This window comes from Coloeus monedula (genome assembly GCF_965178545.1).
Source record: "Coloeus monedula genome assembly, chromosome: 1".
NCBI classification, from domain to species: Eukaryota; Metazoa; Chordata; class Aves; order Passeriformes; family Corvidae; genus Coloeus; species Coloeus monedula.
In genome coordinates this window covers 136,452,154-136,560,598 of record NC_138781.1, presented here as the reverse complement: position 1 = coordinate 136,560,598, position 108,445 = coordinate 136,452,154, and the positions used below count along the sequence as shown (strand labels likewise).

The 108,445-nt window shown below is 43.0% G+C and overlaps 1 protein-coding gene across 1 annotated transcript; it reads right to left on the bottom strand.

The window, feature by feature from the left end:
* Positions 1–259: 259 nt before the first annotated feature.
* Positions 260–60,543, bottom strand: SDC2 (syndecan 2). The gene is made up of 5 exons (XM_082295215.1): positions 60,261–60,543; positions 12,470–12,581; positions 4,637–4,770; positions 3,700–3,835; positions 260–2,498 (listed from the first exon to the last, which is right to left on the bottom strand). Exons 1-5 carry the CDS (start codon positions 60,318–60,320, stop codon positions 2,335–2,337), a joined length of 606 nt encoding a protein of 201 aa, XP_082151341.1. The 5' UTR covers positions 60,321–60,543; the 3' UTR covers positions 260–2,334.
* Between the last annotated feature and the right edge of the window lie 47,902 nt (positions 60,544–108,445).

Sequence of the window (108,445 nt, the reverse complement as noted above, 5' to 3'; positions counted from 1 at the left end):
TCTGCATAATTACAACAGATGTCTATGTTGGATAAAGTGGCCTGTATAGTAGATATAGAGGCGGAGTCTAATATACATAAATAAAATCAAAACAGCTAGTTATTATCAATTTGCTTATGAAGAAGGAGGAGACAGTTTATCTGGTGTTTAGTATTTATAGCTATACTTACAGCAATATTCATTGCACCCTTGAAAGAAATTCAGATCTACTATGTTAAGCAAAGTGGGCTTCAAAAAACTGGATGTCAGACTATACAAATAAAGTATTAGTTTAGGCATGGTAGACTTTATTTTGGCACTTTAACAAATGCTTTATTTTACAGCAGTGGCACAGCATTTGCCAGAAATTTTCTTTTCTTGGCACAGTTATTTCAAGCACTTATTTTACTAATTGAAGTTCACTAAATATTGCACAAGATATACCTGTTAAATTCTTACCCTGTTTTTACTTGCCGAACTTGTATGGCTTTGAAAAACTTGCCAGTTAAGTAAAAAGCAATATATTAAATATTTTAGCACAGGATAGCATTCATTTGTTCCTAAATGACCACTGAACTTGGAACAGCAACAAACACAAGTTGCGCAACTCTTATCTAAAGAGCTACCAGATCTTATTTACAATACATTGCCATTTCCGAAAAGCACTTCAGCTTGACATCCTGAACACCTGTACTTTGGAAATCCCAAAAATAAAAAATGAGGAGGTCAACAGAGCAGAAGACGAAGCCATTTGTCTGTTACAAAGCATAGTATAAGGAGGCAGACTATCATCTTCTCCCCGTGTCCCTCTATCCAGCACCTATCTAAGGTCTAAGCAACAGAGACTTTCTCTTCTACTCAGAATATTTCTTTCTTCTCTTATGAAGATGTTCCACTTGTCTCAACTCTTCTGCTGGAGTCTGAGCAGAATAAACCAAAATTCTCCAAAAGGACAGGGAAAAAAACAAACCCAAACAACAAATCAAAAACAAATACACAGAGTAAGTGAACTGGGGTACTCCTTTGAATTTTACAGTAGGGAAAACAACATTTGCAGGAAGAACAGCCCTGTGTCAACACTGCCATTAAACATAATGCAAAAGTCAAATGTCTCACAGCTAATACACCAGATGCAAGACTTAAACATTCCCACTTTTCTCTGCCACTTCAGCAATAAATCTGGTATGAGAATCACCCTGATCAACAGCCTTTCTTTTTTTGGTCTGGATTTTTAAGATCTACTAGTGTACTCTGTGACATTAAAACGTAAGCAAATAGACATAAAATGAAAAACATACAAAAGTATATCACAATGAAGAATTCTCAGTATTAGGCCACATGATTTATTCAGTAGTGTTTATGTTCCCAAATTACAATTATGTCTATCCATGTAAGACTACAAAAGTTACCATTAGAATTGTCTGTGCTTATAAAATACCAACATTTTCTTTTACTGTTATATACTCATTAACACCAGTCTGCAACGAGTCACATATAATCATAGGCACTTCAAAGGCTTTAAAGACGTTTACAACTTAAATGCATTTTTAAAGAACAAAAATTTAAACCTCTACTTGTACCTTCAAATTGCAATTAACAAATACAGTGGCCATAGAAATCTGCAGCAACTTCTCAAAATACGGTTAGAGTCTTTGGGTTTGCTTAGGTTCGTCAGTAGCTTACTACAAATCTTCCTTACAGGAGATTTGTTTAGTAAGAATATGACTATACAGTTTGTAGTAATAATCCAATTTTACACATTAATTTGCTGTTACAAATCTCACTGAAGCTACAGGTACGCTGAGAAACAATGCAAAGTGTAAAATTGATATTCTGACACTTAAATTTATACAAAGTGGAGGTTAAAGTTTACATAGCTGAAAAATTACATTTACACTAAAAGTTACTGTTATCTGAATTATCTGAAGACAAATTGCACCATGACAACTACAAAAAGGCATTTTTTGGAAACAGATAAATTAATGAAATAAAAACTAACTTGTAAGATCAATCTGAGACATGCTGACAAAAATTAAACAACTTTCATTGAACCATAGGATAAAACAATAATTTTCATTATTTTATATTTATGCATAAAGTTTTAAAAATCATTCAGTGAACATCAATGGTTTTATAAAATAATGCTTTGCCACTGTTATTCACAGAACACTGCAAATGTTAAGTTTTAATTTTACATTTTTAAACGAATATGTGAAAAGTTTTAAATACAATGGGGTTTTATCATAAAGGTGCCATAACGGCTCTTTAATGAAAAAAAAAACTTCATTATTCTATGCAAAAGCTTTATTTAAAAAAGTTCAGTGATCTCATAAATAGAGACACTAAGTTGGAATTTTATGCATAAAACTCCTTAGTAGGTGCCTTTTGATAGGCAGCACAGGATGGTTTACGTTCACCAAGGTCGTAACTGCCTTCATCCTTCTTCCTCATGCGATACACCAGCAGCAGGATAAGGAAGATTGCGAAAAGAAAACCAATAACTCCGCCAGCAATAACAGCTGCAATCAAAGAAACAGAGATTCACAATATGCCAGTAAAACAAGTTTAGCACCATACTTCTTTTTCATCTCACACAACGAGTTTGCTATTATTTTCAAATTGCAGGAAAGGGCTCCCATTATGCAACTGTCTTCATTATTAGTATCCTGAAATATACTGTCAAAAAGCTTGTTTGCTTTCGTGAAGGCAATCATGTAAAACGACATTCCACTTACAAGTCAGAGTTCCAACAATCCACAGTTCTAAAAAAGTTATTAAATTTTTTTCAAAGCCTCAATTAAGAAGACCACTACTACTGCCAGAGTATAAAGCTGTCTTTCAAACTCATTTTTTAAACAGTTACATTTTCAACTTTAAAAGATTTTGTTACCCTAGCTAAAAAATGGGCTTTTCCTTTTCTCTGTCAGTTTTCACTCTGACTCTAGGCTAAAATGAACTTCCTATTGGTGAATAATAGGAGAGAACACTTCATGCACTTGTGAGTGTGTGCAAAGTATCAACTCCCAACCAGACTTCAAGAGGAAACCCACATGCTTCCACTGATGTGGATTTAAGGCTATTTCACATTTTGATGCTCATAGGAAGATGTGGTCCAAAATTATGTGACTTTCATGGCTCCCAACTCCCCTTCCAAATACAGGGGGGGAAAGTATACCTGTAAACACTGTCTTTAGGCCAAAAAAAATCTCACAGGTAGTGAAAACACTGGTGGCCAGCTTGTGCCTTCTGGGTTATACAAAGAAATAGACCCTCTTTTTCTCAAGGAGTATCTGTACCCTAATGGACTGTGCTTATCCATCCCTTTCCATCCACCCATGCCTGCCATGAGCTCCTCCCAGGCAGTGTTCATCTGCACCAATGTGCTCTTGGGAGGTGAGAAATACATTACAAGCATCAATCAAATTCCAACTCCTTTTCTGAGCTGTGAAAGCTCCAGATACTCAGCTGGCAGTGCTCAACTTGTGGGCATCAAATCAATTAACAACAGACTTCACTATTAAGTATTTCCCCAAGATACCCAATTCATTCTCATCAAATCAACCACTGGCTACCCACTATGAATGTGCTTAGTACTAAATGTGTTTAATACTACGAATATACCAAGAAAACTCAAATGCTGCATTTGCATTATTTGATATGGATCCCTTCTGTTTTCTGTTTTACTTCTGGTGAGATAGACCTTGGCAAACACTGCCTCACCTGCCAGAACTTCTGTTCTCTGGAAGAGGTTTTCTGAATGCTTCTGAGTGAACACGTCAGTGTCATCCCCTGGCTCATCGCTCTTTTTCTTGGCATCCATCTCAGGCCTTTCCTCTTTATCAATTTCTTCAGGTGACTGTGGCACAAAAAAGAGAACTGAGCATTGCTTACAGAGAGGGCAAACCACAAGTCAGGACAGTCACTGCCTGCCGTGGGCAGTCACATAGCTGTGGCTCCATGCACATACTGCACAATACCAACACATCACATAGGAAGCTTTAAGAGCACAGAAAGTTGGTTTAGACATTGTAATTGGATCTATTTGTCGTCACAATGTCAGAATGAAAAACACTGCCTGCAAGTTTAAAACCTCCAAAAGTACATTTAGCGAACAGCTGTTAATATTGCCTGTGTTTATCAGAATAACAGCCTCTGAATGAAGTAACAACTCTGAAATTGACACATCAGACATGTTATATGCAGAGAACACCTTTGAGGGTAACCTAGACAGTATTATCTATGGTGGTAGAAGGAAATATTAAAATACTGAATGGAATCTGTCGAGTTTTCAAACTACAGCCAAACCGTACAGCATTCTCCTTTGAGAAGGGAAGTTTCACACAGAATTTTTGAATAACTCTTTGAGAAATGTAAAAAAGGTGCACCTCAAACTCAAAGATATCTTGAGAGACTGTCTGGTGTATCATGATACATTCTTACTTTGCATCTCTCTTTTCTTTCATGTGAAATCCAGATGTTCCCATACAGACTTTCTAGTGGGAATGAAAACAAACAGCTCTGCAGTCATTTAGCACGCTGTAGTAGTAAGTAAAGTTTGGGGGTGCTTTTTAATCCATATGAATAGGAGACTTAACATCAAGCCATCAAGAGTGTACAGTGGAACCATTTTAAATGGTGTTGCTCTCCAGCCACGCACCTTTGTTTGTGCAGGCACCTTGGTCTGCATTTTCACTGTAGTGGTCTCAGCCCTGGATGCATCACTAGTTGTCGGTAACTTTGGAAGTGTTCTGGATGTTGTTATCACTGCACTATCCTCATCTTCTTCGGCACCTGGAGACAAAACATAACACCTTCGTTGACCTGTGAAATTCCTCCAGACCAACTCATTCTTTATTATGACACCAAGGTAGAGGTGCTTGCACAGCCCACCCTAGGCAAGGTGCCCAGATGACAATGCCTGCTAAGATAGAGATATGAGTGCAAACAGTGTGCCCAAACTGTCAGAGGGATACTTGCCCCAAGTGACCCCAGGAAAAAGGAAGGGAGTGCATCAGCTGGAATAAGTAGCAACCAAGAAACTACCATGATACTTTTCAAATAGAAGAACCCATCCTGAAAAGAGGCAAGAAATAAGCTTTAACACTTGTAATAGGGGCAGAAAGTCTAGAGTGAAAGCAGCAGCCATCAGGCCTGGGTGACATGGGCAGACTCCAGTGCCATGGGGTCTGATGAGGTCCCATAGCATCAGGGGCTCTGCTGGAGCTTGGCAGTGCCACCCCCCACCCTGTGGGTACCCCCAGCAGCTACCTCCAGCTTCCCCAGAGCCACTATGGGCACCCCGGAACCCACACCCTGAGGTGCAGGGTCTCCTCCTGGGGGTGGCAGGAGGTGGTGGTGGTGGGGGCCCAGGCTTATATGGGGGTACCCAAGTCCCCTACAGCAAGGGTGTGTGGACAGATGGTCCTGTGCACTCAGATGAGGGGAGCTTACACACCCATGGCCTGTGAGACGGGTGTCTGTGTTGATGTGGCACACACTGGATCAGTTACAGAAAGTGATTTAGATATTTATAGTTGCTTGTTACCATTTTATAAATGGCAGGTATTGTGGTTGTCTGTTGCACTGTTGATATTAAGCCTGAAAGTATAGCTCAGTGATTGCTAGTTAATTACATACCATAAATAAATCAATACACTTCTTTATCTTTACTTAAACCATATGAACTGAACAGTTTTTGCCTGTCACATACTGCTTCAACAACAACATTTCCCCTCTACAGCATATCTGCTGAACTCTAAAAAACTAAGCAATTTCTATCTATAGGAAGATTATTATTTCTGTTTCAGTCACTAGGAACTCACATGGTTTTAAACTCCACATAATTCAGAAGCCCTTTTCTTTTGAAATCAGTAAGAGGACAAAAAATTCCCTAAAGATTACCTTAAATTTAATTTCCTCCACATTCAAAGCCCTGCTGGAGTATGAAGGCCCCTTTAGAATATGGTAATGAGCATGTCTAATAAATATCCTTTAGTGATAGTGAAAGGAAGAAGACACAGGAAAGAGACTAAATTATTAGCAAGGCCTGAAAGAGGAAAAAAGAATTGACCCATTCTTGGACCACTCCTTAGGAATCTCAATGTGTTCTGCTCATTACAGGCACTGGTTACCCAAGTAACTCTCGGGTAATAAATCTAGCAAATGTGCATAAGAGTAGTTCCTAACAAATAAAACCCTCCTACAACAGAATAGTATGACTCACTCATTCCAAGCTGATTTTTTAGTTTGTTTTTTTAAAGAAAGCAGGCTGAAAATATGAGCACAATATGTTTTGAAGTCATGATCAAGAATTACGTACATTTGGCATTTAAAGGAGGGACATTAACAAGACAGCAACAAAAAACAACCTCTGATTGGTAGAAAATAAAATTTAGAATCATTAAAAAAAAGTACTACATTAAAGATACTGGCACAGAATAATACTAGGAAAAAAAACTTTCAGAGATACTGAATTTACAGCACAACCTCTATACTGAAGACCTCACAACAAGAATCAGGTATTTTCCTGAAATGCTACTCAAAGATCAAAAAAGTCAACATCCTGCTTCAGAACAGAGGTGAGGAAAGGCATCCAACAGGAAAATTTTTCTGGCTTTGACTCAAGAGTTTTCTTTGAGAAATAATGGCCCCCTAGATAGCTCAGAGTTCTTCCTTCCAGTACTTTACCTTCCAGAGTTCCTCCGTATTACACAAAGCTTTCACAGCCAAGGAAATTAAAACTGATGATCAGATTAGAGATCTGATAAAACACACCTTGAGAAATGTATTTTCTTCTTTTTATGAAATGAAAAGTCCCACTTAATAACAACTGTTCCTCCAAATCCTTAAATGCCACCTTTGCTTCAGGCAATAGTTGTGTCTGCCAGACAAAATGGAGAGCATTACAGTCTGAACCTCTTTGGCTAAGGAGGATGCATATCCATGTTCTCTCAACAAATGTGTGACTAATCTAACCCCTGGACTAGTCACTAGATTTGCACCAAAGGTACCCAACTCTTCTTCCATATAGCCTTAGGGGAATCCTGACAATCACCAAAACACTGAAGCAGCTATCATTTAGGCCAGATTCGGGTACTGGCTCAGACACATCCCCGCGGTTCCTGCTTTCTAATTAGCTTTATCTAAACAGGTCTCTGCTTGGCATGGAGTAGATCTAAACAAGGGGAAGGCACTTACCTTGCTAAACTGACAGTAGTATTTTTGGAATTACCTGTAAATAGTGAGAGACCAAAAAAACCACTCACTAGTCCTCTCCAGAACACAGCAATAGCATTTTACATAGTTCCCTAAACACACATTTACATCATGTTCCCTAAAAAGCACAAATAAGAGCATCACCAAATCCAAGTAAGATTGGAAAGGAAAAGCCTACAGTGTCATGAGCATAACTTCTAAGTAGGTTGTTAAGAGGAATACTGTGAAACTGTTGGAGTACAAGATTGTTGTAGAAGATTGAGTACAAGTGTTGATTTCTTCCTCTGGAAAATATCACTATTTCTATAGCTGGTTTCTGGATTAGGTCAGCTTGGGTCATGGTGCTGGGTATTCACTGCCTTGAGTCCCTCTTATTGAGGGCACAACAAAAACCCTGCAGTAATTAAACCCATAGCCATCTCTGTGGTAGAGCTGAAAGCTCTCGACCATCACATGCATCTTTTATCCACTGTAACTTCTTCAGGACATCCAACTGCTGTCTTCAGAGTGGTCAAAATAGCTCTAAATGCTGCTGTAGTATTGGAAATATCTAATATAACCCTCAGCGATGTGTTTATTAGCCACCCTTGGATGACAGGAATGTGAATACTCCTTAACACTCTTAGTGCTAGAGGAAACATGTCAGGAAATCAAGATTGTGCCACCTTAAATTACTGCACAGAAAGCAGAAATTACTGTATAGATAGTAATATGTTTTGTAAAAAAAAAAGCCCACAGTAGTTAGCACTCTTACTTGCAAAGCAGCCAGTGATTAACACTTCCTACCAAAAAAATCCAATCATTTCACCCTATCTTTTGGCATCTTATTTGTCTGCTGTTGCACATCACACTCAGAGTACCACCACACAAGCAAATTTGTGCCAAGGTGGGCACACACAACCACCATCTCTTTCATACCTTCCATCTCTATCAGCAACGTGACACACATTTCTAGCTGACTTATCTTGCCTCCATTCACTGAAAAGTCCCCAACGCAACCCTTAATCAACACAGTGTCAGGCACCCAGAGATGACACTGTTAACACAATTCTGTGCCCTGCCAGGGAACTGCAGCTGAAATAAATGGAGACAGTGCAAGGATGTCACATCTCTGATAGCTCTCACATAAGGAAGAAAAAAAAAAACAAAACCAACAAAACTTGAAGAAGGATTAAAAGGCATAGTTCTAACTATGCTGAAGTTTAAGATTCTGTCCAGCACGTCAAAAACACACTTTTCAAACAGTATCACTGTAGATTTTTATGTCGAGGACCTGGAGAAGCAGGCAGTCAATGTCATGAAGCATGCTTGGGGCTGGTTTAGCAGGTGGACAGAAGTTCTTGCTCCAAGACAATCTGAAAGGCACTTATGAGTGGGACCATAGCAAATGGAAAGTGAATCCTTGCTGTGTTGCCTGCACCACAGCAGGGGAAGCACACCAAGAGAGGTGTGCATGCCAGGCACGCTGCCCTGCGGGCCAGGAGCACCCAGTGTTGGCCCTGGACCTGTGCTGGCTCCTGTGCAGCACCCGGGAGAGCGCCCGTGCCCCCCAGCTTCCTCAGCCCCAGGACCACGACACACAGCGCCCTGGCCACGCCACCCCCAGCCACAGGACTCCCAAACTGGCTGCTGGCCTTGGAGTGTAACGTCAGCTTCCCTCTCGGTCAGGAGCCAAAGCAGATCTGCTCTTGTGTTTCTTGAAGAAGCTCTGACCCCCCCACCACAGCTTTTGTCCAAGAACAGTCCCAGACACAGTGTCAGAATACACAGAGTTCATCCTGAGCCAATGTTCTCAACTCAAGCTGCTACCAACTGAGAAGTGTTAGGCTGGGGAAGGGGAAGGAAAAATTTGCATGATTTTATGATCTATATTAGCATGAGTAATTTTAGAGAAGACACAAGAACAAGACAGACAGTTTTCCAAAGAACTCATAGACATCTGACAAAGATGGTATCTTTCCTTAACACAATGGGTAGTCATGCTGCTTAGCAGCTACTTTCACTGATCTCCAAGAACAAGGCTCTATTAAAATCTTTTATGCCAGATGAAAAAGTAGCAATAATTATAAAAGCATTTCAAGTTGTATATAGGCTGGAAAACTATTTTTACTTTTTATTATTATGCTATATAAAACACCAATGCTAAAGAAGTGATGATAGACTGAAGCATCTCCTCTGAGATGGAGACTACAAGAAGAAAACAATGGACTAATTGAATCTCTACAGATATTCTACTGTTGATATACAAGAATCAGGAGGCAGGCATGGCTCCTCTGTAAACTGTTGACCTGTGGATTCAGATTCAACACTTGGGCAAATGCACAACAGTAGTTGAATGTATGCAAAGAAAAAAGAGGCTATGAAGGGAAAGAAAAGAAAAAACCAGAACACCTTTGCTACTCCTTACAAAAAGCCCTCAGCCAATTTCTAGTTTGAAATGTGTCATGCCTACAGTGACACTTGTCCATGTTAATGCTACTTGAAGACCTGCAAGGGCATTAATGGTGGTGCTGACAATTCCTGTTTATCTCCATAGGCCTGGTGGCAGCTAACAATTTTCACAGCAAGGAAAGGAGTCAGCAGTGTTGTTATCCTGGATCTGTTTGCTTGGACTACATGTGCTACAAAGCAAGAAAACCACTCTTGAGTGGGAAGGCTCTTCCTGCTAGAAACATTACATTACATCACTGAGTATCAAGTAAAGAGAGAGAGACTGAACATATATGAGAAACATCAATCAATGGTGTATCTGCAGGACTCTTTCAACATAAACCAGAGAGCAGTAAGTATAGGAGGAGGAGGATAGAAAGGATGCTACTTTGCTTCCCTGAAGACTTTTTGCTTTGTTTAAAAATATTAGATCTGAGTACTGTCACATGAGCTCTCTGCGGGGGCACCAAGCTTGTCTGCAATGAGACTTTCCCTGTTTTCTTTTAGGAAAGAAACAGAGATTGCCAGAGACAGCAGAAGTGCACTCCAACTTTCACCCATAGCTCAAGGCTGAGCACAGGAAAATAAAGAGAAAGACAAGGTGTTACTGTTGAAGTCTAGAGGTAGTCTAGACTTCTGTCTTTTTGGCTTTACTTTTACCACAGAATCAAAGAATTGTTAGGCTTGGAAAGGATCTCTGGAGATCATCCAATCCAACCCCTCTGCCAAGGCAGAGTCACCTAGAGTAGGTCACAAAGGAACGTGTCCATGTGGGATTTGAACGTCCCAAAGGCACACTCTACAACCTCCCAGGGCAGCCTGTGCCAGTGCTCTGCTTCCCTCAGTGTAAAGGAGTTCTTCCTTCTATTGAGGTGAAACTTCTTGTGTTTTAGTTTATGGTCATTGCCCCTTGTCCTGTCACTGGGCATGACTGAAAAGAGCTGGTGAAAAGGCACCATCTTCTCGGCACCTGCCTTTGAGGTATTTATAGGTGTTGATGAGATCCCCTCTCAGTCTTCTCTAAACAGGTGCAGCTCCTGCAGTCTCTCCTCATAAAAGATGCTCCAGACACCTCATCATCTTTGTGCCCCTCTCCTGCCCCTCTCCAGCAGCTCCTGGTCTTTTCCTGAACTGAGGAACACATAACTGGACACAGCTCTCCAAATGTGGCCTCACTAGGGCTGAGCAGAGGGGCAGGATCACCTCCCTCAATCTGCTGGCCACACTTTTCCCGATGCACCCCAGGAGAACACTGGCCTTGCTGGCCACAAGGCACTGCTGGCTCACGGTCAGCTTCTCATCCACCAAGACTCCCTGATCCTTCTCTGCAGAGCTGGGTCAATCCCCAGCCTGTGCTGGTACTTGGGGTTACTCCTCCCCAGGTGCAGGATCCTACAGTTCCTTTGTTGAACCTTGGGTTAACAAAATCTGAAGCCAGTTCTTGTGCTGCTTTTCCACTTCAAAAGCAGGTCTGAATTTTTAATCTTCCATATTAGAAACAGTCAACACCACAGAGGGATGGAAAAAAACTACACCAGACTGTTCTTCATACAACTATTTATTGTCAACCTACTTCCTTTCCTGAAGCTTACAAAGTCACCAGCATCTGAAGACATGACAGAATGGGATGCTGACTGAAAGCACATTTTTCCTGGAGATCAGAATATCCCTTAGACAGTCCTGGGAACTGAATAAAATCAGCTATTCACTAATATTTTTTTTTTTTCAAATGAAATATTAAATTTCTCCTCAAACAAGTCTCCATCAAGGAGGTCCAGTTAAGCCTCTCATCACACTGGAATGTCGAATTGCCCTGAATGATGATGGGCCTGGATTTGCCTGGCAGCACAATTAGATGTCTGCAGACTTTATTTTAACATAGCTTTCAATCACCAGAAGAAAAGAAAAACGAAAATCCATCCGAAAAATCTGAAGTGTGCCTTACAGGTAACACAGACAAGGCACTAGAAGCAGGGCTTATCCTTTAAAAGTACACAAATTATATATAAGCATCGAAAGACATATTAAAAAAAAGTACAATAACAAACATGTAAGTAACACACTTGGAAAATAAATGGGATTTCCACAACAGCTCAGCAAATATAACAATAAGGAAATGTCTTTTCCAGAGCAGAGCTACCATAAAATCCTGCACTTAGCTTTTAATATTTGGAGTCTCCAAGCTAGTCTAGAAGATACTCATCGAAGAAACGTTCTAAGAGAAATGATTAATGAGCTCTCACTGACACTTTTTTTGAAAAATTTTGAGCTAGCTACATGTCTCTAATGAGTGTTTAAGTCTGAGAACTCAGTATGTTGTATTTAAGAATGTCTTTATTCACTATATGGATGTAATTTCCTCAGAGAAAACTCACGGTTTTGGCAGTATCTAGATTTCCAAATGTAAAAGAACCACAACAAAAGAGGAATGGACACCATGTTTACGTGAACCTGACTGCATATAAGAGAAAATAAGATTGCTGCTGCTATGTTTTCTTACAGAGTGCTAAATTAGCATTATGTCATGGGAGAACTAAGCCTTCTCTAATCCTTATGTCTAAACTCCAGGGAGATCTACACAGAAATCAGAAGGAAAGGAGAGAGCCAGCAGAGAGAAAATAATGCAGTGAAATGATGCAACTAAGGAGTAAGAGAAAAGAGCAGAAAATTAATACTTAAAACCTGGCCCACAGGGGTGCCCTGTGCTCTGTAAAATAGCAAAGCACTCAGGACATTCACTGAAAGTATCATCTCCAGCTTATAAAGCAAAACTGCACAGATTTCCCTCAAATAATTGCATTACTTCTTACACTTTTGAAAATCAATTTGTGACATGTTGTCTCACCTGAACCTGACCCAGAAGAATAATCATCATCATCAATTGGATAGACGCCTGATGCTTCTTCAACAGAGCTGTTGTCAAGGTATAAATCTTTATCAGAGGTCAAATCTGTTCTCTGGAAAACAGATAAGAGGGAATGGTTAAAAGGATAACAGTTCTCCAGCACAGCAGTCTCTTCATCTTCACTTCTATTTTCTAAGTTGATGGTGGCACACTGAAGTTTGTACTTTCAGTTTATGCCACACATTCATCTAAGTTGTTAAAGAAATTTGTAAAAATTACAGCATTACCAAAAAAAAAAAAAAATTCCAAGGCTGCACAATGAAAACCACACTTCATCTCATTAAATGCATGAATGAATAAATAGGATTTGCAAATATACTCTGCAGAGCTTCTGTAACAAGAAGCAAATCCCAGGACTGAAGCCCTCTGTCAGGATCTCAAATATACAAATGTATAGGCTGACACATGAAGTCTGTTCATTTGATCTCAGATGAGAAGGAACAAAAGCATGCATCAAAAACTATCTCGGAGGTTAATCAAGCCAAACCTCATTAAACTCTCTAGTAGTTAGAATAAACAACTGGGACTACAGAATATAAATGTTTCTAAGACAGTGCTATTGATTAAGGATTATGACATTTCCAGCCAGATAAAACAGCATTATGCTCCAATTCTTAAATTAATACATCTCTCCTAAAATTTAGCTGCATCTTCAACAGGCTAAAAATCTGGTTTCTTGTGACTATCACCACATTTCTATGTCTGCAAGTATTTCACCACTAAAGAGAGATTCTGTTAAAACGAGTTCAAAATAGAACAAGGTATCAGTCACCTTTTAAGTTGACAATTCAGGCTTAGGAAGACTAGGAATTTTATTCTTCCACCTCGGCTTCCGGTTTCTTAACAGAGAATAAACTTCCTTAGGAGAGCCAGGTATCTTGGATGGCTGAGAAGGTATCTGCCACTACAACTCCTATTACTTTAACCAGCACTTCTGTCTATGCCTGTTTGTCATGACTTTTTGAGGAAAATATGACAGTTATAAATGGACTTTTAAGTAAAAAAAACCCCTAAATGCCAAAATGCTATACCAAAATTCATCTATTTAGGATCTCATATAAGCACTCAATCCTGCTGCTTTGAGTCCCAAAGGTTTCCAACTTATTTACTACTGCATGGTGCTGACAGCCCCTTTCATTCCATCCAGCATTCACTGTAGCTTTCCTAAAGGAGTATCGAACTGTGAATGGGTTAACTCCTGTATGCAAAGACTCACATCTAACTTTACAAGGTAACTTTTTTTCCCAGAGGTCTAAAATTATTGTTGAAGACATTTGCAATTTCTTTTTAGGATTTTTTTGGCAACAAATTCCTGTTTAAAGCCTCTTCACAGCAAGACACTGTTCTTCAAGTTGATCTACAATAAAAAAATTATTCTTTATGAAAAGCAGAACGGCCATCCTGATTATTAGTGTATTTCACAGTAAAATATCTTTGCATGAGGGGTACCTAATACTTCTCTGAACAGCTCTGAACTAAAATAGTATTACCCCAATTTTCTTCTATAGAGGGAAAGAAAACCAACATGATTCTTGGTCAAAGTCTACTCCTACTATGGCCACTCTTATGTGTGGGGTATGTGGGGGTGGGGGGGGAAGCATCCTGTTGTTAAGATAAGCTTACAAACACCTGCTCTGATCTGCTGCTGTTAGTTCACATGGTCTGCCTGGAACTGGCTGCAGTCCAAAGCAGAAATTCAAGATGATGTCTGGTCACTATCAAACAACTTAATTCTTTTAAAAGATGTCTCCAAAGGAAGTCATGAAGTACCTTAGTATGTGTACACATGGTATTGCAATTAAGACACAGCTGAGACTGTTTCCGTATAGGAAAACAACTCCCTGTCACAGGACAAATATCCTGCTCTTGATCCAGCTGCCACAATGGACCAAGCCACTTCACCCTATTTCACTTTCAGACACAATCATAGTACAAAACAGACCACTCCTCAATATCAGGCAGGAAAAAACAAAACATTTTAAAAAGGAAATGCAGGTGGTTGGCCATGAGTATAGAAAAGGCGTACAATACTCAAAATGTATCAGAGGCAGTGAATGTTACCCAATGCTAAGTTGGGAAAAAAAGTTGAAGATCTACATGTAAGGAATTTCCCAACAATGGAAGTTGCTTTTGGCAAGAGGTGAGAAACAGCCTGAGTTTGCAAAAGTAGGAAATGAAAACCAGTCTTCATGAGAATAGAAGCATCATACAGCTATGCCCAGAATTTTTAGTGTTCAGTAAAAATATGAACTTATCAATAAATTTATTCCCTAGACCATTTCCAACCTCTGTCTATATCAGAAGCAAACTTAGTAGGATTCAAAAACCAAACAAAACACTTGCTTCTCCTTCCCCCCTCAAAACAACCGCCCTGCTCTCTTCCTCTTTTCAGCCTCACAGAACTCAGAGAAGACAGAAATGACTCGTGACAGTTCTAACAATTCAGTTTCTGTAAGACAGATGAGCAGCTAACCCAACCCAGCCCAAGTTGCAAGTGCCTGGTCAGCCAGGCTCCCCACCATCATATTCACTCCTTTTCTTTCGATGAATTATGTCTCTTCAGCTGCCAAAAGCTTTTATTTCTCACTATGCTGAGATGTTCTTAGGATTTAAACTAGCTGAACACAGAGGAACAGAAATGGAAGAGAAGCCGAGTAGCTTTCAGCAGGAATTTGAGCATCTGTTGTATTTTATTCTGGGGATGCAAAGAATACAATGTGAAACATTACTTAATATCTAGTATTGTGGATGGCACATTATCATCAGAATGAGCAAACTATTCCCCACAGTCTTATAGAACCAGTACAATATTTACTATAGGGAGAAATACACGGTACAGTAAATTTCAAATGCATTCAGATCAGACATCAAGCTCCACCTGAGGAATATGCTTTGCAGTCTCTCTGACCAGAGCCCCTTGCCTCAGTTCAGCCTGTTTCAGTACAAATGATTCTCATCTGGTGAAACTCGGCAGGACACAAGCACCCTCTCAAATCAAAGGCAAAGGAAGCATATTCTAGCTTAAAAATCTCTAAGCATCTGCATAGATAAATGCATTCATTGCACTGTCTTTGCAAGCTGGCTAGTAGACTCGGGGTGGAAGCACCCCCTCTATACCCACAGCTTGCCCCTTTTATCCCAGTTGCTCAGAAACACATAGATGCCTTAGGCCACTTGGAATGAAAACTGCTTTAAGGCTCAGAATAAAAAGAAAAGCCCAACAATTAACAAAAAACCCCACAGCCATTAAAAATAATTCTGCGAAGATTAAGCTTAAAAAAATGAGAGAAAAACAATGAAAATAAAAAGAATATTTTATGGTGTTTAGGTCAGTACCAAACACTGAAGCCACGCTTTACAATTTTATGCTCTGCTATGTTAAAATAAACTTGATTTAGTATTTGCTCTAGAAATGTTTTCTTGCTTGTCAGCTGGGAATCCATGGGGGTCCATGGACTACTTCCAGGATGTTCACAAAAGACAAGTTGGAAAAACAAATCTGTTGTCAGTAGGCTTGGACACAGAAAGGTCTGTACTAGCATTTCAATATATTTAGGAGGAAAAATAAAAAAAGTTTGCGAATTCTAGATCCATAAAACTGTTTTTAGGTATTATGAAGGCCAAATATTTAAGTGACTACTTCCTGTGGCTAACAATTGAAATGAGAGTACTCATGTCACTTTTATGTAACAGCCTTATTTTCAGACCTATTAAAACGGCAGGAACACCAGGCAAGGATGTCTCTCTTATCAGCCCTTTAATCTGGCCCTGAAGCCACAAAAACTGCTTGTTACCTCTTGACAGAGATTGCATTCTCGTCCATCATTGTTATCCCACTTACATTTTTATTCCAAGAATATAATGCTGCAAAATCCTGTGACCTAAATACTTCACATGCTACATGCCAATGGTCACTGATTCCTGCCTGGTTATTGACTACACTGGCATAAATCTAAATCTCATGGAAGTAGTGTAGATTAGCACCCATTAAGTACTAGATAAAAGACATTTCCCTACCAATAGTATGTTGAATTTGAAATCTCAGTGTCTTTATTTTACTAGATCTTACATTTAAAGTAATTTTTAGTTTAATGAACTGGGATCATCCAGGACATATTAAAAAAAAATGCCCAAACCCCACATTTTGACACTGAAGAGAGGAAACAAAACAAAAAACCCCCTTTTTTCTGTCCCATCATCTCATGAAACACCTAAGTCATCCATCAAAATTACAATGACAAAAACTGAAAACAGACAATGGGAGGCTTGGGAATGGATAGTGTATCTCATTAGAAAAAAATACAAAGTGTCCTGTCATAGCCAATCCCGTTCCTAGTTCTGCTGTTACTGTCAGTCCTCCCATTCCATGGGAGTGATTTTGGAGTAAGACACTGAAGACTTTTATGCCATGTGGATGAAGCCAAGAACATTGCTGGTGCGAGCAGCAATGAAGGAGTAATGTCTACCGTGGCTGTCGTGACTGCTGAAACTCAGACACGAGCAACGAGTAGCTGACACGTGGAAGGAAACACTTTTATTATCTACAGATGAACTCAAATTTTTTGTTCTCTGTCTTTGGGTATATGCACGGGACAGCGAATCTGAGGTTTGCAGCTGTGTTACTAATGATACTTTGCCTCCCTTTTCCCCCAGATGGAATTCTTTTAGATGCAACCCATTTAGTATGCAGAGAACCAGAGACTGATATTTTAGAAGTGATGTTATATTACAAATATCTAAGCCAGAAGCCTCTGAAAATTTGCAAGCATTACAGCTGTTGATTAGGCAGAGATCTTCCATGTAAAAAGGAGAAAGAAAACAGATTTTCTCTTCTATTAACACACAGTGCAGTTTCATATATGCTTGTATAAAAGCACGCTCAGCTGGCAAGTCTGAGTTCACTAGAGTGCTGTACTCTTCACATACACTACATTTTTGGAAAGCTAACTATGTGAACACATTCATCTAAAGCCTGAGAGCCATCACAGAGGTTCTCACTGAAGGCTGGAGAAAAGGCAGTTGTGTGAAGAAGCTGTGTTTCCCTCTAGGCTTCCTGCAAAAGGAACTATGATCTGCCACGCTACAGGATTTAGTCCTAACAAACCTCAGCATTGCTGACCTTGAAGCTGGCAGGTGTCCTCCTACTGTTGTTCGCCAGTTCTTTGCTTTCCCTCATCACACTAGGAAAGGTCAAAGTGTTTGTTAACCTTGTCCAGGAATGAGAGGCATGATTTTAAACAAAAAAAATGAAGTAGAAAACCTGAAAATCAGATTTCCACTTCAAAGTACCATGTTTTCCCAGAGAAAAATGCCAACCAGAAGACCATCCATTTTCCATTTCTCATCGTGTTACTGGTTCTCAGAGATGAGCCTCCGCTGGCTCCTTCAGTCTGCAATTTCCTATGCTGCCCACATGTATCCAGCTACAAACATGTAATTTTGACAGAGGATTTTATGTTACAAGGTATGTTTACCACTACTTGTCTTAGTACAGATGTCTGCCTGTCCTTTCACTGATATGCCCTACGTCTGGCCACAGTAGAAAAGGAGGGAAGTAGTCTCCATTATTTCCTTTCAAGGTGACATTACCCACTTTTAAGTACTCACAGGACAAAGTCTTCCCAGCAAACCCCACCTCAGGTGCACTATGCCAACCATGGTGGTGCCTTCAGCGTAAGTGCTGGTGGGAGGTATGGCTGTGGGATTTTCTGGGAAGTAAGATGGTAATAACTGGTGACATCATTCAAGCAAAACAGTCTAAGGACTACCCATTTCCTTCCTTAGAGACACCATCCTGCCTGCACAATGCTGGTATTAGTGGAGCAGGTACCAGCTGCAGGAGAGCTGCCCTGCACCACAGTCTGGGTCACTGATCACAGCCAAAATATCCTTTCCATAATGACAGGCCCCAGACTGAATTTTGCAAGCTTGAGAGCAAGGGTTTTATACAGAAGACAGTATCTGTATTGCTCATGTACCCCAAATCATTCTGACAGTTACCATCTCCCAATTTTATCTCAAAATGGCTTAAAACCCTCACCGATCCTTGTGCCCATCTGCATGCCCAATGTGAAACCAGCCTTGTGACAGGAACTGCCTGGACTGAATTGCAAGAGCCACCACCACCTCCTCCACTGCTGCCTTTGGCCAATTAAATAACAAGCCTTGACTGCTGCGACTCATTCTGGACAGCTCGTTTCCACAGGTATTTTTAAAATCTTAGAGGACATTTGCTGCCCTTCCTCACCTAAGAGCAAACTGGCTTTGCATGGGCGTCCCTACTAGTGTAGTGTTTGCCTCTAGGGGTGGTGGTGTGGGTTGTTGTGGGACAGCAGTGGCGCTGCCATCCTGTGTGGTGCAGAGCGGAGCCACTACTGCGGCTCGAGCACCTGCCAGAAAGATTATTCACGCTCCTTGTACCTCATGTATAACTTCCTGATCCTGCACAAAACTATAGCTTTAGGCCTCCAATCTCTCATGACAGATAAAGAAAGGGTTTGACCGCTCGTGGCTATTGAGGAAAGGCAGAGAGCCCAAAATAAACACAAGTACTGCAAACTGCTTCTACTACTGCTGGTGTTCAACAATAGAGAAGTCTACCAAAAGAGCTGATTTACAGAGATTGCCTCATGTCAGAGCCAAGAGTCTAAATATGCTGGCTTTTAGGATGCACACAATCTGTTACGCCAGACTAATTACCAAAACAGAGGCATATTTGACAGGGACAGCATTAATAAAACAACTCTTGCTGGTGTCAGGCATTTCAGCAGTTGATGTCATGGCTCACACTGAAAAAAAAAATACACCACATCCAAGGAGACACCAACAAGCCACCACCACGTTAGTTACTTTTCACTTATGGCCACACACCGAAGAAATTACAGTGCTGCAGTTGATAGGTTTAAGTTCACACTCTTCACAAAGCCACAGAATCTCATGTGCCTGTTTTCTAACAGTCATCTGTGCCTTTAGAAATATTCCCTAATGTGCAATTACATGCCGTATGGTACGCTGCATGACAACAGAACTTAAAATGGTAACAGGAAAGCTTGTTTAACCTTAACTGAAAAATGTTTTTCTTCCCATAATGAAGACTCACAGATCTGTTTAGTGGGTCTTTGGCCTGCTTACAGCTTTGGAGCTGAAGCTTGTCCTATCTTGAGGAGAAAGATAAACGTCCTCTAAAGTTCTGGCCTGTTTGTGATGAATTCCAATGGGAAAAGCCTCTATCTTTCCACTTATTTTCACAGTGTCTGATTTCCAGCTGTGTATAATTTACCTACTAGGTGCACAGAGACCAAACTTTAGTCCTTATCCAGAAATTGTCTTGCCCATGGTGGGACAGAGGTTTCTGTATGAAGATACAGGAGGGAGATAAGCAAGCATGGCAGCAAGACAAGGCAGAGCTTTCTGTCCTTACACACGAGTACCAACAGCATCACCAGTTATGAAGGACAGATCCAATGACTTCCTCCACAGTCTCCACATCAGTTACCTTACAGCCTCCCAATGCTATTAAATTAGGCTCAAGCTCATGAGTAGTATTAAACGACTGCTAGCTGAATGAGACCATAGTCATGCCACTCCAAAGATACATTCATCATCTACCCTGAGGAAGTTACCTGTATCTTCAATCAGTTATAATAATTTTCTGCAAAAACCAACCTTTACCTCTGTGGATCTTTGCCACCACTATAGTACAGTGAAGAGCAGTTCTACATGGGCTACAGCCTAGGACCAAGAGATCTTCCTAATTCCATGACCACATAAAATTTACTCCCATCTTCAAAATGGTTACTTAGAAATTATAGAGGGGCCCACCAAATCTGATGTCAGCTGAGTCAAACAGTACTGCTGTGCTGCTTATGCGAACCCCTCAGCTTGATGTTCTCTAACTCCACACCAAATGGTCTTTTCTTGTATGTGAAACTCAGAAATGAACACTGCAGTTGTCTCCTTCACCTTGAAAACCTCAAGTCTGCTTAACAGTCAATTAGAGTACACATCAATTCCCGTTTCCCACGTAGAAGCAGAAGTTTAGTATCAAAGTTTCTCTGGGTCTCCCCAAATTACAAGATTCAAAGCCCTTCCAAGCTTTCATGCCAAGCCATCAATCAATGCAAAGAAAGGTTTATTCTTCAACTCTGTCTTCGACGTAGGCACGATACAACAGAGAAACTATTTTAAAGAGCTATAGCTGGATCAGCTTCCAAAGTGCTACTCCAGACTGAAATATTAAAGGGCAATATACAGGTGAAACAGCATCAGAAGCCAGCAGCCAGCAACGTACATCACAGATTGATTTATCTCAATTAGCACAGCAATTTCCTGCACATTTTCCAAGAAGCATCCATCGGTTTCCCTAAAAATAGGATCAAAATCACCATGCAAATTGTTGCCACAGCTCAAAATGGTAATCAGTTTTTTAAGGACACATCAGTCCCATGTGCAGACAGGTTAAATTTAAGGCACAGCCATGACTGAGAAGCCAAATGAACTCCTCTGAAAATGCTGAATGAAGAGGTCAGCCTGTCTTTGAATCACCAGTCACAAGTCTGAAAGTAAAAGGAGAAGCAGGTAGCTTTTGGTGTAGAGGTCATAACTGAAGTACCTGCCCCAGTCAGTGCTTTTAAGTCTAATGCATACTGGCTCTTCTACGCACACCTCCTCTCTCCTTTCATGCTTTACTGATCCTTTTTGCTAATCAATCAGAAGAACTAACACTTATATTTTCCTCCCTCCTCTTGAGAGTGTGTATGAATGATTAAAGCTGCCAGGGTAACCTCTTTGGCATGCATGCCAATAACTCCCCACCTAATAGCCTTTCCTTTGCCTCACTGCCCTGGCCCACTGGTGATTACTGCAATCCCTTGAAGTGGTCAAATTGCAGGGCAGACCCCATGGAAACCTATGTGGAGTTGTTCTAGTTCATACCAAAGAATAATGTTTTTAATACAGATTGTTCTTTTTAAAACTCTACAAAAGCAGCTGTAATGAATCGTAGTGGGAGCACTGCAAACCTCCACCAGGTTTCAGAATCCCCATATTGATTCCTTTCCAGTCCATGGACTTCAACAAAATAACCCCATGTGAGGAACTGAGTATCAACTAACACGTAATCATTTAAATTAAGATCTCTTTGCCATTGGTAGCAGGAATTAGCAATAAACTGTCTCAATCAATTACATTCTTTCTGCATAAACAGGAAAATCACATATAAAACAACTACATTATTATGGTTACGTTATGCAGCAATTAAATACTGCTAGCAAATGTTATGCATGGCAACTGAAATTTGTCAGAGATCAGGAGGAATCAACTTCACAGTTTAAGGAGTGAGCATTTCCAGTTCTGTAATGCATAATCTGTTATTCAACAGAGCCTTACTCATTGAACAACAAGGTCTGGGACTATCTTAGTGGACACTCCTGTTTGCCACCTGCAGCCCCCAGCACTCCTGGTAACATCCCACCAAAGCTCCCCACAAGCAGAAAAATGACTACTGGTACATCCACAATCTCCTTGATATTTCTAAAATTGTGCTCAGTTGTAGCAATTAGCTGCAGGAACTTCTCTCCCTCCTACAAACACATGCAGCCTATTTCAGAAGATAAACTCCACTAAATTAAGAGAAATCCTGGATTCTATAGAACTGAGATGAATGCAGGTGGTAGCACATTTATATCCCAGGCTTGCTAGATTCTTAGTTAAGGAAACTAGAGCTCAAATAAGCTGTAAGTATGCTTAAATGAAACACCTTTGCACCAGGGTCCCTCAGTTTCACTGCAACAGAATATGCAGACTGGGCACTCAACAAGAACAATTACTCACCCTTTAAACAAATACACAAAACCCCCCAAATCATCATCTTTATACCACTTTGGGTGCTAGCAGAGAAGATAGTCAGCTCAAAAGCAGTACTGCATAATGATGCAAGATGTAAACTGAACTGCAGATCAATGTGAATTTTGCATTAGCCAGAACACGCTGGATGTGCTGACTTCTTTCTCCAGTCCAGGAAAACAATCACTTCATTTATTCAGGTAACTACTTCCAACTTGTTAGGTGCTGGAAGCACAGAGGTAGGGAGTTAGTTTGTCCTAGGTCAAAAACACTGGTAAATTCAAAACTTGGTTAAATTAGGCCACAGTCTCTGCTGCCAGACACATAAATGGTACCACTGCTACTCTTTCCACTGGTATACTCTTCTCAGACACTGACAGCAAACACAGACAGCACTGAGACACCAGGTACATCTGTGTGAGATACCTCTTTGTATTCCAGATCCCCACACAGAAAGACAACAAAGATGATTTTATTGCTATTTCCAGGTGTCAACTCATCTCACTGGTTTCCAAGATTAAATTGTTGGATTCAGCACTCTGATCCCATCTTACTTAACTGAATTTTTACTACAAAGGCTTGGTTTTCATATCCTCTTTGATGCCTACAAAGATAAGAAATGAGTTTCCTTCACATGGGATAAAACATCATTCTAATAACTTCCACTCTAAAAGCAGTTGAGTGAAATCAGAGATAGGGTGGCCTGTACAGGCTATGTGGCTTCAGAAGCAGTCTTCTGTCTGGTATGCTGCCCTTCAGGCACAACTCCCCTCCTTCCACCAGGGAGAAGGAACTGGTGCCTCCTTCCACCAGGGAGAAGAACTAGTGCAGCACTGACACAAGCACAGCCAAAGACAGCAAACAGGTTGTGCTGGGGAGGACACAGCATCCTGCCAGCAATGCTAGACGAATTCCTAGCCAGCTGGGGATGAGGCAAGAAGGAAGGATTTTCCCTCCTACCCTCCCTCTGTCTTTGGCTTTCCTGTCGGTTCTCTGGGGCTCCCAGTGCAGCATCAGACTGGACAAGGGAACCATGGGTACAACTTCTTCTAAAGACATACACAGCCCAGAGCTGCATTCAGAAACTAGATGGATATACTGAGCAGAACCACTAAAAGAGAATTTCAACTACACTGTTGGGAATTTCTCCCCACATGGTTGCCCACATCAACTGCACAGCAAGACAAACCAAGGCAGAACCTTGGTGAGGCAGTCTGCTGTGAGCTTCCATACCTGTGCTTCCACACATTGTAACAATTAACAAGCATTCATATTCCTGAGAAGAACCAGCTAACATGTCTGCTCTTAAAAGCCCCCACAAATGTACATGGACGTGGAGAGCATCAGGCTAAAACTGCACAGTAAAATGTACTCTAAAATAAAAGGGCTACTCCATAAGCAGTAGAAGGGCTGATGCCAGATTTCCTACACAGGTTCCCCATTCCTGCTTCTTTCCCTTGTGCTACTGCCTCCCTATGAGCTGTGCAGATGGATATGGCAGAATATGGATCAAAAAACTCTGAAGATATGGGAATTTCTCAAAATAAAAAGTTTCAACTGGAATTACATAAGGGACCTCCTTCAAACAGCACATAATTTTTTGGTTTAAAGCATGGTTAAGAAAGCTGTTGGTTTAATTCAAGTTTTAGTTACAACAATCTCTCCCAGTTATCATGAGCAACTACTTTTAATAAAACTGAAATAAGCTTCATATTGATTATCTTCAGCTGATGTTTTAAAAAATAATGCTATATAAAATTAGCACCGAAAGAATTAATACATTCGTAATGAAGGCAGGGATCAATTACACCATATTAGATAAATCTACTTCCCTTGATTCAGTGGAAAGCAAGCCAAGTAAGTTGTTTGACAGCATTTTTAACAGTCATAGATCCAACTGAAGAGTAAAATACAACAAAGACTCCTTAACAGTATTAAGTATCTTCTAACGAAGAACAATTCTTTCTTGCTTGCTTTCATACTCTAAACCAGAGTTCTGCTGGAGGGAACAAAGATTTCAGTATTTCTATAGACAAATCTCAAATCTTCCTATAGCTGTCCCAGCACCATCAATACAAGGTTAGCACCACTCTACAATCTTCACTGCCTTATCAACAGTGTAAAGCTTTTAAAAATCTATATGCTTACAAAACCTCCTGGAGCTGCTACACATTGAGGATTTCACAGCATTATTGACCTGGGCAGCCTCTTTATCCTCAGTAAGTTATTTTAAGCAACTTTCTGCCAGCAAGCAAGTCTCTTTGTTAGGCTTTGTCTGTATAATGGCTAAAGCACTGCTTACATACGGCACAAAACGGGAAGCTACTAAGCAGAAACCAGAATGAGGCCTGTGTCAAATTCTCTTTTTATTTCTTGTTTTCCTCCACTTTCCTGATATGCTTCTAATACCCTACAGATCACCGCCCTGCTGCCAGGAATTCTTCCATGCACCTGAGCCACCTCCTGAGAGGGGGCAATGTGAAGGCACAGCAGACAAAACAGACTGAATCCATGTATTTTTGGGGCCATGTTCTGTAACTTGCACGCTTTCTTTTGCCTTGTTTGAACTATATATAGACAGCAGAGAAACAGAATCTGGCAAGTGTATTTACCTACTGAGTGAGAAAATACATCACCTGGCTTGGGAGGTGAGGAAGAGAACAACAAAAAAAGGTAAATTTCTCATACTGTAAACTCAAACCCTGAATACTCTGCTCTATTCTTAAATCCCTTATCAGATAAAGGTCTCCAGCTTGAGGATCGGATTTCTTTGGCATGGTAGGAAAAGCAAATCTCAACCCGATATATATCGGCATACATCAGAAAGCAATCTCATGGTCTTCTGCAGGCTTGTGCCTGGAGGTATCAACAGAGAAGGCCAGTGCTAGCACAGAGATCTTCCCTGGATGTAACTTATGAACAGCCTTGTAAAGCAGTCACATCCATGCATCTTCTACTTTTCTACTTACAAAAATATTTATGAGGTGATCCTGTTCGAGGGAGTGGCTCTTGCTTGTACTTTTACTTTGAAGCTTTTTTCGAAAGCTTGTGTGCTCAGTGACCCATACTATCCCTTGGGATACCTACGTTGTTTTAATCCAAAGGCACATCATAAAATCTACTCAACTGACAGCCCAAACAGGCACAGAGAAGATTTAGATTTGATACCAACTTCAGCATCACACTTGATAACTAGACTCTCAGCTGAGGGCCAAGATACACAGTGGAAGCTGCCCAGGGAGAAGGGTAAAAGAAAGAGATCTGAACTTTAATCCACGAAGTCTTTGTTAGTGGCATTTTATTTCTGGATATTAGATCAAGTTTCCTATTTCCTTGTTAAACCTGTACCTTGTGGAGAGAATGGAAAGAATGGATGTTTTCTAAGTTATCAATTCTGTAATGCTTGCGAGTACTATAAAAACAGCTTTTAACCAACGTCCTAGAGAAGCAACTAATTCAGCACTGACATCTTTCTGCTATTTAACATGCTTAAAGGTTGGCAAAAATAGCAGACACAATGAATAAGTAACCTGTTCACCCTGTGTTATTCTAGATAAAGTTCAGATGTATTCCAATAATCTGCACCTTATTTCCAACAGTTCTGCTTCAAAAATACAGCACAATCTGCTCCATATAGCTGTCAATCAAATGGACAAATTCCCTTCATTTTTCACTGCAGATATGTCTAAAGCAAATTCACTTTGCAAGGATATCCCAAGATTAATAACAAAACTTTAATTCAAACCACACATTTTTCTATGCAAGAAATAAAAAAGGTTGCTACACTGATGGCATTAGAAAGCTTCTTGGTTCCTGTTTGCTTCAGGAAAAGGGTCACTCAGCAGTTAGAAATGGAACAAGCAAATAGGGGTTTCATCAGCCTAAGTGTTATGGATGTCAGCTGCTTAACAGACCTGACCTTGCACAAACCTGTTCACCTCCCTGGGTTCTGTGAACTTAAAAAAAAAAAAAATCTAAGGACAAAGAGGGAAGGTGTAAAAGCTCTGCTTAGGGAGACCATACAGACCACTGCAAGACAATGCAGAATAGTTTTGCAACATTACTAGCACAAACTTGCATATGTACGTCTAAGAAAACAGAGGTCAAGAACTGCATTTCAAATGACAGCAATGCAACACAAAGCAACATTTTAACGTAAGCATCTATAAAGCTAGAAGCATAGAATGCTCATGTAATGTGATTTTAGAAAAAAAGCGTACAGGAATGATCAAGAATAACCCTTTCTCAAAGGGCAGGGCATGAACTGCGTAAATCAGGTTTCCTCAAACATATATGAGCAAATTAAATCAAGAAGTTATCAATAAATACAATTCTTCAAACAACAGAAATGGAAGCAGCTTTTTATGGCAAGTTGAGGAAGAACGTAAGGAGCCAATTTCAACATATCACATCATAGAAGGCAGCATTTGATTACTCACTTTGACAAGACAAAAGACAGCAGAAAAATACTTTCTCATGCCTTTCTAAGGGACAACAACTGAAGAAGGGCAGATGACAACCAAGAAGTCTTTGAGAACTGAGAAGGTGAAGATCGTTTCTGCTTAAAATTAGAGTCATGTCTATTCATTCAACTTCATAATGACACAATAAACAAAGACCACTAGGCAGAGGAACAGAATAGCGACCATCATTTGATAAAGCAGAGTCATCAACCCATTTCATTTTTTTAAAAAACATTGACTCCATACTGGACACATCCCACCAAAACTAAGGATACTTGTCCAGTGAAATACACAGCTGCACTTTCCTTGCAGAAAAAATTGTCTTATCAAGATATGCTGACACCTCCCCAGTTTGCTGTGCTGAAACTGTTCACCTCACAGCCTGACAGAGCATGGCCCCCTCTGGAGACCAAAGCCCCAGCCCAGCTCCTGACAGGGACTGTCCTTCCTCCACTAATTACATGTACACACACACAGGCCCAGGCAGCAATCCCCTGGGAAGCCTCTAATGGGCTGGGAGAGCCGATTACTACTGGCTTACAGCTCAGATGTGTGTAGCTGAAAGGTTTAACAAGCCTCCATTTCATTCTTTTAAAAGCTAGTTTGAAGGGGGGAAAAAATGAATGTATATGAAGAACATCACCAAAAAAAAGTGACATAAACCACAGCACAAAGTGGTGAGGTAACACCTCAGGTCTTGCTTTCTGGAGTGAGGGCCATGTCAGGAGCCTCGATGCCTCCCAGAAAGGCAGAACTTGCTCTTTATTTTCTCCCCAAACACCATGTCCTTCATGAGGTGGCTTACAATTTTAAAAAGACCAAGCCATGCTCTGCAGGTCTAATATTATCAAAATCTGCTTTGAAGATCACTCCCTTTCCTATGGCAGGCCATGGAGCAGAAAGGAGAGGAAAAGGTCCATCCCACCTGACCCCTGCCCACGGCATCCGCAGCTACTGGCCGTGGGAATGCTGCTGCTCCTCACATGCACCATCTCAGCAGCCACCGGCTTCAGGCAGGCAGCAAATGGCACCGGGAGCCAAAGGCATCCCTCCAGGCAAGCTGCGGCCTGCTTTTACAGAAAATGCAGCATTTTCTTCATTACTTTTCCAGGAGGGCCAGTTTGAAGCGGCACACCACTTGCATTCAGAGAGAAAAAGATTCTCATTTTGTCACCAGAAAGCTGTGGAGAAATTTCCAGCAAGCCATCTCCAGGCACACACCCCCTGGACACTAATTTGTCCCCACTCACTTTGTGGCAGCTCCAACACAAGCCCAGCTAGGCAACGGCCAGCCACAGGGACCTGGTTTTTTGAAACCCCATTTTGGGAGGATGAGAGAGGGCTGTGTTGTTCCCCTCTCTGTGTTCATTACTGCCACATTTCAGAGGTAACATAAAATGAAAAGTACTTGAGTTGGGAACAGCCAAAAGCAGTCCTTCAGCACTTGCTGAAAAAAAAGGTGGCACTTAGAGATCTGACTACAAAACCTCAGTACATACAGACTGTATGTTGAGAGAGGGGTGCAACAGTACTGCTTTTTTCATCTGTTCTCTTTTTAAATCAATACACGAGATTCAAATTAAGGGATGGTTTAGGATACCTCACACCATTGCTCCATCTTAAAATATTTTAGGAAATTAACTTAATATCCACTATTGATTTATAAGCAAGATATATAGTATCCTATGTATCTTAGGATATCCCATTTTCAATTTATAACCAGCCCTATCATCTATAAATTAAAGCTCCTGTCACTGAAAGAGTCACTAAAAGGAGCGAGCTTCTCCCTGACTTTCAAGCCTACTCCACTGAATCACACAGCTGAAGGTTTCCACTTTGCTGGAGAAGGTTGTCATTCATGACATTATGCAGCACTGAAAGAGCCAAACAGATTAAATGGACATCTGCATTTCCAGTCTGCTATAAAAGTGGTTTAATGCCAAGCAGTGTTTAACAGTAAAACTGTCTGCAATTTCTGCTCTATAATCTGTGAGTAATCAATCAGTCTCAATGCTGAGCTTCCATTACTGCTTCTCTGCAAGTAGATGGAATCCAGGGCACATACTTCTTGTTTATACCCCAACACTAAAGAGGAATTAAACACAGATTCAGTCTGCATTCACAGTGATCCTGGCACACGTCAAGTCTCAGGCTTGTATTTTCAAAGCAAAGCACAGAAAGTACCGTGAAACATCCAGTTATGGCAGCTATTTGGCATTTTACTTCCCCTCTGAATGCTCCACTGCAATAAATACCCTGAGGACTTGCCAAAGCAGAGTAACCCATGAGAGCCCTCATCCTCATATTCTCTGAATCCTCAGCACCTCAGAAGAGAGGTGCTCAGAGAAAGCACAGGATGCAGCTGTGGTCCCATGCCGCCAGCGGGGTCTGGATGCTCTGGCTAGAAGCCATCCCAAGCAACAGCAGCAAACTCGACATCTTTCTCAGAATTGTTGCTTGATGTTGTCGTGACTGTGGGATTAAGACTGTGGTGCTGGGGATTCAAACTCTGACTTCTTTTAAGAATCTGTGTTCACGCATTTTGCTTAACATGTAAGCGTCCCTGGCTCTAGGGAGCTACACAGACGCTGCCAGCAAAAGCTGTACAGATCAGCAGCTGACCTCCCTGCTCAGGAACACTGAAGGTGTTTCCATTTAAGCAGGGGAAGGCCAAGAAGGAGATGTGGGCACTCTGATCCAGGTACAGGTTGGAGCGAGGCCAGAGCTAAAGACAGGTAGCTCCCAGAGGCTCAGTGTACTCTGTGACAGGGTCACACCTGGATTACACTGCTTCCTCAGCTGGATGTGAGCAGGCCCAGGCCATGCCTCTTATGCAAGAGAAGGCTTCCAGCGTGGATTAATGCTCGACCTTTCCACGTTCCTTAATTCTGTTGTGCACAGGCTGTTGCAAAGTTCTCTCTGGCATGGTATATAAAGCATGACTAACATCTACCACCTGTTCGTCCCTTGGATACCAAAAAGCTGACACCTTCACCCCTGCCCCAGTGCCAGGCTTCATGTGACAGAGACCCTTGCTTTTTCTGAAGTGGTCAGACAGGCTGTCCCACAAACACCCTAGGTTACACCATTCAATTTAGTGTGGCAAAAGTGAAACAGTTCTCCCTAACAGGGGTATCATCAGTGGTTGAATTCACATGTCTCAGCTGACAACTAGTTTAAAAGCAGCTCCTGCCCCATCTATTTATTCATCAATAAATTCTGAGTGTCTAGCAAGCGTCCAGCATGGTGGGCTGGACCAGGAGCTCAGAAGATGGGCACTGCTCCTCACTCAGCTCTGCTACTGATTGCAGTCACCCAACCTCAGTGGTGTCTCCTACATGGGCTGGGGGTTTCAGCCAGCTTCACAGAAAGTGCCACAGCCTGAAAGATAACATAAACCTTGGATGAAACCTAATGTATTTTTCCAATGTTATCTGCATCTACTCCTACTCGCTGTGTCTCTCTGCTCAGCACAGGAAGACAAGGGATCAAAGCAAGTCCTTGAAGAGTCACATGCACATTCCTTTCCCTCTTAATACCTATGTACAATTAGGTTTAATCACTACAGATAGAGTTCACTTGAGATTTTGAATCCACTGGCCTCATGCTGGTTTATCCAATTCAGAGCTTTAATATAGTGGCACTCTCAGATGAGACTAAAGAGGTAGGGAGACAAAGTCACTGTGTATTTCAAGCACCTAACTTTACTTCTATTCAGAGCAGCTAAATTTAGGACCAAAAGGTCCTTCTATACATCAATGGAGAGAGGTATACTTCTCCAGCAGGCTGCTCACAGTCCTGATTTTATGTTTGAATTCAGACTCCTCAGCTAGCAGCTGAACAGTCTTTCTAACACATGATAAGCAAGGGAGTCAAACTGACTGAAATAGCACATGTAACATCAGGTTCCAGTAGGTCTGAATGAGTTTTGGAATAATGCTAGACAGGCACATTGCAAAACCAGCAGATCATCTGCATTTTCCAAGGGAACAATTACTGTGACAGCAGAACATTTACAAGACTCAGAAAAAAACCTCAGAATCTCAGAGCTGCCATGAGATGTGCTGAAGAAAAACCCAAACCCCATGACTTGGGGCTGCAGACATACACTTGTGCAACTGATGGTTCCAATAAGAGACCTCTGTTCATTTGCAATGACACACTATAACCCAGCCAAGCAGGTGACTTGTCCCTGGGCTGGAACAGCAAGTACTCATTTCTCTGGACAGTTTATAAGGAAGGGGAAAAATAGCAACCACGGCATAATTCCTGACTGCAGAGCTCTTTCGGCAAGAAGCAGCTGTATTTCTCTAGCCATGTACAACAGCAGCTATTTCAGCTATATAAGCACCTGGACGTCCCTGTCATGAAACTAAATGTGCAGACTTGGCTGTATAGAAAACCAATTCTGCTGGATAATTAGCACAGCATTATGGGCCAAAAAAAATTCTTTCAGGTAAACCTTTTACCTCTTCCTCTGCTTCTTATAGTCACTTGGTGACTGCTATGAAAATGATATTGTTCCACACCTGGAGAACTGTAACTCTCCTCCAGATCTTAATTTTACCCCATACAGTCATGAAATCAATAGTAACATACATCCATTCTGAATGCCATCCAGTGTGCAGAGGAGAATGCACACTGAACCTAATAATGCTTTAGAAATAAGATTTTTCATGTGCCACTTTGAGGAAAGGAAACCAAAGGAGTAGCTGCATTGTGATACAGTCATTGAAATCCTCAAGACATGCAACTATTCAAACTTGCACTATCCAAGAAGGATGTAATGGTTTGTAAAACCTGCAGACTGTGTATTTTACTGTATCTTCTCATGCACACAGAGAATGAAATGTAATCTACTAAGCCTTAAAATTAAACATCCTGTATCTATCATGCCATGGGACACAAACCAGTCAAACCAGTTCAAAATTCACAGTTCTCTTCTATGTAAAAGAGCTTTGTATACCTATCAGTTACAGAACAGCAGAAAAACTGACCTAAGGCCAACCTCTAAAAGGGAGCTGTGCTTGTGTTAAAAAGTGCTTGAAGTTTCTTGTAATTATACACCTATTCCACCTGCAGACAATAAGAACTTACTCCCTCAGTAAGACAGCACTCCAGTTCCTACTCCTGTGCCACCTTCTTTACTTTAGACCCAGGCTGTTGATAAATGCCCACACAGTATGAAAACCCCCTAAGGATACCTGCATATAATGCACTTACAAACAATGATGTCCTGGTCAGCACAGATGAAATTACCTTACAGTGGCTTAGAAAACCTTCCAAAAGGGACAAATTGTCCTAATGTAATAGGAGGCTGTGGGAACAAACAAGCCGAGAACAAAACAAGACAATTATACAAAAGCAACTTCCCTACAAATGTCTGAGAGGCAATTACAGGATACTGGCGTGCTTCCTGGCCCCAAGCTGAAGTACCATCGCTGTTCATCAGCGACAGGGAAAAAGGAAAAGAGAAAAAGTACAAACAAGCATGGAGAATTTAAAACCCATTCCTGGAGATCCCAAACTGCCCACAGGGCCAGCCTTAAAATGAGGCATTCAGCTTCAGAGACACGTTCTTTTAGGCAGGTGTTTGTGTTGAGCTCCATGCCCGAAATCCTGTTTTAATCACTGGAAATCTTGTAGCTGTGGCCAGGGCAGCCCTGTTGAGCTTCCTAACACAGGGATGTAGCACTGCTTGTGATGCTTCAGGCACACTGCCTTGTTCCCAGTTCCTGCTCCAGATGGACATGCGTCTCCTGCAGATCCCATTGCACCTTCCAGGACTGGACTGTGCGAACCTCCCAGCATCAGAAGGTATGTCAAATATCACAAAAAAGTTAAGATGATTTGTCTTCTGTGTCCCATGCTGGGAGGGATGGATTTGCAGGCAGAAGGAGGAGGCTGTCTCTGAATTGGGGACTGGTCTGTGGCATAGAAGACAAATGACCCTGAATGAAGTTGTGCAGATGTCTAAAACACTTCTGGAATGCTCAGCTTTGTAACATAAACAAAGTTTGGCTTATCACCCTTCAGTAACAGCAACCCCTGCACAGTAAGGCAAGCTTTGGAGAGCCAAATCCCCAGATGCTCCTCACAGCAGCAGACATCAACCTAGACTTCTGCATCCCATGTCTGCAAGATGATTACATGGGATACAAGACCTATACTCAGAATTTTTTTCCCCATCAGGTTGGTTTTTTTAACTAAAAATGCCAAGCACAGAAAGTTTCCAAACCTTCAAAGCGAATTTCAGTAACCTGTTGGCAAAGAAGTGAAAAGAACACTAATGTCTTTGTAACACAGATCTATTAGACATATTTTTCTTAACAACTAGAAAACCAGGGACCCAAGTCTTTGCCCTCCTTCCGCAACTTAGATTTGCTTAAACTGGTTCTCCTTGCTTCTGTGAGTATCTGCAAGAGAACCCTGAGAATCTGCAATAGCTCCTGCACCAGCAAAGGGACATGTCTAAGCTCTCCCTGCGGAGCTTTTCTACAGATCACGAAGTTCCCCTCATCCCCTGCTGCCTCCGACACATCCATGTCAGAAGCTACAGGAGGCAAGCTGCTACATCAGCCACAGCTTCTTGCAGACGGAACAATCCTCCTCCCCTTTGCCACAGCAAAAAAAGTATGTTAGGAAGGACTTGAAGGCTGCAATCCTGAACTGGATCTTTTATGAGATGAGCAGCCGAAGACAGCAAAGTGAAGCATTACTAGTTGTCTGTGTTAAAACACATGTAGATATTCTTCTTCCAGAGTTTTCCATTGTACAGATCACCAGCCATATTTACACAGACATCAGCAAAAAATCTCAGTGAACATCTCATTCTTTCTTCAAGGCCAGAAAGACAGGTCCAGGCAGAATCTGCCCAGACTGATGCCTTATTACCAATGTTTCCGTCTTGGCTGGATTAAGCCAGAAACTGGCCAGACAGGGGAGTCGATAGTAGCTCTCCCTTTCTCATCAAGGTGGTGATGAAAGCTCCAAATAAGACTTCCAAAATAAATCCTACTACAACATTTTTAGGGCGTAGGCACACCCCAAAACCGCATAAACCGACAAGAAGGCTTTTGTTCTCTTGACTGAAGTCTAAGCATTTCAGAGCACTCCACTAAAGACCAACCAGAAAGGCTACCTATTTCCTTCCTTCCCAGGCTCTCAAAACCACTAGCAATGGTATTTTTCTTCAACCATAAATCAGACTGCCTACTAACACACTGCAGCATGGTATGTAGAATTTAATTTGTACAGGCAGTCAAAAAAAAAGAAAATAGCACGACTGTATACCATACCTCATTCACATCTATTAAAAACAGGCAATTTGCTTTATTGCAATAATTCCAAAAGGAATAAAAGGACAACTTTAGATTTTAAAAAAACCCCAAAAACCTGTATACACATATACACACAAAAGAAACACACTCAAAACCCTGTTCACAAAATCCAGCCATCACCAGAAAAGGACAAGCCCCAGATTTTAATTCCTTTACAGGCTTGAATTCTGTGATTAAATTAAACATAAGAGCAATTAACTTTTGTGAAAGTATTAAATAAGCTTTACTGCATATACAATTAGGAAGCCTTGACAGCTTCCTACAGAACAGCTATTCTCACAGGGGCTTTTAATTTCTTTTCAATATAAGTACCTCTTGTGATGAACAGAAAACAATACACAAACTCCTCACAACAGCCTGAGGATCCCAGCACAGACTGGGGTACAGGGGAAGGATTTTTTTGAAACCTTTACTTAGAAATTTAGAAAACTTGCTATACTTCTAAATTTCTTTGATTTTCCCATGAAGTGCGGTCGCTGCAATAACAGTCCCAGGTATCCAGAAGTCATTAGCAAGCTGCTTACTCTACGTTCTGTCCTTTTAAGGCAGAAAACATGTTCCAAGTTTAAACTTGCTTAATGAACTCTATTATCTGGGCCTAAAATTTTTCCTGTGTAAAGCGAGACATTATTTAAATGTTTCTACTGTTTTCAAATACACAGACAAGATTCATTTGTCTGTGTCTTCCTGATATTGCCTTGAACCAGCAGCATTAAATCAAATGTCTCTTACTTAAGGAAGGAATGAGCATGATTTTCAAAATTGATACAGCATAAGTACCACAAGTAAATTTAGACTTATTTGAGGTAACTTTCTTAAACAGGGAAATCCTAAGGCTGCTTCTGGCAACAGGAAAAAAACCACCTTTATTTTGTTGGAACTACTGACTGAGACATGTTCCCTGTTCAGCACTAGTAATGAAACCCACTGTGTTGGTTTTGGCTGGGATAGAACTCGTTTTCTTCACAGTGGCTGGTATGGGAGCGTGTTTCAAGTTTGTGCTGAACACAGGGTTGACAATATAGTGATGTTTTTCTATTGCTGAGCAGGGCTTACACAGAGCCAAGGCCTTTTCTGCTTTTTGTACTACCACAGGGGCAGGGAACTGGGGTTGTATGGGAGGTTGGGAGGACACACAGCCAGGACCCAAACTGACCAAAAGAAACACAGGTGACCCAAACTGACCAAAGAGGCATTCTGTAATATGTGACATCATGCTCAGTAAATGAAGTGGGGAGGAGGAGGAAAAAGGGAATGTTTGGAATGATGGCATTTGTCCTCCTAAGTCACCGTTACATCTGATGGGGCCCTGCTCGACTGGGGATGGCTGCCCATGGGAAGTAGTGAATTAATTCCTTGTTTAGCTTTGCCTGTGTGCACAGCTTTTGCTTTCCCTATTAAACTATCTTTATTCCAACCCACAAGTTTTCCAGCCTTTACCCTTCCGCTTCTCTCCCTGATCCCATTTGGTGGTTGGTTGTTGGATATGGTTAAACCATGACACCTCACCTTGTGTGGGCTGAATCCAAAGCATAGGTAATATTACTGCCCTTGGAGAGGTAGCCTTAAATTATGGGAACTTGTTCCTGACAACCACTGAGAAGAAAAAAAAGTTCAGGCTTTAGCACATTCCTCTAAGGTTATAGGCTGTTGAAACACTGAAGCCAAACCAGACAGATTTTTTTCCCTCAGAAATAATTAAATCACATTAGAAAAAAAAAAAATAGAGCAGAGGTAGCATAAAAACCTATCTTTTACATCAGACACTAATTGAAAAGGATACAAAACCAAATAAATTTAGGAAAACATTAACCTGAACTATACAGTGAAAATCCATAGCCAGTAAAACAATCATCCACATCTAATACTTACTTATTATATGCCTTAAGTAAAACTGAGTACCTAGCTCAAGGGAACCCCTGCTTAAAAATTAAACATAAATAAACTGAAGCACAATAAGCCTCCACAATATAAAGGCAATGCTCTTAAGTACAGCCATGAAACAACAGTTGTACTACAGCATCTCATCTGAGATTGCGTTTAGAAAGATGCCATTAGAGGAACAAATTTATTAGAAGAGAACGCAGCAATTCCTGCCAAGCTGTTTGATAGAAACCAGGCACTGATAAAACCTAATCTGAACAACTTCCCATTACCAATACCACTTCCTAAAAGGAAGGCATTAAGGTTGAAGGGCTCTCACAGCAGCTACCACAATTCACTACACAGAGCAAAGCAATCTAGCAGAATTCCTTTTCTAAAAAGTAAAATGCTCATCCTGAGATGTCTTTCCAAATCACAATTATTTAATGCTTCTTAACAGAGAAGAACTTGTAGCATACTATAGAATTTGCAAGTAATTTAGTTGTTTACTTTTTACAGGCACTCAAATGGGACTTGTTATCCAGTCTCCCTCCTTCTACCTTAGCTCTTGGCCATGCTGAAGGCAACAGTGCTGTCACTTATGGTTTAGATAAAGAGACTTCAGTGCTCACTCAGTGCTGTGGCGAGAATTACTCTGACACAGCATGGATCTGTATTTTTATCTCTGCAATCTCATTGAAGACTACAGCTTTCTTTTACACAGTTGAAGTATCGAGTTCTAGCAAGGAGGCTACAACACTGAGCTCTCAGTACCCACCTCTCTTGAAACTAAGATTACCAGGAAAAAAATGCTCCTCTCTTATTAGCCTTTTATCATGAAATAGCTATTCACAGATTCCTGAAATAGCTGCAATTCTTTTCATTCACTACGAAGAAACTCATATAAAGATTAATGAATTGCAGAAACATTATACACTAACAAAGGGAAGATGCTTCAAGAAACAGGAGGAATGCTCATTCAGCATCGCACAACACTGAAAAAATTATAGAAAGTAACAATGTCAAAAAAGGTATCTTTTATAAAAAGTTCCCACAAAATATTTGTAAGAGATATAAAAACAGGAAACTAAATTATAATGCATACACTTTCTAAAATTGAGTAGTTTGCGTTAAGGGAAGAGAATGAAAAACAGGAGACAATAGTAAAATACTGTTATTTCCATATAAACCAGTCATAAACTATAAATTAGACTTTCCTTGTCAAGTTCTTCAAAAGGCCAGTGAAGCAGGTGACATGCTAACAGAAATTCCACACTGCAGATTACACTGTGCTTTCAAACTCACACACCTTTTATGAGGTGTATTCCCATGGCATAATTGAGAGGAGAGAGGTCCAAAGCTGAAGCTTCACTTGGAAAAGGCAAGGTGGAAAAACTTCCTCTGCCTATTTCGCTTTCCTCAGCATTACTCGAGCAATTGTCACAGACTTTGAAGGACAAAGAGAGGTCATACCAACAGCTGGCACCAGCTAAGTCACCACACCAATACAATTTGGAAACCTGCTTCCCCAAGAGTCACCCAAAGCAAGGCTGCTGGAATTTGACAAATAAAGCAGATCTGCCAAAAACAAAAAACATTTTGCCATGCAGTCTACACCAGTTATTTCTACTCCCAAGATTCCAGCCAGCTACCCTCCCTCTGTTGCTGGTGAGGCAGCCACAGGAGCAGCCCTTCATTGTCAGGAACAGACCCATCCATGGGAGCAGCAGGCACAGCAGTGAGAAAAATGGAGAGACAAGGAAGGAAGGAAGGAAAGTATATACTAGGCCAGGTGAAATAAAGGGGTAATTTCCCAGTACAGCTTCTCTTCAATAGAGTACCTCAAATTTTACAGTAGCAAAAGCAACCTAGTAGCAAAGATGAATGATATAAAGGTTGAGCAACTGCAAAAACAAAATACGATGAATATATGAATCATATGATGAATATGACTGCAGAAAGGCAGCTTTTCATCGCTAATACACCCCAAGAGGATAAATTATGGTGAAAGTCCTATTACACAAAAATTCAGCCACCTGGGAATTCAAACAGTTAGCAGCCAGATCTATTTTTAATCACACTCATCTGTCAGGCCTAACAGCAGAGAGGGAAGGATTTCACAAAGCCAAATCCTCTGAAACAGAGCAGAACTGACTACAGGCTTCAGAGGTACGACCTTACTGCATTCACCGAACAGTATGTGCCCACAAACCCTGCCAGCTCCCCAGGCCAGGGCCAGAACATCTGGCTTCAGAGGAACACGCAGCTGAGCACAGTTTCAAGCAAACCCTTGACTTCAATAAACTAGAATTCATCTATGCCTGATCTACATGGGACAAGGCACCAAAGCTTCTCTGGTAAGAAACAGCAGAATCAGAATTATAAACAACTTCCAGGGACAGTGTGTATGTAAGAGTAGAATTAAGGCCTCAGTCCCTGTGTCATACGTGACACAGATTTGGAGGACCCACTCTGCAATGTTGCTGACGTTCATGTGCACCAGTACCTACACCTGGTGTGAACTGGCCAACTCAGTGCTAGACCAAAGTCTACAGATGCAGATTCCCGGATGCCACAGTGAGACTCCAGCCCTTGCAAATATCCACTGATCTTGCCCTGAAGAGTATTCTCAAGCAAGAGGAAGGCAGCGGCCATCCAAAACCCTGGGCTTCAGCCAGGCCTGTGCTGCAGTACCAGAGACAGAGGAGATGCCGTGGTTTTATCCCTACAATGCTTAGTAATTTGAGTTTGGGTCAGGGGGGAGGATCTGGGAAGAGAGAAGACCAGGCAGACAATTGACAGTTATCAAGTAAGAAAAGCATGACTGCTTCACAAATACTTAGCAAGGAGAGCTTGGAATGGAAAGTATTAACTGAAATGGGAATATGACACGTTTTAATTCAGTCACATGTAGGAATGACAAGTTAACAGAATTACACAGGCAATGACAACCACTGGTCTCCTTCATATGAAACACAGAAGAAACATCCTTTCTTCCAATGAAGATTTGTTAAGACTCACAAACTTCTGTCATTTTAATTTCCTCTCTCAAGGACTGACCAAAGTAAGTGAGCCACTGGTACAGCACTTTCTTCTGGAGTTACTCATCTTTTCCAATGAGGTAATTCCATGTTTGTCTGCAGTGATCTGCATCTCCCCTCTCAGCTGCATTCCTAACTTTTATTGCCAAACAGCAAGTAAACTGCCTTTGGTATATAAAATTTACTTTTTATAGGAACCAACAGTTCCTCGGACAAACTTGCAAGCAGCCAGCTGCCTGTTCTCTGCATTCGTCAGCTCCTCCTCATCAGCCTGCTCCTCTCAACACAACACTTCGTGACTTTGCCTTACTTCCATCTTTTCACTGACAGAAAAAGTGTTCATACCATTCCATGCTTATACTGAATTTTGTACCATTCTCTCTTCCCTCCAGAGCATTCAAATTGCTTATATTATTTCGTAAATTCATAAATAAACTAAGTAGCAGACAAGAGCATGCTCTGGCCTGTCTTGGATCAATATAAAACTGTGAAAACACTCCATGGAACAATTTAATAAAGCCAACAAATCCTCCAAAGAACGTATTTGGTCAGTTTTGGCCCTGTACCTGCTATCACTTTTGGATTAGAGCTTGTACTCCGTGACTCTGAACTCAGACCTTTATCAGATGCCTGCTCTCATGTCTCACTTTATGCACAACACGGAGTCCCACCAGGGACCCCATCTCGGCTTGCTCAGTGTGCTTAACTTAAAGCATGTGCTTAAAGTCATGGATTGCATCTGATTTGCTTTTTTTTTTTTTTTTTATTTTTAATTCATGCTGAAAAGAACTGCTCTGAAAATACAAGTTCTCTTTATTTTTTACTTATTTACAACTCCAAAATACTTCAGGACACCATACAAGTAAGTGCTTGTACTTTAAACCCCTAAGATCTTTTTATTTAGCATCATCAACAATTGAGTGGTCTGAAAATGAGACACATGCAAGAATAACAAAAAAGAAACACCTGGGATCCATCTAACCTGCACATCACCACCAGCCTCTCCAGACAGTGTCTACTGCACATATTCAACATGAAGCCCACCTGTCACAACACAAACTCTATCACAGTTGCACAGAGTTTTATTTAAAGGCCAACAGTCATCAGAAGCTGAAGAGATACAAGTGAGGTAGGTGATGGATCAACCAGTATTTAATGTTATGCAACCAAAAGACTCTTTTTCAGCAGCATCTAGTCATATGTAGAGAGTGGGATTTTCCTAAATCCCAGCAAAATAAAGACCATCATCCAGCAGACCAAAGCTCGTGCACTAATAGATGTGGACTCCCACACAAGGAATCACTGCTATTTCAACCCCTCTCCCTTGATGACTGAAATCCTAAAGCATCCTAATTTATTTTGTCTTCAGTTACTGATGCCACATGGCCACACCATGGCCCCTGGCCCACAAGCAGCGCTTATCCGACATGGCCATCACATGCCAGTGGCAGGGCCACCCAGAGCCCCTGGTGTGAGAGAAGGAGAGGCTCAGGGACCATGGGGCAGTGTGGGGCTCCCAGCCACATGCCCAGCTCACCTGCTCCCCTGCAAGAACACAGCTGGCAGCAGAACTGGGAGCCGCCAAGCCATCCCAGCCCTCTTCCACCTCTGCAGAGGTGACAAGGGGGCTTGGGGCATGAGTCCCAGGGAAAGCTGGTGGCAGGGCTCAGGCAAGACGGCTGTCCACGCCACAGTAGGCCCTAGGGATGTACTTGGGAAATTAGGATGATCATAATTCTCTGAATGCCCTTTTGCCAGTTCAAGTATCCACTTAATTTGGGGGTTAATTTCATTAAGCCATAACCATGAAACAGTCGATACTTCTTTGCATCCATCAAAGTTATTGATGGATGCCAAGCATGACCAAAGCACCTTCTTTTCCCATATAAATGAATTTCTGCTAAATCTACATCCTATGTGCACACAGAGATATAGCTACAGAAAATGGCTTGGCTTGGAAGAAGAATGAAGAGAGCTGTGAGCATGTAAGGAACTTTTTTTTTTAAGAATCACTCTGGTGAAGTCTATTTAAAATAAATCTCTTTTGAAAGGCATTGTAATGAAGTTCTGTGTGCTTGTCACAATGCACTTTTACAGGACATACTTCAAAGCATTTCCTTTCTTTGCTGAGATGCCACCTAAACGTCTATCTTTTTCTGTCACGCCATATTTATTTTTGTTGCTCAATGTTTATTCCTCTATAAATCAAAGTAGTAGAGAAATAGATGTGCATGTATTTATTATCAAAACAAGTAACAGCTCAGCTATCTTTGTCATGCTTTCACTCTAAGAAAAACAACAACACCTTTCCGTGCTCTCCGTTCTACCTGAGATTATTCCATTCTTCAGTGTCTCCAAAGCTCTAGCTTTTTTTTTTTTTCCCTTTTCCATCTGGAATAAGATCTCCAATTCTACAACACAAACTTCACTGAAGCCAATGGCATTTGCTCAGGTACAACCAACAGTAAAAGCAATACTAAGCATCCCAACAGAAATTAGCAAATGCTCTAGTAAATTTTGCTCAGAAGCAGACAAGGCACAAGATACTATTAACATGAACTACTTTATGCTGCACTTCTCTAATGTTCAACACTGAGCACCATCTTGATCCCAATTCTTTGGTTTTGGTGGCAGTAACTAGACATCTAACTAACTAACATCTGGCACTAACTAACATCACATCACTGATGTGATGGAGGGGAAGAAACAAACATTGGTTTTTGGGGAAGAGGGAAGGAAGAAAAAAAGACGGCAGCATATGGCAGCATATAGCTTACAACACTGCTTTTTCCTACAGAGATTCGGAACATAATCATGCTTTACAAAGCCTGAATCAATATCTGTTCATCCAGAAGATACCAGAAAGTTGAGATTTATTCATTTCTACAACTTTTTTGTTTGCATTAAACCAAGACAACATCAGGTTAGGTTTGCCCCTAACTTAAGTGGCTGCAAGGTCAGCCTTTACTTCCCCAAAAGGAGTTCCTGAATACCCTGGTGAAGCTGCCAGGCTGCCCATATCATCTTTAGGGCACCTTTCTCACTAGGCACAAGACAGAAGTGTCTGAGCTGGGAACAGGCACACAACCACAGGCACCGTGGCCCCGATGCTGCTGTTCACCCACAGCACGCTCAAGGAAGAGCCACTGCTGTTTGCTGCACTGCACGAATGCCTGCAAGCTACTGCATGAATTATGCATTTGGGATAGCACCAGTTTCTATTTTCGTGGTGCTGAGATGGCCATGTGCAGCTGGAGGACTGGACTATTATCTTTTTCCAAGCAAAAGACTTAAAATACTTCAAGTTTGCTGCCTGAGGGTGGGAAAGCAGCTTATCCTATAAAACAAGAACCTTCTCACATTGTTATGAGACGTTCTAATTTAACATAACTGGGGTAATGGGTAGCCAATTTTAAGCATGTGGTTTGGTTTAAATATTAACTCTGGTGGTACATAAGTCTTTATTCAAAGGGTAAGTTCATAGTGACAGTTACAGTTTACAAACTAAGTGTAACACAGCAGAGAACTGCCTTGTAATTAGGCCCTTGAAAGTTACTTTTAATCCTCAAAGTTTCATATGCTGCAGTCTCTTTAAAAAAAAGAAATAAAACCTCACACGAAACACATTGACTGAAAAGGAAATTAATAAAGTAAGAAGCATTGACTTTTTTTACATGGTCAAAAGTATATAACTAAATTTGTCTCCATAATCCGCGCAGATCACGCTGATGTGTGGAAAGCCCTGAACTGCTGGGCAATGGGAACTGGACATTTGAAAAAGTGAAGTCCCTAACTTGCTTTGATTCCTCAAGGCAAGTCTGCAGCAAACCACCACTTAATGCATGAGGAAAATACCACTTACCAATTATTTCTTTTCAAAAGACCCAGCAACACATCCCAAGCTGCTGTTTGAGGCTAGATTGCTATTCCTTCACTGATCATAGTAAAATCAGCTCAAATTTTGGGGCTGATCTTTTCTTTCGCTTTGTTTGTATCTAGTCTGCTGTTTTTTAAGAAACAAACCAATACATTTCTGGCCAGTTCTTTTTGGTTCCCCTTTGTTCTGCCTTTCATGTATAAATGGAGTTTTGCCTTTGCCATCAAACATCCATAATACATACATATGAATTACTGTTTTCATGTCCTGTAGAAAATCCTGACTGCTCCAGCCTGAACTCTATATGCATTCACATGTTCTGGATGCTCTGGAAAATGTATCTGTAGTACTCCCAGATATCCTCTGACACTAAAGCTGAAAGCAATCCCAAATAGACTAATGCTTCACTTTAGTACTGCTTTCCTACTTCCCTCTCCACAAAGACTCTCTAGTCCTAAAAACACACCTGTCAATTCTGGATGCTTAAGCTTCAGAGATGAATCTACTGACATTGAAAAACAGATTTTAAAAAGAAAAATGTGTTCAGAAATTTAGCTGTGTGACATGCATAATATCCACCTAAATTCATCAGGAGAAAACACAGCATCACTTGAGTAGATGATCCATTTCAATCCTCCCCGAGAAATGAACAAATTCACATCTCTAAAAGGATTTGCCTTGGAAAACTGGCCCCTTTCTGAGTGCTGGGAAGTGCAGATACCCACATCTCCATCCAGACCCACTGACAAGCACTGAAAAGGGACATTCCAACAGCAGGCAAAAAGCAGCAGGTGGGAAAGACATTGCCTCATGTAGATCCGGCAGGGAGGGCAGGAAGAGAGATGCCTTTCCAGCTGAAGCTGCCTCCTGGAGAACCTCATTCATGAGGCATGAATGACTGATATTTAGCAGCTAATAAATATTTATTAGGTAAGAGCTAAGTAAGTTTTAATAGCTCATTTAAAATATTAGCTAATTTTCACCATGCAAGTAAGAATGTTATAACCATATGCACTGTGATGCATAAACTTGGCTAATTCATATACTGAAAGCCCTGAATAACATAGATTTTCAAAGATAAAACTGATAAAATACAGGTACTGTACTTCTTACATGAGCATAACAAAGTAATAACTGATTTGCTGTTGCTGCAAAAGGAGCTGGAAATTCCTTAGATTACGCTTAAGTATTTCCATGACAGCCACGTCAGTTGATATGCATTTGCATCAGTTCAGATGTCAAATACCACAAGGGGTATTTGTGCTTTTTCCACCCAGTCAGCTACAACTTGCCACTCTGTCCCATCTCTCCTGGTGAAGGTGGTCCTCTGCTTTCACAGGAGCTACACACAAGCACCTCATCTTCCCTGGGTCATCTTTCTGAAGTCCCACAAACAAATCCACCATTACCTTCGCCCTCATCTCTCAAACATTAGCTGCTACACCATCATGCTTCCCTGATGAAGGAAGGGTTTGGTGAGCAGTCAGTTCTTTCACCTTCTGGCCCACGCACTGGGAATGACAATGCCATGTACCTCTTCACTCTCCATCAGTGCTTCACTCAGCTCTTGGACAGAGCAGACTGAGGAAGTGACTGCAGTCCCATCTTCCACACAGCAAAAACAAAGCAAAACAAAACCCCCAACAAAACAAAAGTAGAAGGAATCAAAAGTTACAGCACATGTATGTTCTTCAAGGTTTTCCCTCCTTTTCAGGGAAACCTCTCTCCCATCCGTTGTTGCAGCCACTTCCAAAACATGCATAATCTTCTGGAATGGCATTAATTAACAGTTGTGAGCAGTCACAGAATGATTTTCAGCATGTAAAGTCACACCGTGGCTCTTACCTTTCCTTGTGTCTCTCCATCTGACTTTGTCAATGTCCTCTGTACACACAAGAGATCAGCAGCAGTAACACAGCATTACAGCATCCCCTCTACAACATTTTCAGCAGAGTTTGACACTTTTTTTTAGTTGAGGGAAGACCTCTCCACATTAGAAATACAGACATCCAAACAAGCTCTGTTAGCAGCAGTTTCAGCTGAGAGATAAAAGTGAACAGAAGTTGATTTTTCTCACAGAAAGTGCTGAGACACCACCACTGGAGTTCCAGGCCACTTCATCCCTAACTTGTGCTAATTTTACGAGAAATCCAGTGTATTTATTTACTGTGCATCAATCCAGCCATTATCATAGAATTAAAAAGTAATTTTAAATTAATGAAATATGGAGGAAAAAATACTTGGATTTGATATCTGTGGTATTTCCAAGACTGCCTGGAATTGCAATCACAGTAAGGAGGGCACGACAGGTCAGGTCCACAGATACTCTCAAAATTAGGCTCCTTACCAAAATACATATTTACTTGTTTGACCATGATACTGCCAAGAGACACACTGTCCTTTTGGAAAATGTCACCCATTTCACATCTTTCTCAAAAATACACTTTCTTATGCTTTTGTGAACACCTTAGCATACAAACACAAGCAACAAAAATACAAGAAAACCAGGAATCACAGACTGCCAAAGTTCCTTAATGATAGGCTTCTTCTCCCAGCATTAGAAAAAAGTAAATCCTGCTCTGCTTGGCAGGCCAGCATATTATCTTAAATAAGTAGAAGGGCTGAAAGAAAGTCTCCCTTCATTTCCCAAACCCCAAGAGAAAACGGAGGAGTTATTTCCAGAGCATGTTCTCCATGACCACCCAGTGAAGCCTATTCATTTTGGTCAGTTGTTGTAAGTTCTGCACCACACCTAATGAACACAACTACCTTCTTCTGATGCCTCTTGCATTGCCAGCAGGAGAGGATTAAAAATAATTACAGAAAAAGAAAACAAAACAGCCCTAAAAAAATCTTATTGAAACAACCCTCTCTTTAATTTCCTTGGTTTGTCCCTTCTCCATCGGAAGATGTCACCTCTTGCAAGAAGTCAGCCTTACAGTTTCAGATTCTAGTCACATTTTAGAGCAAAAAAACCACAAGAATTTGGACAACAGGGGCATGTGGGATCTCTGCTGCACAAGCAGGGACTTGGCACACCCCAGCCATCCTCCTGCAAAGGTTAAATAGTTCCCCAGGAGAGCCTGGATGCATCACCCAGTCTTCTGCTGATGGGAGATTTATTATTGGGGCACCTTGTGCTACAGATATTCTATGAGCAAAAATTATGAGGTACCAAATTTGTCAGATGTTCATGCTTTCTCACTACTGAGCAGTTTCTCCACTTCAAGACTAATGTCTTCCAAGAGTCTCTGCAGAGCACAGGCTTTGTTCAAGTTAGGTATGACTGAGAAAAGATAAAAGGATAAACTAGGTGCTTTGAAACAGCCAAGCAGCTACAACCCAGAAAACACAAAGTTCATGCTCTACCAGTGACTCAAGTCTTATCCCATTTCTTTGCCCTGACTGGAGTATCAGCACTGCTCAGAGCATACTCTCAACTCTGGAAACATTTCATGCAATTGACCACAAATGAAGTAACAGAGACATGCTTTTCCATAAACTGGAGAGGCTCTTTGGTCAGGGATAGGTGAGTTTCCAGACACACAAGCAGTGCAGTGGACCAGGAGGGCTGCATGGAGGGAGCAAGGCAGGAGTCTCCTGAAAACCCCACAACTGGAAGCTGCGCACCTTCCCTCCTGCTGCAGCTCCACCTGCCTCAGGCTGCTACAGCCATCTATTAAAATACACTCAATGAAACTCCTAGTGCCCTTTTTCAGACCTGTGTGAGTCAAGTTTCACTGAGATGATCTCAGAGTCCTTTCACTCCTTCTTCTTGCCTTTCCTAACCAGAAAGGGGATGTGGCAGGTGGATGTAACAGCTTTCTGAACAGTGCAGCTCAGCAATTAGAAGATTATTCTTGGCTTTACCCCCTGCAATTTTTAAGTCTCTCGTCCCTGCTATCTCTACAGATTCAGGCTTCCCAGTTCAACCTCCCTTATTCTCTGTCACAGCAGAGCTTTCCTCAGAGGCTGGAGAAAAGGTTCCTCTGCCTCAAAGGAAACCACAGCTTATAGCCCTCTGACTGCTCTCAGAGTAAGCCTCTGGCAGGCCAAACACTAATTCTTTCTGAAGGGGTGAATATTAAGAGAAGGCTTTGTACCAGATGATGATTCCCAAAACTTTACTTGAAGTCCCACAATAAAGCCCAGGACCAGCATATTCTAATAGTCTTATTTATCCCATTCTTTCACATAAACTTCTTCCCTATGCAGGCTTGCCCTTCATTACTGGAAATAAACTGCACCCAAACCTCAGCAAGGTATTTTTGTGGGGTTTTTTTTCTGTAGCTAAGACACCCACATGAGTTTTTGTTCAAAACAAAATAAAATAAACTGGTATTACTAAAAGGAAGGTAAAAATAGAGCTCAGAGAAGACTCTCATAGCCTGCTCCTCAAACAAGGCTTCTCCTGTGCAGCACATCAAGGCTATTTCAAGAAGCACCTCCCATTTTTCACCCCTGAGTATGTCAAAGTGTGTCAGCTTAAGAAGCCAAAGAAAGAAATGGTTACTTAAGGGCAAGTGCAAATACCTTGAAGGGGTGGGAAGGAGACAGGGTTGGGTTACCAGGTTGCTCACCACACAGGGTATGGAGAAGCGTGCATGCACACGGCAGCTGCTGAGCCACAGATAATCCCCCTCCCTGTGCCAAGCTCAGCATCTCCAGCGGGAGCACCAGCACCTCGGGGAGAAACCCCTTCCCTCCCTGCACTGCAGCCCTTGAATGTGGCCATTAGCTCACGCACACGTTCGCACTCTTGGGGTAGCAACACTCAACGTTTTCCCCTCTGGTATCCACGGAGAGAGATTAGCACTCCAGTATTTCATTAGCCAAGAGTGTTAAGTAATCCACCAAGTCGTGGAAAGAGTAAAAGCACTGAGCTTAATGTATTTGGTGAAGCTCTGTTGAATGGTTTGGGATATTTTGTTTCAGTATAGCATAAGGAAAGCAGCTGTCACCTTGATTATAGTGCCCTCGGTAATCTGACACTTCAGCTAGTCCCAACTTCAGACTGCTCCCCTCCATTTGAGCAGCACAGTTACTGATCACTTAAACAGAAACGGTGATTTGCACAAAGCAAGTTTTGAAGTGAGGCTGTAGATCAGAGGAGGAGCAATTTGCACCCATCATTCCCATCCTTCTGCAGTCAGAGAGGAGAACACAGAAGTCTTCCAAGAAAATCCAAGAACAGAGAGAAATGCCAAGCTGCGACGTTTGGCTCCACACACTCACTTTCCAAAAAGCAAAGGGGATGAGGGATGCAGTGTTCAAATCATCCATGTCTGCTTAAACACTTGGTTTGTGCACTCCAGCGCTGTCAAACAGACATAGCTGATGAGTCAAAGATGGAATTAGCATCCCTGATACAGCAACTCTTTTCCAGCCCAAACCAGTCACCTCCAGGTTTTTCCTTTAATTAAGGTCTGGCCAAGACATGTCAGCAGTCCAGCATCTCCTTCCTGCCAACAGCTCTGCCAATACTTTGGTCACTCACAACCAACTCCTCCCCACTCCCTCTTTCTCACTGCTGCGAGCTGAGTGAGCAGAAGGATTCCTGAAAGTGGGCAAAGGCCCAGAGCTGTCCCAGTTTTTCATCTACCTTTTCTTCTGCTCTTGGATCTTGTACTTGCAACATGAGACTGAAGAGCTGTGCCAATGCTAACAGTTACCTTTTGTGCCTGATAGCACAAAAGCAGCAGCAGGGAAAGAAAAAAATCAGTCTAATGAGGTTGGAAGCACAAGAAATAGCAAAGAAAAAGAGCAAATAAATAACTTAAGGTATAAATTACAATTGAAGTGCACTATAGTTACCATGTACTGCACAGTATTGCTCAGAGATATCACTAGCACAAGTTATAACACCCCACACTGAACAAAAAGCAGCACTTCTGGTAGGAAACTGGTACTCTTACACCACCACCACGGTGATAATGGCATGAGAAATTGTACGAGTGACAGGTCAGACAATTTTAAAGCCTTCAGTTTGTGTTGCTTTGTTTGTTTTTATCTTTTGATAAAAACAACACAGACAATAACACAGAGCACTACCTATCCCTGCAGTACACTCTATTTTGCCACTGTTGAAAAATAAACCTGTTTTCTCCCCATTTTCTTTTGAAGACAGAAGTCCATTAAGACATGTCATTACATCTGCTTTTATTTATCCAGAGGAAAGTCAAAACACTTATGCGGTATGCTTTAACTGATAAATTTACATAGCTACATGGACAATGCCTTGTAATTTAATGATTTCCCTTGAAAAGAAAGCAAACTTTTATTTATAAGCTGCTTTACATTTTAGAGGTTTTCACTAAAATAGAAGTTCAGCATAATACAAAGCCTTTACTCATAGACAGAGAGCCAGCATTGAACTTCAGACTTAGTAATCAATCACAAAAAGATCCAGCAAATGAAAAGAAGTCTTAAGGAAAGCTAATTGACAACTGCAAAACACGGGAGGACATGTCTCTGACAAACTGAACATCTTTTCTGTTAAGCTGAGTACTATATTTACCACCTGGCCTGCAAGGGCTGCTTTTATTCAAAAGCTCTGCAGTAAAATATATGCATGTGTAGAGGATGAAGACTTTATCATTGAAACCTTCTGCAAGAAATTAGGGGAATGAGAGAGACTCACACACTTCTGCAGCAAAATTAGGTCAGGACGCCTTTGAACAGCTCCATTTGAAGGCTTTGCCAGACTCCAGATCAAATACTTTTTAGTGCATTAGACCCAACGGCTTAAGAGATGAACTTCTATACTGCTGATAATTATTATTGGTATTATGCACTGCTGCTTCCCTCTCCACCTGTGGATAATTATAAATAGCCTAGATTTTCCAGTCCCTGACATATGCCACTTGGTTAACAGCACTTCTAAAACCTATCCTTTATAGCCACAGGTCACACATTTCAAATATGACAACCACGTATCCACACAGATCGCTAAATCATGACTTGCCCCACACATGCTCTTATCTAAATGCTCCCTGAATATACAGATATGGCTAAATGGCATTAGCATCACAGTAATCAGTGATGTGAAGCTGTAAAGTGCCAAGCTGGTGATTCAAATACAAACCTGCCTCTGGCCTCCTGTGCCTATGCACAGCCCTGGACAGTGCAACCAGGGAACATCACTGCGAATGGCTCCATCATCTCCTGATGGGGCTGGTGCTCTCCTCCATGACAGCTCCTGCTCTTGATGGTCTTCAGGGCTCTCCCCGAATAAAACACAGTCCAATAACCAAGCTGGGAAGGCAAAGGTCAAAGAAATGTCCCCAGATATATGAGGCAGTTAATGATACACCTCTTCCCTGCTCAGCTTTACTGCTCACACCTTGAGAAATGGGCAGTAGAGCCCACCAGTCCCATATCCAGTCATGTTTGTGTAAATTTTCATTAATAAATCAATCTGTAAATAACCAACAATGCCCAAACCTCAAAACTACTTCATCGAGTCATTCAGAATTTTAAGTCTTTAAAAATTCAGACCTCTCCTGGGTTTTTTTAATCTCTTATAATTCACAGCTGAATTCACTCTAGCAATCTTGGTCCTTGGGAGGGTTGTTAAGAGACACCAAAACATCCTACTCCAGTTTCCTACTGCTCCTTGTTTAGCTCTCCTGTTAGGTGACACTACTAATTGTACAGCTGCTACAGCTAGCTGCCAGAGACTGCTCTAAGGAGGTTTTCCAATTAGATTAGCTGAATTGAATAACGAGAGAGAGAGGGAGAGAGAGAGAGATTAGCTTTTTCTGTGCATCTCTAGGAAGCCACAGAGAAATCCCCCAAAATACTCTTGCTAATCCTCCCTTAGGACCCCTTCATCTCTGATCACAAATACAGAAATGCCATGTGAGCAACTTCACTCCATGGGAACTGTGCCAGCCCTGACTCTCTGTAAGCAACAACCTTCATGACAAGGCATCCTACCTACTTTAAGACTGACGGTGTCTGCCAGAAGTTTTCTTCCTCAGTCTTCCTCAGGTTCCTGAAGACAAATACACTTACCCATGTAAACTAGAGGAGGCAAGTCTCAGATGTTATGTGAAACCAGAAATGGCAAAGAAGCATTACAGAGACTCCTACCTGTACATTATAAAACTACCACATTTTTTTCCCCAAAGTAAGGTTTGGGGCTTTTTTGTCATAACCTAAAGCTTCCTAATTCTATCAGTGCAGATAGAGAAGGTCAGAGGAAGAAACTCAAAAGAAAAAAAAGCTGACTGGCACATGATATCAGTAGCATTACAAAATATTCACAAACCCAGAAAACTTCTTTAACCCACAGACAACATCCACGGCTCTCAAAAAACAGTATAAGAAAATCTACATCACTATTATGTTTATGCCACCAGGCAGAAGACCAATTCAAGGTGTTCACCAGAAGAGACCTACATGAAGATGCCAAGTCACCAGCTTTCAGTTAAATAGGAGCGATACAGTCAAGCAACATTAGTATAAGCACAAAACCCAAACCAGCCAAGGGTACAATAAGCCTTTCAGGTTGTGAATTACTCTAAGAACTAAAACAAAAGGAAAGAAAGAGAATTTCCCTTCTCTAATGCTCTACAGTTGCGAAACAGACAAGAAGTGGCATTTTCATCACAGCAATACTGTTAAGAGTACTGTCTCAAACCATTTTGGATCCAATGTTCTGTGTTACCAGGAGCTCAGAAGTTCCTTCCATCAGAGAGCCCCAGCATGGTGGAGTGGGCACACGACTGCCCCTCCACTGCAGCAGAAAGGCTATTTATTACTGAGCCTGAGCCCCATCAAAGGCAAAGAGATCCCCCTTGCAGACACAGACCTGTTCTTCAACAGGGCATGGCTGGTTGGGCTAGACAGCACCAGAGAGAAAAACATTTGCAATAGGCAGCATGACTAGAGACAATGAGTCAACTCAACTTCAAGGCCCTGTCTCCTCCAGCACCTGCACACTTTAAGGAGGTAAGTCTGTTTTTAACAGGTGGCCATGGAACCTACTTTCCCCACCCTCAAACCCTGCACAGTCAGACCATCAAGCAAGACTGAGATGTTAAAACATTATCCAAACACGAATCATGAGTCCTGATTATTTAAGGCTGTTAAATGATGTATCTTTTTATAGTCAGCAGACTTTTTCCTTCTCCCAACGCCTTCATGCCATTCCTCTCCTCTGCACACCAACGGATGCTCTGTGCTGCTCTGCAGGAAGGACCACAGCTCCTACCAGAACAGCAAAAACCATCTCATGGTTTGCCAGAGGGCTTCGTCACTGCCAAACTCTCTGGAAATTTCTGGAGACATCTGTCATGCTTCCATGCAGCAGACAGACAGACATCCACTGAAGTATTTTGGTCGAAAGCAATAAAAAGGAAAACTCAATTGTGACATGGACAAAAAATTTCTGCTGAGCCAGGGGTCCATTCAGGTCACAGCTCCAGTGGGACCTCCCAAGCCTGCTCAGGTCAGGTACAGAGCCATGCTAACGACTATTCCCAGTTTTTCTCCTTAGACACAAATTTTTCCAACTCATTCACATTTTGCAGTGATGATCATGCCTGTCCCTGTACCATGGCTTTGACAGCAGAGAAACGGCTGTGCTGGAGAATCAAACCAAAAGCACCTACGGGAGCTACTGAGGATCAAATCATAAGCATAGTGGAAAATTTATGAAACTGCTGTATTAAATCACAAATGAAGAACAAGGAAAAAAAACCATCTTCTGTTTAAGGCTTTTTTTCCTGGTAAGTAAGGTCAGAGAGACTGCTCCTTCCAAACTAATTCAGGCCAAGAAAATTATTAACACAATTTTGAGAGCAATGTTGTTGTGTTTATTTAACTGGAAAGCATGTTCTGTGGGGCATTTCTTTTCCTGACACTTGAAAGACACACATACAACAGTATAAAAAAATAAAAATATACATAAAATAGAGCTCTGTATAGAATAAAGTTCTATACAAAACACATACACACACAAAGTTTCAAAGACCTTCCAAGCTAAAACTGCAGAAGCTGGAGATAGGTCAGTGCTGAATGCTCTGTGGAAGACAGTCTCTGTGAACACATAATTTCAAAGGTACCCCGAGAGGTTTCATTTCATGACATTTTAGATGTCACATTCGAAAAAAATCAGCCTTCATGGATGAGAAATAAGCAAAGAGCACATGTCTGGAAAATCATAAACACTTTCACCAAAGACAAGAATTCAGAATATATACATGGAACTACAATAACTTTTCCTGTCTATCTCCAGGACTAGCCATTGCTCTTGTTCTGCCATGGAGAAGATTTGTCAGTTCCATATGCTACCGATACTTAAGCTACCAATTATTCTAAAGCATTAATCTTCTAACTTTGCATGCTGCCTCAGCAGTTCCTGAGAACTTTACACCTTCTCTCAATGACATTTACACAAGCCGTAACTAACACAACCAGATTTCACACACCCTCTTCATGGTTGCTCCATCTCCTAGCTGGACAAATGCTTTCCTTCATGCTTGCACCATCACCAGTGGCAAGTACCAAGTGCCTCTGAGCTCCCAAACGGGAGAAGATTCAGTCCCACAGCCAGGACAGTACCTGAAGGTTTCGCAATCCACACTCCACAAAAATCCTCAGAATTTTGCTTCTCAGCAGCATTATCTTATGCATATTCTTGCTGTAGTAATTGTACATTATTATTATTTATAGGACTAAGACATATCTATCTTTATTTATACAATGTCACAAATTTATATTCAACAGAAGCTCCGTTTCTGGCTGTCCCAAAGATGGTGTGTTCCCATTACTCTGAACTACCATCACCTTTCCACTTTGCTTCCCTTGCAGGTTTTCATTTTAAATAATAAAAACACCATTAATGTCACACATCAGTGACTGCGTATTTGAACATGGAACTGCACTTGAAAAGGATTTGAATGGAAAGGCTTAGTGGATGCTTTCACCTGGTAATCAGTGTAAGTCACACACTGATGCTGAAATCTCCATATCCAGAGTGAGCACAGATAAACAACCTGGGAAAGGAAGAATCTGTCTCCTGGACATCTCTCATCTCTGCAGCTTGCAACATACAGCATGTATTCAAACCCATTTCTAGCCTTCCCCTACAGACCCCAGTCCAAAAAGCAAACAGGACTCAGCTCTTAAAGCCAAAACATATAAAGTGTGTGGGGTTTGGCTGTGCCCTCCAGGTACAGTGTCCAGCCAGCTATTTCTGCAGATACTGAAGAATCAACACAGCTGGAATTGATGCAGCTCAGCCCAGATAAAGAAAACGCTTGCTTCTACTTAAAGGAAGGACAGAAGCAGACACACCAGAAATGATCCCTTTGAAGGTGGGAGAGGGGAGACCTGGTTAGGTTATTCATTCAGATGGCAGCAAGTATGATATTTATTTTGTTCTCTAGTGAAACATCCTTAGTCTTGAGGCTACGCTGGTCATGCACCCAACTGCTCCCTGGGAAGTACTTCATCTCCCAGGCTATATTACTTTAACAGCACTCTTTCCTACAGCTCTGTAAGAGTCAGTCCTCTCAGTCCACACAGACAGTCACAGTTCTGAAATACACTTCAAATAACAGGGATAGGTCACTTCACACTGATCTGAAAGGCAACAAGTGACTTTCACTAATGTGGAAGAACATCTAGAGAAAATTATGCTTTATTATATATGGTTAATCAAACAGGAACAAAACACGTCTGACAACATAATATTTAAATACAGACAATATATTCTCGTTGTTAATCACAGTGCTGGCTTCTGAACATTTTGATTCCATTCCTGTGTATACCACAGGCTGTTTGACCTTCTGCAAGCCCCTTTGTCTCCTTACTATTAATAAAAGTACAATGTATTTATCTTCATGCTCACAACTCAAACACAGACAAACACGTTTTTATTTGAACTTTCCCAAATCAATTCACCTTGGGAACAAAACAATTTAGCTTAGAAGGGTGATTTCTGAAGAAGTTGTTTATATATAAACTAAAAATAGTGATTTCAGATGGAGCGTCCAGCTCAGGCTTTAGTTAAGCACAGCTTATATGACACTACACTCTAATAGCCTATCTACAGACAAGGCCAATTTCTGCAGATTCATCACTGCCCTATTAGTCATTATTTCACTTTAAATGAAACCCCTGCTTGAGACATCAACAAAAATAATTTGCTCAGCGCAAACGCACTTGTTGCAAATGGTTGTTAAATGCTACATTTTCTTCTACTGCAATCAGTATTCCAGTACTTTTGAGGATTACATGTATTCTGTATTTCTGCCTAAATTTCTAGTATGCTTTTGAAAGCATCCCCCAGGGCTGAGCTAATCAAGAAAACAACATACATACAGAGAACTGTCATTATTACAGGGTCAAACACTAATGCAATCTGTACTCAAGAGATTGCAAATTATACTTCAATGTGGGCAGAAGAAATCATGTTCCCCAGTCACCGAATAGTGTCATGTAACCTACAAAAAATTACTAGTCCTGAAAAGATTATAGATAGCATTTATTACCATCTTGTAACCATGAACTGAAGATAACCAAACAACAAGCTGTTCACAGAACAGCCTCCAGTAATTCTCTCATCCTTCCTACAACACCAACTGCAAAGTGACTTGAATGTGGACCAAATCACTTGCTCATGACTTGCGCATCCTCTCTCAATTGAGGCAGCACAGAGGGCATCTTTATGACTCAGATTCAAGTAGGGTCTTATATGAGGCCTCAAATAAGCTTGCCAATCTCAAACACAACATTTATGTTAAAAAGCATAGTCTGTCAAATCTGTTCAGAGACAAAAGAGCACTTCTCCACAACTAGACAAGAGCTCTTTGTTCAGTTGTTGAGCCTTACTAAAGCCTACAATTCTCTGCCATAAGCAAAATGTTTGAACTGCTCAATGGCAGAAATCAGTTTGGTGAGAAAATGTAATTAATAAATGCCATCCATATGCCTCTGCTTGACATTTTATAAAGACAACTTGCCATAAAGAGCAGTGCAAACGGAGAGCTCTGCAAATGACTGGCTCCTCTGCAAGCTCTTCTCCAAGTTCAGGACACCCTGGCAAAATGCCACATTCCCCATTGAGGATGGCAGGTAGCTCTCCACCATCCTCCCTGGAGGCATTAGATCATGGCTGTGTGTTTGACATGCGACTTCTCATAACTTGCACCTCTACTAGTCAAGAAATTAGGCCTTTATCTTGTCATCCTGAGATTATACTTAGGACCACAGTGACTCAGATCCACCCAATCTCCAAGCAAATGCCAGACTTACTGCGCACTCTCTGAAGTCCACCATCTTTATCCCATTAGCTGCAGCAACTGTCTCAAACCTACCACAGAGGTGTTATCTGCCCAAGAACCACAACCCCAGCACCCAACTTCAAACCCTAAGATATTTGTCCTGACTTGTTCCTGAAGACAATGCTCTCAATCTACTTCCTTGATAAGGATCTAGGAAAAAATGCAGAGAAAACATCTCTGCACTTTAGGCCTCAATAATAAGTCAGTTCCAATGTAGACCTCAGGGCTAAGATGTTAAAAAGAGGAACTTCAGTGTTTGATCTTGGGTCAAGATTCAACTGTTCTTTAATTTTTAAAAGATAATCTAACCTGAGAGGGAAACCCATTTCCAGAAAGTGGCTCCTGAGAACATCCACCTAAGGGGCGGCTGTAATACCCGACACTGGTGGCAAATCCCAGAGCTCCCCAGAATTCCCAGTGCATGGCAGTGCAGACAGCTGTTGGATGGCAGAACCTAGAAGTTCCGTTAGAGCAAGAGAAGCAGCCATGGCAGATTCCAGGTGTTGCCAAACCACAAAAAAGCAATGGATGAACATTTGTGAAGTCTGCAGTGAGAAGGAAAAGTACATGTAAATTGGAGGTGGATAAAAATAAATCAAGACTGAAAAGGCTTCCTCCTTTCTTTGGAGCTTATTTGACAAAACAAATTGAACACACATAGCTGGTATTTAGATTTATATGCTGTATGCATCTCTCCTATCTCTTCAGCCCTTCTTCTCCTCTAATTACTAGCTCTGAAGCCTAACTGCCTTTTCCAAAAACAAATTCCTCCTCTCCAACACACTATCAATTTTCCAAATTCCAAAACTAAAGTAACCATTAGAAACAAATGTAGGAAAACTATCGCATCATGCTTCTCAAATACTAAATACTTCTGAAAAATATACCAAATATTACCCTTGGATCATCTTTCAATAATTACATTTATGCCAACAACTCAGCGGTCAGATGCTTACACAAGAAACAGAAAGACCTCTCAGCTGATGCCCCGACGATCTGTTTCACTGGAAGTCCTAAACCCAGGCCCACATGCAAGCATTGCTGACGTGAAGCAGTTTCCAGACTCCAGAATCTTCCCAAGGAGAGATGGAATTAACCTTCTGTGAGGAGAGCAGCACCATAACACTGCAGTATGCAACACTACCTGCTAGCCAGCAAAGTTTCTCAATGTGTACTTGGGCATGCAGAGAGGATCAGACTGTCACACAAGCTCGGGAAAACCATTCGTCCCACTCTTGCAAACTAGAACGAAACAGAAAGGTTTATCAGCCTCTTCCGAATGGGAGCTGACAACTACAGCTGGATACTAGGCATTGCTCTCTGGTGCTATTAAAATCAGCAAAAGCTGACTCCCAGCATCACCAAGACTGGGCTCAGCCTTTTAAAAGGCACATCAGGCCTCTCACTCACAGAGATTTCCTTTTCTTTCCAGCAGTTTCATGTCACTGTCTTTCTCTCTTGCATAAGCAAACCAAAAAACTTTCAAGGTAGCTAGAAAGCACATTTTTTTGCCATTCAGCCAAGCCTGGGTGAATCCCCCATATCCTTGCAGACCCACACAGGTTACCAGACCCCACCATAATCTGATGTCTCACTGCACAGTGCACCGATGGCAGCAAATCACTCGGCAAGACCTGGGTGCACTCCACCAGCTTTGGTGGGGGTAACGCTTGCCACCATGTGCAGGCTGGCACTAACAGGTCGGGCTCCCTCTCACCCTCTCCATCACAGCCCGGTCCTGAAGCAGCTGCTCCCCTGGGGCAGCTGGCACGGCACAGCAGAGCACGGCTGCAAAGCCACAGCCCACGTCAGGCCACACGAAGCACACACCCAGCACCGACAAACCACTCCCGTGGTTCAGTGGCAGGTCTCACTTCCAGGACATTCTTAACACAGTGCTAACATCTACTTGGCCCACCCCAATAAAAATGTTTGCTGGTTACGTGGACCAAACATAGGGAACTCATTGCTTTAAGAAACAAAGTCTGCTGCAGCTTCCCCCTCCTCTACTTACAAGACTCATGGATAATTTACTTCTTCAGAAATGAGGGTTTTACCTTATGGCTTTGCCTAGCTAATGATAATAAATAGTAGAATCTAAACACAAGAAGAAATTAAGAGCTAAATCCACTTGACAGTGCTCTGGAGACCTCGGAGGAGTTTTTTATGCATCCGTATAGAATTCCTCTTATGACAAGGACAGACTTCTGCACGGAAGACAGATTTGGCATCTGTCTTTTCCCACAGACTGGTCTACAAAATCCTATCTTCAGGGACCATGAATCTGCTGCCAGGCACAGTTAGAGGAAAAAGAAGGAAGGTGAAAGAAAAGGAAAAACACCAACTTCCTTTTACTTTCCCAGTCCCTCCACAACTTTCTGGCAGTAGTAAGGGCAGTGGAGCAGAGCCAGGAAGGCTCCCCCCACCTCACTCTCCCCACTGCCCCCTGAACCACACAGCCCCGGGTATGCCCCGACAACGTACCTCACACCGCCACAGTGTGTTCATCCTAAGGCAAAAGCCCATCAAACTTAATACTTTACTAATTACTGTGGCAGTTTAATAGCTACTCCACCATCAGAGAACTTTGTACTAACAGCATTTTTATAAAATTAAAGTATATTGTACCTCATTATCCAAGGGTGTTTCTGCAGCACAGTTATACTTAGTGGAAACAAGAGTCACTGTTCTACCCAACCCTTTTTTAATCAGTCTTTAAGAAAAGTGTTTTGCAATTGTATCCTTAGAAATCTCTAATGATGAGCCAGATTTCATGAAGGCTGTGACTTGGCTAATTTATACAATAGCTAGAGAACTTCTAAAGTTAACCCAAGCTAGTGACATTATTTAGTTCAGTGAAGCGGCTCATTTTAATTGGATTAAATTATCATGGTATTTTTTTTAATTTCATATTGAAACCTCAATTTATCATTTCCTAATATTTGCCCAAACACTGCATCAGTGTCATTTGCATATCCCTTCCCTCAAGACAATCTCAGATCCACAGATGGAAAAGACCAAAACCCTCTGGCCAGCCCTCGCCGGCTCCTGCCGCGAAAGGGTGGGAGCGTACGCCGGAGAGAGGCTTTCCCAGAGGTACAAATCCCGGCAACAGAGCTAATTGCATTAAGCAGAGGACCCGGTTAGCGAATACACTGGTGGCGCGGAAAAAGTGTAAACAGCGGTATTATCCCGAGCACCTCGCGGCAAGCCCGCGGGGAAGGGCCGGCCGGGTCCGCAGCACGCTCGGGCTCCGCGGAGCCGGGACCGGGGGCTGGCTGGGAGGCGCGCAGCGCGTTATGTCTGAGGGGTCTGGGAGGTCCTGAGCCGCGCAGCCAAGGGTAGTTGCTGCCTCTTTTCTCTTTTTAGCAACGGGCCGTGAAGGGCGGATTTTGCAGGGGACGCTCCCGCCTCACCGCCCGCGGAGCCGGGGGAGGCGGCGATGTCCTCGGGCGGCCGCTCGGACACGGGGCGGCCCGGCGGCTCCCGGCGCTGGTCCGGGACGGGTACAATCCCCCCTCCGCACCCAGCCCCGCACCGCGGCCCCTCGGGCGCCCCGCGGCCGCCAGGCAGCCGCCCCTCCTCCGGGGAGGCAGGGAAAGAGGCACCGGGGGGGTTCCGGGGCCGGCTGGAGGCTGGGTCGTCGCGGCAAACTTCGGCCAAGGTTCGCTGTAGGGCGGCAGGGTGCTCGGCTCCGGCAGGGTGCTCCGCTCGGCTTCGTGGGGTGCTCGGGTTTTTGGGTTTGTTTTTGGTTTTTTTTTTTGGGGGGCGGGGGTGTCGTCTCTTTCTTTCTTTTCTTGGCGGGTGGGACGGAACGGTGCCTGCCGTTTGCAGAGCGCTCAGCTATCAACAGATGCCCCCCCGGAGCCAGCCCGGTGCCCGGCGATGCCACGGGGCAGGGCTCGGTCTGCGCGCCCGGCGCTCGGCTGACGGAACCGAGGTGGCCGCCCTCGTCCCGTGCCGTCCCGCAGGGCTGCCGCCGCCCCCTCCCCTCCGCCCCGGCACTCACCGGCTGTCCGGAGGCGCAGGCCACGAAGCTGACGGTGAGCGCCAGCCACACGCCCCGCATTATTCCCGCGGAGCCGGCGCGGCGGCCGCCGGGGGCCGGGCACAAAGGAGAAACCGGGGGCCGGCGGCGTCGGCAGCGCCCGAGGGGCGCGGGGCAGGGCCGGCGGCGCCCCGGATCCGGCCCGCCGCGCTCCTTGCGCTGGGCTCCGCACTCCGCTCCGGCGGGCCCGGTGCTGCGCTGGGCGCGCGGGCTGCAGGCTGCCGGCTCCGCCGCCCTCCCTCCGCCCCGAGTGCGCGGCGGCGGCGCCGCGGCTCCCAGTTAAACCCCGCAGAAATTCCTGCAGGATTACAACACAGATTGGCAGCTCCCCCAGCCAGTGGAAACAAGCAGCGCGCCGCCGCCGCCGGCTCTCGCCCCTCGCAAATTCAAGCAACTTTCCTCCCCCCGCCTCCTCCTCTTTCTCCTTCTACGCCCTGGTCTCCCCTTTTCTCGTCCTCCCCCACAGTGGAAAACATGAGCAGCGCCGCGGACCGACTAAGAGAGGGCTGGTCCCGTAAAAAAGCGGGGACGTGGAAAGGCTCCCCCTGCGCAAGAGAAATCTGGCCGCGACCGCGTGTTTTTAGCGCTGTGCCGCCGGGGTTCGCACCGCTGCTCCGCGCCACCCTCCCCGGTTAGCCTCGGTGGCAGCTTCAAGGGTCGGGAAAAAGCCAAAATGGAGGGGTCAAAAATCACGGGAAGCGGGGCTATCCCAAAAATGCCAGCTCATTGTCAATCTCCACTTAGCTTTTTGCCTCAGAATTCATTTTTTTAGACACTTCGCCCTCAACAAGAAGACTAGAAACTTTTAAGGGTGAGGGGTGGCAAAGTAAGAGAGGGCTGCGATTTGTAGGTAGCGACATGGATCCAGAAGTTATGTTTTCAAAATAAATATTGCAGGAATTGACAGCACCAATAATGTGTGCTCCAGAAGCCAAAACAAGAAGTCTTGCTACGACTAGTCCATGGTATTTCTCAACTGGGGAAAATGGTGGTTTTGCAGAGCTTAGAAGCCTCAACCCGATCCATTTGCGTATGCCAGCATGTTTCCACCACTGAAAGTGTGCATACATTACATCAGTCACTGGATATGGGAAAGAAGCAATAACCAGGAAAGCAAAATATATCAGTCTCACTTGCAAACTACCACTGGTGATTTAAGTCAGAAGGTAGCAAACAGCGTTTTATAGCCTGAATCAAAAGGTCGCAAGGACCATAATGATCTCTTTTGTTTGAGCAAAATCTATCTCTCTCAGGGGACCCTGGCTCAAGGAGAGCCCAGGGAGATACCCTGGGCAGATGTTTTCCCAGGCAGATGTTTTTGCATGCCCTTCACTTTGCTTACTCTGTGCTCCGTGAAGGACTTTGGCCAACAGGTTGTGTTGAGATCCCAACCGCCTCCAGTTCCCGATCTGCTTGCCTTCCTATCAAAACAGGCATGCCATGTAAGAAAATAAAGTAATCTGGCACAAGCAATCTCTCACCCCACTCATCACTTTCCCAGCCTCTCCCAGGCAAACACATCCCTGGCGATCCCTGTGCAGTGTGGGCGCGGCGGCTGACTCTGTGCTGGGAAATGGCAGGACCCGTGTCCTCAGAGGGGTGGCTGGCCATGCCTGGAGTGCTCTTACTATGTGCGACCCACTCACAGGAACGTGATACCTCTCAACAGTTACCACACTTGCTATTTCTAGATCCACCTTCCGGACATGCCATGTCATTGATTTTAGGCTGCATTCCCCACTGAAATCCTACCAGATTTTCAGTGGTCTGCTCCTTGTTGGTGTCACACACACAGAATTTTTAATGTATTCCTTATATTAAACAGATTGTTTAATATTATCTTTCTCCTTCAAAGTGTGTTGCAAATACTTAAGACCTAATTCTGTGTATCCTCTTCCTTTGTAGGCAGCCGGATTTCAATTCAACTAAGCAAAACTTTCAGCACTGTTTGATGTGGGTGAGTAAAGTACAGTGAAGAAAAGGGAGTAAAACTCCGTTTGGGAAAAATCTGTAGGACCTCACATAGGCATGGGGTCTTACAGGCAGCACAGACTGCCGGGAGGGGAGAGATGAAGAGGCTGCAACTTGCCCCCAGTCAAGGCGGAAACCAGAAACAGCATTCCTTAACAGTAGGAAAACAGAACGCCACATTAGAAACCAATACCATAAAAGAGCAAATGTGAAGACGGAGATGCTGCATACGGGAGGCATCCTAAGGGTTGTCAAACACCAAGGGGCAGGTGATTTACTACAGTAGGGTATTTCTTTAACATTCTTTAACAGGCATGTCTTTTAACATATAAACCAAGCTCAGCTTTACTTCCATGTTACAATCCATGATTATCAGAGTTTTACATACTTGGCAGAATCTATCAACGATCAAAGTATCACCTGCAGCAAGCGAAGAGAAGACCTTCCTCAGGCAAAGATGATGGCAACAAATGGACTCCTCATGGACCACCAGTGTACGTATGGGCAGTGCCCTTGAAGGATCTGGGGCTAAGACCTGCAGAACCTCCAAAGGCTTACACAAATCCTTAAGCCTTTGTGTGGATGATATCTGATGCTAAACATGAAGATAAACACACAATGCTAGAAGGAGCAGAACTAAAGACTGGAAGCCAGACAGATGATTTGAAAAGATAGAAATGAGCATGAGGATTAAAGAATAGAAAACAAATAACCCTTGTAGTTCACAGAAATAACAAAATATTGTCTTGGGTTCCACTTACTCCCTCCCCACTCTCCTGAGTCTTCTATCTGGGAGCACAGTACAGCACTAAGAGCACTTCCTTATGTGGTCCCATGGAGAAGCAGCTGCAGGCCTGGGCATTTCTTATGTGGACTGTCAGGCAGTGTTCACCTCCAGCCCTCCAATGGACACGGGCCACCCAGTCAGTACCCTGACATTGAGTCAAACCAGGCAGGGGGGGAATTTAGGTGGGATTGAGACAAACTTCACCAAAGGCCATTTTTTTTTCAAAATGTATTATATGGTGGAAGAATGCAAGAGGACCTCATGTGTAGCATGTCATGTGTGGTTATCAACTACAGAAAAGACCCAGTTGTCTACCAAATTTGAAAGTTCAGTTTTGGGTCTCTCCTAAGGGGAAAGTTACTGGAACTTTAGAGAAGAGTCATGGTTAGAAGCACATGGGAGCTGTGCAAAAAAGCAAGTTGGGAAATCTTGGGAAAAAGTTTTCCAGCCTGTGGCTGCCAAGGCACCATTAAGGATAAGGATGCATCACAATTTTTTGAGTGCTTCCCAAGCATTCATTTTTGCACGGTCAATCCTGCAGGGGACTTGCACAACAAGCAGCGCCAAGGAAAGAGATCTACATGGGGAGGAGAGTTCCTAATCATGCCATTTCTCTATTAAGATCTGTTCAATAATACAAGTTGTGGTTGAGAACGCTTGGCCCAAAGCACAGCCCTGAACCTCACACTGCAGTGGGTGACAAGGTGGTGTTGGCCAGAGCTGTTTGTTATGTAAATGACTGATGGTTGTATTTGTGCCCAGAACGGGATAGCCTTGGCATCACATTCAAAGATCATAAGAGGTGGCAAATTTTCTCAAATAACTTATTCAAAGAGGGACAGAACCTGTGAAAAGGAAGAAAGCAGCTGATGTTAAATCCGTTTGAACCCACACTGGCAATGATCTGAAAAAAACTTGCTAAAATGTGTTGGTAGGACAGTTTAAAAAGATTTATTACCACATCCCCAAACTCCCAAATTTTATGCTTCTAATTTAAGAACAATTTGAGAACTGCTCATCTCTTCTATAAAAATGTCTGCAATACTTGTAAGTGCAGTTGTGTTCATTTCTGTATTATAGTCTGAATTCAGGGATGTGATAGGATGGGACTGGTACTCATGGGGCCATTGAACCACAGGAGAGGTGCCAGCAATTTTTGGTAACACATCAGTGAATGATTCTTTTCTGTATCAGGTCTTAACAGTGTAATTACATGAACATGCATCCTTCCTCAACAGGCTCTTGTTCTAAAGGGTAGCTTTTCTAAGCATCCCCAAAATACCCTAGGACATGCTTGCTTCTCTTTGATCCAGAGGCCTCTTTTGCTATGCAGTTTCTGAATCACAGAGATATGCAGGTTGTTTATTTTTTATTGTATCTATAGTTTTATTTTGGTTAGATATGAAGTAAAAAACACGTCTGCACAAAATAAGGCATCCCTGATAGCTGAAACAACAGCGCAGCAGGAGCTAAGGGCATTGCTGAGCAACCAGTGCTTGTTGTGTCTGCTGTGGCACCACTGGGGCTGCACAACTGGGCTGTATGGGGTTTATAAGGTGGTTTATAATGCTGGGCTTTATATGAATGCAGCAGAAAGTCTGAGCTTGGCCTGCAACAACTGGCAACAGAAACATGCAGCTGACAGAACTTTTTTTTGTTCATTTTTCATGGACAAGTATAGTGGTAAGGAGACGTAATAAGAAAAATAAAAGGCTGGCATTAAAGGCAGAGCACAAGCAGCAGCCTTCTATGAGATGGTGGGTTGGGTGAAACAGTCCAGAAGTAGCCTGCAAATGGGGCTGGTTTGTGTTTGTCACTGTGCAACAAAAGGAGTGAGTATCAATGCAAAGAGACGGGGACATGCACCCAGGCTGGGGGCTTTGTGCCAGTGAGGGGATGTAGAGGGGGATGTGCAGGGCAGCAGGAGGATCTGGAGTGTTCTGTGCTCATTGAGAATGGGGTCAGCCAGCTTTCCAGGAGAGTTACTTTTGGGAAGTCCTGACCCATACCTAGAGGGGAGCATCTGAACCAGTCATTCATCCGATTCAAAGATGGCCTTTACACCTGGCATTGAAGTCCAGCTTTGGCAGCGCTCCTGGAGCAGGGCCCATCCCCTGCTATTCAGCAACACGCTGAATCTTTTAAATGTAACATACATGCCCCAAGTGCCTTGCTGATCTCTTTTCCAGGGGAGGTGCCTACCAAGAACTATAAGTAAAGTGAATGACAGTGCTGACAGCTAGAACTACCAAAAAATTATGAAACTTGGCCAAAACCCACTTCTGTCCTGGGTACAGAAGCTTTGTCTTTGGACATTAACTGCTGTAAGAAACTCAGTGTCACTTTGTGCTGGCTTCCTGAACAGAGTAAAATTTACCACTCTGACAATTCTAGCCAAGGCTATTGCCCTTTTTTTTTATTAGGACAAACTGTACCTTTAAAATAGAAAAGATATTTCTTTATCTCTGAAGGTTCCATTTAGAGCCATGGCTCAGTATTTGCCTGAGACATTTGCATACCTGAAAGTGTCTCATATGTGATGATCTCTGTAAATGAAATGCATTGTTGATTTAGTTTATTATCCCAAAAGATCATATCATGGTTAAGGTTTGTATGCAGTACACCAAGAGAAAAATACAGAAGGGTTGAATTGAAATAGATTTCAATACTGCAAGGTATACTGCTCAAGTTAATGAAAGTCAGACATACATTTGGCTGCTGTTGCTAACTGAATAATACAAGTAATAACAGAGGCATCTATTCAATTCCTGATGAACATGAGTAATTTTCATTATCTTAAAATGTGTGGGAGTTATGAATTAGAGGTGCAATGATTGCCCAACACTTTTTCATTATTATATCTTGTTGTCAGTTGCTTATACATTTGCCAAAGTTTAATGCATCAAGCTGAAATTTCCTATACTGGGTATCAACCTCCAGCTGACTTCATTTGTTTTATTTTTGTTTTGCAAGTTTTATCAAGAATGGTGCATCTGTTCCCAAGAGCAAGGTTAGGAGAAAGTATGTTATTTTGTCTCTGGTAATCCAAATTCCCTCCAATATTTCCCTGAGAAAATGTTTTACCTCCACGCATGAGAGGAAAGCACAAAAATTTGGCAAAAGGACTAAACCGAACACCAGAAATTTTCTTTTCAACACATTTGGGAAACTATTCTCAGCTTTGTACCATATCTAAGCATTACTCTCTTTGCAGTTTGTACATGCTCAGTAGAGACTTGTTAAATTCTGACATCTAAAAATCCCATCTAAGCCAGACATGTTCCAGCTCAGAGCCACAGAAATCCTTCTTTGCTTGGTCTCCAAATAAAAGGGCTGGCTGTAGAGTTCCCCTTAGCACCTGTGAGACAGGGTCTGCTGTGTGTGCCTGTGCAGCAAAGGGGGAAGAGAGGGGAGGAATAAAGAGAAGGTCAGTGGTTGTAAGACTTGGAGACTGAAGAAGAAGAAGAAGAGGAAGAAGAGGAGGAACAGGACAAAGAGGAGGAGGAGGAGGAGAAGAAGAAGAAGAGTAATAATAGTAATAATAGTAATAATAGTAATAATAATGATGGGGGGATATAGGAGGGATATGGGGAGGAAGAAGGACAGGACCAAGGGTGGAGGGAGACATTGGCACAGTGCGGCAAATGCCAGGACATCAGACCCATGGTAGGTGATACCCATGGGGGCAGCAAGGGAGGAAAGCAGGACCATGCAGTGTCTGGGGTGGCTGGGAGGAGAAGGGGAAGGATGCAGTCCTGACCAAGACAAGACGATAACTGTCCATCATTGAACAACTGTGCTCTCCTCCAGACTTTGAAATTATCCCACCAGAGGTAAGGCACCATCTTCCTGTGCTGTCAGCAAGTAGCAAAGGGAAGATGTCTGTTGGCCCCAACGCTCTGCACTGGGTGATCAGTATAAATAATAGGCTTTTTAGTGAGAGATAATGTTGTCAATAAGATCCATGCAGCAGTAAGATCCATGCAGTATTTTGTTGCAGAAATTTAAAGCTATGGAGACAATGACACAGACAACTATAATTAAAGATGGTATCATAAAGCATTAGTTGCAAGGACAGTCTTAATTTTGATGTTTTTCAACTTCAAGCACTTTGTTTTGTAGCTTGAATGTTTTTATAGCAAAGGTTTTTTTAATGTTGTTCTTAATATATAATGCCCAACGTGTCCCATTTAACTAATTTCTGTTGTCTGGCCCTGGAAATCTGTACCTATATGAGGAATGCTTACAGACATGAAAAAATCACCAGAATGAGCTGACACCACTTATCACCTCCTAACTTACGGGAGTAAACAGATCCTGAAGTACTTGCCCATTTAATTCACCGAACATGCTAAAGTTAGTCCAGATTTGTGTGCAATTAATGAAAGTATTTTAAAACAGTATCTGCTACCTCTTGCCTGCTTCTACTTTATTGTTCAGATATAAATATATTTTAAATAAATACATATTCCAACAGCAAGTGAGCATCTGTCTATGTCATCACAGCTATCTGGGTTTTTTGCATTTCTGTTGCTCTCTCTGTTGGTGTTGCTTTTGCCTTCTCAGGATGGAACTGGATCCAGAGCCAAAAGAATTAAATAAAGATGTGTGCAGGTTATGCATGTTTCAGCATATTTATTCCAATTTCAGGATATACATCCTGTGAGCATCAAAACAAATTAGTCTACAGTACAAGGAGAGTCCATGGTCTGGCTGTTTTCAAGAGAAAATGCAGCTGGACTTTTCATGCTAGAGAGAAAGCTTCATTTTCCTGCAGCAAGCTTTTATTTTTTGAGTCTAATTGCAAACTCCTCAGGTATGTAGAAAGGCTGCTTATTAGGGGTGAAATGAAATAATAACCACTGTCCCTCAGATCTTGTAGAACAGTCTCCAGGGGAAGTCTGGTACCTGGGTGAGAAGGACCACCATGCCATGAGGTGGTGTGGTGTGGGGCTTCCCCGGGCTGGAGTATCCCTAATTTTGGGTTTCTTAAATCAAAGAGTACTTAGTACACATGTTCTCAATAATGACCAGCTTTCTAAGATAGTAAAATGGCAATTATGCAGGGCTGCAAGCAAGGGATAGATTCTGAATGAGAGAAAAGTGGTTCAAAGCATGTGATTTAATAGTAGTAGGCTTAAGGTCTTAATTCTCATCTCCCCCTATGTGAAGCAGGAGTAACTCATTTGTAGTCAGTGAAGCTACAGAGATGTAAAACAGCATTGAAGGAGAATCAAGCCATTGTTCTCTGCAAAACTCACTGATAAGACATTAATTACTAAATAGAAAATGCCATCAAAGTATTTTAAATGCTTTGCAGAATTCAGGAGACAAACTCATTAAATGCTATGTCATACAGGGAATTAGTTCCAAATTTGTGAATGTGGAGAAGGCAAATGCTGCACTACAGATAAATGAAAGATTGTCTTGAAAGCCTTCTTCAGAAGACCACTTGCTTTTGGAGCAAGAGCCAACCCCACACATTACATCCAGAGATGTGAAACAATTCCAGATAAAATAAATCAGCCTGAACCTTGATCCATCTCACATACTGAATCCCAGCCAACTGCAGTTGTTTAAGGTTTGTAGAAGTTCACTGGACTCTGTTTCCTGCCCAGCCTGTCTCCCCTTCCTCCCCTCCACTCATAGCTCTTGTCTTAGGTCAAGCAAATCTTGGAAGCTGAAAAGTTAAACACCAGTCAGACAGCACCATGTGTGGTCTTTTTAACTGAACACCCAGTTAAGGCATAAGAAATCTCTGGGGGAAATCCCACCTCCAGGGATTTGATAAAATCTATGGTAAAATTCTCATTTGATCTCTCCAAGGGCAAGATTTTACCCTCCTCCTCAGGATAATGCCCAGATAGTTTTTCAGACCCTAACTGCTGAGATAGGTGACCAAGGATTTGAAGATTCTGATGTCTTTTTGAACAAAAGCTCTGAGCAGTTAACCCTCAATTAAATCCTCCATGGAGGAGATGAAGCATATTAGTATACAAGAAGGAGCAGCAGAGGAGTTATTAAAATGACCATGTCACCGGGGACAGTGCTGCAAGCCCCAGCCACCACATTGTGCTGTGCCCTGCTGGGGGATCCTGGATGCTGAGGGTCTCAGTCCAGCATCATGGTTGTCTTGAAGGCACATTTTTCCCCCAGGCTATTTGCTCCTGGCATGGGGAAAACCCTGTGGCAAGATGCTGGGAGTCAGGCTTCTCAGGGCTGAGTTCCACATCGGGCTGTGTGACGGAACAAGGGAAGCAGGACTAGAAGATATACTTGTCACATGAGACAGGGGCAAGGTGAAGATGCCATGACAGTATGTCCCTAATACATGACCTGTGTGCAACACTGTCCTGGGATCTGATGGGGTGACTGCATTCCTCTCATGAGATCTGTGTGAAGGAGAGAGCCCTTTGAATGTCCCTTACATTCCAGCTCTTTCTTGTCACTGTTGTTCAAGCCCAGCCACTCAAAGCAGGAGAAGGGTCACACTATGCTATTGGCGTCATTGTGTACTGATCATACTTTGGGACTGGTGGCAGGAGCTCAAAAGGATTATTCACAGTCCCTCGAGCTGCCAAAGAGGCTGTCCACTGCAGAGCAGCAGGAGTGGTTCTCTGGCTCACAGGAGAATGCGTCTGCCAGGACAGCAATGTCCTCAGCTGCGGGACACGTCTGCCAGGACAGCAGTGTCCTCAACTGCAGGACTTGCCTTGTCATCACCATCCCGTCCTGGGCACCTGCAGTTTAAATTTCTGGGTGACAAGAAGCATAACAGGTGGTCAAAGTGGTCATAAGAACACAGTTTCACTCCTCAAAACAGAGGTAACTTATGCATCGATCAGAGACTGCTCTGATTTTGTCTCTCAGTGGATGGTGCTGCTGCCTCACAGATGTAATTTCCATCTTGAGTGGCACAGTGAAACTGTTGCCTTTCCCTTGCACTTTGGGATGGGTGCTCTCCTACTGCCAGATAGTTCAGACTTCTCCTACACCAGGTAATCTTTGAGTTTCCATGGTTTGGATGCACTTGGTTTGGAGCGTTGCAGCTGTCAATCCTGTGGTATAATTCTGGGCAATAGTGCAGATGCTCCAAGAGATCAAGTCTGACCAAGAGAGTGTAACCACAGAGGCTCACAGGTAGAGTCCCTGGAGCTGCAAAGTCTTAGACACAATGTGCAGATTGACCTGAAGGGTGTCCAGCTACACAGTTTGAAGAGGGTAGAGGTTTTGGTTGTCCTGTTACAGTGGTAATGGTAGCTGTGAGCACACTGGTGCCAGACTGTGTTGCTCACTGAGGCAGCATGTGCCCAGGCTGGCTGACTGCAGGTGTTTGAGACCATGGTGGGAAAGGAAATGTGTGCCATTGGCTAGAGAGATGTACAGCATGAGGCCCTTCAATGAAGATAGCCACTGTCTACGTGGAGCATGGTTGATCTGGCTTCTGTTGCCTGTGATTTCCTGAGGCAGCGAGAACATGTGGTCCTGGATCAGGGTAGAACCCAGAGAAGGTGTGAGCCAGAGGAACCATCTAGTGATTCTGGGGAGGACCAGAAGTCAAGACGTATATCAAAGGTCAGGAAAAGGCTTAGCCACAGCCACAATGGGCTTAATTTAACAAGTGTATGAATTGCAAGTACTGCCTGGAGCAGCTGATCATCACACCAACATGCAGCTCCAAGGCTAGCCAGGAGAATGTCCTTATCCAAGAGCAGGTCACAGATCAAGGAGACATAGTAGAAAGCATGTCTTCTTTTGTGAATGATATATTTTGAATCCAAATCTACATGGGACCTATTTTAATAGTAAATTTATACTAAATTGAGGAAAATCATAGAGATATCCTTTTACTGTTCTTGAAAAGGCGTCTTTTCAAAACAGGCCAAAAAATGGATTAACAGTATGGAATAAAAAAGAATTAAAACAGCAAATGTCTGTGCTGCTGCAGTGTTTCATCACTGGGCATCAGCTTGCTGGAACTGTGTCCATCCCAGTGTTTTGTTAAAACACTGCATTGGGAACAGTAATTAAACAGTTTCTGATGATGGTTTTTAACACATGCCAGCTGGCTCCCAGCCAATGTCGAAGGAGAAACATTGTGGAAACTCATGGTCAATGATGACTTTGATCTTTGAAGGGCTTTGTAGTGGCGGAAGGAAATGGGAGGATAGGAGGGAGGGAGGGAGAAGGATGCAAGCAGTAGGGAGAAAAAAGACTAATATTCATTGGAGTGGGAATTATCACCTTGACAGAGGCGGTGGGTGCTTTCTTCCTTCCCCTCTTTCTTTACATGGGGTAGTAGGCACAGTCATAAACTTTATGATAAAGACTCATGTTTGTTAATGGCAACCCATATGAGCAACAGAAGTCCCTTGAATATTCCCACGTATGTGTCACTGGGATTGCTCTGTGAGTGCCTTCCTCTGCACACCGGCTTGCAGTGGCAGGCCCTGCCAGCACATTAGTTTGCATTGGACACTGCATAGTGTTGGAGTCCTTCAGGACAGGATCCAGGACAAAGGTGAAGAACCACTCTTCTGCAGCCAACAAAATCATAAACACACATGCTGTTCAAATTATCTGCTTAGACATTGCCTGAAATGCTACAACAGCTCTTTAGGCACAAGGAAAATCATTGCTTCTGTCCCACAAGGTTCACTGCTTAGATGTTTCATGAATGAGGAACAGGGATAATGGACAGCTACATCTGGGATGAACGAGCACAGAGGGATGTTTCTACAGTTTCGACCAGTTATTTGAAATTTGGTATGACTTTCCCATGTTAACAGCAATAGGCACGAAGAAGGAGAATCATATTGTCCTTTTTAAGCCTTAAAGAGGTAGAGGATGTTGCTGATTTTCAGGTGTAGTGCCAGCTGTGACTCGGTCAGAAATGAGCCCATGTTCCCAGCCTGTGCTGGAAGGCTCTGAATACTGGTGTGGTCTCTCTAAAGTAAACCTCACTTCTGAGATCACAGGTCCTTTCACACTATTGTCCTTAGGAATTCTTTACAGAGTAAGATTTGCTTGACAGTACGATGCCTCTGTAGAACCCCAGAAAAGCTGGAAAAACTTGCAAGTATCTTCACATTGGAAAAAAAAATCTATTTGCCTTCCAAATTCCTCAATAATGTTAGATGGTGACACTTGAAGATTTTTCTTTCTTTCTTTCTTCTTTTCGGTAGTGAACAACATTTTAAATTCATTAAATTCCAACTCTAGAAGGACACATTTAGCAGCTGCAGGGTTTTGGTGCAACTCCTAAGAATTTCAAATAAAAAAGTCCTTAATGAGTTCTCCTGTGCTTTTGCACACACAAAAGATGCTGTCAGTGAGAATAACCTTTATTTTAGTTCAAGGGCTCCAGCAGATAACTGAGTTAAGTAACTAACCTTGCATCAGCTGAGCTCCTAAAGACGTCAGTAATCATTTATGTGCACTCCTCACCTGCTCTAATTGCAAGGTGAGGCAACTCAGCATGAACTCTGGTGGGAGCATTTTAAGCTAAAGCATTTTCTCCAGAACTGAATGACAGTAGTTCAGTTTTGTATCTGAGTCATAAGAAAACAATAAGTTGGAAAAGATAACCCTGTTGTTTACAGGATGGTGTCTGGCCCCACTGCGAAGAGACCTTGAACTGGAATGAAAGTACAAACAATCTGAGAATCATTCTTGCCTTTTATATCAACCTGTGTGGACATATTTAATTGATTTACAAATTACTAATAGCAAAGAAATTTATGTAAATCAGTTATAAAATAATTTAAGTGTGCAAGATATATCTCATCCTCTTAATTAAAAACCTATTAATTAATGTAATTTTTTTGGGTGTTTATACAATACATATTGGAAACTTTTTCATGTAGTCTACCTTGAACTCTGACTGCAAAAACAACCATGGCATTAAATGCCCCAGCAATAGGCAGAACTACAAATGCCATGCCCAGAAAAAACATCCTGGCAATTACACCCACCATGGACTCTTAGGTAAGATATTTTTCTGTGTGCTTCTCCAATGTGCCTCACATAACTTGAGCATCCTTGCTTTCTGAATTTGTTTGTATGCTGAGGCAGGCCTGCAGAGATGTGAGAAAGGAGGGCAGCAGGAACTCAGAGGTGCTTCCTCAACAAATGGAGCATGTGGCCACTTGGTCTCCCTGTTGGCTTGCAGGAAAGAGACTTGTAATCATAGCAGAGCTAACTAAAATGCTCAGCCTCTTGGTCATTATTTCAGTGCTATGACAAAATCCTTGTTTAAAAACCTGAAAATAAAGAATAACTGTAGCTGCTGCAGTAGTAAGGACTGAAGCAGGTCAGCAGCCACTGCTGGAGAAGCACCCTCTTCCTATGGGGCTCCCGCCTCCTCTCACTCCCAGGTCAGCAGCCATGGGTGCTTCCAGGCCCCTGACATAGGACAAACCCCGAATTTTACCCACCCTGCGAAGAGCCAGGCCTGCAGCACAACCAAAGGAGTAACTCTTTTCAGAGGGTGCATGGGTGCCTCTGTCTGTCCCAGGACACTGCTGCCAGCACTGGGAGGAGCCGCTGGAGCTGCAGGGCTGCACTGCAGATGGAGTACTGGCCACCTGCATTTTTAATTGGATTTCTCCCAGGTGGGCAGACATTTAGCCATCCATGGCTGATTTTCTACAGCAAGGTGTGGTTTTGCTAAGTGAAGATAGTAAGGCAGAGAATCTTGGTTGGAAGCAAGGGCTTGTTTACTGCAGGTGCGAAAGGGAAACAAGGCCAGGATAATAATCTTCTACACCACTGCCCGTGAAGCCACTCTGACACCAGCCAGGCCTGGGGATGCATGGCAGGAGGGGCTTGTACCTGTGGGGAAGTACAGGCACAGTTGTGCTGTCCACAGACAGCTGAGGCCGTGTGTCACTGTGGGAAGGGGTCCGTGGCACAGGCAGGGGAGTGACAGCCACACGTGGCTTAGAACAGCCTTGTTGCGAGACCTCAGCACCAGGCTGGGAGCTCTGACCTCGGGCCTCTGCCCTGCCAGGAGCACCTACTGTGAGGCTGAGCCTTCAGGTAGCTCAGCTGCAGCTGGAAGGACAAGGAGTGGGAACACTTCTCTACTGCACAGGAAGAAACAGGGACAGCGCACTGTAGGCTGAGAGGCTGTCATGTAGCAGGAGCAAAGTGTCTACAGCTTTGTGTTTTGTTGGAAGTCACAGTATGATTGTCTAAGAACTCACATCTGCATCCCAGTGCAGAGCTAGACAAAGCCCAGTAAGAGTAGCATTTCCTGATGAGCCTTCCTTCCTTAGCTAAGTATTATTTCCCAAAATTATGAAACTAGAGTCACCATTTTGCTTGGAAAACTAGGTTGCTGCTACCCTCATTCTTCTGGACTGGTGCTCTATCCATGTGAGAGGTGAAAGGGAGTTCCTAGGAGATCTTTAGTCACAGTTTAAACAGACCTTGCTTTTTCAGTGGAGTGTGATGTCTCACAGAAAGTTACTCCTCCCTTAATGAGCCCCTGGGGATCCAGTTGTGTATTTTTTCAAGATCTGTGATGCACATATGTATCTATATGGCATAGTCCCAAATCCTTTCAAAGATTAAATGTGAGATGAACATCTGGTTTGCACTATTACAATCCTTATTAAACACTAATTTCTTCTTCAGAAAAGCACCATCTGCCACAGCTCAAGCCCTTGTTTTCTAACATGGGTTTTTCCTCAGAAGTACACAATGAAATAAATCTTCACCAGTTATCGTCCCCAGAAATTTCCTGAGATTAAAAAGCACAGTGACAGTAGTAGACTCCAAGAATTGAATTGTTTCAAAAATCCTACATTATTATTTTACTTCGTAAGAAACCATATTATCAAGGATACTAGCTCCACATTATAAGGAGTTCATTTAAATGTTTTGATAAATCCCTTGCTGAAGGATTTGATACTTTTTCAGCAGCTTAGAGCACTACATCTTCAAGCCTTAATAGCCAAGGTGCGGATTTAACAAAATCTCTCTTGTTTCTCACAAAATTTCTGGAAAAGAGATACAGCTTGTTATAGATGTTAGAAAGGCAATTTTCATGCCAGTTCAGTCTGTCTTTATGACCCCTGTTCTTCATCCCAGCAGTACCAAAAAAACAGGAGAGGACAACACCTCTGGGCCATCCATCATCTGCTGCCTCGTTTAGAGGCAACAGGATTCCCTGCATTTCCTGTGGTTCTGAGTCTCTCAGGTCTTTTACATGACATTGGAAGATTCACCTCACTCTGCTCAGGAGCTTGAGTGTCTAAAAGGATTATAGTCCCCTGGGCTCTTAGGCCCTTATTCTTGCCCGTTACTAAAGCAAATCTAAATAAATGCTATTAAGAAGCTAAATTCAATTTGCTGTCTGTTGGTGTTCTGGTATCACACCAGTGAGAAGCTGTGTGCATATCACTCTGCCCAGGGAGCACCACATAATCAGCACCCTTAAAGCCCTTTGTAAAGTGCTGAGTCCACAATGTCATGGTGCTGGGTAGTGATGGTGCATGACTCCAACCTCTGCAGTCAGTCCTGCCTGAAGAAGATAAAGCTGAATGAGCATGTTTAGCCTGATTTCAACCCTGCTCAGGTACTGGCAGCTGGAGAGATTTTCACAGAAAGAGCTACTGCCAGGATCAATGTTGGATTTAGATAGGAAAGGAGGAAGACCAAGGTGGACTCAGTCCCTCCACCTGTAGATGGCTGAGGATCTGACTTGATGAGGCCAGACAAGCCCCTGTAGGGAGTCCTTCTCCAAACATGATACTATGGGTCCTTTCTCTCAAAAGAGACCCCAAACCTGCTGAATGGCTGGTGTCAATGGCAGGAGAGAGTATGGCTGAACTCCACAAATGCCTCACGATGATGCTTTTCCTCACATCAACATCCAAGACCAGCTTACTGCACCCCCAGATCTCTGTGACGCCAACATGCAGCTACTTTTGTGTTTGAAAATTCTTGCTGCATTTTGATGCCTCTGTAATTCCCAGGTGTTGTGTGGTCCATGGTGCAGCACAATATGAGCTCAGCCATGGAGACCAGGCCTCCTGCTCCTCTCTGCAGCCTGCTCTGCTGAGCTGCCTGCCCTGCCTGCACACCTCTCCCAGGAGTTTATGGTCATGGCAGCAACAAAAAGGAAATAAGAAAAGTAACCTCACTGTGATACACCTCTGTGGTGTTAAAGGATATTCTACATACTACAAAAGCCACATTTTTCTATTCTGGACCTCCGCTTTGAAGATTATTAGAAAGCTGTACCAAGTAGTGACAATGCAAGAGATGAGGGTTGTGCCTTTTTAATGTAAATCTGAAATTGATCCCAAATGTGCTGCTGATAAAAGTGCTTCAAGAAGAATGCTTGGGAGGTATAAACAGTGTAGGGATTTTCACCTGTTGGGTGGAGGTTCACATCTATGTCAGCTTGACAGTAAATTTTACAAAAATGAGGGATTAACAGATAGAAACTGTGATTATAAAGAGTGGGTGAGCATCATATGGAGCCAGAAATGCCTGCTCACACCATGGTGAACATGAGGAAGGCACAAGTGCTGGCGTGCCGACTTAAAGGAAACTGTACTTTTTCCTGCAGATCTGTATCTGATCCAAAATCTGTACACCTGAGGGGAGAGAAAGGTTCAGCCTCACATGGAAATTGACACCAGCAAGAAGGGGTCAAGGGAGACCCAGGCATGGCCACAGCTATCTCAGGGAAGAATGACCCTTTCTTAGTGGTTCCTGGATTTCAGTGTTGATCCAGCTCAGATAGTCCTCACTTGCCCTCTGGCGCCAGAACCAGACCCTGAGGTAAGGTTCAAGAGAGCAGATGAACCACTGCACCGCTCCTGTTGGACACTCTGCCCATGGTGCTGCCCCTTCAAGGACCATACTGCTGCAGAGCAATTTCAGAAGCTCTGTATTTATCTCAGCAGGAAATGGGGCCAAAATCACAGTGGATTCAGCGCATTGGTATCTTCTCCAGCTGTGCCTATTGCATAAAAATCCTCCTGTTGTTCTTCCAGTGATACATCTTTGCCAAACAGCCAGGGGTCTCAGTATACCTGCTACTAAAACTGAAACACAGGCAGGTGGAAAAATTTGCTTCAGAACCACAGGAAATCCTGTTTTTGAGGGTGGCACTGGCAGAGCAGCACAGGGCTGGCAGGCTGCTGCTCCGCCCATCACCCAGCTGGGTTCTTTAGGGGAAGGGAGGTCAGAGGTGGAGGTCGCCTCTGTGTCACCCTCCAGGTCAGGGATCAATCCTGTGGCATTCCTTGAAAAACAGAAGAGGGAATGTGTAACCTCAGCAATGTTACCAAAATTCCTTTTCACCATTAAACAAAATGAAAGAGCCATCCAGAGCCACTGGAGTTACTGTGCCTGAGAATTACCTATGCAACACTGTTGTATGGTTGTTACCAGCTGATGGATTTTCACTGCAGTTTTACGTACCCCAAGTGTGAAAAATCCACTACAAACCCAAATTCCTCAGGACTTATTTCACAGCAATTTCAATTTTAAATGGCTCTTGCACACAGGCAGACTTTGAATGAGAAGCATATGTCCAGAACTGATACCTTTTGTGAAGCCCATGGATAGGACGATGAGACACAAAGCAACAAACTCTGAACTGTGTGACCTGAGTTGGTTGTGTGAGCCACTTCCATGCGCCGAGCTGAGAGTTTACAGGAACTTACTGCACTGACTAATTCCAGCAGGGTACGAGGAGTTTCATCCCATTGCCTGAGGGAGGTTTGATTACTCTGTACTGCATGTTGCAATCCTCAATCAAAACGTTTCACTACATTCAGTTCACCGAATGGGAACATCTGGCAATTTACAGCAGAACGTCTTGTAGCACTTAATGCCCAAGTATCTCTCTCCTACAACCTATTTTCATTTTACTGAACAGAGACCCAATTTCCTGAATTTTTAACCAGACTTGCTAACATAATCAAATTACCATGATTCCTCGGCACTGATCTGAAAAAGTCGTAAAAGCGCTGTTCTGGCTTTGCAGTGAATCCCTATTACATGTAGAAGATTTTGTAAACACTTTAAATAGAATGCTTTTAATTCAATCAGACGAGTAAACAGTGTTTGGTTTTGACTATTCAATGTATTTGAGCCACAAGCATTTTTTCAAGTGAGTGGCTATGGGAGTTTGTAATGCAACACAAAGCAAACACTGCGAATAAAAAATCACACTTGTTCAAACAGGATTAGAGAGTTTATTCTAGCAGAGTTTCCAAGGATTTCAAAGAGAAAATAGCAAATTTTTTTTTGCTTAGAGAGGTGGAAAATATGTGATGCCTGGTCAGTGATTGTACTTGGTAGAATCCCAGCAATACCGCGCAGCGGTTCTTGCTGGGTAGCAGGGCAGGGATGCCATTCAGTTTTTAGTCTCCCAGCCCTTTGCATCTGTCTCCAGTTCTGGCTTTGCTCAGCAATTGCTTTCATTGTATTTCGTTAGCATGAACTGGAAGCCGGCAAAGAACTAAAAGCCTGTTTCTGGCATGCATACAGCAGTTGCTGAAAATAGGAACTACTCCACATGTCTTCATGTGTGCTTTTTGCTTGCCATGGGTAAGATATGGTGGTAAGAAAGGGAGCAGTTTCCTTGTCCTGGGGCATGGGTACAGTGCCTCAGCCCTTGCTTGGGCAATAGCTCTTGCTCCCATGCCCACGCCCCTGTACCACTCCCTGCATCCCTCCTCCCTCCTCCTCCCTCACCATTCCACCCTGTGGCTCTAGCAAAGGTCTCCAGGTACCTTTTGCCAGCATTTCCCAGCAAAACATCCTACACAGCACTGGAAATATCCAAAAGGATAGAGTGAGCAACATCCCTCCTCCAGTTTCAGCTGTGTTGGACTGCATGGTGTCTGGCCATCCCCTCTCCCACAGCCTTGCTCCCCAAGGCAGCGGCACATCAGGGTGATATCAGAGCTTCATAGGAAATGACTGCAAAAACCTCACCCCGTTCAAAATATTAGGCAACACAGAGAGGTCAATGCAGACTGCTCTAGAAGTATTTATTTCCTAGGTACTGCATTCCAATTTTCCATGATAGTAAAGTAGATGTTGTGGGGGTATGTCAATCCTTTATCCTGGATGGTGGTTAGCAGGTCAGCTTGTGAGCCCCCACCCATTTCTTCAGAGGTGCTTGTTATTTGTAAGCTGACACTGAATTTCTTGAACATGATTTGTAGAGTATGGGTTGTGCACAAACTTCTTGTTTGTTTGTTTCACCCTCTCACAATTCAGGACTTACTTTGTGCAATTGGCAATTTAAGTGACACAGTGTCATTTCTGATCCTGGATTAGATGGCTGAAGTATTTTAAAGAAAAGAGGCGAGAACAGCAGACAGAAAACAATGCCATTCTGCTGTGAAGACAATTTCTTCTACAGCTCATCATCAACTTCCATGGAATTTTTGTAGGCATGAACAGTGGTCCAAATACTGTTAAAATGTCAGTAAGACAATTCCACTGGACCCAGAGTATTAAAAAAATATATTAAAAATATAGATTTCTTTTACCAACTGGCCTCATGTGCCTGCATACACACCCACATTTGTATAGGGACACGTGTGGATGCAAAACCAGAAAAAAAGTATTAACCTTGTGCAAATACCATATGCACAAACAGTTTCTAGGCATTTACTGTAAAAATATACAATTTTGAGACCCCTCTGCACAGTTTGAGGAAATGTTTAGTGTTACTAAACTAAATAATTTAGTTACAAACTATATTATTGTGCAGAATCTCTAAATGCTGCCTAGATTTAGTACTCTGTTAGCAGTCTAAAAGCCTTATCAAAAAAGGTTAGAGAGCTGCATTTTTATTGTCAATTTCCTTAAAGTTGATGTTTAGAATCAAATAATATTTAGCCACTGCAGTGGTACCTAATTATTTCTCCTTTTGTTCAGGACACTGGAGTGCTCTAGAGAGCCTGGGTAATATGAGTGAAAATTTATGAGTCATTACCATTAACAGCAGCTCTGATGTAAGATAAAACCAGCTATTCCACAAAGGTATTTCCAAAATACGGTCATAGTCATCCCAGGCATTTTGGGTCTGGGCAGCAATTCACTGTGCCATGCCCCCCTCACTGCTCCACAGCTCTTCATGGTGAGGGCTGAGCAGCTCCAGTGCCCAGCAGGATTTCGAGGCTGTGGAAAAGCAAAAGCTTGGCAGTGCATCCTCCCCCAGTGCATCCTCCCCAAATCAGCAGGTTCCAGAGCTAACAAAAAGTGAAGGTTAGGGTTCCTTTTCACCTCATTGATGATCTAATGCTCATTTCCATTTGACCAAACTAGGAAGGATGTGCTTAAAATAGGGAAAGTGAATGCCTCCACTGGAATATTTAGATTCTGAAGAGTTATCAAATATATTTGTCACACGGGTGGGAGAATTTCCCCATACAGCTTGCAAGATGATACTGCAAAAAGACTACTTATAAGGGTAATATTGGGCAATAGTCATATTTTTAGCAACATTTAAAATAATTTAGCATCTGGAAGTAAGGAGAGAGAATCACTCCCAAGTGATTCACATTGGAGGATCTGCTTTGTAGGCCAGAGTTTGGGATGCTCTCTGCTGTCAGTAGTTATTTCTGCAACAGGCTCCAGTGTGATACCATGAGTCATTCAGCACCAGTGCTTAGTGCTTTCTCAACAGCCTATACCCATGTCAGACCTTTCTTAGAACCCAACTGCAATGGCAAAGCTTGCACAATAGGATCTTCAGATATGAGACTGTCTCAACCTAGAAAATAACCTTGTTCACAAATCTAATGGTGAGGAATTCCTTAACTTTTTTCTCAGCTGTCTGCATGGCATTCCTTTGACACTGGGGGGACGTGAGAAAGTCTATGGCCCTAAACAATGGTAGTGGAGTGAGTTAAATCGTAACAGTTCTCCTGCTGGAATACCTCTTGCAGCTTTTCAATCTCTCTTTCTTGGTTATTTTTATTTTGGTAAGTGCAATATAAATTAGCAAAAGAATTAGAGAATATTTTGAAAACAAATTTCAAAACTTTATAACCAGCTGATATAGTTGGCTGTTTACAAAATACTGAAGCAATGAGGTTCTCATTGCATTTGTTAAAAAAGGGAGGGCTAGGGTATTTATAGAATTTATTTTTCCCTGACCAAACCCATGCTCACAGCACATTACATGCCTTGTACCCAGGTGTCAATCATATTTTTTTTCTAGATGAAAGCCCTGGTAGGGTAGGATTGCACCATATCAAGATCACATAAAATAAATGAAACCCTCCTTTTCCAAAGCTGGATGTTACAGCATCCATGGTGCCCACCGCCGGGGCCTCCAGTCGAGGCCAGCAATTCACTGACACAACAATTTAGATGGGGACACTGGCAGCTAGTTAGGCACAGTATGAAACTTTCAATTCCTGCCTTTTATAATTTTATCTCATCACATTGTTGTGGAGGCAGCATTTTATTGGTAAGCTTTGGAAGCCAGTAAATAACACTGTTTAGAAAAGTGGTGTGAATCCTAATTGCCAGTGGGCTGAGATTTCAACAACCTCTGCAGATGGTAGAAGCAGGAGATGGGCACTGGGATGTCTGCCTTTTTTTTTTTTTGTTTGTTTTAGTTTTGTTTTGGTTTGGGTTTGAGGTTTTTTTGTTTAAACTGCTGCAGGTTGTGTCGTTCAGTTGCAATTAAAGTACCAAAGACCAAGTGGCCCCAGGAACACAGTCATTTCTGATTGTGCCAGTGAAAGACAAGATTGCTGAAATTTCAGTAAATGTTATTCATAGCCTCTTACTTATCAAAAGAACCATGCTATTTAGAGGTAACTAATGGATAAAATATGAACAAAGATTAAACTACAAAGGCTAAAAAGACTATTTAGAGTATTACCATTATGCAAAGTCCTGACATTAATATTTAGACACTCATGAACACTTACATAACTGCAGCTTATTTTTAATGGTTTTCTATCTTGCTTTGACAACAGGCTGCCAAAATGTAATTTAGGACTATAAGCTGTGAGCCCCACATGGAGAAGAAAAGCCTGTAGTTCACATCATGCACAGGCTTTTAAGACTTAAGAGATGATAGCAATTGTATGGCAGAGTGCAGCTTGCAGGGCAATATCCATTTACATGCCATTTGAGCCCCTCAGGCTACACGAATTGCTGCAGAGTGCGTCATTAAAAAAATGGGATGAAAAGAAGCCAGTTTAGTTACAAGTGAGCTGACATGAAGGCAAATTAATTCGAAAGGTAAGAGGAAGAAAAGAAGTCCTGGTTCTGTCAGTGCGGCCGCATACCCACTGACTCGGGCACATCTGTGACTTCACTTTTTGTTGTTGATTCATCACACCAGATTTTCTGTCCTTCCCTTGGTATAAAACTGCAGGAAGGGGGTAAAGCATCAGACCAGTGTTTCCCAGGCAAATAGAAAGTCAAGCAGAGCCAATGTTTTAGAAAAACCTGTGGTTTGTGTGTACTAGGAAATCAAGGTTATTAGTTAACATTTGTTTTTTCCTCATCCAGCCTGAAGTTAATAATTATTAAGCCTGTTTTGAGAAAGACAGGGCCAGGGCTTGACCCCTGCTAAGCATGGATGTCACCAGTAATTAGCCAGGGCCAACTCTGATGTGATCCCTGGGAACTCAGTGTGGGTGACGGGCTGCAGAGGTGCTGCTGCAGCACCTGAGTGGCTGATCTGCCTCTGGTTTGCATTGCTGCAGCTGTTTTGCTCTTGGAGGAGTCTGTTAGTGGTTCCCTGAGAAAGACCCTCAACGCCCCGTGCGTGATTGTGCTCTGAAGTTTGCGGGTGAAGCGCTGCTCCTGCTGTCCACACTCGGGTGCAAGGAGTTGGGCACACAGGGTTGCAGACACTGAGACCAGGTGGCTGCTGCAAAGAGAGGAGCCCCAGCCACCCTGGGGTGAGGGCTGATGCTGCTGCTGTGCTGGGGCACATCCAAGGGTGGCTGGTGGGGTGTGCCACCTTCCCCTTGGTTAGTCCTCTCAGGAGCCAGTGACCTCTGAGGAGTTGAATGGGAGTCCCATCTCTTTGCTTGTCATGGTATGTCCTGTTTGTCTCCAGTTTTATGGCCACATGATTTGGCCTTGAATTTATATGCATAAAAATAAGTGTTTATATTCCCACTCTAACAAAGGTTGGCTTTACTCAGGGATTGCAAGCAAGAGAGGGTGAGTATAAAAGAAAGATGAAGACAGAAGAGATGACCACACTTAAATGCACAGTTATACATATCTGCCATCAGTCAAGGTCTTTGGTGCACTACATTTCCAACCGACTTCCCAACCTAAACTGCCAGTGGATACTCATGGTGGCATGTCAATCTGGGTCTTGGACACTCTGGGAGAGACCTTAGACATTGTTCATCTCCTTCTCCTCCCAGAGCTCATCAGGGAGCTGAGCAAGGCTCTGGTTCAGTGCCAGGCTCTCTTTAGCCAAGCCCTGGAGCCTGGGCTGCAGATCACCACTGGTGGCCAGCACTTTCCACTCCTCATCCCCTTTTATGGGTAATGAGCTCTCAGATGGGCTGTTTGCTTTATGCTGGCTTTGCAATAACTGGTTTCATCAACACCTTCATCCACTGTGTCTGGCTACAGATGGAATGAAGCAGCAGGCAAGATTACAATCCCTCTGTGTGACCTCCAGGCCTGCCTACCACCTAGCACATTCCAGACCAGCATAGGTGTCCTGAACCTGGCTGAGACCTGGCTCTTCCTTTTGTTGATGGAGCCCTTCTTAGGAAAACAGCCCTCTAGAAGGTGCTTCATGGCCTCACAGCTTTACCAGATCACTGAGATGGTGCAGTCCATCTCCATAGTTAAAAGAGGCCTGATAACAGTGATGACATGCTAAAGAGGTGTTTGCCTCAGTGTCCATGCAAACTGGAGGGGGGATTTGGGACAATCTTGGTAGACTCATCTGGGAGAAGGATGGGCACCTGTGCTTTCTGCTGAGGCTGCTGGAGAACACCCTTCCCCTGAAGATATACTTGAGATATCCATAGGATTACATCACTTGTCATTTGGGCAGTTCAGCCCAAGGGTGTGATCTTAAGACATGATGTGATCATATGGCTGCCTCCCTCAGCTCCTGCTGCCAGCAGATAACACAGGCATCTCCTGAAGGACTGACTCTCCCAGATCAACCACTGCTACAAAGAGGACAGTGGCTGATGGCTCTTTGTGGTGTTAATGCAATAGTGTGGTGGTGTAACTTCATGAGTCTCAACATGCCACTGTGTTATTGTATAAAAATGGCTGTGAGAAAAACTTCACATCTGACAGTTGTAATTTCTTTCTTCACTCCTTGCTATAAAGACAAGCCCTTCCTCTCCCATCCTTTTCTGATCATCTTTACTGAGAGGACTTGTGTCTTGAAGACATTTGTAGTAGGGAGCCAGAAGCCTCCTGTTTAATGTGTGACAGGCAAAGGAAATCACCCAATGCAAAATTAACTTTACAGAGGACACGCTGTCCTGGTCCTGCAGATGGAGCAGGCACTGCTACAGCTCTGTCAGAAAAGAGGCATCAGGCAGAAAATCTGGGGAGCCTGAACTGGGGTTGCACACAGAAACAGCAGCACATGGTACAAGCTGGGAATAGCTACATCGCCCTACACGGAGTCATATGTGGCGGCCATTGAGCCTATGAAACAAGGGACAAAGAGAGGCCACTAGTAGGAGAGTCCCTAAGATCAGAGAGCCTACCGAGGTTAGGATGAACAGAAAAGGCTTCCCCCAGACTGCTCTGCTTTGGTATGGTAATATACCCCAGCTCTGATTCCCTGGTCGGCCCGTTGGCCTCCCCGCCCCTTTGTACCTGATATGTCCCTGCCCTAGAAAGTTCTCCACTCCCCGTTTCTCCCATTGGCCTTTGCCCCTCCCCACTGCCTCAGAGTTTCCCCATTGGCTCCCATTCCCCAGTCCCGCCTTTGTACCGCCCCCGTGCCATCAGAGCATTGGGCCCTGGTGCTCACCCCACTCCCGGACTTAAACCTGGACCCTCCATTGTCTTTTGTCTTCGTCCCTGGATCCCTTCACGGTGTGGTTGCAATGAACCTCATCCGCGGAACCCCATACAGAGACCCTTCCCGGCTCTCTGTCGTCCATCCATTCCTGGAGCTATCCGTGTGTGTGTGTGTGCATGCGTGTGTGTGTGAGCGTGTGCTGGTCCTGCGGAGTGGCTTCGCTTTGGAGACGCTTTTAGGAAGGTCGCGGCACCTCGTGCTCTGGCACCGACAAGCCGCGCGGTCCGCGACAGTCATAGGAAACGATAGGACAGCTACAGGTTCTCCACGCATCAAGGGTTATTGTGGAGAGCATGTCATAAACCTGGAGGGTGTCTGTCATGTCCCTGCCCAGAGGGCTGCTGCTTTGGAGCAACAGAGAATGCTGAAACGGGGTGAACAAACCATCAGCTGTGAAGAAGATGAACATCTGCACAGAAAGTGGAGAAAGTGATTGGGGGTGTTTGCTCAGGCTGTATGAGGTTGTCACCTTGGGTGTGCAAAGTTTCAACTTCTTCAGACTGCAGGAGGGGGAAGAAACGCTCCTGAGGGCATGCCGTGGCTGCTGGTGATCTTATGCCTGACAACGTGATGTGATGTGGCGTTGCAGAACTGAGCTAATGAGCTCCCTCCCCAGTGATACCAGGTAAGCCTCACAGGTCATGAGACTGGACAGCTGCTGCCTGCCCTTGGACCCGGAGCCTAAATCCCACCAGAAGTACCAATTCTGGGAAGGAGGAGGCAAGAAACTCTTGAGCCTTCACTGACATCTTGGGCAAACATGGCAAATTACAAGGTTTTTAAATATGTGCTAGGATTTCTGTTGTGTTAATAATAATAATATTAGTGACTTTTTGGTTAGGCTGGAAAGGGCAAGGAAGAGGTTGGTGACGGCCCTACAAGAGGCCCATCAGAGCCAATTGCTGTCTTGTGCAGCAGCTCATGTTAGCCCTTGTTATGTGGTTTTGACTCAGACTCAGCAGAAGCACATCTGTGATGATTCTGTTGCTAAAAGAGGTTTCTAAGCACCACATCTATAACCTGCTTATATTTTTATGTGTGTAAAAACGTAAGTGTATCACTCCAGTTCCGGACAAACTATGCAAAAGTCACAGGTAGAGTGGCTGTTAGCCCAAGCACTTCAGCAGATTTGGGATTACAAGAGATGCTGGGGACTGCACTCATTTTTCCTGGGCTCTTAGGAAGCTGGTTGTTGGTGCTGTTTGTGAAGTTTATGTCAGTGCCATATTCTCAATACAAGGTAGTCCATTAAATATCAGATCACAAATCAATGATGTGCAAATGCTGTGTGCCACAGAGAGACTTCTGCTCATTTCCTGTGTGAAACTGTTTATTTATTTCCTTCAAAACCTGTAGACTGGAAATTCAGGTTTCTAAATAGAAAGTAATTCTTCCATCACAGCAGGATAGCTATCATATTCTCCACAAAACCATCTGTAGTAATAAAAATACAACATAAACTCAAGCCTCACAATGAAAAGTCCTCCTCATTTTTTAAACCTTCTTCTTTGCAATAGTGATACTCTTCACTTCCCTCTTGCTTACTGGTACTGAGAGCCCAGATATGTCTGCCAAACTGGTTTAATTTTCTCTTTGGAATATGAAAAATATTTGCTACCAGGCATACATTGTTTTTAACCTGCTAAAGAAGGACTCCTTCCACAGTATGACAGCTGCTGCTTTCTTCTGTCAATCTGAGTTAACTTCTCTGTTTATGATGGACTGCACACCAGAGGAAGGGAAATATTTTGGGGTGCTGCAGAGTAAGATGTTTCAAGGATGTTTGGCTATAGGAGTGTTGATCTGCTGGAGGGTAGGAAGGCCAAGGCTGGGCCAAGGTTCCATAAGATGAAGTGAGGAGTTCTGCACTTGTGTCACAAGTGCTACAGGCAGTGCTACAGGCTGGGGACAGAGTGGCTGGAAAGTGACTCATTGGAAAGGCCCTGGAGGTGCTGGTTGGCAGTGGCTGGATGTGAGCCAGCATGTGTCCAGGTAGTTAAGAAGGCCAATGGCATCCTGGCCTGTATCAGAAACAGTGTGGCCAGCAGGACCAGGGCAGTGATTGTCCGCCTGTACTGGGCACTGGTGAGACTACAACTTGAATTCAGTTCAGTGTTCAGTTTTGGGCCCCTCATTACACAAAAGACTGGTGTCAGAAAAGGGTAACAGGGCTGGTGAAGGGTCTGGAGCACAAGTCCTATGAGAAGCAGCCGAGGGAGCTGGGGAGCTGAGTCTGGAGAAAATGAGGCTCAGGGGTGACCTTTTCACTCTCTACAACTGCCTGAAAGGAGTTTGTAGTGAGGAGAAGGTCAGTCTCCTCTTCCAAGTAATAATCTCTATGACAAAAGGAAATGGCTTCAAATTGTGCCAGGGGAGGTTTAGATTGGATATTAGGAAAAACTTCTTCACTAAAAGGGTTGTCAAGTGTTGGAACAGGGTGCTCAGAGAAGTGGTGGAGTCATCATCCGTAGAGGTATTTAAAAGACGCGTAGATGTGGCATTTAGTTTAATGGTGCACTAGGCAGTTCCAAGTTAATGGTTGGACTTTATGATCTTAGAGGTCTTTTCCAACATAAACAATTCTATAACTATTTATTTTAAACATTTCTTTCCTTGGTCACTCCTCAGCTGCCAGACCACAGGGCAGCATGGTCAAGGAAGCCACACATGAGTCTTGTCCCCACCGTGGTCTGCAGAGCAGCACAAGTAACTAGTGAGAGCCCTTGCTGCTCAGATGCCTGAAACTTCACTCCTTCCTGAGGTCCTGAACTCATCTGGGGCATCCCCATGCTACAAGCTTGATGCTTTACTGTGTCAATGGAAATTGAGTCTTTCTGGAGGAGGAAAAAGCTTTTGTTTGGGTCCATGAATATCCTCTGAGTCCGCTTCATTAGGTTTCCGGTAGGCAATTTTGCCTTGGATTTCATCAGGGATTTATCTTGATGCTCTCTGGGTCATTTCCTTGGCTTTACCCGCTGGCGTCAGGACTGCGGCTAGAGGCAAATTGATTCTCTGATGTCCTTGCAAATGAATTAAAAAATCATTTCAAATACAGTTGAGAAAGGTTTTTCAGGTTCCTGTGACCACCGACCTTTCAATGCTAAATGATTCCGGCTCCAAATCTTTTCCTTGAAAATACCTTGAAAATAAACACAGCGTCTCATAAAATCATTTAACTTGAGTAAGACTGAATGCATAATTGCTGTTCATAATAAATGACTAATCCAATGAAGGAAATTTTAGCATTAGCTCTGTTTTAATTTTCAAAATAGAAAATTATATCAAATAATAAAATGGAATTGTTTTTCTAACACAGAAATTACAGGGATGGATTTCCCCCTCCTTTACACAGACCTGGAGTCCCTCTGGGTGAGTGCAGTATCCATAAGGGGAGAGCCTAACTTACAGGTTCAGGTGTAACCAGACCCAGGCCTGCTGCAGTCAGTAGGATGTTGCCCTTCACTTCGGGATGTGCAGACTCTGAGTTTTAGATGTACGTTTTCCTTTAAAGCAATTGCACACCAGTTAATTGTTTGTGTGTGTATGTGTGTGTATGTGGACCAGATGCACAGATTTGCAGACCCCAGAGAATATCAATGCTTTCAAAGGATGTGATGTAAAATTCTGTACACTAAATTTATTTCTTCCCATGCAACTGTGTACAATCAGTTCTAATAGGAACTAGACACTTCCTGCACGTCTGTTTTTTAATGGAATCTGCTAAGTTTTACAAGGGCCATATTTAGCTGTACATCCTCTCAACTGTTAACTGTATTATCCTTTTAAGGAAGTCATTAGCTGCTCACTAAACACTCTTCCTATAGTGGTTTTACAATGCATGCACATCAAAATGTAGTTCTCTGCAGGCTAAATAGTTCTCTGTAGTAAAAGAGTGCATATGTATGTGACTAGAATAAATAAGGAGAACCTCTAAAATGTATGGCACAATTAGCAAATGATTCCTTCCTCTCTACCCTCCAACAGCTCCTAAAACAAACTTAATATGCTTAAATAATTTCCTTTTTTTTTGTTCTGATCCCAGGACTTTTGCTCATGCCACCCAGACATTATATTTTCTGCTACATTTTTGTTTCAGCTTGAAGGAGAGGAATGATTTTCACATCCTGACTGGTTCAGCATTTGCAGCTGAAGCTGTTTTCTTCCTTGTGTCATTCTGGACTAGCTTCTACATTTCATCTCACACCATTCTGTTACGCTTTGCATGTACAAAGTGGAACGATCAACTTTCAGCCTAAAAGGTCTATTTTAATATGAAGGGGAAATAAAATGAGGAAGATCATAAGTGAAGTCTCCATGAAGAAGTTCACTGCACTTCCTCTTTCTGAAAACAAACTGGAGGCTGCCTCTGGCAAATACGAGGTTTGTTTTAATGTGACTGTACAGGAAAGACCTTACTCCTTGAACCTGCCACAGTCCTGCTCTGTGAAGTCTGCATAAAGTTTACATGGGAGTTACAAATCCGGAGGAGAGAGCATTGAAATAAATGGTCTTTACTTCCTATGGGATAATGGTATTGTACTCTGCCAAACTGCATGTTGGATTTTTGCTGTACCTCTTATTCCCTTGAATAATCAAATACCAAGAAATTAGAATCCACCTTCCTTTCTTTACTTACCTGCATCTGCTTCCTTTACAAAAGCAAAAAATAAAGAAAAGACCCCACCAGATCTTACTTTCCAATGTATATGTTTTTGTTCTAAGTTTTGTGGTTATTCCTCCCTCTAACTGCAACTTGTAGAAGTATGTGAGCAGGTTCCTAAACAATTTCAAGCATTCCCACATCAGGAAAACTTCCCTTTCTGACTCTGGGGGACTCTGCAGCCCCTGCAGAGTCAGTGGTAACAGGAACTGCCCATGGTCTTGTATAATCCACCTACTCTGCTGTTCACTTTTGTGGACTTCTCCCACAGCAGTGGTAGACAGTAGACAAAAATAAATGGCAGAAAAATTATTCTACCTTACATTTTTGAGAATTTTTATGTTTGGGCTCTTTCGTCCTGTCTGAGTCTGTCATGGGCAGGTCAAGGATGGATGGGGTCACAGTCCCAGAGCAGAAGCAAAATGCTGAGGCATGGACACAAAAACAAGACCTGCTCTCCCAGTTGGCTGGCAACATGTGTTTGGAGATACAGTGAAGGGGCTGGGGAGGATGAAACCTTGACAGTGTGTGTGCTCAGAACAGGCTAGTAATGAGCCTTGGACTCACCCTAGGATGCTGGTGGCATTGTGACCTCGGTGTGATTTGTGCTCTGACGTGCTCTAACCAGCACAGGGGACAGGGAAGCGGGAAGGAGCTGGTAAGTCTTGTCTTCAGTCTGGCAAAAGGACACCTCATGCACTCTCAGCCTCTGTGAAGCCAAGGGGCCACACCACATCATTCCTCCCGAAAATGCAAATCCCAGGAGTCTGATAACTGGGAAAATCCAGGGTAAAACATGAAAAAACTTCTTAGAGAGTTTTGCCTTCATCTGCATTTTTAGGAGGTGTGATCAAGCTCTCAAGGTTGTTAGCCTAACATTTGGCATCCATTAAAAAAGTATTTATTTTCATCATCCACATAAACAGGATCTTTTTTTTTCCCCTCCCTTCTGAAAGAAAAAAATACTGGCTGATATGTTTTTAAGAAGCTAACAAGGTCAAGAGTGCATACAAAGCTGGATATGTCCACTTCCCACAAAGTTCTGCTGAGTTCTGGTGTTTGGAGGACTTGGTCCTTTATGAATGAAAACAAGAGAAATTAATTGATTTCAACATGACTTAAAGCAAAGATTCCTGGAGAAACAATGTTAGAACAATGAAAAGAAAGTATTTCCATTTTTACAGAATTATGGAAAAAAACACTTTTCAAAAAATCCCCAAGCTTCTTTTCAAAAAATCAGAAGTCAGAATTAGTCAGAACCTAATTTTTCAAAAATTCTTCTTTGTTTTGCTCGTTGGAGACTACACCCCTTGATGGAGCAAGGAAAATATCGGGATCGCCATGTGTGTAGCAGACATGATTCCAGTCGCACAGAGGGCTGTCATCTCCATGTTAGGCTTCCAGGGAGAACCCAGGGGCCCCATTCACAGCTTGGACCCCTCCAAACTAGGCCCTGCATAAAGTCCCTGAGACATGTACAGCCAATTTACTTTTAAGAGCAGAAATATACAGCAAGTCATTATTATTATTATTATTATTATTATTATTATTATACAATAGGAAATGGATGTGGAGGGTACAGTTTTGATTAAGGAGCAGGAATAGATGACTACACAGAGTGGAGCAATGGAGAAAACAGTCTTTTTGATGGAGATCTTCAGTCTAAAAGCCAAAGGTTGGTGTTTAGGGTAAAGGCAGATCCCTGCATGACGGAGCTGGTGGAGAAACCACTGTGCACTGACTCTTGGCAGATGCAAAGGATGAGACTGCCTTGCTTCTCGACCAAAGGCTTCTGACAATACTCCCCACTAGAGCCCTCAGGCAACTGCAGGCTTGGTTACAAGAAAGGAAACAAACCACAACTTTTTTACAATGGAGGAAGGTCACCGAAAGACTAGCAATTTGTGCTGGGACCTGCTGATCAATAGACTCACAAATGACCTAGGCAGAGAGGTGGGCAGCAAGATGAGAGCATCGTCAGATGATAGTAAGTATTCAGGATAGCAAGGCAGCCTGCATTTCCCAGGGCAGGGTTATAAAGTTCAACCTGATGCATAAAACACATGAGATACAAACTGAACATGCATTGCCTAGTGGCAATGCTGGTAGCTCTAGACTGCCAGTGCTGTGTTGTATGCATAACTACACTGTAAATAGATTTATTTCAGTTTATATTTTAATTAAATTCATGTCTGTAAGCTGCAAAACCGAAATACTTCCTGGGGACTCAGAGGAGCTGTGCCGGATGGAATGACGTTCTTCAGCTTTGAATCAGATCTCTTGGCTAGTGAAAGAGTATGATTAAGAAAGACTAAAACATCTGGAAAACAGCTGATGATGATGTCCCCCCAGGGGACATCATCAAAATATCCTGAAAGAATATTTTTGTTGCAGAAGCGAGGCCAGTATCGCACACACAGAAGTATTTTTTTCTTGGGAAAATAAAAACCCGTCCTCATCCAGAAGTTTTTTCTTCTCTCTATTAAAATTCAGGAAAAAAACTGAAATAGCAATTCCTCCTTTTTGGGATAATGAAAACAAATGCTTACTAATATTTCCATATTTAGACAGGACAGTATACTTGGGGGATACAGTCACTCATTTGGTATCAAGGGTTCCTTTTTTTGAAGAAGCAAAAATAGCATTTCAATGACCCTAATGGACACTTGGGCCTTCAAGCATAACGTAGCTGTAATACAAAATTGCAAGTAATTCAAACCCCCTTTGAAATTTATGTTGAGATTCAGCTCATTGAAAAGTTGCTGGAAGGGCTGGCTCAGGAGGGGTTTGCAGGGTGTTTGGGTGTCCATCAGCCAAGTCCCCTCAGGTTCATTCCCAGAGCTGCGCCTCTGGCTGGGACAGTGGCTCAGGCGATGGCTAGCAGCCTTCTGCAGGACAGCCCTCACTAGCCTTGCTTCTTAATTGGACAGAGAGATAACTGGACATCATAACTGCACATCAAAGCTCCTTCCACAAAGGAAGAGTGACCTGCTGTCTTGTCTTTAAGGCCTGAACTCGTTTCCTCCCTGGCAGAGTCAGACACTTCCTCGTTCAGTGACACAGGGCTCAGCTCTGCCCTCCACGGCCATGTGCTCATGGGATGACACAGAGCCAGCATGTCACTAGCACAGCTGGTCAGGACAGAAGCAGCACAGCTAGACAGCTCTTTGACCTCTGTAATGAAGGGAGTAACACCTCAAAAGCTTCCTGAAGAGCATTTCCACCCCTCTGGCTTTCTGGCTGTCTCAGTCTCCTCTTAATAGACAGGAATGCATGAGGCTGGCTGCTTCAGCTTAACAAAGTGAGACCTTGGCTGCTGCTCTCTGTAAATTCTTACCTCACCGTCCAAGGACATGGAGGTCATGGGTCAGCTTCCTAGTTGAGCAGTAGGGACAAAATAAGCTGATGAGTTTTAAGATGGAGCTTGATCCTTTTAGTGAAGGACTTCAGTGAGTTGTTGGACCTAGGAGACCCAAGTTCCTAGGAAGCTACGGGCTTTGTGTTTTTCCATCTACATGGTACCAGCTGTGTTCGCCGAGGATCAGACAGCTGTCTCATGGAGTGTTGTACAGGGTCACAGAAATGCTGGCCAATACTGTTTTCAGATATTAACCTTTGATGATGGCATTTAGTCAATCATTGCCCTTATGTGGCATCAAAAGGCTCCTCCTTATTCCTCATTATGGGTATTGTTGAGTTCTCTTCTATTTCTAAGGTAGTTTTCTCCACTTCTTTTACATTTTCAAAGAGGAGACCAATTATGGCCTTAAACCAACCTTTTTTCAGCATGGTATTTTTCCATTATGTCTTGTGGTCAGCAGCCTCTTGTGCCTGCCTCCGTGGGATGTGTTTATCCCCTCATGGCAGTATTAAGTTTATACAATCCTGCCCTTACCTGCAGTGTTTCCAAGATGAGTCAGGTAATTTTGGTGAGATCTCAGAAGCAGGCATCATAGGCTGCAGCAATTTCTGGCACATGGCAAGTACCCCATTCCAACCTGCCAGAAGCAATTATCTCTTTAATGCAAAGTTAGTCTCCAGTCAAGGTAAGGGAACTGAGAAAATGGCAAGGAAACAGGAGAGCTGCAATCTAAAATTCTGTGTAGTCAGAGCCATCTGAGATCCCATGCTGTGAAGATTGGACGTGATATCTAAGGCTGCATCACTCCATGCCTCAGTCCCTCTTCACATCCTCATGCAGTTCTGCTGAAGCCAGGGATAGTCCATGTAGGTTCTGCTATTTGGAGTTTCAGGATTTTTGCCTGAGTTTCAAACAGTTACCAGAATGTAATGGGAAATGTGATCACAAGGGGTCTGGACTTGGTAGCTTTCCTATTTAGTTAATAAACCCATTTATTTAGACTTAGAAATTTCCTGTGGTCTGCAGCATATTTCCAGAAAGGAAACTCAAGTGCTGCTGTACAACTGTTGTCTATAAGCAGCACCACAGAAAGACAATACACAAGCCACTTTCATTTATTTCACAATTCGGAAGTAATCACACTCCTTTGTAGTCATGTGCTTTTTACTCAAAGCTCTCTGTGTACTTCCCCTCAACACAAAGTCATGTTCTGTTGCTAAAATTAATGCTTCCTGAATAGTGATCTCATGCAAGAAGAGCTGGTAACACCACTGACTCTGAGCCACCCGCATACATCACTCCGCCCAGCCAGCACCTTGCCAGAAGTCAAACTGGCCCTCAGTTGCCAGCTGACCCATGCAGAGTCCATTCCCCAGCACCCTACCCAAGGTTCCTAATGACCTGCTTTGTTTCCAGCCCCATAGCACAGCACTCACACTGTCTTAGTCCATAAAGAGGTACCCAAAAGAAGATTTGACTTAGCCTGTCCAAGCTGGGTGGAGGACTGATGGCCTCCTGATTTCCAGCCATGAGTTAAATTCCCACCTGTACTACAGTGGTGTTTATTTAAAACAACAACAAACTCTCAAAATAGTGTAGCATCCTGTTGTCCAAAACCAATCCATTTATGAAGAAGAGCATCATCACTCAAGACTACAAAAATAAATAGAAAAGGATAGTTACTTGGGGTATGTTAAACTGGTTGCCAGCTCCAGGCAGCTCATGCTGTGCCATCAGACCTTCTCTGAGTTCATCCCTATAACACCGATTAAATCAGTTGTCAGTAATCTGGCTAAAGACGGCCCGTGGGGATGAGTTAAAACAGAGGAAAGAAAACTACAGCAATAAAGGAAAGTGAATCTGAGATAATATCCATAACAGTAAACAGCAAGAAACCTGGCTCCTCTTTTCAACACCATAAACGGTTATGAAAATTCCGTGTGATCATTACGGGGGTGTGTGTGTGCACGGAGGAAGCGTCAAATACTTACAATCCAAATTCTTGCAGAAGATGTCAGCTTTTAATGCAGGCACTGCTGAGAATAACCCAAAATGCTGTGCTGACTTCCCATGTCGCTGGCCCTGTGCAAGCCTACACTCCAACGTACTGGTAGTTTGGCATGGGGAAGTCTGGGAAAGGATCTCGAAAACATGTTCACAAAGATGTTATTTAAGACAAAGAAATTCAAACCAGCAAATTTGTGGCCAGATTTTATCATAATACTTGTATTTATTGCTTACCCAGAAAACAGACTAATTAACAATTCTTCCTGTATCCACAGTAACTGAAGTATTTGCACAATTTCAGTGACTCTGAAACCGAGCTGAAGTTTGAATTTCTAGCCAAGGCTCTTCATTGAGACCTTTGCCAGTGGTGGCTTTGGAGTGAAACAATCTCCCCGTCCTTCCTTGGAAAGACTGTCTCTTAAGCCCTGAATATGCCACATCCTCTCTTCTTTTCCCTGTTGTTCCCACACCATCTCTGCACGTACTGCCACCAAGACTTATGATTCCTTGCCAGTGGCAACTACTCCTCATGGGGAACCGACGGGAGTGAGAAGAGCAGGCCCCAGCTGAAGGGAAAAATATTGCCCAGGGTCAAGCACCTGAGGCCAGCCCCAGTCTTACCCATGCTGTTGGATACAAACAAGACGCCTCATTCAGGCTGGCTAGCAGTGGGGCAGGAGCAGGTTAGGTACCTGGGAACTTCCACAGGCTGGTGTGGATGGCACCCAGCCAGGCAGGTCCTGCCTCCATCCATCCCAGCAGCCACAGACAGGATGTGCTCACCCACCGCAGCTGGAGCTGCTCAGAGCTGGGGATAAGCAAGGACACCAGTGGCCTAGTAATTGGAGAAATATTGACACATGGGTGGACTTTAATTGGTGCAGGCAAACTCTAAATATCACTGCATTGAGGGCAATTGCATACTGTTCCTGCTTTTCCCATTAGTCTGAGGTAATTTCATTGGAAAGCACTTGGTTTCTCACATGGGGGTTTTCTCTGAAGCATAGACTGGGAGGGACTTTTAACTGGCTTTTGAGGGTTCCCCCAGGGGGCTCCATGGGAGGAGAGTCTGAAGGTGCTGAGCATCACTGTGTGGATGCTGTTTTATATACGTGTGGCGTTAGCAATGCTATCCCTCCACACACAGCAGAGCAGGCTGTCTTTCATGTGCCTTTCCAAGCCATCACAGCATTTTATTTCTGCTTTTAGCCTTAGAGAAGATTGAAATATTTTCTCCAAGAGCAGCCAGGTTATGGATCTAAACCTTAGCTTCATTTGGTGCAGAAGTCCAACCAAAAGGAAAGTGGCATTACAAAAAACTTGTCTTCATACTATTATTGCTGTCTCCTTTTCTTCTCAGGCTAAGGATTTGTACTTAGGTTAACTCTACATTTCTAACTGTCTTTTTGATTTAACAGGGTTGGCAGGGAAGGGAAGAGCTGTCATAAATTGTTTCACCATCCTTTTTTTTAATTCTAAATCAAACAAACTCTGGAGGAAACTGTTTTACTAACAACAAAAAAATCTTTAATAAAACTTGGAGAGCTGTCGTGTCCCAGTTTCACACTGATTTCTGGAGCAGTCACTCACACATAAAAATATGCGTGTAAAATGCTGAAGAGGATCTGGTTCTGGAAAACTTCATCTAACCTATGTCTTGGAAAGTATGTTATATTATGAATGCTAAATATAAATATACATATAAGATTTTCAGGCCAGTACTAATACCCAGGATGTTAAAAGATGGCTCATTGTGTCCATTTCATGCAACAGAAAAATTGACAAGTGATTGCTACCATTTTCCTCATGCTTGGGTCTGAAATGACCTCCTCTGTTAGCAAATGCTTTGGAAGAGGTTGCTTAAGAAGAGAAGGTGTGAAGTAAAACCCAGCTTGTGAGACATTAACACTCGTTGGATCCAGAAGAGAAACTACAATGGCAATTAGATTTGGCCATTGACAATGGAGCAGCCAATCACCAAAGCTAAAATCAGATTACCCAAAATGAAAATCGTGCCTGGCTGCAGCTGAGTTTCAGATGTTCTTATTGTAAGTGTACCAAGAGGAATTGCAATCCTGTTATCCCGACAAGGACCAAAGCCCAAATCAAATTCCAGACAGATTAAACTGTGGCTTCCCATGTCCCCTCCCTTCTGCTGAGCCCAGAGCCAGGCACTGCCGCTCCTTGGACACCTCCTGCCAGGCACTGCCTTCGGCTCTCCACCAGCAGCCTCTGAGCCAACTCACACCACCAACCTGCAGATCCAGTTTAAAAGATGATGTAAATTCAAACTGGAAACTTTTTGTCTCGTTGGTCTCCTCAGCTTTTCCACTCTTTGTGTTCACACATTGGTTGCAAGATTGCACATAAATTCAACAGCAAATTTTGTCCTCTGCTGGACAGGCACACTGCAGTCAGAGATGGTGCAATATCATGTTGGCAAACATTTGAGCCCTTGGTATTTTTGTAAATTTATTAGTATTCAGCCAAAGTTTGCAGAAGGGTTTAACTAAAAGGTCAATGAAAGAATATCTGCATATTGTAAATCTAATAATCAGAGAAGATGTAATTTGTGTAAATTTGTAAAAAGCCAAAGTAAACACTTTTAAGAAATTGCCCATATATCTGAGGCTAGAGTTGGGGTAATAAAAATAGAAATTATGTACATAGGACCTATTGTGGTATAGAAACTTAACCTCAACATATTGATCGAGGCAGTTCTTTTCCCTGAATTAATATATGCCTACAAGTGAGTATTTGTTTTAGGAAAGTTAAATAGAAAGGCCATGAATAAATATAAAGGCTGAGATGAAATAGCCATCTGGACTACATTAGCCCAAAATACGTAATTGAAGCAAAGAGAGCATGCATCCTTTGATCCAGTCACGCACAACCGAAATGAAAGTCAATGGGCAATTCCTCTTATCTAATCATCGGAGAAGAGTTTGCAGCACATGTGAGTGAGAAGGACCACAGGAGGGCTCCAGCTGGGGCCACCTCTGCAGCAGGAGGATGCCAGGTACACAGCAACAGGTGTCCTCATGTCTGGTGCTCCATCAGGGCCAGGACTTCAGTGCAAGCCCTAGCTAGGCTTATGTTTAAACTGCTAAAACCACGTGTCCAGCCTTAGTATCGCTGCAGTTTCCACACAATTAGCAGCAGACCCCTATGGCACAGCAAGCTTGGCTCTGTGCAGCTGGAAGAGGTGGGGTGGCTTTGCAGTGCTCTGTTCAGCCAAGGTGGGGACACCCACACAGTGAGCGAGGGTGGGCAGCCAAGAAGGGAAACACCAGCCCTGTTTTAATCGAGATTGGTCTTGCAAGCAATAGCATGGAGAGGGGACATGCAGTGTTGTACTGCTGCCTTGGAGTATCCTCCATTTGGTTAAAAGTGAGGACATGGAAATGGGATTACCAAAAAAATGATAATGGGAGTGAGAGCTTGTACTTCCAGAGCTTGAATTCTGCCTCAGCCTTAGAATTCAGGGCTGGCTCTGGTCTTCAAAGTGCACAGGTGCAATTAACACTAAGGTGAAGGAGCGGACAGAACTGAGGTCTTTGAATAGGATTTGTAACCTACTGTTGAAATCCCAGCCAACTCCTGAGTGAGCTATAAACTAATCAGAAACTGCCTTCAGTAAGCTCTGCTTCCCTGAGCACCACCACCTCTTTGCCCAGGCCATACACGGCCCATCATCAGACCAAAGCCTGGAGAAGGTGGCTCTGCCTCCTGGCCACTTGGTCTCTTGGTCAAAGATGTCCTGCTTGTCAGGGCTGTGAGTACCCCTGGTCCTAGATCAACAGCGTTGTGCTGGCAGAAGTCTAGTGTCAAGCCATCAGAGCGTAAGAAACTTTTCACTGCTTTAGATGGCTCAAGGGGACCAAATGGGTGGGGAGGGTGTGGGAGGGGGGCTGGTAGTCAGGGCATAGCAGGGGGCCAGGAGGCAGAGGCACCTGCTCGAGAGCCAAGCAGGAATAAGATGCCTGTTGATTTGGTGATGGGCAGCACGCTGCCTGAGTGAGGAGACAGCAGGGCTCAGGAAAGCAAAGCTTGCTGAACACAGCTTCTGATTAGTTTTTCACTCGCTCAGGAGCTGGCTGGGATTTCAACAGCTGGTTCAACCACAGTGAACCAAACTGTCTCCTAGCAGAGGCCTGTCTGGAAAGGGGTAAGAAGAAATTTAGTTGAATCCAAGGAAATAATTTTTCAAGATCCTGTTTTCAACTGCCAGCTTCTTGAATAGCTTTTCCATTTCTCCTGTGCTCCTCAGTTCTGTGCCTGTGGTTAATGTGAACAGGCAGAATGTAAAGTCAGCCCTTCTGTGCCGAGAACAGCGGCTCTGTGGCCAACAGCATAATAGTATCTAATAATCTTTCTTTATTATCTTCCCAGCTCACAGAACAAGGGAAATGATATGCAATTGTTCACATATATATGCACACACACACACCTCCCTATATATATATATATGTATTTTCTGACATTACAACATTAAACATTCATGTGGAGAGTTTACTTCCCAAGTTCAAGCAGAAATATCTTAAATGGGTTTGTCTCACTTACATTATGTAGAGAATGTTATAGTTTTTAAGAGATAGAGATGATAATTCCAGAAAAAAAAATGAAAAAGAAATACCAGAGCCTGCTGATTTTGAGAGTGGAAAGCTTTTAAAAATTAAAATTTCAAATCCTTGAAAAACTCTTCACTGAGTAACTTTCAGGCTAAGACAGACCCGTTCCAACTAGCTATGTTTTGCAGTGGCAAAACTGCCTGAGTAATTGAGAGATGTGTTTGATATGTCTCTCTTAATGCTATCAAAAATTATATAATGAGTCCTGTACATACTGGTCATGATCGATGTTCTTTGGTAACAACCACCAGTCAAGTGAATGTGGGTGCTTTCTTCCAGTTAGGAAAGTCTGTGTGCCAGGCTGTTACATCCAGAGTAAAGACCCAGCAGTACAGAAAGGGCAGCTGAAAAAATACACTACGCCTTTGAATAACACCTCTGAGTCCTGACAGCTCCCTTATTTAAATCCAAGCTGGAAAATAAGATGAAACAAGTTTTCTGTCTGGGACTGTATCACCCACTATTCTGTCCATCCTCTCATTGGAGGATGTCTTCCCTTTGTCCTCAACAGTTTGTAAGAATGCTTTTTTTTTTTGCCATTGGCATTTCACCATATTAAATGAGTAAAACTTGCACTAGAGTTCAGAAGAAAAGAGGATGCCCCATATCCCTGCACTCGCTCTTTCCCACGGAGCCTGGCCACCCTCCTGCACTGTCCATCTGCCAAGTAAAATTCAACATCTCGGAGACAAATGGCAAGGGGGAAAGATTTTTCATGAGAAATGGTGAATTTTCAGAGCAAATACTATATTCATATTTGTCAGGAACAAAAAGTACCATTTATAGCCACGTGTGGCTGAATATAAATGAGTTTGCACAGCTGAGTTAACTTTAACCCTGATGGGGAGGAAGAGATTTAGCTCAAATGGAAAACCCCACATCAGATTTCTCTAGCCACAGCCCCATGCACTCCTGTACTGGCCCTTTTGGTCACACCACTGCAATCTGCCAGCAGCCTGAAAGATTTGTAAATGAAATACCATACTCCAGGACCAGGGGAAAGAAATACAGTTGAAGATTTTTTGTACCCCATTGAATCCAAGCCTAAATGCATTTGCAAACCTACCAGGAAAGCCCTCAGTGCTCTTACTTACCCAGACTTCATCATGGTTCCAGGAAATCTGCAAATGTTGTCTGAAAATGAGGTCAGGGTGACCCATCTGAAACAAGAAGGGTGAAGTCAGAGGGCAAGGCAAACAAACACAATTGATACCTTTTGTCCCATTTCCGAGTCAATCTCTCAGGGTCTATAGTTTCTCATCTGGAGGTGTGGCTTTAAGTTCCTGCTCTGACCTAGCTGTTCCCATAGGCATTTCTGATAGAGCTGGCTGGTTTCTTGGCCTGCTCTAGCACTCACAGCACCTCTACCCACCTGTGAGGTAGCTGGCTCTGCTGCTTGGTCAACAAGACCCTGTTTCACTCCTGCAGCCTCCCATCAGGCCTGGAGAATAACCCAAGCCTGATTTGGGGCTCCCTGGTAGGACTCCCCACTGCTGCTGTGGAGCTGTGTGTGCCAGGCTGGAGAGAGGATGTCTGCATGTGACAGTGGCTGAGTGTGTCACGGGGAAGCCCAGGGGAGACCACAGGGTCTCTTTGATGAGGTTCAAGCTCCGCCACTTTCTTCACCATTTGTCGAGGAACAGCTGGAGATACTCAGGATACACTGTGATTAGCTGATGTGGATTCACTATCAGTCAAACACAGGCTGCCAGAGGAAAGATTCAGGGATAGAAAAGAAGGGGAAAACAATATATCTGGAATTTGTCCTCTTTCCACCCCTGTGCATGTTGCCTGTGTTGAGTTTCAAGGCTTTGTACATGTGCCTGGCTGCCAGCTGAGAGCAGGAGCAGCAGCTAGGCTGTGACATCCTGCAGTGCTGGGGGTGTGCAAGCTCCAGAGCAGCGCAGGACAGGAGGTCCCAAGCTTTCTGGGCATGGCTGTCTCCCCCGCTCTGGCTGGGCCGGCTCAGGAAGGCAGCAGCTGCTCTACAAGGAAAGGCGTTTGTGTGGCTGTAGGCTGGGGGAGCTGATGCAGTCATCCCTGTGGAGCTGGTAGGTCTGATGTTGCTGGAGACATTGAGCTGTGATATCAGTCAAGTGTCACAGGCGCCAGATGACAACCTTGCATTAAACAACTTCCCCTGCCACCCCGCAGGGAGAAACAGGTTTGAAAGAGAATGTCTTCAGGACAGCATCTTCTAGTTCATTCTTTGAATCAAAGCTAGTAAGCTGTGCGTGTAAATAGGTGACCCGAGTAACTTGGCCTCAGACTGCACATGGATGGATGGATGGATGGATGGATGGATGGATGGATGGATGGATGGATCCACCTTTGGTACAAGTCCCCCAGCGTTGGTGGCCTTGTCCTAGATCAGCAGCTGTCCACATCTGGTTCCAGCTTGCTGACCACTGGAAAGGCTGTGATTCACCTAAGAGTTGGACCTGATGATCCTTGTGGGTCACTTCCAACTCAGAATATTCCATGATTTTGTGATGGAGGAGCTTCTCCAGAGTTTTAGTCTGTCCAAGGCCACTTGAACATCAACCATTAAAGTACATGCAGTCCCTAGAGGGAAGGTGGAGCCCTGGACTCAGCAGGGGAGCTGGCAGGCACTGATTTAGTCCTTGATCCCTACACAAGAGAGGAAATACAGGAAAGCAAAGAACAGTTTTCCACAGGAAAAAGAAAAAGGGAGGGGGAACAGTGAACTTGCACACATGATTTTTATATCGAGATGCACTTGTCAGGAGCCATGAAACCAACACTTCACTAAGAAAGCAGGAGCCATGAAGGGTTCATTTACTGACAGGCTCAGTCTCCTGTGGCCATTGAACTCAAGACCTACAGGGAGGTGAGGTACAATCATTTTCATTGTTCAAAAAACCACTGGCTTTATCATGGCCTGCCACAGGAGTACAGACACCTACAGATCTGGGAGTGTAGCTCAGATCAATGGCAAGACTAGAAAGGAGGGAAAGCTTCCCTGGGGGTACTGAAAGCAAAACAGCCCCCCAGTCTTCAAAGGCAGCTCAGCAAGAGAAACAGATCCCACAAATTGATTTCTGCAGGCTCTGCTTATCTTTTCCAGTGCTGGAGGTTTCACACTTTAAAGACTGCGGAGCTCACACAACATCAGTATAATAATATTTCCCCCTCCTCCCCAGTGTCAGTCATTATCTTCCAGCTTCCCATATGTCTTACCCAGATCACACTCTTTGTGGGCTCTTCTGCAGAGTCACCCCTTCACACAGACAAATAATAAATAAATGCAAATCATTCCCAAGGTTTGTTTTCCCGGTGCTGCCAGATTTTCTCAAGCACTATAAAAACCATGCAAAATGACTCATCCTGACCCATGGGCAGTGATGCTCATGGCAAGGGAGCTGTTAACTGCAGCCTGCCATTCTCTCCTCTCCCTTTCCATCCACTCAGGTCTCTGTCTGTCTGTCCTGCTGTTGTCTGTCAACCCACAGCCCCTGGCTTTTGGGCAGTCAGGGGTCTGGCAGAGGTGGCATGGGAAACCAGGCAAAAATCCTGCTTTTCACCCCTTCACATGCATCCATGAAAATGTTACAGATAGTAGTCCTGATATTTTCCTTGCTTTCAGAAGGCTTTCGTGGTCTGGGAATGCACAGCTCTGCCCCTTTCTAAGTCATCCTTCCTTTTAAGAAAGTTGAAAGCCCACTGTTTTGTATGTCATGTGCAGAGACAGACAGAACAGACTGGGTCCTCTGCAGAAGAAAGACAACACAAGAAAATTAGTAATGTTTGGGGTGACTTTACCCAACCTATTAAGAACTGTAGTTCTGACAAAAGATAAATTACCAGAAACTGAAGATGGCATAAAAAGGAGGACCTGAAATATCCTATATTAGCATGTGTGTTGGCTCAGTAAATTGTCTAATTTCTGGTTTTCGGTCTTTTGTCCCTGCCTATCCACTGCACTACTTCATGCAATAATAAATATTTTTCTAAATAAATTTTTTGCTTTCTAAATAAAGCTCCAAGCCCAAAGAACCCACTCTGGGTAAATTAATGGAAGTAAACAAGCAAGCAGCTAACTGGAGCTAATTATACATCTGCCAGCAGCCTTGATTTTAAGCGCCTTACAGGTGAACATTTTAATTACTTAATGTGCTCTATTGTTCTGGAATTAGATATAAGAAAAATAACATTGATCCAATCCTTTTTTATTTTTACACACTGGAGTTGGAAGGCAAGTGGCTTTGTAAGGGGATTATGCATGCATTAATCCTCTTTAGCTATGATAAAGTTCTGTGCTTCCTAGTGAGGAGTGAGGTTGTTTAACCCTCTTCTAACAGCTGAAGGAAGCTGGAGATGAGTTACAGCTTGGGAGAGATGAAAGCAGAAAGAAAGAAATGTTTGTTTCTTATATTTTGCCATGCTGAATATTACTTATCACACTAGTAGGAATCCAGCCTCAAATTTAGCATGTCCTGTAAGAAAGCAGGTGAATGTCATTCCAGCATGGAACCCTTAGTTTCCTTTTTATGCTGTAATGGGCTCAGAGTATCAGCACCATTGGGAAGAGGGGCGGCACGTAAGTCCCATCTCATCAGGTGGAATTATCCATTGCTGAAGTACAGTATTCCTGCATTTGGAAAACAGCATCATGCTGTGAGGACCAATGGGCAAAAGAGATGGATGCCTCAAATCAATGGAGCAAAGGGAGCACGTGCCTGGACTCATCCCTGGTAATTTGGGTGCTTGCAGGAGGTGATGCAGTGTGAAGGCTGGTATAGCTGCATGTCTGCTCTCAGCAGTGGAGGCTCCTTCAGAGGCCACCTACAACTCCAGAGGATGATTAAATCATCTACAACCTCCCTTGCTCTTTGAAGGTGCCTATGGAATATTCTTGACTGGCAAGGAAGGCTATGGGGACTCTGCACCTAATTAAGGCTCTTCTGTCAATTGTCTTAAGTGGAGATGAATCCGAGCATCCCATCCTGCTGCTGGGAGAGGCTGACTGCCAGGACACATCTATCACCCACTGAAAGCTGAAGACTTGTGGGACCACATTAGGTGGAATGACAGAGATGAGCCAGGAACCCAGCTCAGAAACCAATGCTTTATTTTAGTTCCTTTTTCTTTTCACTTTAAAATGGCTGTTATCCTCTTATCAATCAAAAAGTAATTAGTCCTTAATGAAAGATCTCTGGTGTGTCAAGGCAGAAGAGCATGGCTGGTGGAAACAAACACCAGGGTCTGAACAGGTTCAAGAACAGTATTTAAAAAGAAGAAATTGAAATTTTTAACCTGGTACAAAGACACTTGGGTCATCATCTCTTTAATTCTTGCTATAACAAAACAGTGAAAACACCCTGATGCAAAGAGGATCAGTCCACTCAGCAATTACAATAAATGCAAAACCAAAACCAAGAGGGCCTTATAGTCCTGGTGTCAGTGGTAGGGCTTCACCAAACCATCCACTTTTACAAATTACAGTTTCTTCATGCAGGAAGGCGTTGCATGCCTGGGCAAAAAACCCACAGCAAACAGGTTTCTCTGGAGATGTCCAACCAAGAACTGTACACAGCACTCAGGTGGGGTCTCACCAGAGCAGACTAGATGGGCAGAATCCCCTCCCTTGCCCTGCTGGCCACACTGCTTTGGATTCAGCCCAGGACACAACTGGCTTTCTGGGCTGCGAGCACACACTGCTGGGTCATGTCCACTTTTTAATCCACCAGAACCCCTAAGTCCTCCTCCACAGGACTGCTCTCAATGAGTTCTCCCAGTTTGTATGCAAGACCTACTTTGTCCTATGTGTGTTGATCCACCTTTTGCAAACCCTAATTTTACATCAACAGCCAAGGTATTGGTCATGAAAGCTCACTGGAAAAGGCAGGTAAAGCAAAGTAAGCCAGTGAAACAAAATGAAATGAAGATCAGAATACAAGAATGGAGGGGGTTTCACCTTGCTCTTATTCCATCTTGCATTGTATTTTCATTTTTAAGGACTAAGAAACATGGATAACATTCTTGGATTTACTATAGAAGCCCTTTTTTCAGGAAGTCCCATGGTAATTTTCAGGTAACAGTATGGAACCCAAAGGTCTGGGATTTTACTCTTCTCTTTGTCTTCAGCTTCCTGAGGAAATGCAGACAAGTGACTTACCCTTTGTCCCCATTTCTGTTCTTTAATGTGAACTTACTGGCCACTCCCCCCATCAGGTTTGCAATGTCCTATGCATTGTTTCAAAGAAATTTCTTCAACATGGAACTAGTATGAGAAAAAAAACTCTACAGCATGAAAGATCGTTACTGGTAATCATGTTACCATCCCGTGAGAAGCACTGGAGCTGAATGAACAGCGTGTACTGCTGACACCTGAAGTCATCAAGTGGAACATTTCACCCTGAGAAATATTTTGGGATGTTTAGAGAACATGTCACCAGGAAACTGCAATTCAGCTCTATCTGGTTTCTCCACACCCAATCTCTGTCCTGGTATTCCAGATGCATTTTAAGTGTGGGCACATGGAATGCATAGATGTCAATTTGGGAGCCAAATATGGCAAAGCCAGCAAAAGGGCAGAAATAATAATATTTAAAAAGTTATAAGCATCATTTTGCATCACCTACAGCCCTTACAGCACATAAATAAGAAAAAATGCAACGCTAAATGTCTCAGCTAATGTAATAAAAGGTCTTGGTTTTCTTCCAGGTTATTTATTTGATTAATGGAAATACATATCTCTTAGCAATATTTGTCACTGCATTCTTTTTCCTCTCCATTACGTACTGGAGTCAGGCTACAACAAAACCAATACAGGTTTACTTGTATTAGTGGCTGCCCCCTATGCAGAACCAGACTGAGAAGAGTAAGGACACTGTTTCCTGCTGCAAGGAATGAGGGCTGCAATTTCATCTTCCAGCTGACCATATAGAAGTTAAATGATTTTCCCCCCCAATAGGCATCTTAACATTAACAGATAGAAGTCGTAGTAATTGGTACAAGTTGGGTGCCTTGTTGAGGTTTGAGACCAGAAGGATTTTCCAAATCTTTAGAAAAAATGACACTTAATGGAAAAATGGGAATTCTTTGCAGATGGTATGAAGTTCTGAATACTTGCTGATATATACTCTGAGCCATCCAAAACTCTGAGCCACATAAACACATGAAGCAGTAACAATCTGCACCCAGTGGCTTCCTTGTCCCAAAGAGATTGGTGGGGATGAGGGACAGGCTCATCTGAAAGGAGATAAACTCACAACTTCATGGCTACAGACACAAACTCAAGGGAATGGGTAGCACTGGAGAGCATGCCCTGGGTTCAGCCAAGTTCCTGGGAGCAAAAACCAAACCACCTTTTCAAACAGCAGTCATCCTATCCCAGCCAATGCCCTACACAAAGGCCAGTGGAAACAGGAGGAAAGCCAGAAGAACCCTGCCCAGAACTTCATCCCAAAGATCCTCTGGAGAAAGTAGTGCTCCCTTCAAATCGGGAAGGTACTCAGACAAGAAATTGGTAGTCTGTGTATGGTGGAAACCAGAACAGAAGTCTATTGCTCTTGCTCTCCAAAGACTAGAGCTATCTTTAACACTTTAATTAAAAGTCTTCTCAAAGCTACTAATTTGATTTTATTTTGCTTTGGTTATTCTGTAGCAAGTTTGACAACACTGGCACTTTGCAGGACTGTGCGCATGGCACTTGTAATTAAAGTCAACGGGAGTGATGAAACCTTTAAAACCGAGCCAGGGTGGCTAAAGCCAGTAGCCCAAATTTAGAAGCAACATTTGAAAATCCAGTTCACATTCTCTGTGTGTCTGTGTTACAGCATCACCTAGCGGCTGCAAATGAGATTAATGCCTACTCCCCCTGGACCTTCCCGGGGTACAGACAAGACTTGGATGCTTCCAAATGTTCAGGCATACTGTAGTCATTGTCACAGAGACTGTACTGAACCAGGCTCTGAGCATTTTGATGAGGAAGTTCATCTGTAGATTTATATGTACATATACAAACACACACAAGTATTTTATGCATGTTTTTTTGAGCAACAACCACTAAAATACTGAACGGGAGGGCACAGCAGTTGCAGAACATACTTTGGATCACAGCCATAGGAATGCTGCTGCTGTAAATTCCCCTACTCTAAAAACATTAAATAAGCTATCCAGTTATTTCATGATCATCTGAAAACTGAGATCCTCAAAAATGATGAAAATTGAACCCATGTGTATCCTTAGTATAGTCTGGCACTTACATTGTTGCTGATTATAGGAATTCAATGTTTATAATTTACATTCTTTCCCACACTTGCTTTTTTTTTCCCACATTGAAGTAAAAACTCATTTGGTCTTACCATAATATAATTTAGACTGTTGAGGGCAAGGCTGCTCTTTTGTGAGAGAAACAAAATCCAAGCATGAGAGACCAATTCTTGTCTTTCACTGAGAAATGATGGAAACAGAAGATACAGTTCAAATTAAAGACACAGGAAGGAGCTGGAAATAAAAATTAATACCCCAAATTTCCAAAGTCCTTTGAGATAATCATGACCTGGACTCAGAGTATGAAGGAACTTGATAAATTTTGAGCAGCTGTCCAAAGTGAACACAGGGGTGACAAACATACAACAGAAGACTCGTGCAGGATCTACTCTTTGTGATGTTCTTCAGATGGATAGCATATTGCAAAAAGCAATCCTCCAGAAACAAACAAAACA

Bases quoted from the DNA above. Each gene is read 5' to 3' on its own strand.
- SDC2 (XM_082295215.1), bottom strand. From the start codon at position 60,320: ATGCGGGGCGTGTGGCTGGCGCTCACCGTCAGCTTCGTGGCCTGCGCC. The intron at 12,582-60,260 runs GTGAGTGCCGGG...TCTGTTTTCCAG, and splicing joins CCTGCGCCTCCGGACAGCCG to AGAACAGATTTGACCTCTGA. The intron at 3,836-4,636 runs GTGCGTGGCTGG...TTTGTGCCACAG, and splicing joins AGGTGCCTGCACAAACAAAG to TCACCTGAAGAAATTGATAA.